Consider the following 144,179-nt stretch of genomic DNA (forward strand, 5'->3'; position numbering starts at 1 on the left):
TGGTATCACTTTTTGAATAATGGCACCACATTAGCAATTTGCCAATCACTTGGCAACATTGCAGTCCTGCAGCCATTGAACTGTAAAGGCAGCCATACACTGGCTGATAGCATGTAGACCATACATGCTAGGTATAACTTTCTATAGTTCCAGTAGTTGGGGGTCAACAACCTAAACGATTGGAATGGGAGGAAGTAAATAGGAAAGAATCCGCTGTTCCTCAACTTTTTGCAATTTTGCAGCATGCCAGATGGAGGAACTAACACAAAGCCATTTAACAAAAATATTGACTGTGATTGTTGCACCAGCATGCCTGTACTTTTTTTTTACTTATTTTAAGAAACAAGGGCCCAGAGCACTGCAAACAAATGACTTGCCACTTGTTTTTTTCAACAAAAGATCCAACATGTCTCCTTGCAATATTTTGGGAGTAAACTGATGTAGTTTGAACTAGTCTAGGCCTTGTATAACCCTTAGAAAACAAATATTTGTTTGAGAACAGCAGATCAGGTAGGGTTATTACCGGAGCAGGCTTTCCCCCCATTTCTATCCTGTACAGGAAATAAAGGACAACATATTTATTTCAATTTCAGACTTTATTTAAATGTTTTTTGTCTCCATACTGGAAAAATATTTAAATACATAAAAAAAAATATTTGTTTTTTACCTAAATCCATTGTGTCAATCAACATTACTCTCTGTACTCCGAATAAACATAATATACACTACTGGAGATTGGGTTTAATACAGTGTCCAGGGTTCCCTAAAGGGTGCATATAAGAATTAACTATATGAAAAATACATTGGGGCATTGAATATATATTCTCTAGGTGGAATGTTACTGCAGATAGGAAATCTACAGGCTTTGCTATCTGACAGATAAACGCAGGGATGTAGTACAGAGTAGATACTAGGGCTGGTGTTAGAGAAAAGGGCCTGTGAGGGTTGGACATCCCTGAGATGAATACCCAGTTTATGATTAGGGGCCTATATATCCAATTATAGAAAGCACTCAAGGCACAAAGTTTTTTTTAAAATAATGTGAACAAAGTTTATTCCATATCTATGCTATCTTAATATGGAAAAGGAATAAACTTTGTTCACATTATTTTACAAAAACTTTGTGACATGAGTACTTTCTATAATTGGAAATATATATATATATATATAGAGAAGCTGTAGCGGAACCCACTCCGGTTCAATAAAATTCGACTTTTATTTATCTTATGTGATACATAATAAAAGCATCAACGTTTCGGTCCATGGTCTGGGACCTTTGTCAAGATGCAAATGAGTTTATGCATCTTGACAAAGGTCCCAGACCATGGACCGAAACGTTGATGCTTTTATTATGTATCACATAAGATAAATAAAAGTTGAATTTTGTTGAACCGGAGTGCGTGCTGCTACAGCTTCTCTTATATATATTTATATATATATATATATATATATATATATATATATATATATATATATATATAAAACACCATTAAAGCATATTTCAGCAGGGATGTTAACTAATTCCAATATATGTCTTATTTCCGAGGTTTAGGGTGCCCAGTAGAGACAAATATATTCCTACGTGAAAGATTCGGCCAAATACCGAACCGAATCTGAATCCTTATTTGCATATGCAAATTAGGGGTGGGAAGGGGGAAACATTTTTTACTTCCTTGCTTTATGACAAAAATCAGGAGATTTCCCTCCCGCCCCTAATGTTCTTATGCAAATTAGGATTCTGATTCGTTTCAGCCTGGCAGAAGGATTAGGCCGAATCGGAATCCTGCTGAAAAAGACCGAATTCTGGTCAAATCCTAATCTGAATCCTGGATTCGGTGCATCCCTACAAATATATCATCTGATTGGTAGGAAAATATCTTCAGTGTGGAAAAAACAAAACATGCCACATTTGACATTTAAAGGAGAAGGAAAGGCTAAAATTAAGTAAGCTTTATTAGAAAGGTCTATATAAATACACCAGTAAACCTTCAAAGTAATCCTGCTCTGAGTCCTCTGTCAAAAGAAACACCACATTTCTTTCCTTCTATTGTGTATACATGAGCTTCTGTATCAGACTTCGTTCTTTCATCTTAAACCTCCAGGGCTAGGGCTTGAGCATGCTCAGTTTGCTCCTCTCCTCCTCCCTCCTCCCTCCTCCCCTCCCTGCTGTAATCTGAGACCAGAGCTATGAGTGAGCAGGGAGAGACTTAGGCAGGAAGTGATGTCACACCAAGCCAATATGGCAGTTGCTATCCTAAACAAACTGAGAACACTTCAAGAGCTGTTTACTCAGGTATGGTAAAGCATTCTGCAGAATAAATATAGTCTTATAGCTTGCACTATTGTGGCTAATCTATTGGCAATAAACTGCTTCTGTATCTTTCCTTCTCCTTTAACAATCACACTGTTCCTTTGTAATCTTAGAATTAATACCTTATCAGCTGCCCTAAAGGTCGTTTATGAAAGTATATTTTTTTAATTGGTTGATTTGTTTTAGTAAACGTATTCTCTCTTCTACTTTATTCCATTGAACGCCAATGTGAAGGCTGCAGCAGCCAGAGACTATCGGAGCCTTACAGTGGGGGCTGGAGGGGGACAGGGGTTCATTACAGGAATAAATATGTGATAATTAAGTTTAATTTTATCTTTTATACTTTATGTTTTAATTCAAGTCTCAACCACAAAGGTGTTGATTAAAACTGTTCATACCCAACAATCTACCTGGCTATCGTGTGTTCACGTGAGTCCAGCATTATTATTGGGTGCAGTGGGGGTCAGACTGGTCAGACTCACATACAGGCTCTTCTTTCATCCAGCAAGCTTTCATGTACTATATACCATTTGGCACAGCCTTCATCTCATTGTTGTGAAAGTGTCCTGGATTTCAGGTTCTTTGTTGGGTCACAGGAGGTTAGACAGTGAGAGCATGAGAGCATACACAAGGTCTCTTTTACCTGTAACCCCTCCTGGTAATGCCATTTCCAGAACACAAACATCTTACAGGCTTTTCTTTTAATGCCTCAATGTTTCCTCCACAGCAGGTAGGCCGTGTTTTGTCCTCCCCACAGCCTACAAATACACCTTTCCTACCAATCCCAAGCACAGCAAATTCCATTCCTATTTGCCTATCAAATACCAATTCGTCATTACAACACCCCTACTAACAACACAGCTACTATAATAAAACTATCATCTTTGCTAGTTCAAATATAAAGATTAGAACTCTATATAATAAAATATTGATTTATAACAATGTACGCATTTTTAATATTCATCAACTTGATTAGAGACAGACAGTTGAGAGACAGGAACCCGTATCCCTCCTTCGGCTGTTGGTGCAATGCTGGAATTTGTATTCCAAAAACCTCTGTAGGGGGGGCAAGTTGCTCAGCCATGGGTCACCTGCAAAGGACTGTCATGTGAGTGATCCCATTCTAAGGGCATGCTAAATGTCTGATATGATCTCAGATTTACTTGTATATAGTGAATACCAAACTGCTTATCGTAAAATAGGATAATATAAGTCACTAAGGAATTTGACTAGGCCAAAGGCTGACTACAGGTATAGGATTGATTATCTATCAGTCAAGTCATGCTCTGAGTATAGAATATGTGGTAGAACAAGGGGATAATCCACTATATCACTGGCTGGGGATCTATGTGCCTATATGTTGATATGCAGCCCTTACACAGCTATAACCTTTTTACCTGGCCTGAGTGAGCCCCATGATCCCCATGACTGTAACACTATTTATATACATGGGCCATACTGATGCCTACATAGAGCGCTGCTTGTCTGTGTTATTCTCAGTTGGCTGCAGAAGAAGAGAGGCCTGAGAGGGTTCTCAAAATTACGGAATTGGCTCCTGATAACTATTGGGAAACAAGTTACCATGCAGAGCTTTCTCAATGCAAACAAAATATAATCCCCCCAAGGGAAGCCTCTGTGCTTCAGACTCCTTTCTGCACGTTTCCATGTTTGACTATGATTTTTATCTCAGGTCATTACTAACATGTATATTTACTCAGACAATATTTTTTTATTTTGTTATCCCTTAATAACCATGTAGCCTCCTCTGAGAACTAAAGCTCATCGCCCTTTATCCTTTATGATATTATTTTTTTTGCTGTGGTGCCTTTAAAGTATACATCTGATATCCATGCCCTTAAAGGAGAACTAAACCCAAAAAATGAACATGGCTAAAATTGCCAGCTTTTTTTATAATGAACTTATTGCACCAGCCTAAAGTTTCAGCTTGTCAATGGCAGCAATGATCCAGGACTTCAAACTTGTCACAGGGGGGTCACCATCTTGGAAAGTGTCTGTGACACTCACATGCTCAGTGGGCTCTGAGCAGCTGTTGAGAAGCTAAGCTTAGGGGTTGTCACAAATTATCAAGCAGAAAATGAGGTTGGCCTGTAATATAAACTGATGCTACATGGCTGATGCTAATTGCATTGGTTTATGTGCTGCCATGTAGTAATTATCTGTATTAATTACTAATCAGTAGGGATGTAGCGAACCGCCGATAATGTGTTCGCGAACACCGGCAAAAAATGCGGACAGTTCGCGAACAGTTCGCGAACTTCGAACATCCGAAAATCGTTCGATTCGAACGATCGAAGGATTTTAATCGTTCGATCGAAGGATTTTCGTTCGAATCGAACGATCGAAGCCATTCGATCGAATGATTTCATTCGATCCAATGGCTTCGATCGTTCGATTCGAACGAAAATCCTTCGATTTTAGCAATCGAATGGTCGAATGGTCGAACGATTTTGACGCGAACGCCTATTGGCGAACGTCGCGCGACGTTCGCGAACTTGCGGCGGACGCGAACAGCCAATGTTCGCGCGAACAAGTTCGCCGGCGAACAGTCCGCGACATCCCTACTAATCAGCCTTATATTGTGACATTTCTATTCTATGTGTACTGTATATTGTGAGTGGGTCCCTAAGCTCAGTAAGTGACAGCAGCACAGAGCATGTGCAGTGAATCAGCAGAAAAGAAGATGGGGAGCTACTGGGGCATCTTTGGAGACACAGATCTTTACTGCTAAAGGGCTGTGGTTGTTTTGGGCTGGTACAGAAGCCCGAAATATAATGAACAACATTTCTAGACTACTTCTTTGTTTAAGCTTTAGTTCTCCTTTAATCAGCTCAATCCAAGAACGGACTTTCCCTCCAGTTCTAAACATTCCTACTAATGTCTTTTTGGGATTGGCAATGTTAAAGGTTCATGTTCATGTATGATCTGAATGTGTTTCTTACAATAACCAATCAGATGTTTCCTTTCAAGCAGCAGACAAATACATGTTAACTGCTCATTGGCTAAGCTAAGAAGAAGAGAAAATATTTGACCTGTAATTACATTTTTCTAACAGAACAGATAACAACCTGCAAAAATTATTTACTGACCCTTAAGGGTATCAACGTTAAAGGGCCAATAACATAGCTGAAAATTAGCTGAAACATTAGATTCTGCCTTTAATAAAAAAACAATACTACAGAAAGTCCTAGGACTCCATATTGCAACTCCAACGGAGTCTTGCCTTCTTTAAACCGAAAATGTACAATGTGGGTAAATAATCAGACTATAAACCATACATTTATATTTACTTTCCCTTCAGACATATGTACTCTGAAGGGAAAAAAGGCCAGTGCTAATCACATGCGGCGGTTCGTTTTTCTAAGTCGCCCGAAGTTGCCTCACGAGGAAACTCCGGGCGACTTCGGAAAACGAATCACCGCGTGTGATTAGCACCGGTGTTTTTTCATTTTAGCCGGTGCAGCGTGAGGGAAGGCGTTTGGGGAGATTGGTCGCCGCAAAGACAAGGCGATTAGTCGCCAAGCGACCAAATCTCCACAAAACGCCCAGTGTGGCCTTAACCTTAGGGGCCTATTTATCATGCTGTGTAAACATTAGAGGAAGATATCACAGGTGATGCTGCCCATAGAAACCAATCAGCAATTAGATTTCAGAAGTCCCCTGCAAGGTAGAAAACAAAATGCAAATATCTGACTGGTTGCTATGGGCAACTTCACTGGTGATGTTTGTCTCCAATGTTTTATACATATCTATATTTATCATGTATTTATATATGATAAATAGGCCTCTTCGTATCTTATGGGGGTCCTGTGCTTAAACATTTTTGAGCTGATTTATTAAGTCTCAAAAAAAAATCTGAATCTATTTCCAGTGTCCTTGCAGCAGAAAAACAAATGCTGATTTTCATGCAATATACAATTTTTCCAAATTTTTCATTAGAATTTAAAAACAAAAAATACAGTAATGGCACATTGCTTTAGTAAATTGCAGGAAAGCTGACGCACACAAATACGTTTTATCTCAAACTAGACTTTGCATTTGTGAAAGAAATTGCCATTTTTATTCCAATGCAAGCGTGAAAATTGCATTGAGTTTTAGTAAATCTCCCCCTTAATATCCCTTAAATATCTTGACACTGGCTTTGCTGCTGCCTTCTATATATATATTTATATAATGTCTTCACTATGACACAGTCCCTTCCAACAGAACAATAGAAAATAAAGTTTTCTGTGTGATGAATTTAGGAATGGAATACACACAGATATAATTCCAAGTGAACAATTATATACAAAATGCCTAATATTTCAGACAGAAATACAGAATACCAAGGACAAAAATATATCATTCTCGTTGCTATTCACAAAAGAGATGTCCACACATGAAACCTCACATGAGGCTAAGGCGATATTCTGATACAGCCGTGTCTTTAGCTGGTTAGAAAACTGTGAATGTATATTTGTCTTTCAATCCACTCAATAAAATGAGACACATTGCTGTAGACTCCGGGTCCTAAAACCTTGGAAAAACATACAGATCCCCAAGATGTGAGACCATACAGTGTCCATTTTCCTCCAGGCTGTTCACAAACAAGGGGCCCCCCACTGTCACCCTGTGAAAAAAACAGAACACCACAAATGATTATTTACAGGAAAACATCAGAACATTTTATTCATCCAAATATCCAGATGTCCAGCCTGGGACTCTTGGAACATTCTGGGAGTAGATCAAGGGGAAACTATCATAAGTTATGACTGCTTTTTAAGCAGCATTTTAATAATTGCTGCTGGGGTACTAGTATAGGAGCACTTCATCTCCTTGTGAATCCCTGTAGGGCACCGAAGTTCAGCTTTTCACTCTACAGTGGTCACAAGGGGTCCCTTGGAGAAGAACATGGCGATGTGGAACTCCATCAGTAGTAACCACGCCATTGCAGTTTTAGCGACCATCAATACCAGTCCGGGGTGAGCATTTATAATTAGTGATGGGCGAATTTGTCCCATTTTGCTTCGCCAAAAAATTTGATAATTTCCAGCGAAATTTACGAAACAGCAAAAAATGAGCAAAACGCAAATTTTGACGCACGCGTTAAAGTCAGTGGTGTCCAAATAACATTGATGCATGACGGTTTTGACGCGAGCTTCTTTTCCGACGTGTGTACAAAATTTTTTGATGCCAGCGAATTTTCACAGACTTTTCGGGGGAAGTTTCGCAAATTAATTCGCCGCCAATTCGCGTCTGGCTAATTTATTCACCCATCACTATTTATAATCACTGGGAGGCACCTTTCACCTTCCCATTTAAAGACTTTGAATAACAAGATATTCAGCCCCTTCTCATACAGTATATTCAGGACTTCCCTGTCTGAATGTTTTCCTACCACGGATGTCAAGCTTACAGGCCTATAGTTTTCAGACAGAGCACTGGATCTCTTTTTGAATAATGGCACCACATTAGCAATTTGCAATCTCTTGGCTCCATGCCGGACATGGTTTAGTCTTCATTAATAGGGTACTCAGCAATGTAAACGGAAGGGGTTTAAAATATTTGCTTTAAACATGTTTCCATCCACCAACGTACCATCCTCTAACACCATGGGTCCCACGCTCTCTTGTGTGGCCTCCTTATACCTAATAAAGTTGTTTTTGTTAACTTTTATAATTTATTGAATTTTTGAAAATACCATTCTCAGCAAGCAACAGTTATCTCTGTACTTTTAACAGGGAAATATTCCCTATTAAAAATGACCATACTGCTTACAAACATGGAGGCCTTTTCTGAAGACCCCAACAGCACATCCAGGTTAAATACAGTTAGGGGTCGAATTTTTTTATACCTCTAATGAACTCACAACTCAAATGGTATTTTATTTAAGAAAAAACTTGAATGAAAAAAACTTGATTCAGCGATGATTCGAATTTTCTGCGAATTGCTTGAACTGATCGAGATTTTGGGCAAAACCCTTCAAATATCTTCAAACATCTTCAAATGGTTTAAGGGATCTCTGCCATTGACTCCTACATGACCGTGAAGGTTTTAGCTGGAGTATTTTTGGATTCAAGCTATTTCCAGGGTCAGATATAGGTATAATAAATTAAAAAAAATGTTTTAGTTTTTTTTTTTTTTTTTTTAAATGGAAAAATTCCATTTTTATAAACCTAAAAATGTGAATTTAAACCAAAAAAATAACCTTAAAAACTTGAATTTTAGTGGAAGACACAACTCAAACCTTAATAAATAACCCCCTTTAATGTTGCTGTTGTCCCTTTTTCTAGTGTGTGTTGGGACAAGTATTTCCTAGCAATTTCGTTCTATGGTCTCTATGGTAAAAAAGCCACCCATTTTGCTTTGCAGTGGGAATATTATTAGCACAATCATTACAATACAGTTAAAACCACTCACTCAAGAACAAGTGCCTGAGAAATCTCATCACAAAATACACATTTACTACACTGACACTTGGTGAAGTCTTTAGCTACTGAACAAGAAATAACCCAGTGCAATTAAAGCTTAAATTATTCAATGATGATACAGCTTTAAGCTGCGTAATGCTGCAGGTCATGGGAAGTGGTACTGCAGGCCTGACCTTTAATAAGCAAAATAAACTGTACAGTGGCTGGAGATTTATTTGCCATTTTAACAATCAGCAAATAAAGTAAGCTTCTCGGCATTTCATAGTATACTTTTATTTGCTTGTCCAAGCTCATTAGCCACGACTTTACAATGACTTTCCACTGTCAGGGAACATCATTAGATGTGATGGCTTGTAAGTGGAGTGGATGCGGCCTGATAATGCCTCCTAACCCTTGCCTTCACATTAAGGAAATTAGTTTGCGGAGGCAACATCCATAACAACAATAGGGCACTTTACCATGCAGGAATCTATTGTTCCAGACTCGTAGCCAGCACACAGCATCCTGGATGTTATTGTCTTCATATCAAAATAGGATTGACAGCGTTCCAAGGAAATAATCCGAACTTCCCCTTCTTGCAACTTAAAAGGCACTGAAAGAAAGTGATTCCAATAAATATTCTCTTTTTTTATCTCTAATGTAGCAAAACTATTACTTAAACTACAGATGTTACTACAGATGCTAGGAGACTGCATATCACAAGTAGGGATGCATTGAATCCACTAATTTGGATTCGGCCGAATTCTGAATCCTTCACAAAAGATTCGGCCAAGTGCCGAACCGAATCCGAATTTGCATATGCAAATTAGGGGTGGGAAAGAGAAAATTTATTACCTTGTTTTGTGACAAAAAGTCACAAGATGTCCCTCCCCGCCCCAAATTTGCATATGCAAATTAGGATTCGGATTTGGTTCAGCCAGGCAGAAGGATTCAGCCAATTCTGAATCCATGCCTAATCCCGAATCGAATCCTGAAATTGGTGCATCCCTACTTACAAGTGACCCCTATGTCTGCTTTTAGATGTTTTTAAGCCTCCTTAAAAAAGCTTGGAATATTAATGGTGCAGCAGCACATTAGAGCATCTTAGCTCTGGATATGATTAAGACCCACTGAGGGTGGAAAACAGAAATATGGGGGTACTTTTTGTACTGGTCTTCACCTGCTGGAGGGCTGCTGAAATTACAGTTTATCATGTAATGGCAACATTAAAAGGTTGTTCACCTTTGAATTAACTTCTCGTTCTGAGCCAATTTGCAATTGGTTTTCATTATTTGTGGTTTTTGAGTTATTAAGCTTTTCATCCAGCAGCTCTCCAGTTTACAATTTCGGCACTGTGGTTGCTAGTGTCCAAATTCCCCTAGCAACCATGCATTGATTTGAATAAGAGGCTGGAATATGAATAGGAGAGGCCTGAATATAAAGATGAGTAAGAAAAAGTAGCAATAACAATACATTTGTACCCTTACGGAGCATTTGTTTTTAGATAGGGTCAGTGACCCCTGTTTGAAAGCTGGAAAAAGTCAGAACAAGAAGGCAAATAATTCAAAAACTAGAAATAATGAAGACCAAAGGAAAAGTTGCTTGGAATTGGCCATTCTATAACATACTAAAACCACGAGGGTAAATAATGTGTGGCCATGTTCCGAGCACTGATAAACTTTAATGACTCCTAAATTGATTGACTTGCATTCCAAGGTTATATAGGTCTCTCTAGAAACAAACATTACTGTTTGATCAGAGGAAGTAGGAAGGCGGGGATTTTTTAATCAGTAAAGGCAGAAATCCAAACCACTGCTAATCACCAAGTCGGCCCTGAATGATTCCTATTTTGTGTGTATATTTAGCTAAGCTAACAAAGCTGCTTTTAATATGACACTGTTCCAACGTAAAATAGTTTTGCTTCTTTGTCAACTGGCTCCAATTTAATACTTGAAGGACAGTTGAAAAAAAATCCCTTCCAGAAATACGACGTAAAGGCATTTTATTTTTCAGGAGAAATACATCTCTATGGAATTGCTTTCTCAGAATCCGCTGTTGGCACAAAAACAATTCCTGTCAAGTCAATGACAGGTACCTGGGTTGCTGTTAAAACCTCTTGGCTATAAAAAACGCTATGTACATAGGATGAATTCCTTTTAGAAAGAAGACTTAAAGGCACAGTAAAAATTAATAACTTGTGTGGTTGCTGGCTAGAAATGTTTGCAGTGAACGGCTATTATATCTTCATTTTATTTCCCTTTTGCCAATTGTCTAATGGAAATATTAAGATCTTAATTTATATCAGCTCAGGCAGTGGCTTGTCAGCCTGCCAAAAAATGGCATTTTTATTAACAATAGGGACACCAATAAGGTTTAGTAATAACCTGTACAGAGAGAGACCTTAAATTTATGTTGGCATTGGTAATATTAATGGAATGTGTATTTATTTTAAATTTTCTCTATTTCCCCTATTACAGTTTAAGCATTGCCTCAACAACCCCTTTATCTGTGGCAGGAAGGTTAGAATCTTCCTTATGTTAGTGTTATATATATATATATATATATATATATGAATTCCTAAGAAACTAAGAAAAAAATCTTTGAGAATGAGGACTGCGGGCATAAATCACAATACACCACATATTTCAATATAGAAATATTCCAAACTGAAATATGTTCTGCTAACATGCATGAAGCAGAGAAAATCTAGATCTAAACAATATAATAGCCACAAATCTGTGACTGAATGGTTTGATTTTAGTGTATTATCATTCTGAAATCTTAATTTATACAGCTAAATCAAAACAGGGTGTTCTTACTTTCACCCTTGCCCTGCATCCAAGATCCAGATTACAGGGCCCCTACATGCAAATCAGGATACTAAATACAGATATGGGAATCTATTATCCAGAATGCTTGGGACCTGGGTTTTCAGGATACGAGATCTTTCCATAATTTCAATCTACTAGAAAATCATTTAAACATTAAATAAACCCAATAGGCTGGTTTTGCTTCCAATAAGGATTAATTATATCTTAGTTGGGATCAAGTACAAGCTACTTTTTTATTATTACTGAGAAAAAGGAAATCATTTTTACAAATTTTGAATTATTTGATTAAAATGGAGTCTATGGGAGATGGTTTTGCCATCATTCTGAGCTTTCTGGATAACTCTTTAATGCCTTTAAAAGTGGCTTGGATGATTTCTTGGTCAGACATAATATCAAAGGCTATTGTGATACTAAACTCTATAGTTAGTATAGATATAGGTATAGCATTTGTGTGAAAGTAGAGAGGGGTGTGTGTATGGATGCTGAGTTTTCATTAGGAGGGGTTGAACTTGATGGACTTTGTCTTTTTTCAACCCGATTTAACTATGTAACTATGTAACGGCTTTCTGGATATCACTCACAGGGTAACACACAGAATGCCAAGCATTATTCGCAAGCCTTGATTCCCTCTGGTGTTCCGTCAAGTCACCACAAGAATACTTCAATCATGAGATATGGAAATCAATTAGCAGGTATTCTGCTGTTTGCCTTTGATTTCCATATCTCATGATTGAGGCTTTCTGGATATACCTGTACCAAATAATTCTGTTTCAACAGTTGCATAACCAAATTTATTGAAAATTATACAGTTTTGTAAAATACTTACTTTTGTTACCCATGTGGCCCCAACCTGTGATGTAACAATATGTATCCGGTTCAACCAACTGTCCCTTAGTCGGTAAGCACACGGGCCGTACATAACTGGTCTCTGTAATCTCCTCATTTAATTCTACAATGCTAATGTCATAGTCTACTACAGCTCGGTTGTAGCGTGGGTGGAGGATTATTTTCTTCACCAGACGGGTCTGCACAAAATCTGATGGGTGATCCAAGTTGTTTATTCCAAATACAACCTTCCACACGGCGGCACTTTCTCTCCTGTGATGAACACAAATACAACAAAATCAGTTATTTAGCTCTAATATAAATTCCATTCTGTACTTTAATGAATTTCCAAATGGATATTTAATTTCTTTCCAAGGGGACATAATCCAGAGGAAGAGGCAGTGCCACATCTATCAACACTTTATAAAATGTACAACCAGACACTTATAACCACCAAAGTCATTATTCTTTTATAGTGGGGTGCCACAATATTTTCCCAGGATGCAATTACAGTGCAAAGCTTAATCTTAGCACATGGTAAAATATCTGTGCCAGGGCTAGAGTTAAGGTCCCCGTACATGGGCAGATATAAGATGCTGACAGATTATTGGGCAGTGTATGGAGCCCTCCGACCCGCTTCCCCAATTGATATCTGGCCAAATGTTGGCCAGGTGTTGATTGGGCAGGTTTAAAAATCCAGTTGGGTCAAGGACTGCATGGATTCATTGATGTGGTCCTTGATCCAACTACCCACATTCTACTCGTTGTGATCCGATTGTTGGACCCTAGGACCCACAATCAGATCAGTCCAACATTGCCCACATCAAGGTGGGAGTATTGGGGAGATATTTGCTCATTTGACGACCTCGCCAAACGAGTGGATCACTGTATTTATGGCCAGCTTAAAGGAACAGTAACATCAAGAAATGAAAGTGTTTTAAAGTAATAAAAATATAATACAGTGTTGCTCTGCACGGGTAAGGGCTAGTCCACATGGGGAGATAGCGACGCGTTTGCGGTCGCGGCGACAAAGCGCCGCGACAGTCGCCGCGACCGGCGCAGGCGACAGTTTTGTATGGGCGCCTATGTAAAAACGCCTGTGCTAACCACACGAGGCGATGCGCTTTTCAACAGTCGCCTGAAAAAGCCTGGCGAGGCAAAACTGCTGTTTTGCTTCAGAAACAGTACTTTTGTTTATATAAATAAGCTGCTGTGTAACAATGGGGGCAGCCATTCAAACGTGAAAAGGCTCAGGTTACACAGCAGATAAGCTCTGTAGAACATAATGGTGTTATCTGTTATCCACTATTTATCCTGTGCCATGTAGCCTTTTTTCAATTTCCACCATTGTTACACAACAGCTTGTTTATATGAACTATAGTAGTGTTTCTGAAGCAAACACCTCAGTTTTACCAGTGCAGGGCAACAGTACATGATATGGTCATTACTCTAAAACACTTTAATTTTTTGGTGTTACTGTTCCTTTAAGACAAGCAGGAAGGCTGGGGCTCCAATCTAAGGGAAGAATTTGTTGTTCCAGTAAGAAGCCTACATTCATCAGGTACAGAACTTTCATTTATGAGCTCAGTATCTCCCTATAACACATTTTACTACTTTACAGCCAGCCAAGTTGTTTGGGATGTTTCCATTGCAGTTGTTGGACTATTAAAACATCTCATTAAGACTCAATGTGTGGCCAATGAAAGATACAATGATGTCATTACATGGGGGGGCCTTATTTATCAAAATCTGATTATTTACATTTATAAAGTCCGACCAAACTAGAATCTACAATTTGCCCAAAGTAAAGGGTTGTTGGTGATCTGTTCAGCTGATGAGGAATTGAATGTTCTGCTTCCAATTAAGTTGCTCTGTGCCAACAACTCCTCTGTGTCAGTAAATCAAAATAGTAAAGGAAGGAGAACTCCAGAAGACTATCTGCAAAACTTTTATTCCAGGTTGTGGTTACACAATTTGACCTTACTTATTATTAAAAAAGCACAAATTAATAGGTTCGGGGGAAAATCTGAAAAAACATATGCAAAATCATATTGTATGTATTTCTCTGATATTTTTCCCGAATCATACCTTTTTTCAGATTTTTGCCCGAAAAGCCAGAAAAAGTCGGTTTATTAGACTAATTCCAGCTCAGGCCACAGAAAGTCCAAATAGGATAGGGACCTCTCCCACTGACTTATATACAGGTCAGACTTTTTTGCAGCCTCGGGTTTTAATAAATCCCGAAAAATTTGAGGGTTTTTTTTTGTCCCCACTAAAAATTCTGATTTTATAGTAAAAAAAAACTAGAATTTTTTGAGTTTATATTATTCAGACTTTGATAAATATTTGTACTTTTTAGGTATCATTTAAAAAGCAGTGGGGTTTACTCAACAGGGGGTGAGAATAAGGTGGGTAGATTGTGACCTGATGTATCACTTCAGGCAAATATGACATATTGCTGAGATATTTTTCTAATTTCAGCGCTAATATTTAAAGGAACAGTTCAAAAACTGGGCAGATTGATAGGCTGTACAAAATAAAAATGTTTCTAATATAGTTAGTTAGCCAAAAATGTAATATATAACGGCTGGAGTAACTGGACATCTAACATAATAGTCTAAACACTACTTCCTGCTTTTCAGCTCTCTAACTCTGAGTTAGTCAGTGACTTTAAGGGGGCCACATGGGACATATCTGTTCAGTGAGTTTGTAATTGATCCTTAGCATTCAGCTCATATTCAAAAACAACAGTTATGTGCCCCCTCCTCAAGTCACTGATTGGTTACTGCCTGGTAACCAATCAGTGGAAACCAAGAGAGCTGAAAAGCAGGAAGTAGTGTTCTGGCTGTTATGTTAGACATCCAGTCACTCCAGCCTTTATACATTACATTTTTGGCTAACTAACTATATTAGAAACATGTTTTATTTTGCACAGCCTATTTATTTACCCAATTTTTATTTTTACACTGAACAATTCCTTTAAGAAGCTCAGTACTCAGCTTCACCCACCATCACTGCCTTCTTATTGTGAATAATGTGGAAAATACACTATACGACCAAAATTATGCGGACACCTATTGGAATTGGCTATTTCAGTCACAACCAGCATTGCTAGCACAGGTGAAACTACATCATACAGTGACAGTTTTTGGGAAGATCCTTTACTGTTTCCGCTCAGTAATTCCACCATGCACAAAGCAAGGTCTGTACACAATGGGTTTGTAGGAGTAAGGGGATTATTTGGGACCTCAACCTAAATAAACGCCTTTGAGATGAACTGGAACCTCAGCTACGAGCCAGGCCTGATCCCACACATCAGTGTCCATTCTTCGGAGGACCGACTTCGTAATAATTCAATTGGTTTAAGAATGAGATGTTGGATAGGCAGGTGCCCACATGATGTTGACCACATAGTGAATTTTACCTGAGCTCCTGCCGGTGCTAAGGACTATACAAAGTAAATGCTCTGACTGAATGTTGCCTGCTGGTTGGCTCTAAATACAGGCATTTTCCAGAAACCCATTACACAGAAAACTCTGAATTACAGGATGGCCATCACCCATAAACGTCATTTTAATCAAATCATTCAAATTATTAAAATTGACTTCCTTTGTAATAATAAAACATTACATTGTGCTTGACCGCAACTTATGATTAATCCTTATTGGATGCAAAACAATCCTATTGGGTTTATTTAAGGTTTACATGTTTTTTAGCAGACTTAAAGAAGAGAGATCTCCATTACAGAAAGATCCCAAGCATTCTGCATAACAGGTCCCATATCTGTTCATTGTTTTACAAAATATCTGCATATCTAAACTTGCTACAGTTATTATAACTGATCTGAACATTTTCTCAGGTGCTGATCTAAAGGGACTTGACAAATGGCAGTTGGCACTTACCCCTCAAAGCAGTGTGCCACGGTAAGCACCCATTTTTTTCCAATCAGTACACAGCCACATATATGGCCACTTGGATCACTCTGTAGAGAGCATTGCCACGGCCAGCGTCCAGGCCTGCTGGTCCTTCCGCCCAGTATCCGTTTACTCATTCTCGCTGCAGGGCGACGCCCACAATCTGATGATAATGACAGTTGATTGTACAGAGTATCTGTTATTGTTTTCATCACTCTGCATACTTTCCCTTTTCTCTGCTCTTAATCTAAACAACATGACCGAAATCGGCCTTACTTATAGAAAAACAAAAATTATGTTTATTTAATAGAGACAAGGGGAACTTACATTGGCCCCCAGACTCAGCTTGGCCTGAAAATACCCTTTGCTAAATGTTCAAATGACACTGTTATACTGTAAACACAAAATCTGGGAATAACCTGTAAAAGTGCACGCTGAATTAATTGGTGTTTGCTGATGTCACTTGTGTCACATGACTCATTTCACTTAATAAAACAAAAATAATATACACCTTACGTTTAAACATGAGGATATGAGAAGTTCTGCCTGCAACCTCCTGTTTTCCTATGATTACAAGCCTCCTCTGTGTCTTCTAATTTGGTTATATAGGTATGGGATCTGTTCCCATACGAATTACGGGAAGGCCGTCTCCCATAGACTCCATTTTATCCAAATAATCCAATTTTTTTTTAAATGATTTCTTTTTTCTCTGTAATAATAAAACAGTACCTTGTACTTTATCTGGAAAACTCCAGTTCCCGAGCATTCTGAATAACAGGTCCCATACCTGTATTAGAGGGTATCTTATTCCTTACGCAATCGTTAGTACTTTCATTAGGGCCCCTTAAAGAAGCTGTTCGCCACATAATTAACTCTTATAATTATGTAGTCAGAAGTATTCTATGACAATTTATTTCTTAAATCTTAAACTGCATTGGTATAGCCTTGGGAATTGGATAGTAACACACTACAAGGGCAGGGGCACACGGGCAGATCCGGGGAGATTTAGTCGCCTGGCGACTAATCGCCTCTTCTTCGGGGGCGGCAATCTCACCGAACTGCCTTACCCCTGCCTTCCGCCTGCTAAAATGAAAAATCGCCTGTGGCAATGCACTGGCGGCACTTTGAATCTGCCCGTGTGCCCCTGCCCTAAACTATAGACAATGGTACCACCCCATAGTTGAATGACACATTGTTAATCCTATCACAGTAAAGGTGGCCATACATGGGCCGATAAAGCTGCCGACAGACAGAGTCGGCAACTTATTGGCCCGTGTATGGGGGTCCTCCAACAGGCTTCCACGATCGATATCGATCGGATGGGACTAAAAATCCCGTCGGATCACAGCTGCATCTGTTCGTTGACCCAAATGCCCATTACCCATTGTTAGGATCCGATCGTTGGGCCCTAGGGCCCACTAACAGATCAGCCCGATATTGCATATCGGGGAGAGATTCGCTCATTTGGTAACATCGCCAAACGAGCGGATCCCACCGTGTATGGCCACCTTAACTACACAGAATCAACACCTCTGTGAATTTCAGATGTCACCTCTCTGAAGAGTTACATGTGTCATTGGGATTGGATTAGTGGAAGAGCCTATATGCCGAGGACTTCCCACACCAGTCAACTGAAGAAGCTGCTCGGATGAGCAGTGAAATGTCTTTAATGATAACTAAGCAAGTCCAGTTGTTTTAGAATTACTTATACTAGATATACCATGACCTGGATGAATGAAAATCTTCACAGTCACCCCATAGAAGTTTCCCATGAAGGCATTACCTCAAGTGTCAAGTGTATGTTACACTTAATCACCCTCAGGCCTAGAGATAATTAAGTTAAATTCCATAACTTCATATGCAAACTGCATGGTAGCTCAGAGAACCACTTTTCATTTCACGGGGATAACTGTTATCCTATTTAGCAACTTGCTATGATGTTGGACTGTGTAAATATTAGCAATGTAAATATATTCCATACAAATGCCTCTGCTGCTTCATATTATTGCTCTTCAACAAAGGGTCACATTCTTTAAACTGTGCTACACTCAGAAGCATTTAATTCCAAGATATTAAGGTGCAGATGGTTTTACTTTCAAATGCTGTTGAAACTAAATCCCAGGAAAACCAACTTAATTCCTAGCAAATCCCGAGAAGACAAAATGAATAAGCACAAAAGTGATACCAGTGAATTCAATTTACAGCTTCCCCTTTGGCAAAGTAGGCTGTTGTGTATATATATATATATATATATATATATATATATATATATATATATATATATATATATATATATACTGTCTGATATATTAGGGTTTTGGAGGTGCACCCTTGGTTTTCATGCTCCTTAAATGTGACTGTATGGTTACAATGATCTTCTCTGGGGTCTTTGATTTAGATAGGGACAAAGATTGTGGTAGGCAAGAGAGGTGGCTGTCTGGAGGGTGCAACCAGTTAGTAAAGTCGAGCATAGAAGCAACTGGAAGAAGTAGCAAGGGGTTGTTGTGCGAATTGTACAAGCAGCAGCTGTAGCAGCTGGAGGGAGTGGGAATGTGGAGAGTTAGGGCACCCACTCGCCTTTGCTGGCACTGGATTCAAGACTGATCCACCATTATAGGATAGTATTGTATCTAGAAAAACACATTCTACTTGCTATGTGATTGCTATGGGCTACAAAGTCTTGATAATCATTGCTCCTTTCATTATAGTACTGCCTTAGAGATTGGTAATGGCTTGAGAAACAGTCTTCCTCTGTACCGCTCTCCAGATTGCTAAACTACAACTCTATACTGGCTCCATACTGACTATAACAGTATAAACAGGCATTGGAAGTGTAGTGCAAAGGCAAAAGAAGAATGATGTGGCATTTTTAAAAGGTTTTCATTGACCAGATGTCACGGTCCTGTACACATTCTGCTATGTCATTATGCACTGATGGCAAACTTAGTGCTTTTACTTACATATGGGAATTCATTTTCTGTGCTTGGATGTGATATATTTCATGACATTTATTTCATGACATTTTTTTCATAGTCTCTTTTTCTGTATGTGACCATCCTGATTGCTGCCTGCCCTGGCCATTGCCTGTATATTTACTATGAGCCTACTATTAACCCTAATCCCTTGAATACATCACTATTTGATTTTGGCCTGTTCCTCACACGGTTACACTTCCTCAGTCATAATTTCCAGGACCTGAAGGCCTTGCAGTAGTGATTTGTGGGTTGACCCAAAGCCGGCAATGACCCGTGGGTTGGCTACTGGCTGGGCCATTTGGGGTTGAAATTCGGCCAACCATTACAGGTTAGGGTTGTGTGCAGGTCAGACTGGGGAAGTACATTCCTCCACTGCTCCCAAAGATTCCCGGTCTTGGAAGCAGAGGCATCCACAGAAGTAGCTTACAGAGTGAGAAGATGCGGGTACAGGTCAACATTTTATAGGTTAAGGTTTTGCGGGTTAGGGTCGGTGCGGGATGAGTTTTTCCCGACCACTAACTTTTCACTAACTTGCAGCCCTGGCAATGTTAAGGCACAAGTTGCAACATCATTGACTATCAGGGCAAACTGATATTTTTAGCACATAACATATGAATGTTGATACGACCATGTTATTTACAGACATTTCAAGGGAGGGTTCAAAGATGCCTGTATGAGTTCCTACAGATTTCAATTAAAAATATTAGAACTGATCAGCCTCTATAGCAGGCTAGTCATGCAAGGAAAAAATATATAATGTCATTTATAAAGAAAAACAAACACACTCGGCTAAGTAGGTATAATAATATAATTAGCCTGCTGCTTCCTGGGGCTGCATGTGATTTATTTTAAACTTTGGATCTATTACTGTCCTTCAATTTGACTTTCTAAGCACTAAGGCTAAACTCCCTTTTCTCCAATATATGTATCTACTCTCTAGGTCATTCATTTTGATTAATGTATCTCATGTCAGAATAATTCATTTATTAAAAAGGTTCTTCAATCCAGCCTTGCAGACTTGCAGTACCTGACCTGATTGTGGCTGAAAAATGACTGTATTTTAAGCCACTTAAATGTGCTGAGTACACTGCTGTGAATTTTGATTTGAGTTACATTTTCCTTCAGAGTCGAATACGGAGAGTCTTTTTCATCTTAATGTCTCCTTCAGCAAAGTAAGTGACCTCTGAAAGAGTTGGCAAAACTGCTGTATCATTAATCTCATGTGAAGAGAACAACTAATATTTCCTTGTATTCTGCTCCATTTCCAGAACAATAAGATTTAAAACAGAAAAGAGTGACGGGAATAGTAATGAGTTAATCTGTCCTGTTTCGATTCCCCTGAAAATTCGAGATACTGCTGAAAAATTTGCATTGGGAAGCATTAGTGATGGGCGAATTTGGGGCGTTTCGCTTTGCCAAAAAATTTGCGAATTTCCAGCAAAATTCGTGAAACGGCGAAAAATTTGCTAAACGGCGCCGGCTTCTTGTTTTTTACTCCAGCGAAAATGCACCAGCGTCCAAAAAAACGGACGCCAGCAGTTTCACTAATTTATTCGCCGGAATCGCTGGAATTTGCCGCGAATTTGCATCTGCCGAATAAATTCGCCCATCACTAATAAGCGTAAATGTGCCACTGAGAAGCCTGAAGACCCAAAGAGAAAATGGCATTTGGGGGAAAGATTATCCATATATTAGCCAAGTGTCAGAATATCACCACTGCACATAATTAGACATGTAAAATGTATTATGGAATGTTATTACTACATAAAGGCACAAGACCACAGCTTTTATGTTGTTTATGGGTCACTTCCAATATCCTCATATTTATTATAAATAGTGATTACATTATTTCTTATAATAAAAGAACAATGTGGCACAAGCAACATGGTTTATAACTACTGATAGTAATAAGCACCTTTTTAAAAGTTAGTCATTATTCTTGTATTTTATAATCAGTTTTACACATTTATCCTGAGGACCCCCTGCCCTTGCCCTCACTCCCATCAATAGGACACAGATTGGAGCTTCTTTTTGAAACAATCCCCCACAGCTGCAGATCCAAGCAAGCCCTGTCCTATATGATGGCAATAAGGCATTCTTCTTTCATTATAGAAATAAAAAGGGATTATACTGGTATTGTGCTTTGCCGTGGTAAACTGCTGAAAGAAAAAAGATTCAAAAATCTATAAATGATGAAATAGACAATAGAATGACAAACTAATAAAGGGGAACACGTAACAACACAGAAGTTAATAGATGGAATTTTTCCTTACCTTCCTTGGTACAAAGAAGAGAAACTTTCCGTCTGCTTTCACATGGTTGGCTAAAAATGAAATATATAGATATATTTAATATATCTTGCTATTTCTTATAACAAACCAAAAAGAGGATGCATAATAGTATTCATTGTTTTTGGCCTCCCTGGGGTATATTTGTTCCTGCAAATTCTGTAGAGGTTGTGGACAAAACAGGCTCAAAACCGCTGATACTTTTCTGCAAGGTTTATTCAACACAACATGTTTCGAGCATTGTGGCTCTTTATCAAGTGTTCTTGTGTACTTGGCGCAGGCAAGTAATTGTGTAACTGGTACCAACCTTTATTATTTCTGGTATATTTGTTCCTGCGCATGGCCATTTTCTGCAAGGGTACTTCCAGAATGAGTATACAGTATATATGGTTACTATTGCACTGTAAAGGGGCATACAAATCAGTGCACCTCATATAGTGTGTCAGGAAACTAAAAATACACCTCAGGGTACATAGCTAGTGATAGTTTTTGAAAATAAATCACATATGTGCTGTAGCAGGTCTATACTGTTTATGTATCAGTCTCACTCAATAAGAAGGAGCTATTTTAGAGGCAATTTTTGGAGGACAGCTCTTGAACTGGAATGTATGGAGCAGGCTGACTCTCAGAGCACCCTGGGAGGCAGTGTCTCTAATACGGATGGTGGGGGGAGTGCAAAGAAGAAAAGGCAGGTTTTAGTTATAGGGGATTCAGTTATAGAAATGTGCATAGGGTAATCTGTCGTAAAGACCCTTCATGCCGAATAGTCTGCTGCTTGCCTGATGCTAGGGTTCGGCATATGGTGGAACAAGTGGCGGATTATTGGGTGGAGCAGTCTTGGTACCAACAACAAAGTTAGAGGATGGGGGGGGGGGGGAGTTCTCCAGAATGATTTTAAAAAGCTAGGTGAAGAGTTGAGGACGAGGACTCCAAGGTAATTTTCTCAGAGATATTACCAGTGCCATGAGCAATGTTAAGGAGACAGCGGGACCTCAGGGAGACTAATGCTTGGCTGAGAGATTTGTATAGGGAGGAGGGTTTTGGGTTTTTGGAGAACTAGGCTGATTTATCCTTCAGCTACAGGCTCTTTGCTAGGGATTCACTGCACCAAAATGATGATGGTACAGATGATTTGGGGGAGAAGATGGTTAGAGGGTTGGAGGAGATTCTAAACTGGGTATGGGGGGGAAGGTTCAATAAGGGATTCTGTGGAAGACAGGTTAGATGAGGTAGTGGGCATAGGAAGGGAAAATGGGGGGTGTAGATTTGGTTGGTACTGTTAAAAATAGGGAGGACCACGTTTTGTATTGAAATTCTCATGCTGGTTCCAGTATTAAGGGGCATATTTATCAAGGGTCAAATTTAGAATTCAAAAAGACCAACTGAAATTAAGCCGAAGTTTTTTTTGAGTCGAATAGGTCCATTTTTGATCAAATAGGTCCGTATTCGGCTGAATTTGAATCGTTCCAATCGAAGGAATAGCGCATTCGATCGAATTTGATTCAAAGTTTTTACCAAAAAACTTTTTCAAAGTCCACCAATTGCTTCCAAATATGTTCAAGGAGGTCCCCCATAGGCTAAAACAGCAATTCGGCAGGTTTTAGATGGCAAATTTTTAAAGAGAAATTTCGATATTTGAAATTTCTAATTTTTTTAAAATTCAAATCAAATTTGGACTATTCCCTAGTCGAAGTACGCAAAAATAGCTCGAAATTCAAATTTTTTCAATTCGAAAATTCACCTCGACCTTTGATAAATCTGCCCCTTAATGTATGTTTACAAATGCAAGGAATCTGATGGGAGAGCTGGAAGTGCTGGAGGGAAAATATGATGTGATTGGTGTTGCTGAAACATGGCTGAATGAGTTGCATGAATGGGCAGTTAATAGCAGCGGCAATACAGAGGCAATAGAAAAGGAGGAGGGGTATGTCTGTTTGTTAGGCAGGATTTAAAAGCTTATATAAAGGAGGAGGCGATGTTAGAAAATGAGGGGGCAGAAGTCTTATAGGTGGAGCTTTTTACAGATTATAAAGAATCCAGAAAATGAATTGTAGGCGTATGCTGTATGCCCCCTAATGTAAGTGAGGAGGAGAAGGCTAAGCTCCTGGTAGGAAAGAAAAAGTTGCTAGTTTGGGGAAAGTAATGATAATGGGGGGTTTTAATTACCCAGATATTGACTGGAGCAACAGTACTTTCAGGACAGTTAATGGGAATACGTCTATGAACTTGTTGCATGACAATTTTATGGCACAGGTTGCTGAGAAGCCAACCAGAAAAAATGCTATTCTAGATCTAGTGATCTCAAATGACCCAGAACTTATAGCAAATGTGCAAGTCATTGAACCCCTGGGTAATAGTGACCATAATGTTATATCCTTTAATGTCTGGTGCAAAAAACAAAACAACAATTGGAAGAAAGGAGGTTCCGTCTAAATACAGTGAGAGCTGTGAAGATGTGGAATTCTCTCCCTGAATCAGTTGTACAGGCTGATACATTAGATAGCTTTAAGAAGGGGTTGGATGGCTTTTTAGCAAGTGTTATGGGAGGGTTATGGGAGATAGCTCATAGTACAAGTTTATCCAGGGACTAGTCCGATTGAGTCAAGAAGGAATTTTTCCCCCTCTGAGGTAAATTGGAATGGGGTTTTTCACCTTCCACTGGATCCACTAGCAGTTAGGCAGGTTATGTATAGACTTAAAAAGTTGAACTTGTTGAATGTGTATTTTTTTAACCTAACTTACTATGTTACTGTGTCACTATGTATGAGTAAAGAAGCAATGCTTACAATTTACATGGTTTCGCATATTTTTAAAATGCAAATCTGGTTATTAAAAAAAAAATCTAGGGAGAATGAGACACCCAATAGTTCGAATACATACATGACAATAAATAAAAATTACATTATACAGTTAATAAAAGATGGGTTTTGGCAGAGTAATTAGTAAGAATGACTGTGTGTTCATTTATTACAAAAAGGGAACAAATGTTGGGAAGACCCCTATTGAGTTGCAAGCTGTGCACTATTAACAACAATTTTTACAAGAACCAGGAATAACAGATTTGAATGGAAAGGATTACAGGGCATGGGACATCTGGATTTTTATATGGTTCCAGAGTGCTGTCTATAACACGCTTCAACATCATCTTTTTGTTATCTTTTCCATTTCTTTTGCTGCTGGTTACCATAATCAGCTGTGGATTGGAAACATGAAGACAAGGCTGTAAAAGTTTGTGTGCTAGAAGTTGCTGGGGGGAGACATTAATAAAGGGGCAGCAAACAGCGGGGCAGCCATAAATAACTCTACTACTACAGGTTTTCCTTTCAGAAACTGCCACTTGCAATCTGCTCTATCTGGAGCTTGAATAACCACTGTCCTTCTAACATGATAAAAAGACAGAAATTAAATTAGAACCAGTCAAGGAGACTTGGTAGGCCATTGTGACCTGCATACTCAGTGTTGATAAGTATAGTGTTGTAGTATATGCAGGCTACAGAACTTGTGTATAGTAAATATAGCTGTAGCAAACAATGTCAATTAGCAGCAGGAAGGGCAGCTAAGGTATTATCCTGCATTAAAAGGGGTATTGTTTAACCTGAGAATGTAGTTCTACTCCTTCACAATGCACTGGTAAGGCACCATCTACAATATGCACAGCAGTTTGGTCTCCTCTGTACTTAAAGGGATACTGTCATGGGAAAAAAAATTGTTTTCAAAATGAATCACTCAATAGTGCTGCTCCAGCAGAATTCTGCACTGAAATCCATTTCTCAAAAGAGCAAACAGATTTTTTATATTGCATTTTGAAATCTGACATGGGTCTAGACATATTGTCAATTTTCCAGCTGCCCCAAGTCATGTGACTTGTGCTCTGATAAACTTCAATCACTCTTTACTGCTGTACTGCAAGATGGAGTGATATCACCCCCTCCCTTTTCCCCTCAGCAGCCAAACAAAAGAACAATGGGAAGGTAACCAGATAGCAGCTCCCTAACACAAGATAACAGCTGCCTGGTAGATCTAAGAACAACACTCAATAGTAAAAACCCATGTCCCACTGAGACACATTCAGTTACATTGAGAAGGAAAAACAGCAGCCTGCCAGAAAGCATTTCTCTCCTAAAGTGCAGGCACAAGTCACATGACCAGGGGTAGCTGGGAAATTGACAAAATGTCTAGCCCCATGTCAGATTTCAAAATTGAATATAAAAAAATCTGTTTGCTCTTTTGAGAAATGGATTTCAGTGCAGAAGTCTGCTGGAGTAGCACTATTTACTGATGCGTTTTGAAAAAAACATGTTTTCCGATGCGAGGATCCCTTTAAAAGGGACATTATTGAGACAGCTCAGTACAATTAAATTGATAAAGGCTATGGAGGGTCTCAGTTATGAGCAAAATATATGGCCACAAAAATGGAACCATGGAGAAGGGTGACTACATTAATATGAGGAATAAGACGTTTCAGTTATCAAACCTTTCTTCCCAAAGAAGTGGTACCTAGTAGTTTTTAATATATTATGTACAAATATTCACAGAATGTATTCTCACGAACAAATCTCCATCCAGAACATGTAGGCATCTGCATGTGATTATTATCATCATGCTACTGTACTATGATATACAGCACAACTGCTTTTCATAGCTTGCTGCCAATGCCCCCTGTTTTTGTGTATATAAACAATAGTCCAGAGGTGACCTAAGGCAAAATAGACAACAGACATTTACTTGTCAAAAAAGACTTATAGGATTCTTATGAGAGAATATAAATTGGAAACAGGAGCATCAGTGTAGGGCATGGTGAGGAAAGACTGGAAAATATCTTCTAGCCTCACGCAGGCATGTTACAGCCTGAAACTCAAAAAATAATAAAGAAAAATAACGCAGCTCTAATGGTAACAGGAAGAAGTGTGGGAAAAAAAGACAGATCTCTGTCCATTAAAATGAGAAAAAGACGGAAACAGATGCGACGAGATGGATACGACAAAAATAAGGTAAACAATAGAAATGTTGGACACGATGACTGTCAAAAGATCATACCCTTTTATTAGCAGCTCATGAAATGTAGACCCGTTTTGTTGTTTCCAGTCTTCCTTCAGATGCAGCCATTCATTGTGTTCTAAGTAGTCAAGTTCTGTTGCTTCAGCTGTTATAGATGGACCTCTGCAAACATATCCATTAAAAGGACACTGTTGTTAAAATCAAAAGGTTTTTACATATAGTTGAAACACTGTGGAATGCTATACTAGGTGGTGTTGTAGTGGAAACATTTTATTTGATTTAGTTCCAAAAAAAGCCCATAGTTTGTATAAACTGGAGAATGTTCTCTAGTATTCATCTATTCCCAATTCTTTTAAAGCATATTTCACCTATATCTCTGTTAGTAAAGTACACTTACTCAGGATCAACGCAATATAGTCTAAGGTCGGTGGCACACGGGGAAATTAGTTGCCTAGCGACAAATCTTCTCTACTGCAGGCAACTAATTTCCACGAAATGCCGTCCCGCCGCCAAGAATACGCATCTCCGGCGGGATTGCATAGGAATCGCTTCAGATTTCTGAAATTGCCCAAAGTTTCCTCGTAAGGCAACTTCGGTTGACTTCGGAAATCCAAAGCGATTTGTATGCCATCCCGCCTGTCGCCAGGGGTTCTTGCCAGTGGGGAGGCATTTGGGGAGATCAGTTGCCCACAGTAGAGAAGATTTGTCTCTGGGCTACTAATCTCCCCATTAGCCACCCCCATTAACGTCAAGATCAATGTTAGAAATGTTTGACGTTGAACTACAATATACATAATGCCCCACTGGGTTCTGCTTGTTGTAGTCCACCAATAACTGGAAAGCTATAGTTTAGGTGTAGGACCACAGAACTCATTCAGCCATTTGTCCTGACAACTGAATTTACTATTAAAAATCATTTCTGTTTGCTATAGATACATATTTTGATAACACTGAATGTTTAAAGAAAAGAATCTTGGCAAGCACCATAGTGTTGGCTGCCACATGAAAGCACTTTAAAGGGATACTGTCATGGGAAAAAATAAATTTTTTCAAAATGCATCAGTTAATAGTGCTGATCCAGCAGAATTCTGCACTGAAATCCAGTTCTCAAAAGAGCAAACAGATTTTTTTATATTCAATTTTGAAATCTGACATGGGGCTAGACATATTGTCAATTTCCCAGCTGCCCCAAGTCATGTGACTTGTGCTCTGATAAACTTCAATCACTCTTTACTGCTGTACTGCAAGTTAGAGTGATATCACCCCCCTCCCCAGCAGCCAAACAAAAGAACAATGGGAAGGTAACCAGATAGCAGCTCCCTAACACAAGATAACAGCTGCCTGGTAGATCTAAGAACAGCACTCAATAGTAAAAACCCATGTCCCACTGAGACACATTCAATTACATTGAGAAGGAAAAACAGAAGCCTGCCAGAAAGCATTTCTCTCCTGAAGTGCAGGCACACGTCACATGACTTGGGGCAGCTGGGAAATTGACAAAATGTCTAGCCCCATGTCAGATTTTACAATGAAATATAAAAAAATCTGTTTGCTCTTTTGAGAAATGGATTTCAGCGCAGAATTCTGCTGGAACAGCACTATTAACTGATTCATTTTGAAAAAATTTTTTTTTTCCATGACAGTATCCCTTTAAGTATAGCTGGCAGAGCCGGTGACTGTGAGATTTCCAGATCTCTCTCCCTGAATTTATTTTACAACCCTCCCCATGGTTATTAAGCGATTATCACTGCTTGTGCATGTCAAGATGTGCCTGTTGTATATTAAATGGTGACTCTGAAGGACAAGTTAGATGCCAGCTGTTTTATTTGCCCTCATCACTTTCTTGCTAAGTAACTACATGGCAACCAATGCCAGGGGTTCTTCCATTCACTAAAAATGTTGCTTCAACCTAGTAAGATGTAGGGTAAAAGATATAAATTTAAAGAATTTAAAGGGGAAATTTAAAGAATTTAAAGGGGAACTATATGAAAATGTAACATAAGCTTCATCATGCTGAAATAAGAAACTTTCTAAATGCAATCAATTAAATAGTCTGCGTCATTTCTGAAATAATCAAGTTTATTTTCACTATCCCCCCCAGCCTCTGTTTCTCTTTATTCTATCTTCATGCAGGAGTTAGGTGTCAGATATTGATTGACAGTTAGATCCAATATATATTATAGAGGGGCTTCCTTTCCTAGCAGATGTATTAGAGCTCACTCAAATAACTGATTCCAATACAAACAAAATCTAACAAAATAACTGCCTTTTACACAAATTCTGCATGTAGAGAGACATGTCTGGTGATTTTAATAGAGTGAACCACAATACATCTTCTAGGCAAAAGGAGCCCCCCTATAAGATATATATCTAACACCCAACTCCTGCATAAAGAGAGAATGAAGAGAAACAGAGGCTGAGAGGGGGATAGTGAAGATAAACGTGATTATTTTGAAAACGGTACTGAATTTTTAATTTTTAATATTTAGAAAACGTATTATTTCAGTATGCTGAAGCTTATATTAAATTTTCATTTTCGTGACAGTTCCCCTTTAAATATTTTTAAGGGGGGTCATTTACAATGTCCCACACAGTGTGTGTGTGCGCTTTAAAGGCTGAGTATAAAATTTCCTTCCACTGGGAAAGTCATGGAAAAAATAGATTTCAACTCAAAAAAGAAATTTCCAGTACAAAGCAAGATAATAATTAAAGGAAACATCTGACTAGTTCAACTGGAGCGTGCTTTGCTCGTGTAACTACAGCTTTGCTCGTGTAACTACATGCATGAAATGGCGCTATGTAATAGATAGAAAAATGATCTTTAATAATGTGATTTATCTATTTATACTTTGTAAGAATTGTCATATTCATATTATTAGGCTACAAACTACTGACCTTACCCTAAACCCATTTGATTGCAGACCCATTGTGTCAACTCTTCCTCCCAATTATCTGCACATACGTGATAGTCAGATGCTGACCTGTGAATGGTCAGTAAAGTCAAAGAGCTCGTATTTTTAGACAAGGTAACTGAAAAGAAAAGATTTACATTTTTACGAAAGTCGTTTCTATGAAGCATATAGAAAAAAATGTGATATACTTTAGGTGAAATCTTACCAAACACCTTTTAATAATAAAATGTCTCCTAACACCTACCATTCAGAATGCAACATGCTTAGATCTACAATTTGTTAAAAAAAAAAATTAAAATCTTAGATGGGGTCCTAAAAAACCCAGAATCTGTACATTTTTCTCGTTTGTTTTATTTTCAATAATCAAATTTAATGGCACAATTTTGGAGAAGAAAAAAAAACGGAAAAAATCAAAGCAAAATGCACGTTAAAAATGAGATTCATTTAAATAGAAACATTTATAATAACAAAGTCCACACCATATACATTGCATATAGTGAATACAGGAATAAGGTTTGAACTTGAACGAGTTTGAAACTGCAAAATACACTGTATTCACAACTGTCTGACCAACATCTCACTTAAAAAAAAAAAGATATTAATATGAAGTTAGTTGCTCCCTTTCCACCAGATTATGGAACATTCATCCCTCCGGTGTTCATTTGGGCTGGGATTAGGGCTCTGTACAGGCTATGGTGAGGTCTATATTTTTTTAAAATACAATTTACCTTCTTTTTACAACACCTGCTATGGGATCTGTGATCTCTACAGTGTGAACCAGATTATTTAATGAGACTGATAGCTGGTGAAATGCCATTTATCACTCCAGAGGGCTAATAGCCACTGCCTAGAGTCTAATGGAAGTGACCTTTACACCTAGCAACCTCAAATGCTTGACATTGTACATGGTGATACATCCAAAAAGGATTTGTACATGGAAATTGACATGGGATTGATTTGATGCACCATATCTGTCAATGTATCTGTCAATGAGTTCCATTTATTCTGGGACAATAGAAAGTCAACCGTAGCATGTATGAACATTGTAGGGTATCGGTCCATTTGGCAGATTGGTTGGATACTGTGCAGAGTGTATGACTGCCTATAGAGACTGACTGTCTACCAGTAGGAAGTGCTTTGCTTGGAGATGAGAGTAAAAGGACTATTTACCACAATTCCATTCATCCGAGCTGTCTGTGCAGTCTATGAGACCATCACACCATCGATCACGAGATACACATTCATGATTACCGCATTCAAGTTCTTCAGATGTGCATGCAGCTGTTGGGAATTGAGAAAATACTGGAGTGAGTTTTCATTTGCAATTATAGACATGGAATGTAGTCTACAGAATGCTCTAAAAACTGGTATCACAATTACTACAGTTTGTTTTTTATATAATCAGTTCTTGCCTAACTCCTCATTTGAATGATTTCAGCTAACCCAATATAAACCCATGTCAAGGGCAAGACAATTAAACCCTTTTCTCTTAACATTTAAATGTATTTTTTGTAGTCGTTAGACATGGTGCTTAAAATAATCAGATAAAAAAACAATTATTCAGAAAACACCATATATCAAGCTGTTCATTTATAAAAAAAATAGATTTGCATACAGCAGTTCTTTTCCTCGAGTTCTTCTGGACAATCAGGAAATCCATCACAGATCATGGAATGTTTAATGCACAATTTGTTTATTGGACATTCCCAGAGGCCTCTCTCTGCACATTCTGCCAAAATAAGAGGAACATGTTAATTTTGTACATATGAAGCAATGGATCAGCAGGATTCGGATTCGGCCAAATCCTTCTGCCCGGCCAAGCTGAATCCTAATTTGCATATGCAAATTAGAGGTGGGGAGGGAAATTTTTGTCACAAAACAAGGAAGTAAAAAATGTTTTCCCTTTCCCACCCCTAATTTACATATGCAAATCAGGATTTGGATTCGGTTCAGTATTTGGCCGAATCTTTCGTGAAGGATTCAGGGGTTCGGCCGAATCCAAAATAGTGGATTCGGTGCATTCCTACATTATATATTAAAAAAAATATAGCTAAATCGTAAAACAGCTGATTAACATGAAAGATTGATGCACTTATGTACTGTATATAACACATTGGTAGAGCCAAACCTTGAGTATAGAAGCACCTGTTTCTATATAGAAGACTAGAGGAATTTCACAAGGTTCCGAGTGGGACAACCAATGAAATTAAGGTAATGGACTGTTTAAACTATAGTGAACGACTTGACAAACTGAATTTGTCAGTGTTAGAAAAGAAATAGGATGAAGGAGATATCATCCATACTAACAAATATATTGAATGTCAGTAGAAGAATTTTTCTAAAACTCCTCCTCCTGGTGGAAATAGTTAGGAAAAGGGAAAAGGGAAATGGGAGGGATCTTTAATTTTGTTTGTTTTTTTTCTTTGGTTTTAATGAAAATCATCTTGCAACTTTCGTTGATGCATTACCCAAGAACTCAACAATGTTGTAATTAGTATGAGTCAGCAATTTACATGGCAAATACTTAAGAAATACTGTCATGAGAAAAAAAAAAATTTCAAAACACATCAGTTAATAGTGCTGCTCCAGCAGAATTCTGCACTGAAATCAATTTCTCAAAAGAATAAACAGATTTTTTTATATTCAATTTTAAAATCTGACATGGGGCTAGACATTTTGTCAATTTCCCAGCTGCCCCCAGTCATGTGACTTGTGCCTGCACTTTAGGAGAGAAATGCTTTCTGGCAGGCTGCTGTTTTTCCTTCTCAATGTAACTGAATGTGTCTCGGTGGGACATGGGTTTTTCCTATTAAGTGTTGTTCTTAGATCTACCAGGCAGCTGTTATCTTGTGTTAGTGAGCTGTTATCTGGTTACCTTCCCATTGTTCTTTTGTTTGGCTGCTGGGGGGAAAAGGGAGGGGGGTGATATCACTCTAACTTGCAGTACAGCAGTAAAGAGTGATTGAAGTTGATCAGAGCACAAGTCACATGACTTGGGGCAGCTGGGAAATTGTCAATATGTCTAGCCCCATGTCAGATTTCAAAATTGAATATAAAAAAATCTGTTTGCTCTTTTGACAAATGGATTTCAGTGCAGAATTCTTCTGGAGCAGCACTATTAACTGATTCATTTTGAAAACATTTTTTTTTTCCAATAACAGTATCCTTTTAGTGCTCTTTTACTGTAACACCGATATTCCTTTAGAAACAGTATCACTGTAATGTCACTTTGAGATTTGCAATTCTAGATGCCATGCTCCCTGTATTTATAGAACTAGATAAGCATTGAATGGAAGACAGATTTAATTTTGATACAAAAGGTCCTCTAAATAAATGACATTATAACCATGCAACATGTTTTACAAACTACCTGTAGAGTAACAAGAAAACTTTAAATGGCATTATCAGATAAGCTATAACTACATATTTTATGCTAAATCATTCGTTAATGCTGCAGTCATTTTTATTGAGTTACTTTAAAGGAGAACTAAGAAAGAAGTAAGCTAGAAATGCTGCACATTATGTCAACATATAGAGGGCAGATTTATCAAGGGTTGAATTTCGAAGCAGAAAAAGCTTCCAAAATTCAACCATCGAATTGGAATACTTTGACTTCGAATATCGATGTCGAAGTTTTTTTTACATCGAATTTGGCCATTTGTGGTTGAAGTAAAGTCGTTCGATCGAACAATGAAATCCTTCGAATTGAACGATTCGAAGTATTTCATCCATCGGTTGAACGATTTTTCTTTGATTTCAAAAAACTTTGAAAAATGCTCTAGAAGGTCCCCATAGGCTAACATTTTGGCAGGTTTAATTTGGCGAAGTATTGAAGTCGAAGTTTTTTTAAAGAGACAGTACTTTGATTATCGAATGCTCGAATATTTGAATGATTTTACTTTCGAATCGAATTTGAAGTCGTAGTATCCTATTCGATGGTCGAAGTATCCAAAAAAATTACTTTGAATTTCGAATTTTTTTACTTCGAAAATTCCCTCGAATTCACTTCGACCCTTGATAAATCTGCCCCTAAATATATGTGCAGCATTTCTAGCCTACCTTATTTTTCCTTTCATTGAGGCTTGAAACATTCCAACACATGGAACATTTGCCAATACAGTTACACATGTAGTAAATCAGTTGGTTACAAAATAATAAAAATAGTTTGACAATGACCTAGTTGCAAAGTATGAAGTACTGTATATTGAAAGCACCTTAAAATTGATTGCCATTTGTTTTTGTATAATATGTCATAAAAACATTTTGTATGATTTCATTTTGAAGTGCAGTTTCTAACCAATCCATGTAAAACACATAGAAGAGCTTAGTTTTGAAGAGTTTATACGTGTAGAATAGTTTTACAAGCCACTGCGGATATAATAAAGAGCAATTTTCTATTCCCTCAGGTGAATCAAGTGTTTACTAAGCTGAGAATACCAAAAATTGCCCATTGGGGAACATAATTAAGTACATTTTCTGTTACATATCGGGTTAATGATACCCAGAACTTTTTAAAATGAGGGCATGACCAGTAAACAGTAAAACAGATCTGCTTTAGGAGAGTCACATTTAAGTCATTTTATAGTGGTATTGCCGATTTGGAGAGGAGTGGGATCTGTGAAAATATTTTAGATACATTTCTTGGTGTGTCTGCATCAGAAAACATTTAATTGCATATTGCAGTGCCTTAAGAGTATCAGAAATGTGTTATTGGGGGAAATTATATAATTCTTGAGAGAGGGGTATGATTTAAATATGAATCCAAGGAGTTCTTCCAATCTATGACTGATAATTATTTCAGAATTTTACTAGTTTCCTCATGAGGAAACTTCAGGCGACTTTGGAAAACGAATTGCTCCGAGTGCCATCCCGCTGGCGATTCTAGCCGGTGGGAGGCTGTTCGGGGACATTAGTCGCCCCGAAGAAGAGGAGATTTGTCACCAGGGTAATCTCCCCGAATCGGAGCGTGGGCCCTGACCCTAATTGGTTTCACACAATGTGCTGTGTTTGCCAGACTGTATGGATCAGAGGGTTATTCACTGACAATTCCTGTTTATGTTAAGTAGACTGGATGGACTGGATACAAAAAAATTAACATCAAGCTTTGTATAAAGGGAGGTACTTTGTAGTCTGTTCATCAAGATCCTCATTAATGCAAATAGATTGTATTTCCAAATATCAGGGAAGTTGTATCCATTCGAGCCTTCTTATAGCATTTCTTACCGTATTTGATTCTAAGGTGTAGTCCTCTTTTAAAACCCTCATGAGAAAGCATTTTATTGTTACTTACCACAGTTTTCTTCATCGCTGTCATCTTCACAGTCTGCTTCCCCGTCACACCTTCTGGAGGCTAGAATGCAGCGCCCAGAACGACATTTGTAGTGACTGGGCGAACACTCTGCAGAGAGACATAATTATAACTGAAAGCTTAAAGCTGATAAAGATAATTGCTAAGATAAATAAGGAAATACTCTGTATACAACAAGTCAACACATGCAAGTACAGTATTACTAAAATTTTTGGCTATGTCCCATGTATGCGCTACACAATTGGGGGTCAGTGGAATTCGCCCTAAATGTAATCCCTACATACCTGCCTGCCCCTGTCAAACTGTTCTGGTTGTTCATTGCTTGATATTTCTGCTACTGAAATAAGGAGGAAAGGCCAATAGATTGAGGGTAATTTTTCACTCTACTGCACATGCATCAGCCATTGGATTATGAAGAAAGAAGAAGGGAGGAAGAGGATTGCTCCACTGACCACCAATAGTGTAGTACATACAAGGGACGTGACCAAAGGTTTTAGTAGTAGTAGATCAGACTATGTCACTGTCACTGTTGACTGATGAGCAATCATACTCCCTCTGCTGCCATTAACTCATGAGAGAATTGCATGTTCTTCAAAGCAAAAGTCAAAATGATGGGTATAAATTAAGAAATAACTTACAATTTAGCTACAAGTATTGCCAGAGTGATTGTACAACAGTCAGATATGGAGGTGGATACTATATACAGCAAGACGAGGCAGTGTGCTACCCCATTATATAATATATCATGTATAATCTTAGCTTACATTCTTATACATCTTAAGGTGGCAATACACGGGCCGATAAAAGCTGCCGACAGACCAAGTCAGCAGCTTATTTGCCCGTGTATGGGGGGCAAAATCGGCCAGATCTCGATCAGATGGGACTAAAAATCCCATCAGATCGCGGCCGCATCTGTTCATTGATGCGTTCCCACGATCCGACCGCCCGTTCGTTAGGATCCGCAACATTGCCAAACGAGCGGAAATCTACGTGTATGGCCACCTTTAGTTACTACATAACTTTGAGTTGCAACTTGCGATTGATTCCTTTAGTTTATCTTGTTTAAATGCCTTGGTTACTAGGCAGCTAGGTGATCCTAATAAAGAGAGGCAATATTTGCATTCCGTTGTCCTTTGATTTAACATCTAACATTAGGAAGAACCAGGAAGAATCATCCCTTGGATTACTATGTTTTAGTAAAGTTTTTTCTAATACTACTGTAGAATGGACTTTGCAGAAGCTGATTTTTTTGGTGCCTAACCTTCTACATCTTCATCAGGCATAAGGCAGGTCTGATTATCTGATTTTTCATCTGGGAACTGAGTACAGTCTGTGTCTTCAGGCCACTGTAATCCCACAATGCCCAGTACAGATTCACATCGCTCTTTTGAATGTTCACAAAGTGATCTGCAAAGAAATAATTGAGACAAGCTATAGAAATTTTTATATCCCTAAACAAAATGACACTTCATACCATGTTCATCATGTTTAGCCTTTTGCCCTAAGTGTGTGTAGGGGGGATGTGTGTACTCTAACAGAGCTCTATCTTTTAAGCACACCTATAAAGATAAAAATACAAATGAATTGTAATGTATCTCCACTTCTTCTTTAATGGCACACTATCATCAAACTCTGATCTTTTAGAAGATATGAGTGATGTTTAGTAGAGGTGAGTTGGAGGGGAAAAATATTTACTTCAGGTTTCACAAAAACAATATGAATAATTTGTTTGCAGAGAGGAAAGCATTCCCTGTTATTTCTCTTAATAGAAGACCAGTTAACTTTAGCCCAGTACTACAGAATGAGATTCTAGCTATCTTGATAAAAGAGAAGGATTGAGGGTGGTGGCAGACTGGGAGATTAGTTGCCCAGCGACAAATCTCCTCTACTGCAGGCGACTAATCTCCCCGCACTGCCTTCCCATCAGGTTGCCTAGTGTGAGAGTTGTGTATTGTCAGGAGCGCTGGGGGTGCTCCATTCAGGAGCGCTCCGCTCCCTGTCCAAGATGGTGATGCCCAGCACTGTGTACTGACGTCATCTCGTCCCACTCCGAGAAACTGCAAAATTTTTTAAAAAATTACCTTTAAGGTCACGGGTTCAATGCCCGATGATAGGAATTGCTACCTGCGTTCCTAAATTGTTCATAATTGTATTCCTGGACTTTGAATATTGCCTGAACCTGTTACCATGATCCTTTGCTGCCTGCCATTTGAACTACTGAAATCTGACTACGACTTCTCCTGATCCCTTTTGGTTACCGCGAACTTGGATTTTTTCCTGAAACTTCCTCCTTGGTCCGGACTTCTCCGCTAGAAGCCGATAGGCCCCTGACTTGCTCTTAGATGTTTAAGCACCAACCAATACAAGGGCAATTTTGTCTCTACACCACTTTTTAAACAAGTTATTTTTTTAACCTACTTCAACACATTAATTCAGATTCTACATATATACATCTTAGTTCTTTATGCACCTACAGGAAATTCTTTCTGCTTCAAGTTCTCCACACCAATTCTTCTCATCTTCACCCTCTGGTCTCTGATCCCCCGAATGCACTTTTTTTTCAGACCTATCCCTTCTTTTGATTTCTTTTGCTCTACTCAGATCTATTTGCTGCACTCTTATCTTCACACTCTTTCTTTTGAACTTTTATCCTTCACTTTGCACTGCAGGACCATCATTCCTCAGTCCCTTCCCTGCAATGACTATGCTTTTCTCTACCCCTTCCCATTCCCTGAGGGTGATTTTTGTATGCATCAAAAACATATGCAGAGCTTTAGTTTAGAATTCTGGCAAACAGCTAAGCTGAGGTGGGATTGGTGACATGGTGATTTATATTTATGGTCTGACAGCAAGATACCACGTAATTCCACTATATGTCAATGAAAGTTCACCTTGGCTAACAACGTACTGATAAATTAGAAACTCTAAAGTGATTTGAGCAGATTGTATATAAAAATCTGCAATGTCACCCCTGAAATTTAATATAAAACATATTCTGGGACATTTATATGAAGCCAGGCAGTCTCAGGATAATTATATCACTGACTTACATGACTCAGCTTTATGCTTTGGTAATATCATTTTAAATTTGGCTTGTCTTTCAATCATGGTTATATAGTACTGATCTTTAAGGAACATCACTAGGCCCCATCTCCCACAATGCCGCATCAGTCTCGACCCCTATCGTTATGCCAATGCAACTAGATATTACTAACTGAAAACTGTTTTTTTGACAGAGTATTCTTCATTTTTTTGTCATTGGCTTGTGTTCAGAATGCAAAAGAATAGAAGGTTTCAATTAAGATAAAAAAAACACATATAAACGGAATATATGCATTTTAACACATTTAGCTTTCTTTCCTAAATGCATAAAAAAAGTCTGAAGCAAAAGCCAAAAAAAAAAAAAAACGCTCTAGGTAACTTTAAGAGCAGAATATCCAGATAATAAACCAGAGATTTGAAAAATTGTACTGCCTGGCTTCATATAAATCTCCCAGAATATGTTTTATATTAAATTTCAGGTGAAAACCTTGCCTCAGGTGGCATTACCAGGGGCAGCAGAAAAGCCAAATTCTCTGCACTAGTGATGCTTACCCCCTCGGATCCACCTTTTCCTAAAAAAATACAGGCTTTCCTATATATTTATCTTTTTCCCCTATTAATAACATTGGGATCAACCAGAATTTTTACCGGCCAGGTGGCAACCCTAGACGTGACTAAGGTAAGAGCCGTGGGGAAAGGGGGCAGCATCGCTCTTGGGGTGAAACCAAGCCCTAATACCAGTCAGGGAGAAATCTATGTTGCAAATATCTAGTAGAAGTAAATCTAGAGTAACTAGACTTGCTGAGTAAGAAGCTTCTTCAGTTTAACTGACTTGTACTGGAAATCCTCATCATATAAACTCCTCCAATAATCCAATCACAATGGTGCAGTGTAGCTATTCAGAGAGGTGATAACTGAAACTCGTTCTTATTTCACAAAACTTCACACCTCCTTTTATGAAACTTTCACAAATAACATCAGTCTCTTTGAGTTACATGACACAATGGTAATCCTATCACAGTTACCACCTCTCAGAATCACCTCTCTTTCAGGTGTCACCTCTCTGAAGAGTTACAATGTGCGATTGTGATTGGATTATTGGAAGAGTTTATATGAAGAGGCTTTCCTGTACCAGTCAGTTGAACTGAAGAAGCTGCTGGGATAAGTAGTGAATAGGGATGGGTGAATATTTTCAGCTTGTTTCACCGCGGAAATGACACCCATAGGGGCAAATTTACTAAAAGGCGAAGTGACTAACACTGGCGAAAATTCGTCAGCGTGAAGTCATTTCGCAACTTCGCAAATTTACTATTAGTCACCCTGGCGAAAATTCGCCAACGATGATGATAGCCTAGCGCAACTTCGCACCCTAACGCTGGCGAACTTGCACTCCGGCGAAGGAGGCGAAAATACGCAAATTTACATTGGTCTTTTTCTGAACGTGACCTCCTTCGCCAGAGTTTACTTCGCCAGGTTAGAGAAAGCGAAGTTCAATAGAGTAGAATTTTAAAAAAAAAAGTTTAACAATTTTCTAAGTCCCAAAGTAGCTGAAATTTTTTCTAATATTCTGAAAAAGATCGAAAATGTTTTTAGGGTGCTCACCTTCCCCCCTACATTTGTGGCACCTAAACTATACTGTGGGCACATGTGTAGGGCATTAGAACACCTAAATAAACTTTCATTAAGTTTCCCTGCGCTTGTGTAGTGTTCTGTATGCACTGCTGCATACACGTCCATTGAAATTCAAATTTGGCGCCGTATGCAAATTAGCCTTCGCTAGCGCAACTTCGGACCGATCATCGTAACTTCGCTAGCGCAACTTCGGAAATGATCTGTAACTTGTGCGGAACTTCTGATCTTCGTGAATTTGCGAAGTCCTGACGAATCTACGCCTGGCGAAGTGCGGCGAAGACAACGCTGGCGGATCTACCGAGGTAAGTAAATTTGCACCATAGACTTAGCGTCAAAAAAAATTCGCCTCAAATTTTTTTTGCTGCCCATAGACTTTAATGGGCATCGGCGACATTTTTGGATAAACGAAACGGGTCAAATTCGCCCAAGCCTAGTAGTGAAACATCTTCAATGATTACTTAGCAAGTCCAGTTGCTAAAGATTTACTTCTACTTGATATACCATGACCTGGATGAATGAAAACCTTAATAGACTAGATTGCAAATGATATTGTATATTGATAAATGGTACAGCAATTTTTTCATATATTTTTATTATTAGTGACCCTGACCAAACTTCAAATCTCAAAATCCAAGTCTGATCCAGTTCTTTAATGATGATAAGATTTATCATTATGATATATTAATGAGTTATCACTCATTCTATTGCTTTTGCAGCCATGAAGTTCATATTAATTTGACATAGGTTAGTGCAGAAAGCCAGATAAATGCATTACCTGCAAGGTGGTATGCGCTGATGTGTCTCCGGCTCACACTTTGGTACCAGAATGGTGCATGCAAAATACATGAGATATTTGTAGCAATTCGTCTGGACAAGGGCTGGAAATAGCGAGGATTCCCAGCTAATCGAGGCTTCTTTCTGAGTCCTATGACCGAGGTAATTTGGGAAAGTTGTGTAGTTATAAGGCAGGTTTATGCATAGTTCCAAAGTGATCGCTTCACACTGACCTGAAAACATGATAAAGAGGAAAACTTTAAATCACCTATGCCAAAGTCAAGATTCTTAAACTTTTGTGTCCAGCAACTCGGAGAACTGACTGACCAAGAATACTGGAAAATATAGTTCACATCATTTTCTATCAATCTACTTATCTATCCTTCCCTAACTCCCTGCCTGTTTGTCCTCTTCTGTACTGAGCTTTGGATCAAACTCTGTCGCGTTTAGGTTCCCTGTAGGACCGCAGCAGAGTGCCATCACCCAAGCTGACCCAAAGTTCCGGCTTCACAGATTGTGAAATAAATATATGATTTGTGTCTGAATTTTGTATAAATTGTGAAATAAACATAGTACCACATGGTGGACTCAGATATCTTGATCCTACTGTATTGTGTGAGCTGTGTGCTTAACAAATTTACAGAAAGGAAGTTCTTGCCATATACAATCTGGTAGACAACGCATGGACACCACAGCGATAAAGCTACTGAGTTAAAATAAAACATTGAAATGAGAAAAAGAGAATGAAGTATACACATACTGCAATTGGTCTTGTTTTGAGTTATTCCACAGTTGGGATCATTAATACATGTCCCAGAGCAGGCTGGATAGACACATCTTGGATCCTCATCATGGCATGGCTGACCTGAAAGCAGAATAGGCAAAAGCTCATTAGAAGTGCAAGTGCAGTGGGCTAAGTGCAATTTGCCATGTTTTTTTCTACCCACATTTCAGTGTTTTTCCAGGATTCCAGCAGAACTGTGCCTGCAAGCAATAGTTGGTGAAATTTAGTTTGATGCATTAAGACACATTTTGCACATGTGCGTTTTGTCGAATCAGGTTGTGCTGTACATTTTCATCATTTCTGACTCTCTGGGGCCCATTTACTTAGCTCGAGTGAAGGAATAAAGGAAAAATAGTTCGAATTTTTTTGGCTACTTTGACCATCGAATGGGCTACTTCGACCTTCGACTATGACCTTCGACTTTGAATCGAACGATTCGAACTAAAAATCGTTAGACTATTCGACTATTCGATAGTCGAAGTACTGTCTCTTTAAAAAATTCTTCGACCCCCTAGTTTGCCACCTAAAACCTACCGAGGCCAATGTTAGCCTATGGGGAAGGTCCCCATAGGCTTCCTAACAATTTTCTGATCGAAGGAATATCCTTCGATCGATGCATTAAAATCATTCGAATGGTTCGATTTGAAGGATTTAATCGATCGAACGATTATTCCTTCAATCGTAGGAATAGCGGTAAATCCTTCAACTTCGATATTCAAAGTCGAAGGATTTTACTTAGACGGTCAAATATCGAGGGTTAATTAACCCTCGATATTCGACCCTAGGTAAATGTGCCCCTATATGTCATATGGTATCTTTGTGTGATTCTTTAGAGGCAAGCCATTTATGTGGGCTGCTGTGGGAACCCTGGAGCTACTGCCACCTTTGAGGGCCTCTGAGGCTCCTTTTCAGATACTGGGTCAGATTCCAATTGATGACACATTTTTCTTGTAGTTCAGTTTCAAATCTCCTCATAGGCATACGTTTATTTAATTGAATAAAATCTGGCCCATTGTTGATAATACATATATTATGTGATTAGCTTATGTAAGAAATATGACCTATGTAATATTTATATCAGCCAACCTGTTATGCTCAACTGTTGTTCAATGATGACTTCCATGGGCTGATTTATCAAAGGTCTAATGTTAGAGTTTTTTCTACCTCGAATGAAGTGGAATGACCGACCATAATACTCGAATCGAATTCAAATCAAATTTGACTAAACTCAAATCGTGTTTTTTCTTTTGACATCTTCAAATAGGTCACTGGACCCTCTGCCATTGACTTCTACATGAACTCGGCAGGTTTTAGGTGGCAAACAGTTGAATTTGAGTTGTTCCCAGGGTCCAGGTATGACAAATCTCAAATTTGAATTTGAGTTTGTATTATTCCCAACTCGAACTTGTGAGTTTTGACCAAAAATCCAACTCGAAAATTCGTATTTCCAATTTGAACCTTAATAAATCTGCCCCCCAAAATACTGTATACTGAGAGCATATAGCTGTAGCGAGGAGCTGGCATTTGTGCTGATTTTTGTTTTTAATTATCAGATTGTGTCCCTACTCGCTTGCATTGCCCTGTACCCCCTACACCCAGGATCTTGGCTACACTAAAGGAAATATTTCATCTTATTGCTTAAGTTCAAAAATGGTTCCTACTCCTTCTTTTTCCTTAAAATTTATAAAAAAAGGAGAAAATGTTTCAAGAAATAAGGGTAATTGCTGTCATTGTTTAAAACTGGCTGTCGGTGATTGGGTTTAAAGGGCAAAGTCAACCCCAAAATAAAAATTTGCTTAATGAAAGAAAACATATTTTTTACTTTTCAGTGCTTTTAAAGTTATTCATAAAAATACAATTGCTATTGAAAGCAGCATTTTCTAAAATCCGGGTTCTTACTTTTTATACAATGTTGCAAAAGTCTTAAGGTGGCCATACACGGGCCGATAAAAGCTGCCGACAGACCGAGTCGGCAGCTTATTGGCCCGTATATGGGGGGCCCCCGATCGAGATCTCGATGAAAGTCGGATCGCGGCCGCATCGGTTCGTTGATGCGGTCCCGCGATCCGACCGCCCGTTACCATTTGTTAGGATCCGATCGTTGGGCCCTAGGGCCCACGATCAGATCAGCCTGATATTGCCCACCTTGAGGTGGGCATATCGGGGAGAGATTCGCTCGTTTGGCGACATTACCAAACGAGCGGATCTCTCCGTGTATGGCCACCTTTAGTTTCCCAGCAAATACAGGTCTATTAATCAGCTGCCTTGTCTTACATTGTATCATCAGTTTGAGCCATCAGGACAGAGAATAGAAAGTGACAAACACTTGTACAGAGAATAGAAAGGGACAAACACACACACACACATATATATATATATATATATATATATATATATATATATATATATATATATATATATAAATATATATATATATATATATATATATATATAATATCAAAACAGGGGGGTTGTGGGAGCACTCTAAAGGCTTTAAAGTATATATACAAGTATAGTAAATGCTATTGCATATGTACCCAAAACAGGGGTTATTTTGTTACAAAGTTATGATCATAAAATTGATAAGCCACCATACCACGTCAAGGTAAACCCCGAATGGCGGTCCCTAACTTGTTTTATATTTTATGTGCATTTTAGCATTACCTGTAATCAATGTCCGTTGAACGCTGTTTTTTCACTGAGGGCTAAATCCTCCCCAGCCAGCAATCAGGCTTTTAAAGGAGAGATATTCCCAAAACAAACGCCCAATTTTAAAAGCAAAGGATCACCACTAGTTTAAAGGGGGGGGGGGTATGGGGTGCTACAACCACTGAAGCTATGCCACAGCTCCTGGCTAAATATACAATATCAAAACAGGGGGGTTGTGGGAGCACTCTAAAGGCTTTAAAGTATATATACAAGTATAGTAAATGCTATTGCATATGTACCCAAAACAGGGGTTATTTTGTTACAAAGTTATGATCATAAAATTGATAAGCCACCATACCACGTCAAGGTGCACATAAAATATAAAACAAGTTAGGGACCGCCATTCGGGGTTTACCTTGAAGTGGTATGGTGGCTTATCAATTTTATGATCATAACTTTGTAACAAAATAACCCCTGTTTTGGGTACATATGCAATAGCATTTATTATACTTATATATATACTTTAAAGCCTTTAGAGTGCTCCCACAACCCCCCTGTTTTGATAATATATATATATATATATATATATATATATATATATATATATATATATATATATATATATATACAAATAACTCAAAAACCATAGAATATTGGAAAGTTGCTGAGAATTGATTTCTTTTATTAGGCAAATAATATTTTTTGGGTTGACATTCCCTTAAAGTCTCTTTGGAGACATTTGAGATACTTGGTTGCTGGCAATGTAATGCTAACGGTGCAATATAAAGTACAACATCATTAACTATCGTGCAAATCAATAATGGTTTAATTACGAGTTTGAACATGTTTTTGGGGACAAATAACACCCTCAAATCACTCCTTAGTTTGTGAATATGCAGCTTGTACTTACCCTTTATTTCAGGGCAGTTTTCTTCATCGCTTCCATCTTTGCAGTCATTGTCCCCATCACATCGAAAGGCACTGGGAATACACTGTCCGTTCTTGCACTCTGTCAGTCCTTGGCTGTGACAAGCTTTGGGAATTGTTCTAATTAAAAGCAAGACCACTGTCCTGTGCATTTTATATATTCTCACATTGCTAAAGAAGTTCACCACAATATCAAGGAAGTTAAAGGGATTTTGTCATGATTTTTAAGGTATAGTTTTTATTGCTAACCTACACTGTGTACATTGCATGTAATTCATTCTACCATTTAAAATTGTATTATTGATAAATGTATATTCAGATGAGGCATGGGAGCATTTTTAGCAATGCAGTTGTTTGGGGCTGCTGAATAACAGACCTGGTGTCCCGGTGAGCTAATCCGATACTAAGGGGCAGATTTATCAAGGGTCGAAGTAAATTAGAGGGAATTTTCGAAGTAAAAAAATTCGAAATTCAAAGTAAGTTTTTGGATACTTCGACCATCGAATAGGATACTACGACTTCGAATTTACTTCGACTTCGATTCAAAGTAAAAATCGTTCGACTATTCGGCCATTCGATAATGGAAGTACCGTCTCTTTAAAAAAACTTCGACTTCAATACTTCGCCAACTTAAACCTGTCCAATTGCTGTTTAGCCTATGGGGACCTCCTGTGTGTTTTGCTAAGTTTTTTTTAAATCAAAGGGAAAATCCTTCGATTCAAAGTCAAAGGACGGATTAGCCCATTCGATGGTTGAAGTAGCCAAAAGAACACTTCGAAATTCTTCTATTCCTTCACTCGAAGTTAATGAATTGGCCCCTTAATAAATGTCGCCCTAAATATAAATGCATTTTATTTGTGTTTCATAATAAGACTGCACTGAGTATTTGTTTCTCTCCTCTGGATCAAAAGACTGAAATGAGTTACAGGTTCTGAGTAACAGGAAACATGAGCTGTACACTCAGAAATGCTTCAGTAGCAATGATTAACTCACCAGTCTTTACCAGTCTCTAACTTAACATAAAAAAATTTAAATTCCTACAACAAGTTCCTTATAAACAGCACATGAATTCCGGAAGAAAGGGCGTATTGTTCCCCCCCTGAAACTTTGATTGTTACTGCACAAGTCAGTCGGTGGCTTGAAATAAAGTGCAAAGTGCCGGAATATTACACTGAGTGTTGTTCATATTTTTCTTTTATAAATGCTACATGGTGATGTCTAGTGATGACATGCAGGGAACTGCAGAAAATCACTTAAAGGAACAGTGACATCAAAAAAATAAAGTGTTTTAAAGTAATAAAAATATAATTCAGTGTTGCCTTGCACTGGTAAAACTGATGTGTTTGCTTCAGAAACACTACTATTGTTTATATAAATAAGCTGCTGTGTAGCAATGGGGGCAGCCATTCAAAGGAGAAAAGGCTCAGGTTACACAGCAAATAAGCTCTGTAGAACATAATGGTGTTATCAGTTATCCACTATTTAACCTGAGCCATATAGACTTTTTTCAATTTCCTCCATGGCTACACAGCAGCTTGTTTATATGAACTATAGTAGTGTTTCTGAAGCAAACAAATCAGTTTTACCAGTGCAGGGCAAAAGTACATGATATTGTGATTACTTTAAAACACTTTCACTTTTTGGTTTTACTGTTCCTTTAAGGACGGGTGCGGGTGAGATTTTTATATACAGCACATTAATTCCCCCATTAACCTACACACCCTCCAGTGGATGGACACAGAATAACAAATTCTTTTCATACAAAGAAAACAGGGAGAACTTACAGCAGTTGACTTCATCTGACTTGTCAGCACAGTCATGGTCTCCATCACAGACCCAACTTAATGTTATGCATCGCCCGTCTCCACACCGATAACTTTCTAAAGGGTTGCAACCTGAGCAAGCAAAGGTGAGAGGTGATGTCTGATGAAGCACTTAAAAGGCACAATATACTAATTCATTGTAACTGTTATAACTGTTATAAATTATTAAAACTTGACATAATGTCCTTTCTACCAAACAATATAAGGGTGCTCCATTGACTTAAGGGTGTACCATACATAAATGAATGCTGACCTACTATATTTAAGGAAGCATTCTGCAACGTTTCTACCTTCATTGAACACTAGATGATTTTGTTTCATTGTGTGCTTTGTGCTGCTTTAGAAAAAGATTCCCTAAGTAGAGGATATAATCATTTCAAAGATTGAGGAGCCAGATAAGTGGACATGGACTTAACTGGGAAGTGTGATTAAATTAGAGATACACCAAGGAGCATACAGTCATGCCCAACTGGGTCCTAAAATACAGTTAGGATGGGGACCTGTTTCCTTCTACTGCTTAAAGTGAAACTGTCACGAAAAAACTACTTTTTAAAATATGAAAGTACATTAAGGGGCAGATTTATGAAAAGTCGAGGCGAATTTTCAAATGAAAAAAATTAGAATTTCGAGCTATTTTTTGTGTACTTCGACTAGGGTATAGTCAAAATTCGATTTGAATTTGAAAAAAATTAAAACATTTGAATATTGAAATTTATCATGTACTGTCTCTTTAAAAATTCGACTTTAACCATTCGCCATCTAAAACCTGCCGAATTACGGTTTTAGCCTATGGGGGACCTCCTAGAACCTATCTGGAGTCAAAGTTTTTTTTGGGGAAAAACTTTGAATCGAATTCAATCGAATGTGATATTCCTTCGATTCGCGAAATTCGAATTCAGCTGAATACAGACCTATTAGATCAAAAATGTACCTATTCGACCAACAAAAAACTTTGACTTTATTTCGGTTGGTCTTTTTGAATTTGAATTTTGAAGTTTTTTCCAATTCGAAATTCGACCCTTGATAAATATGCCCCTAAAAGTTACCTATAGTTCATGCTGTTTTTTGCTGAGAGGTTCAGTGTCAGACTGACCCATCATGATAGCAGGAGATACTCGGTGTCAGTTGGCCCTCGTGCTGTTAAACTTTTGGCCTATTTCATGGTCATTCCCTATTTCTATGTGAACAAAGTGGCTAAATAGATGGAATAATCAATTATAGTATGTAACTAGGAGAATAGAGGTTGAGTGAGAAGAGGAAGAAAATAGTAGTGAGGGCCACTGGTCTAAAAACTTTTGGTGGGCCCCTGGTCTAAGGTTTTTTGGTGGGCCCCTGGTGTCCCAGTCCGACATTGGAGAGGTTTGTTTTTGTAAGTGATTGTTAGTTGAAGTTCCTAAACCTGACTGTTTTGCCAACCTAAATGTCCCATCTCAGCCTGTCAGTTAAAGTTTCTAATGCTAACGGATGCCTGCTGCACAAATATGGCAGCCCCCAGATAGGCGATCACAGGGAGTCAGATTAATGTTAAAGCATTGGGAAAATACTGCAAATAATGGCAAAATTATAAGAAGCATGCAAAGTCAGTTTTATGGTACATGTAAAAAAGGTTACATTTTGGGTGTCAGTATCTCTTTAAACACCCTTTTTGTTTTATCAGTGCCCAATAGATGGCACTCTGCTAAAGTATAAAGTCCTGGGCAACCATGTGCTCAGGGTCCATTTTGTGTAAGCCCTGGCCTGAGCAGGCAGCCAGGGCTCCAGTGGAACCTAGACAGGTCAGGTCTAGTCAGCACAGGCTACTCATCTTAAGAGGTCCCTCTAGGAGTGACAAACAGTTGCGCTATTTAGCCGAGAAGCTTGAGGCTCTTCCGAGGAATTGAGTGGGATTATGATCTAATTGCCCAGAAGTAGGGACTAAGTATACAGACCTAGGGATGTAGAGATTCCCCTCAGGTTCCACTTAGGGAAAAGGCTGAAAGCTGAGGTACCTCCTCACTGCGGTACATGTTCTCTTCCCTGCGGGGACTGATACTGACCAAAGGAGCTATGAGTATATGCCTATCCACTGTTTCTGTATGATCCTGCTTGCTCTATGTGTACATTCCATTGTGGATACTCCTGTTCAATAAATATATTCTTTGCTTAAGTTATAAGTACCACTTGCATTCAATTATTGTCCCTGCACCAAGTTACTATTATACTACACCCTGCCTCCACATCATTTGTGAGGGCTTACCCCTGAATATTTAAGGTCTCATCTGGAGCACAGTATTGGGGATTAAGCTCATAGTAGAATGATGCACTCAATTTACTATAGCGCTACACTTATAAGAAAACAAAAATGACCAATGTTTCATAAAGACCATGGAATGTATAATATTATATTGGATAGCATACTGTAAAGTAGATTCTGAGAGAAAACCATGAGCCTTGGTAGCAAGAAGTATGTACTGTATATACAGTATGTAGCATCTTTCCCTATTGAGCTGGATGTCTCGAGATATCCTGCTCATAAATACATTTTATACAAGATGAGATGGGCACTCCAGATGTTGTGCATATGTGGGCTTTTTGTAATAAAGAGTAACAAGGAAAAATGAAATCTATTGTGCATTGGTTCATATATTTTTCTAAGGTTAAACCTTTTAAAATGTGTCACTCCCCAGCTGTGTTTCATTTTATATTATTATCTTATTTCATATTATTTTGTAATCATGCTGGCTGCAAAGAAAACATTTAAAAGCAGGAGCTTTACAGTTGAGACCGTAATAAAGGTATTTCGCCTCTGGCTGCCAAATTGATGACATACCGCAATTCTGTTCGTCGCTCAGATCTCCACAGTCATCGTATCCATCACAAACAAAGCTGTGATTCAGACATTTCCCAGTGTTACAGCGGAATAAATGTTCACTGCAATCTGTATGAGGATAAAAGTGAGCTTTTAAGAGTCAGAAATACAATATCCACTGCATCCATAAAATGAAGGAATAATTAAATAGACCTTTGGTGAACATAAAATACTCATGCCAGATCATGGCACGGTTTGTTGTAAAAGAAGGTAAAGCATTCCAAGTATTTCTGCTGTATAATTCCCTGGAACTTCTGAGTGGCAAAAATGAAGGGAGTCAGACACCCTACTGGGAAACTACAGGATAAATCCAGGTACTGTCGGTGCTGAAATAAATCATGGCTTGAAGGCTGATATCACATGTTTTTAAGATGCTACTAATCACCCAACAAATATGTCCTACAGCACCTGAACTTCATTCCAGGCATATTATATGAGCAAGACGGGAAGTCAGTGATTAACAGTGTGAAATAACAGGGGTCAAAAACCATAACAATATAAATCATCTACCATCAAGTATGTATGTTAGTGTGCTTGCTTGCAGGTGATGGTGGTGGAGTGATGTTTAGTCAGTATTAACCTTTAAATGCACTGTGCATTGTACTGGTACAACTGATCTGGTTACTCCCACTGGTAACGTCATTTCATGTCCCAACCAATATTCATCTACTATAGATATCATTTGGTTCAGGGATGAGATATGCTGGAAAATGTCTTCTGCAGACACCCCATAGGGGTCATTAAAAAATGTAAGTTTTAACATTTACGCAGTTGCGCTTCCGCCTCAACGCAAATTATTTGGTTTATGTGTAAAGTGAGAACAGAGTGGAAGTAACAGGACTATGGAAACGATGCATTTATTTTTCTAACTAAAAAGGTAACAAAAAAACAATTGGAGAGTTCAGCATTTCAGACTGATCCATTTGGGTTAGCTATTCGTAAGGGTAATGGTTCAGGTCACATCTCATATTGCCCGAAATGTAAACATGAAAATGTGGACCATTATTTATGGAGTTGTCCCTAAGTCAAGTTGGCTTGGCAAAGACCAAAAGATTTTCTTTGTTCGAAGTTAAAAATATGCTTTACACTTTCTCCAGCTTATGCTCTCTTAAATATAGGCTGCCCTTTTATTTCTGGAATGAACCAGTATAAACCCAATACGAAAGAATTAAAGAACTTGATTCATCGTTTTGTTGCTGCTATGAAGAAAACTCTTCTTCTATATTGGCTTTTCGGAACCTCCCTCCTCCATAAAGGATATTTTATCACAGATAAATGTTGGCAAGAAGCGTTATGGACAAAAATAACTAACCCTCATTTAAAGCGCAGATTTGGGGTATATTTATCAAAGAGTGAAGTTAATAGTGAAGTTCCGCCACTAGAATGAAATTCCGCCACTCTCCATTAATTTCTATGGGATTTTTATAGGCGTATTTATCAAAGGGTGAACTTTCACTTTCACCCATTGATAAATACGCCTTTCAAAATCCCATAGAAATGAATTGAGACCTGCGGAATTTCACTCTAGTGCCGGAACTTCAGTCTTTGATAAATTGTCTCTTTTCTTCAAACCAAATGATCTTTGCCACGAAATTGAAATATTAGGGATATTACAAATCTAATACTCTTACATGTAAAGTGTCTCCATTAGTTCAAGGATATTTTTGCTATTTGATACTGCTGTATTAGTCAATAGTTCTCTTCATTTAAATCTGTAAAGTTTTGGTGTATTTTAGCTTATTTTGGTTTTTATTATTTCTTTCCCTTTTATTTTATATGCTATGTTATCTGTTTTCCTTTGGCATCTTTGATTTTAAGGGGCCATTTACTTAGTTTGAGTGAAGGAATAGAGGAAAAATTGTTCAAATTTCGAATGGTCGAATATGGCTACTTCGACCATCGAATTGGCTACTTCGACTTTCGACTACGACCTTCGACTTCGAATCGAACGCTTCGAACTAAAAATCGTTTGACTATTCGACCATTCGATAGTCGAAGTACTGTCTCTTTAAAAATTTCTTCGACCCCCTAGTTCGCCACCTAAAACCTACCGAGGCCAAGGTTAGCCTATGGGGAAGGTCCCCATAGGCTTCCTAACAATTTCCTGATCGAAGGAATATCCTTCGATCGATGAATTAAAATCCTTTGAATCGTTCGATCGTAGGAATAGCGCAAAATCCTTCGACTTCGATATTTGAAGTCGAAGGATTTTATTTCGACGGGTTATTAACCCTCGATATTCGACCCTAGGTAAATGTGCCCCTAAGCATATGCACTTATTTGTTCAATTCCTTGATATGTCATGCAGCAATGTATATTCTTCTTCTATGTTTATCTTGACGTACTTAATATGTGAATCATAATCTGTTGTGTTTATGAAAACCCAATAAAAATTTTAAACATAAAAAAAGAGTTCATCTGAAAAAAAATACAGTATATATATTTGTTTATAAAGTTAATTGAATGGTCAATATAATGATAAAATATGAGATAACACAGGGGCTCATTTATCAACGCAAATGTATACCTGCACAATAACCTATAGCAACCAAGATTTCAGGCTCTTCAACCAGTTGCAGATAGAATGAATGAAAGCACACATTTGATTGGTTACTGCCCAGGTGCAAATTTGCCCAGGTTTGTTAAATCAGCCCCATAGTAGCTGATAAACACATTTTAAATGGAAGTCAGTATGTTACATCCATCTGACCTATATTGCTGTTTCATTCTTCTCATTGATTAAATAAAACTGTCTACATATCAAATCAATTCTTCACAGCCAACCAGGCAAAGATGACATTATACAGATCAGCAGACACCTCGCTGTCATGTTAATTAAGATGAAGGATTTATTTTTCAGCTTTTATTCTTGAGCTGAGTGACAGCTTATTTATGTTTCAGAGCGTGACAGATATTTGTTAGGATTTCCATCCTGCGTTAGGTCAGTATCACTCAGCCTTTGTAAATCACAGGGGCAATTAAGCATGAAACAAGTATCCAGCTTGTTCAGGGGAGCCCTCTCTTATCTTCTCTAGAAAACAGTATAAAAGCTACTGGATGTGTTTCTAATACTTACATTATAAATGAGCATTTCTCCTCCCAGGTAAAGTTATCACATATGTCACCAGCTAAATTAACAGATTATTCATTTAGTTTAACTTGTTCAAATAGGACAATATGCCATATATAGTAGGTTTTTGGCTAACAGGTCTCTGCATAATAGATTCCATACCTGTACATACATACATATACTACTATAATTTTCAGCATGTTTGTTTGGGCCCTGAATTTTCCAAAAGTGCAAAATAATGGGTACAAAATGGGCTCAATTCATTTTTTAATTTTTTTTGCATCTGGGAAATATCATAGGTCTCTGGGCTCCATATTGGAGTCACTTGAAGGACTACAGTGCTGCTTGTGTTTGATAGTGCTGTATTCATGAAGGGCAAGTTCAGTGTTGGACTGGGGTATCAGGGACCACTGGGCCCCCCACCACAATAGAGAGTTTGAGCTCCCCCCCACACACACCGCATATCATTTACCTTACTTTCTCCTTGCAGACCTGATGGTGGGGGGTAAGCACTAATAAATGCAGTTCCCAGTGGGGGAGTGGGCCTCAGTTGGCAGGGGCCACAGAACCCACAAGGTCCCACTGGGCAAGTCCAACAATGGGCAAGCAGGCGAGGCACTTAGGCCTCCCAGCCCCTACCCATCCTCTAACTTGCACATCATTGAGTTACTTAAAGGAAAACGATACCCCACAAACAATGTAGGTCTCTATGAAAAGATATTGCATAACACAGCTCATATGTAAATCCCTGATACATGTAAATAAACCTTTTTCATAATAATATACTTTTCTAGTAGTATGTGCCATTGGGTAATCATAAATAGAATATTGCCATTTTAAAAAATAAGGGCCGTCCCCTGGGATCGTAAGATTCACTGTGCACACATACAAACCACATGTAAGGTCACATGAGCCAATTAACAGACAGAGTTGTGTCTTTTGCTTCAACACTTCTTCCTGTTACAGTTAGAGCTGCAGTATTTCTGGTCAGGTGATCTCTGAGGCAGCACACAGACCATCACAAAATGGTGGCTCAAGGCAAGAGTTGTAAAAGGGCAATATTTACTTAAATATATATACCAGTTTGATAAGATTCTTTTAATATGCTACTTATTATGATATAAACCAGGGGTCCCCAACCTTTTTTTACCCATGAGCCACATTCAAATATAAAAAGAGTTGGGGAGCAACACAAGCATGAAAAAGTCTATTGGGTGCCAAATAAGGGCTGTGATTGACTATTTGGTAGCCCCTATGTGGACTGGCAGCCTACAGGAGGCTCTATTTGGCACTATACTTAGTTTTTATGCAATTAAAACTTGCTTCCAAGCCTGAAATTCAAAAATAAGCTCCTTCTTTGAGGCCACAGAGAGCAACATCCAAGGGGTTGGAGAGCAACATGTTGCTCACGAGCTACTGGTTGGGGATCACTGATATAAACTATCTGTTGCCTAAGTATTCATTTTGGGGGTATAGTTTTCCTTTAAGTATCTGCTAACTGGGCTCTGTACTTACCTCCTTTGTTTAGTGCTATTAAACTCCCTCTCAGTGATATTCTAGATGTGCATACATAAATACAGGTGTTTACAAAAATTGTTGCCAAGTAGGACCTGCCATAGCGGAAATTCCAGTTCACGTTTAGCTGTCTGACAAATTTTCCCCAAAAAATCTGCTTGTGTTTTTAAATGATATCCTTGGTCAAATTCAACGCCTGCAGAGGGAACCAGAGCACAGGAACATGAGAGCTGAATCCAAAGAACTATAAGTGGGCAGACATTTGCAGGGCAGGTGGGATGTATGATATTCTCCATGATCACAAGAGGCTTCTATTTATATAATGGCCTACGAAGAATTTTCAGGCTTTCCTTAAGCAAGGCAAGTCTTGTGAAAACCCGACTCATGTGTCAGTGCAAATCTGCACAGAATAAATAGTCTGTACACACATTAAACTATGCTCTCAAAGCCAAATTAAAATTGTATCTATACTTATCCAGATAACCTTGCTTATGTAAGTAGTCTTCCCAGCTGAAAAAGGATGTTGAGGTATTTAGGTATAGCTATGCTCCTATTAGAACAAAGGAGGACATAGGTAACCAATCAGAAGAATAAATGCTCTTCATCATCAATGTAACCAATATATGTAGAATTAAGTCTTCCTTTAGTAAGCAGGGTGCAAAGTGAAAATAATCCACAAACCATGGTTTTTTTTTGCACTCTGCACTACAGTTTGCACCCAAAGATGCAACTATTTGAACTCCAAGAATGAAGGGCAAAGGACAGCCTCTTCTATGAATAAAGTACTGCTGGACAAGCTAGAAGTGACACTGGCTGAACCTGCAGAAGAGCCCTGTATTTACATCAGCCTATGGCAAGCATAAAGTACAGAGCAACCTGAGCCCAACATCACTGCCCTTTTGCTCTGGACTTTGATGCAAGTGCACAGGAAATCCAGCGGGTGCTACAAAATTTTTAATGATGGATGATTTTTAGAATTACAAATGTTGCCCAAGGAACTGTTATTCAGATGCAAGATATTTGTATTAAAAAGCACCTCCTTATACCTTATATTCAGGCTATTAGTTCTTAGGCTAAGTAACCAGGAATGTAACACATTACCAGCTTCTGGGTTAATGCTCAAATGAAAATGTGCAGTTCATACTGCTACTAATTTGTTTCTACTGGAGTCTGCATCCTGTAACTGTATACTGGTCAGGGCCCCTGCTTCACTCTCTACATTCTATGGCCCTAAGCTTTTGCATGGATTACAATGCAATTGTGTCAGGCTCAGTGGCGTAACTAGATATTACTGGGCCCCACAGCAAATTATTTTTCAGGCCCCCAAAATGTTTAGAGGTTGACTTGTTTCTCCAATATTTATTGAAATTGTATATGAATTAGGGCCTCATGGGGCCCCTATACCTCCTGGGCCCCCCTGCAGCCGCAGGGTCTGCTTCCTCTATAGTTACGCCCCTGGTCAGGCTCTTGCAACGCAGTGATAGTGGATTTCTGGGAAAAAATGCTGAAATGTTCGGATAAATGGTAATTGCTACCTGCATTGCATTAAATGAGCCTCACAGTCATGTAAAAATAGTTTTTTTTTAGGTGTAAAAACCCAACTCAACCAGAAGATTGCTTCAATGTTACCTGCTGATTGACTTTTTATCATACTCCCATCATGTGATAACTCATGTGAGTCAACTATTATACTAGTCCAATTTTGGAAACATATAGGGTAAAGCATAACATGGTAAAATTGCTCAACTTGCTCTTACGAGGACCTTTGCAATTTGCCTTCCGTTTTTTAGATGTCATGTTATTAGGTGTTCTCAGAATGGTAATATCATAAAATGCATCATGAGCGCCCTCTGTTGTTTGCATCTGGCAATGGCCGGACAGAAAAGTTAACTTCCTCAGTACCAAGAAGAGTCTTGACACTTATCTGATTGGCTCTGTTGCTCAATGTTATAAATGTACATTGGATGAGATGATGATAAAATTGTGTTTAAAAATGAGTGTCTAAAACGGACTTACTGCAATAAACCTCGTCGCTCCAGTCATCACAGTCATTGTATCCATTGCACATTAGTTTGTTCTGTATGCACACTCCATTGGCACACAAGAAGCTGTCATGTTCTCCGCACAGTGCTAAAAGGCAATTATAAACATTTGTCAAATTATCTATCCGTCAGCTAAAATAAGTGGATATACAATAGTGCTTGAAATTTTGTAAATCATTTCATGTGCCATCGCTTTACATTTTTTAAACAAACAGGGGTCTTCTGTCTTCCAAATACTAACAAACATGGGTTACAGGATAAAAACGGGATCAGAGACACAAACACTCAGATGTTCCTATAAGAAAACATTAACCCTAATTACTGCATGTTAGATGTAACTAAATGATTGATACCACAACATGGAGACGACCCTCACCATCAAAAATCTATGATTGGCTACATAAAATAACTGAAATTGAAAGAAAAAATCACAATCTATACAGGACATTCGGTCAGTTTTTGAGTTGGCTCGTTTTTTTATCCATAAACGTTGTGCAAGATTTTAAGTTTTTCTCTTTTTCTATAATGTGCATCAAATTTTTTAAATGGAAGCTTCTGTTGTCATTGCTGTAATAAAACACATTTAAATGAAAAAGGATCAGCACACAACAACAGTCAAAGCATAGTTCTTCACCTTGCTGAAGCATAAGCGGTGGACAGGGAAGTCTTGTTGGATACAAATACCTTAACAAAATGTCACATTATTATGTTAGCCCTCTTGTCTTTATGTTAGCTGGCAAAACTCAACCTCTGGCTCTTTGGCTTTTGTATGACATTGTAGCTGAAAATCAGCATGAGGGTTGAATGCAGGACATCCCTAATGTATGTAAGTTTAATTCAAGTTTATTACCTCCCGTTTTATCTTTGACCCAAAAGTAAGTAAGTCACCAAATTGTCACTCTCCGCCTGCCTTTCATACTGTCATAATAAAAAAAAACCTTTTAACAAGCTAGGGGCCTTTTAAAAAAAGCTGGTGGAATGTACGGTTTAAACAACATATCATTTTTTCTTCAGTATATAAAATCATATTGGATCGTAGAGGTAGTAATTTCTTTTAACAGTGCTCAGGAGTAATAAATTCTTTCATGCAGGTCTGTGCACCAATACTAAGCATTTCCGAAGAAATCTTGATTGAATAAAGATGTTTTTATCCATTGCATGGTTGATGGAAGAAAGAGCATTGCTAAGATGGTGATGGCAGGAGTACTTCTCCTCATATTCACTAAAGCAAAACAATATTTCAGTGTTTTAAAGGGGTCAGAAACCCTCCAAAAATGTTACCTAATGAAACGAAAATGTAATCTAATCAACTTTTAGGGGGCTATTTATTAAACCTCGAATTTAGTAGGTCGGGCTTTTTAGGACAAAAACTCGAATTTTTCGTGGAAAAAGAAAATCTAATTTTTTGAGATTTATTATACCCTGATGCTGCAAAAAGCCTGAATCTGAAAATCTACCATCTGAAGTCCTGTATAAGTCAAAGGGAGAGGCACCTTCCCCAATTTGAAGATAATGCGGTTTGCTCTGAATTTAGCCCATTAAAATTTCGGGTTTTTGGGCAAAACCCCAGAAAAATCGAGTGATTCAGGTTTTTGCTCGACTTTATCTGGTTTTTTTCCCCAATCTGATTAATTTGAGTTTTTAAATTAATAAATAAGGTCAAATCCGGCATGGGAGTTTGATTGTGTTTTTTTGAATAAAATAATGAGATAAATTTGGAGTTTAGTAAATAGTAATTATACATTTTCCAGGATGTTTAAATTATTTGTAAATGTAGTTGCTATTGAAAGTGGTATCTGACCTTATCATTTCACAGTACTATTGGTTCTGACTACAGGTACCATTTAAAAGATGTAGCAGTAGTCAGCTCCCTTCCAGCAAAAGAACCTTTAAGGCATTGTGGGAACTGGAGTATTGGCTATATGACAGCTTAATCATTTTAGGGGTACATATAATGGTTCATGCTTTAGAAGTGAAAGAGCCATGATGCACTTCTGCCCAGGGAATGGCTGGAATGACCTTGTGCCTTTTGGAAAATGATCGTGCAAGTTGCTTAGCTTCAGGGGTGCCACGGCCTTACTGTCAGAGAAAACCAGAAAGGGTGCTACTTTATCTAACTGTTTTTGGAAAGCAACAAAGGTCTAAGAAGTGTATACAGTATGTAGCCGTAGACTTTTTTGATTCTTGCATTGGCCCTTTAATATCTACTGTGTATAATCACAGAGCCAAATATGCATTTAAAAGAGCAAGGCAACAAGTTGACAGCAAAAGAACAACAAATTCTGACCTCCTTATCCTTTGTAATGTTTTCTGTATTATTCCATGAAAGGAACAACAAATATTTATGTGTTGTACACAATACATGATTTTGTTGCTATCTTCTAATCTCAGAGCTTTAGTAAATAGGCTATTACCCTGCATCCTTCTTCTACCCTCTTAACTTCCTGACCTCTGATACATATCCAGTTGCATCTTGTTGCCAAATGAGGATTTAGGAACAAATCCTGCATATAAAAGAAGGAACAGTGTTGTTTTGTTGAACATTCAACAGTCATAGCTCCCCATGCCCATTTTTAATTTGTTCTGTGGACCTAAATCCCTGTGTAAAATTTGTATTAGCACCATAAAAGTTTACAAGCACATTCTGTAATCAGAAGCAGACTGGCACACTGACATACATTCCTAAGGACAGCAGTGTAAGCAGAATGCGATGCCTGTTTTAAGAGGGTTTGGAATGTTTTCACAAGTGCAAATGACATTGTCATGATATCCGGTTGGGTATTCACCAATTACCAGAGTTTTGTAGAATCATGGAATGTTATCATCTTTTGTGCTTCCATGAGAAGATACAACCAAATAATTATGTCTCCTCTTCTTTTAACAAAGCAGCGCTTCTGTCACGCTTTATGGCTGAGCAGAAATCCTATTTGAAACTCAATGAATTCAATGGAAGATTTTGAGCACTTAACAGGATTCACTAGTGGGGTGACTGAGAATCCGGTTTCAGGAGAGGCCTGGGAATAGTGATTTCAATAGGTAATTAATATTATGCTTATGATACCAGAATGTCGTACATTGCCTTCCTTTCTCTTGCAATGGAGAGAAGCATACACGGCTGGTGTTGCTGTTGTCTGTTTTATTCTGAAACTGGGAGCACCTTAGGAACTCCGGCCACGAAGAGTTGACCATCTCCAGCACTGGCTCACAGCCTTCTTGCGCTGCCTCACAAAACGATCTGCATGGCAGTAAGGGGTAGCTGCAGACAAACACAAACCAAATAAAAGGATTAAAACACCTTGTTAAAAGGAACAATATGCTCAATTTATAATTGTTTTCAATGTAATTTTCATTAAATGGCTTTCTCCTTGGTGGCCTAACCCTTGTGGGCATAGTAGCCCTTTAAGTGCAGTTGTTGTGGTGCTTTGGGTAGCCCACTCCGCTAGCATTCCCAATAAATATAAATAGCTTATGGTTAAAAGCAGATGGATGAACATTACTTGCAAGGACAGACTGTTACACATTGTCATCGCCTTCTACAGAAGTGCTAGATGATATACAGTAGAAAGTGCTGGCGCTGAATTGTTATCTAATGGAGATCCTCTGCAGTACATGAGTTCAATGCGCAGTTGCTTATCGTTTAGGAGCTGCTATTAGGAGATGGGGCGTGAGGTGTGAAGTTCTGTGAATGAAGTGTCCATTCAGAGCCAACACTTATTTGACACATGTGACAGCTAAACAGTCCTTGAGCATCCGTGCCAACAACCAATATAGCACTAGAGTTATGGACACTTCACTGGTGTCAGATAGCTGATAACATGTTGCACTACGCATTTTATGATTTCAAAAGAAAATAGAAGCCAACAATTGCTACAGTATGTCTTACTTTTTTGTACCTCTGATATATGGTGTGAGGTCAAGTGTCCATTGCCAACTCACTCTGTTATGCACCAGAAAAATGTTAGATTGAGGAAGCTCGCTAGGCAAATATATGAAAAATTGGATCCATGATCATTTCTATACCCTATCAGGGCTTCATACTTCTCTAGTTGTAACCATCATGCCCTGTAACCATCATGCCAGACTGGGGATAGTTCAAAGACCTAATAGGTTGGAAGTACTGTTGACATTGATTATAAAGGCCTGTTTGCCTGGCTAAGTCATCCTCCTGGGTGCCTGGTTCCTTCTGTCCAGCTTATGTTTGAAATACACAAAAATACATCTCCTTTCCTGGTTCTATTCTAAATTCGACCCTTGATAAATATGCCCCTAAGGGGCAAATTTACTAAAGGGTGAAGTGACTAAAGCTGGCGAAAATTCACAAGCGTGATGTCATTTCGGTACTTCGCTAATTTACTAGCGGTTGCTGGCGTAACTTCGCTAGCAAAGGAGATAGACTCTAGTGCTACTTCGCTCTGGCGAAAGAGCGTTACTTCGCGAATTCACTAAGATGCGGATTTTACTGACCGTTACCTCTTGCACCAGACTTGCCTTCGCCACCTCAGACCAGACAAAGTGCAATAGAGTAGATGGACTTCCTCAAAAAATAGTTTAAAAATTTTCTAAGTCCCAAAAAACGCTGGCGACTTTTCATTTTTTAGGGTGATGGGCTGCAAAAGATCGTAAACTTTTTCTTGGGTACCCAGCTTCCCCCCTACATTTCCTAACATATGACACCTAAACTATACAGTGGGCTCATGTGTAGGGCAATATAACAACTCTAGTTTATTTTATTAAGGTTTCCCGGACTTGTGTAATGTAATGTATTTGCTGCAACATATACGTCCATTCAACTTTAACTTCCCGCCGTATGCAAATGAGCCAACGCTAGCGCAACTTCACTTTGCTTGCCGTAGTAACGCTAGCGCAACTTCACCAGCGTTCGCTGCCCTGGACGCAATTTCAGATTTTAGTGAATTAGCGTTGTCCTGGCAAATCTACGCCTGGTGAAGTGTTGCGATGTGAGCAAAGCCGTCGCTGGCGAATTTTCGGAGGTTAGTGAATTTGCCCCTAAGTGTAGTGGCGTTGCTAAACTATAGGGGAATAACTGTGGAATAAAATAATTTTTTCTATACAAGCCCTGACCTTTGCGCAAGAGGGAAGACAACTGGTTGGCTGTATTAAAGTTGGGTGCCTGAAATAAAATATTAGCATTTTTGCACATTCAATTTAGAATTCACACAAGATACTACAGATATTTCCAATTAATTCCAGAGTAAAAATGAGCTATGGTTAAAAAAATGTATAATTGGCAATCACCCACATCCAGAGACCAACTGTGTAAAGAAGGAATTCCTTCCCAGGAGCTTTCTGGAAATGCAATATGGAGCAGAGAGTCACGAGATATACATGCATATACTGTATATACATATTAATTTACTATACTTTGTTTGAAGCCTATACAAGTGCTCAACTAAGAAGTCAAAGTTATTAATAGTGGGTGATTCCAATTAAGGAATAACCTGCTAAAGTGATTCAAATGGAGCATGGAAATTGAGCAAGATGGTGCCATTTGGAAAGGAGCAGCTGTGCATTACTTAATAACACAGTGTTAATTTCTGCAAAACCAATTCCATTTCTAATCTTCAACCGAGATGGCAGTTTGTTATGGCAATTACAGTAAACAAATGTACAGTGTAATTGCCTCTGTGTGAATGAAAGTTTAGTTTTCACAACTTAGTGACCTCAGTGACTACAGTGACCTTGAAGCTCCATCATCTCAGAAATCTTTTTTAGAGAATTCCCTTTTCTAAAGCACTTACATCCTCTTACAGCAGTCTGACTAAATGTAAGTGTAGGGACCCTGTTGATTAGACATTTCTCAGGCAGTTTCCCCTTTGTATTTTTGGACACAAAGGTCCTTTGAGTCACCCAGGCAGCTATGTCTCATTTCCTGGGTCCTATGTAACTTAATTTAGGTTATTGTTGCCCAGTAGATGGCAGCATTTAAAAGTATATAGGGGTATAGCCCCATGTGCCCAGGGTCTTTCCTGGGACCTCACCTCTCTTGGAAGTTGTTACAAGCCTAGGGCTACAGTTTGGTAAACATTTAGGTAGGGTTAGCTAATCAGTTTTGTCATAGTTACTCTAGGACTAAGAGGAAGGCTCAGGGAAGATAGTGAGCAGCTTTCGCTCCACCGAGGAGGAATAGTGGGGTTAGGACCCCATGTTGTGTGAACCACTAGTGCAGGGATTTCAGTGGGTGAGTGGATGACCAGGTATGGTGCCAAGATACAAGACCCCAAGTTGAGGAACCCAAAGCACAGTGATCTACCCTCGTGGAGGAGTTGCCTCAGGAATGTGGTAATTACACTTCCTTTACTTCTGTGAAGGATCTGTCACTATTTCATTTGACTTAAAAGAAGTGACAACTGACTGCACTTATGTTGTTTACTGTTAATAAACAAGTTATTGCTGCAAAGAAATCCCTGTGACTGGAATCCAACCTGCCCAGAGTCCACAGAAGGTACAGGGAGTTGCTGGGAGTGGCCGTGTACAAGTGGGTCAGAGGCACAATACACACAGAAATAGTCCTGGTCACACACACTATAATTCATACATAAGGTAAGACCCTCCCTTAGAATCTGCAACCTAACAAACTAATAGCAGAACATATATTCCTGCCTGCATTGCGAGACAGTGGGATTTACATAATTCCCAAGGAAAAGAAAAGTATGTTAGAAGTGGCAAATTTGTTGGTGCAAGTACAGGGACAGCAGAATCACTCCATGAAAACTCTGTGCTTTCCTTTGTGTATAATTTAGCTGTTTCCTCTACACAAAAAATGATCATTTGTTCTAAATGACCATCAGCGTCAGTAGCATGCAGCCAAATCCATAACAGGATTAACATAAAGGCTGGTGAGCAATGATCTCTGCTCAAAAGCTTTGTCCTGATGACAAGTAACAGTATATTTAAGTGGGACTATATGGACCCAATGGGCATATGGAGGCTTCAACTTATATCCTTTACAACCTGTAGCAATAGTAACATTGCTGGCCTGTCTATGTGTGGCATTGTCAGTCGGGAATAATAAAGAACCTCAAGTAAAACATTTTAGTGTATTTCTACACCCTGTCAGGATGTTCTCTGTAATATTTCTGTATCAGAAGTAAAAGCTTGTTATAGCCAGTTGTAACTTGATTAAAGTGGACCTGTCACCCAGACACAAAAATCTGTATAATAAAAGTCCTTTTCAAATTAAACATGAAATCCAATTTCTATTTTTTATTAAAGCATTCATAGCTGTTGTAAGATCATTTAAAAATCTCAGCTGTCAATCAAATATTGTCTGCCCCTCCTCTATGCCAATGGCATAGAGGCGGGGCAGACAATTACTTTCACTTTCCATTCAGCACTTCCTAGAAATCACTGCTCTCCCCACATTCTCCCATTCTCTTAACCATTTAATTGTGTATGCAGGGCATGGAAATGGACATTGGGTCCCCCATTCTGGTGCACAAACAAGATTCTGAGATGATGCAAGGCTTGCCTTAATAACAGTGTGCACAAAATGGCTGCTGCCTGCTTGCTATAATTTTGAAATCCCAGACTGAAGGAAACAAGATTCAAATAATTTATATAGTGTAATTAAAGTTCATTTTGCTTGACTAAAGTGATAAAATAGGATTTTGAATAATTTCTTTGGGTGACGGGTCCCCTTTAAGAACTCTTTGTTATAGAACTCTCCTATATCAGAACTTTTCTTAGGTCAAAGTCTCCTTTGCTCCACCACAACTTATTTATCCCCATGTTTCCAGAACTACTTATGTATCCTGAAATATCTGAACTACAGAAAAGCCATTTTCTATAGACTCAAATAATTGTAAATTTTAGAAATGATTGCCTTGAACCCAATGCCTTGCACCCAATCCTAACTAAAATATTATTCATCCTTATTGGAGGCAAAACAATCTTATTGGGTTTATTTCTGTTTAAATTATATTTTAATAGACATCAAGTATGGAGATCTAAATTACAGTAAGATCCCTTACTGGAAGACCCCTGGTTTGGAGTATTCTGGATAAGAAATCATACATCTGTATTTATATAGGGCTACTCAGGCGCCCTTAACACCCTCTAATGTTTTTACATGTTGAAAACTGTACAAGTAATAGTCATTGCAAATTGCAATGACAAGGCACCAAGAGAAACATGAAAGAGTTCTTTCTTAGAGTTCAACATTGGTTTTACTGCACCAGTGCTTGGTGCATTGTAGGAGGGGTATATGGAATTCAGTAGTGTTACGTTCCACAGTCAGTGCACTAGTCATTACATTATAGAAGAGCATTTCCCCTATCCTCCAAAGGCTGATGAAAATGAAGTACATCAAAGGAATTCCAACGGCACACAGGACTATGAGAAATCTTCAAAAATGCTTTAAAATACATTTTTGAAGATTTCTCATAGTCCTGTGTGCCGTTGGAATTCCTTTGATGTACTCTGTTGTGGGGCTTGCCGAACCTCTGCCAGTGAGCACCAGGCATATTGTTGTTATCTGTTGGGTGTGCGGGATCCTGCTTTGTTCCTAGCTTGATGAAAATGAAGGGCAAAGAGTTCCCTTATACCATGAGGCAGATTTATCAAGGGTTGAAGTGAATTCGAGGGAATTTTCAAAGTAAAATAGTTTGAATATTCGACCATTCGATAATCGAAGTACTGCCTCTTTAAAAAAACTTCGACTTCAGTACTTCGCCAAAGAAACCTGCCGGAGTGCTATGTTAGCCTATGGGGACCTTCTATAGCATTTTTCTACGTTTTTTGGAGTCGACGTAAAATCGTTCGATCGTACGATAAAATCGTCCGAAACGTTTCATTCGAAGGATTTAATCGTTCGATCAAATGATTTTACTTCGACCGCAGAATACCCAAATTTGATGAAAAAAGTTTGAATTCGAATTCAAAGTATTTCAATTCGATGGTCAAATTTCGAAGTATTTTTTACTTCGAAATTCGACCCTTGATAAATCTGCCCCCATCTGTTATCAGGCAAGTACGCATTTTTTTTTTTTTTGCTTATGTTTGGTTAGTACTATTTAGAATGGATGCATCCAAATGGTTGTCCTCAAAATAAATTGATTGACAGCTTTCATGGACCCTTTTCATGATAAGACACCAACCAGCTTTACAGAATCATGGACAGTACTTGCCATTCATCACTCTGTATGTCATGGTCCCTAAGAAGACCATGGGGATTAAAATCACCCCCTGGTCTTTCCAGTAAGTATAACAAATTACAGGAATAGTAAGAGGAATTTAACATTTTACATCTCCGCCTTAAATTTTTTTCCACAATTAAAAGAAAAATATTTTATACTCTTTGGGAATAATGAATTTGGCCCTGTGTTTGCAGGAATAGCCGGTAAATCTGCACTTAGGAGGTACTGCTAGTTGCAAGAGATATAAAAAAAAAACATTATTGGCATTACTTCTAAATAATAAACAGCATTGGAAATAATCTTGAAGAGGCTAACGGGATCAGCCTTGTTATTATAAACACATGTTTAATGCACGCCTCCATATAACATTCCTGGGACTGTAAATATAACAGTAATGCGATTAGCAAGGAATCCTCAGGGGCCCTAATAAAGTTATACAGTGGAAAGCACCATAACAGCATATACATAATCTATGACAGGATCTTCATCATCCAACAATCCCTGATCATTTTAGAATATATTTATATATATATTAGTATTGCTTATCATCACTAAATGTATATATGTATATATATATGGGTGAGGTGTGTAGTTCAATTGATTGAAAGTTAGTATCATCATATATCTTAGATCATAAATAGCTGGCAAGAATGTACATTTCATTCAGCCCTCTGGGTGCTATTGTTTCCAAAATCCGAATCCACTTACTTTCAATTTAAGGTGATGTTGAACCACACACCTCACCCAGTGGGCAGATACGTGCAGTAGTCTGATTAAGTACCAATGATACGTTTTGAGATAGTATACACTGATTGAACAATATTCATTTGATATTGTGGCCATTTAGACAAACAGATTCCTCGACACGTTGTTTAAATGATCACATTGTATACACTAAATCGATACACGTTGCACAAGTATCTATTTCTACACCTTTAAATGAATTTTACTTGTTTTTAATGAGAGAAGATCTTTTTCACTCTCTAGATGCCTCACAGTGTCTGTGCACATATTAATGCTGGTATATTTTTATGGGATAACTATTTATTAATGGGTGTGAGAATTTTACTATACACATTAATGGGAAGGGGGCGTCGCTGTTCCACTAATGTAGGTGATTATATTAATGCATGTTGATTGGGTAAGGTGGTTATTTAATGACGCATCTCACTTCTGGTCACTATCCTGACGACGGCTCGTTGAGAGCCGAAACGTGTTGATACACCATGCACGAATAAAAATCTTTTGATATATGCTTGATGATCGTGGCCGTGAGTGCTTTCATGGACTGATATATATATATATATATATATATATATATATATATATATATATATATATATATATATATATATATACACACACACACACACTATCTATATACTCCTAAAACAACAGAGTTGCCCTGGTGTTTCCTAAGGGTAGATATTGGTCCAAAATGCCTTTTATAGGGGAAAATATATATATATATTTTTAACATCATAACCTTTATTGGTCAATACGATACATTACATGTATTTTCACTATTACATTATCTTACAAGGGAAAATATATATATTTAAACTGAAATTTCAAAGGTAATCACCCCGTGAGCTCCTTTACTGCACATTTTATGAAAAGTGTGTGTATAGATTCTGCATAGTGAGATGGAAATCTGGAAAGGATGGAAATGCATAAAACTTCATATGTCTGACAGGTGTAATGTCTTTCCTTACAGAGTTTACTTAGCGGTCACTGTATTACAGTAAAATCACAATATAAAAACCAGAATACGGTCCTTGACAGCATAATGCAGGCTACTGTTCCTCAGCTAAATAGCTAATGCAGTCACCCAACTAGGAGCAGGTTTCATTGGTAGCCCAGTTTCATAAATAAACCAAAACACAAGTAAACTGGAACGATGTCTAAAGAGAAGACCTTCAAAGCTTTGTTTGCTCTCCTATTTCCAGAAACAGAGGGCGGAATAAAGAACAAACACATGAATGTGATGGAGGTGGCAATGCTGTAAGAGGCTTCAAAAAGTAAATAAATACCATTTTTAAGTTGTCTTCAATTTATTTATAAAAGAAAATATAAGAGCAGAGTTTGTTTGCTTAGACTTATTCCCTCACTGTTTATTTACACTTCTACATGAAAGAGAACAGCTATAGTTTCATATCTTGCGGCTCCTTACTTCTGGAATTCCTTCTTTGAATTCCTCTGTAGGGAAGACTCTCTCAACCTCTTCAATCCGAATCTCAAATCTTACCCTTTGGAGCACTAGAATATTATCTGGTCAAGTCTTGGCTGGTAAGGGCCAATGCCCAAACCTGTATGCCCCTTTGCCCTCGTATTTGTGCTTGTATGTTATCCACTCACTTAGATTGTAAGCTCTAGAACACTTATCCCTAACCAATGGCTCGCAAGCAACATGTTGCTAAACAACCCCTTGGATGTTGCTCTCAGGGGCCTCAAATAAGGTGCTTTTTTTGAATTCCAGACTTGGAGGCATGATTAAATTGCATTAAAACCACGTGCAATGCCAAATAGAGCCTCCTGTAGGCCCCACATGGGGGCTACTAAATTCACAGCCTTATTTGTTATTCCCAGGGACTTCTTTCATGCTTGTGTTCCTCCCCAATTCTTTTTAATTCTGAGTGTGGCTCACAAGTAAAAAAGATTGGGGACCCCTGCTCTAGAGGGCAGGGACTTCACTTCCTACTGTGTCTCTTACATGGGTGGATTACCTTTAAATTAACTTTTAGCATTCTAAGAAACTTTTCAATTGGTCTTCATTATTTCTTTTTTATAGTTATTGAATTATTTGCCTTTTTCTTCAGACTCTTAACAGCTTTCAAATGGGGGTCATTGACCCCATCTAAAAATAAATACTCTGTAAGACTACACATGTATTGCTATTACTCACCTTTCTATTCAGGCCCCTCCTATTCATTTTCCAATCTCCAATTCAAATCAATGGTCGCAATTTGGACACTTTCCAAAATGAACAATACATGTAGGTCTTGGTTTAGGAACATTGAGCCCAATGCAATTTAGTGAGAAAAAGGTTTATCTCATGAAAACTCATGAATGATATTTAATTTGAAATGCAATTCAATTTAGAAAAACTTATCTCACTGTTTATATGGGGGAAAAAAACAGGAATTGAATTTGGAGAAGAGTTTTTTCTCCACAAATTGAATCTCGTCCATGAGTTTTCACATGATAAACCACTGAATTGAATCTGGCCCATTATGTGGCTTTGAACATTTTTCATTGAGCTGCAACAATTAATGAAAATTATGTTTGTAATAATGAGGAATTCAGGGAAACGTTACTACGGAATATGTACAATAATTAGTAATAGGGGGAAAGCAAGTCCATTCCTATAACACACACCATCGGGCAGATTTACTAAGCTCGAGTGAATAGTTCGAATCAGAAATATTCGATTTTCGAAGAATTTTTTTGGGTACTTCGACCATCGAATTGGTCAAATTCGATCAAATCTAATGATTCGAACGATTCGAAGTAAAAATCGTTCGACCATTCGATAATCTAAGAACTTCGACTTCATACTTCGCCAAATGAAAGCTACAGAAGTCCAATGTTAGCCTATGGGGACCTTCCCCAGCACTTTTCTATGTTTTTTTTGATCTAATAAAAATCCTTTGACCGATCGCTTAAAATCGTTCCAATCGTTCGATTCAAATGATTTTTATTCGATCGAAACGATTGAAGCTTTTGCGCTAAAATCCTTCTAATTACTTTGAGGGTCAAATTCGGGGGTTTTTCAACCCTCGAAATTCGACCCTTGATAAATCTGCCCCCATGTGTGAATCAGTACCTGCAATGACCTCTGTGTGATACAATTGTATAAAATAGCATTTGACATTTCTGTTATCAATTACATAGATTGGATAGTTTTTACTCTGCACATATTTGTATTTTTCAAATCTGAGTGGGAGACCCCAAACATGGTTCCAATGAAACCCCAGAGGCTGAATCATCGAGTAAAATGACAGAATGCTTGCTTGGTTTTATGAAATAACACTTGGACAAATAGTTACAAAGAATTTAGTGTTGGTAAAATCCAGAATAATTTAACCAGGCTTGTGATTTGTTCCTCCAGATTTTATTCAATAACTACACACAGAGTTTTACTAGAGAACAGAGCTAGATGGCTTCAGCTTGGACATCTCTACTATTACCCCCATGACAGTTCATTGAAGCAGAAGGAAATTCATCAATGATCAGTGGAGACATAAGACTCCCTCTAGCAGAGCACCTGCATTTGGAATGAGATCAGGATCTGCTGAGCTGTCACAGATGTGAATAAGCTCACTGGCCTTACTTCTTTACTTAGGAGTGCTATTTTATCCTTACTATGCAAAAGAAAATTTTATCCTTCTCTTTTATCTATCCTCAAAAAATCCTCAAGCGATTGGTTTCAGCTACACTGTGGGATATCATTACCCATTTAATTCACCTTATATTTTGGAAGTAAATAATTTCATTTCCATGGACACTGGATACATTTCTATACCGTGTGAGCAAACCCTAAAACAAGTCCGCTTGTGACACATGTTCACACCGCATGACTTCCAGCAGACCTTCCCAATATGGATGGCGAGGCCCAGATGTGTCCGTTTATTATTTGTATCATAGGAACCTTCTTGGAAACAGTCTTCACCGTATAAATATACACACAAAAAGGCAATTGAAGCATATGTTATTCAAAACTAGTTGACACTAGTCAAATACTAAGTGAAACTTTGGAAACAGGTCTATCCAATATCAAGTCTACAGTAGAAAGGAGAAAGCATGGCATGAGGCAAGTAGAATTGGAAATATGGAAAAAAGATGTAACAAGTCTGAATGATAAACAATACAAAGTCAGCTTTTTAATATCTATGGCACTTAAAAAGGAATCTGCATTGTTTCTGCAACACAAGTAACTATCTTTTAAGAATAAAAAAGTATGCACATATGCTATGCACAAGCTTACTCGAAGGGGCAAATTTACTAAAGGGCCAAGTGACTAACGCTGGTAAAAATTCGCCAGAGTGACGTCATTTGGGTACTTCGCTGATTTACTAATGGTCCCCGGCGTAACTTCGCTAGCAAAGGAGATAGACTCTAGCGGTACTTCGCTCCCTAACACCTGGCAAATTTGCAATCTGGCGAATGGACGTAACTACGCAAAAGATGTGGATTTTACTGAACGTTACGCCAGACTTGCCTTCGCCACCTCAGACCAAGCGAAGTGGATAAGAGTTATTCAAAAAATAGTTGAAAATTATTCTAGGGTGATAGGCTGAAAAATAGTGTAAAATTTTTTCTGGGGTAACCAGCTTCCCCCCTACATTTCCTAACATATGGCACATAAACTATACAGTGGGCTCATGTGAAGGACAATATAACAACTTTATTTTATTTTATTAAGGTTTCCCTGGGCTTGTGTAGTGTAATGTATTTGCTGCAACATATACGTCCATTGTACTTTAACTTCCTGCTGTATGCAAATTAGCCAACGCTAGCGCAACTTCGCTTTGCTTGGCGCAGTAACGCTAGTGCAACTACCAGCATTCGGCACCCTGAACACAACTTCGGATTTTAGTGAATTAGCGTTGTCCTGGCGAATCTACGCCTGGCGAAGTGTTGCGATGTAAGCGAAGCCGGCGCTGGCGAATTTTCAGAGGTTAGTGAATTTTCCCCAAATACTCCTGTGTGTGAAACTTCTTTTTAAATTGGATTTTGGATCAGGACTGTACAAATGGAAGTCAATGGGGGTGATTTATAAACTTTGCGCAAGGCAGATTGGTTCGCAAAGTGAATAGATTTGCCCTGTGCATGGTTATATTTATAAAGCTGAATAAGTGTGGTGCAAACAGAATTGTGAATTTTTTTTCACAATGCGAATGTCTAAAAGAGCTTTTTAAATATGTAAAAAATTCGCAAATTGCAAATATTTATGCACACATTCTGTGACTGAATTACGCCACAACTTTGGTGGCGGAGAAAACATTCGCATAAAAGTATTGCAAAGTGCGAATTTAAGGTACTGTCAATGCTATTTTCAACAACCTCGCACATTGGGTGCGCTCGTGTTACTGCTCCTGGGCAAACTTAATGCCTTATATTACATATGGGGGTAAATCTTTACTGTAAAAGTATCAGATTACTTAGTAGACTGGTAACTAGTTCTGGGTGTTAGTGACTGCTGTGAGGGAGGCCCTACTAAATATCTTTAAAAGAGACAGCTGCTGAGTGTCGAGCTGCTGTAAAAAGTTGTGTAGTAGAAAGATTACAGAAACAAAGCTGCCATATGCCATTTAAAGCTGTCAGACTTCAGACAAGTTCAACTCCCTGTGGATTTACAGTTTTGTGTTATTAGCAGGCCTACCCTGCAGGAGTTACTTGTTTCAGTACTTTAACATAGATATTGGAGAATACAGGAGAAATAGTGTTAAGTACTACCAGAACTCTGAAATCAAAGTGCATTCATTTAGCTAAAATATATACCTAACTTGCGTATTGCTGTAACTTGTGCATAAACTTTATCAACATAGAATCTTATTGATCACCATGTGCTAAATTGCTATGGTCTCCTAGACCTTATATACTGAAGGTTTTTAAAGGAGAAGGAAAGCTACCGAGGCAATTTATTGCCAATAGATTAGCCATATTGGTGCAAGCTAATATGCTATATTTATTCTGTAGAATTCTTTACCATACCCAAGTAAACAACGCTAGAATCTTTCTCTATTTGTTTAGGATAGCAGCTGCCATATTAGCTTGGTGTGACATCACTTCTTGTCTGAGTATCTCCCGCTCTGGGCTCAGATTAGAGCAGGAAGGGGGGGGAAGAGAGAAGCAAACTGAGCATGCTCAAGCCCGTGTCCTGGAGGTTTAAGCTGAAAACAGGAAGTCTGATACAGAAGCCCATGTATACACAATAGAAGGAAAGAAATGTGGTGTTTCTTTTGACAGAGGACTCAGAACAGCCTTACTTTGAGGGTTTACTGGTGTATTTATATAGACCTTTCTGATAAAGCTTTGGTATCATAATGTGTACACCTTATATTATTGATAAAAGAACAGTGAAAACGACTGGGCCAATTTCTGATCTGCAAACAGACTTTGTATACAACCTTAGAATTAGAGAAAGTTCTGTTCATGTAAATAGTTTGCTCCATTTCAACCAGTCCAAATCAATCCCACAAGGTCTGCTTGAAATATTAAAAATAACCTGCAGTCAAGTTTTAAACCCAGTGGACATTGATAATTTGGTGCTGCCAAATACCTCTCATCGCCGTGGTTGTAGCATTCTGGAAGGGCCAGGCTGCAACCGAAAAGCATAATGTGTGGATAGCAGCTGAGACGATTGAGATAGCTGAAGAACTTGAGGAACATTTCCATCTCTATGCTCTTAACAAATGAATACACGGATTTGGGAACAGTGTAATTGTAGGGTAGATTTTGGCATTGGTTGTGCGTAATGTTTATACAGGCACCTGGAAAAAAACAAAACAAAGTAAACACATTTAGTTGAAGAAAACAGATTATACATAAAATAATACCCTTTTCCTATAACAAATGCAAATTGGTATAGATATAGTAGGGTTTGGCTTCTAAATCTGCAGAACTCAGATAATGTGTTTCCTTTCTCCGACAAAGATTATAAATTGGCAACACCACCTGCCACCAAACCTCTATGACCAATCCATTATATTTAGATATCCAAAGCTGTCTCAATAGCTACTACAGTGGAACCCTGAATGTGGGGGTAATTCCAGGGTTCCCACAGTGCACCAAAAGAATCACATGGTAATGTCATCATAACAGCCAGCGCCAGCAATGCAATCTCAACTGCATTTAATTAGTTACCAAGTGCATGTGCCGTTGCATTTGTTCTGACACACCAGGCACAATTCCCCACTAGGAAAGGGTCGAATTCTTTCGCCTTGTTTCGCCGCCGAAATGACGCCCATAGACTTGTATGGCGTCGCGCATCAAAAAAAAATAATCATGTCAAAAAACATTTCGCCGGCAGCAAATTTTTGGCGAAACAAAACGGGTCAAATTCGCCCATCCCTATTCCCCACATGTTCAGAGGTACACTGGGATTATGCCAAAACACTGCATTATGAGTAAATAAAACAAGGCAATTTGTGTCCAAAACTGCACTTTGCACACTGCGCTTGCAGTCATAAATGAGCTCTATCTATAGGAATACCTTTGCAGAGTACAAATACAACAGTAAGCTCTTTTCAGCTCAAAACAACTTATATCCGGTTAAAAATCATACCAAATCCTCTACTGTGCTGCCATGATGATCTGCATCCAGAGAGCCCCTTGCATCACTTTAGCACTGTAAGGGTAAGGTCACACCTGGAGATTGGGGGAGATTTAGTTGCCTGGCGTCTAATCGCCTCTTCTTTGGGGCGACTAATCTCCCCGAAAAGGTTAAAAATTTTCATTGCGCCAGCTTTTTTGTCCCTCTTTTTATTTCAAAATGTTGGGAGGTATGAATACCTTCCCTTCAGAGTGTTTTTAGACACTGCCTGCGCCAAAGTACTTCTATGGAAAAATGTGCAGTATCTGCCCGGAGGTACAGACAAACTCAGAATAAGAACCACAGGGCCATGAAGTCTGCTATACAGTGGTCCATGGGTTCAGTGCAGGGGGCAGGGCTTGTATGGTGAGTGTCATTTAATAACAAGGCAATGCCAAAGTGCTAAAATTCTTTGAAGTTTTTCACTGATGGTGTGGCCAGTTGAAAAGGGAAATTAATGGCACATCCCATGACAAGGATAACTCACTGGTTCTCTTACAGTATTTACAGAGAGATACCATATGTCTATGCCAGTATTAGTGCTTTTCTGAGCCAAGCATACTTAAGGGTAAAGTTACACTTTATGATGTAGGAATGGAGGATACTAAATAGATACCTATTTTCGACCAGGTATCTAAAATGTCTAATACAACTTTTTTTTCTTATTCTTCTCTAATATATTTTCCATTTTACTAAACTGTTAGCATTTTCATTGCACTTCCATACACAACCTCTGTAGGTTTAGTTCCTTTTTTCCATAATAATTAAATTTCCTTCTTTCCATCATCTTACATTTTTGTTTCGCATCCATTCCCTCCATGGTTGCTTATTTATCTGTAATGTAACACCTTGCACTGTTGTTGCAGTTTTTTCTACTGCATATCAAGGTTTTCAAGACCTCGGCAACTCAACTCTTATCTATTCAATACGCAGAGATTTGAAGGCCTCACTTAAGTGTAACTTATCAGTGCATGCTCTACAAAAACAGTAATGGGAAACTCTCACGGGAGCTTACATGGATGCACTTAAGCTGACATATAAATATCTCCTTTGCCCTACCTTCTTTAAATGCAAACCCGTGCTTCCCTGGTCCAGCTGTTTTCACTGATGAAGAGACAGATTCCTCATTCAAGTCCCCAGAAGTGACATTTGTAGTCCTTTTTTCCAGTAGGGTTTCCTCGTGTTCCCTTTCTTTGGTCAGTAAGGAATTATCACTGTGTTGTGTTAGTGTGCTTTGAGTAAAAGGGGTGAGTGGGTAGTTCTGTAAAGTATTTCCACTTAAGTTCATATAACTTTGGTCAAACTGAGTTGCAGGAATATTCCTTAATGTAGGCAGCATATCCAAGTCTTTTTGTAGTGTCCCATCTGAAGTGTTGTCCCCCATCCCAACAATAGGAATGTGCGGAGATCCTGCTCCAACGTTGTGTGTCAATATGTCACTTTTATTAAAGTAGAAACAATTTTTGTCTATTACACCTATAAAGAGAATTTCATTAATGATAATATATCAAGCAAAAAGAAAAAAAGCAAGATTAGTTAATTTCATATTTTCACAAGATCAAACATATTCTGTTTGTGTATTACTCTTAAGGAGGAAGTTTGGGTTAAAGTTTGACAGCAATTCACGTCACCATTATCTTGGAATTTGAAAGAAAAGCTAATAGGACAGAGTGATGTTACCAATTTGGAAAGAGACAATCCTGGGCTGTTCTTCACTCCCTGAGTAGCTGAATCAGTGCCTAATATTTGTATAATATATGTGTGACACTAGCCCATAAAACAACTAACTGTAGATTGTAAGCATGTGCTATAGGACATCTATGTACTTTACTGCACTCAAAAATGGCCCTTATTCTTGCAAAACTAGACATGAAGGGTGTTATTTACTAAACCAAATTTTTCTTGGAAAAAAACTCAAATTTTTTGAGATTTATTAGACCCTGAAGCTGCAAAAAGTCTGAATCCAAAAATCTGCCATCTCAAACCTGCTGAGGTTATGTAGAAGTCAATGGGAGATGTCTCTTTCACATCTTGAAGATATTGCAGTCTGCTCTTGGGGATTTCGGCCAATAACCTGAAAAAATTTACAGATTCAGGCATCAAATCTGATTTTTTTTTTACGATTTTATTGAGTTTTTTCCCGACCGACTTTTTCGAGTTATTTTGTTGATAAATAAGATGAAATTGTGGTTTTTGGTCGAGCTTGGCTTAAAGGAGAAGGAAAGCTACCAAGGCAGTTTATTGCCAATAGATTATCCACAATACTGCAAGCAAGAATGCTATATTTATTATGTAGAATGCTTTACCACAGCTCTAGAAACTCTCTCTCTGTTTGTTTAGGATCGCAGCTGCCATATTAGCTTGATGTGACATCACTTCCTGCTCACTCGTAGCTCTAGGCTCAGATTACAGCAGGGGGGAGGAGGGAAGAGGGAAAAGGGAGGGGGAGAGGGAGAGAGGAGCAAACTGAGCATGCTCAAGCCCTAGTCCTGGAGTTTTAAGCTGAAAACAGGAAGTCTGATACAGAAGCTCATGTGTACACAATAGAAGGAAAGAAATGCTGTGTTTCTTTTGACAGAGGACTCAGGGCAGCATTACTTTGAGGGTTTACTGGTGTATTTATATAGACATTTCTGATAAAGCTTACTTACTAGTAGCCTTTCCTTCCCCTGAAAACTAGGATTTAAGACTGTTGCTGTTTGTTCTCTTTTAGTGGATTCCTTGTTCCAGGATCAAGGCTTTATAATCCCCCAGAGAACCTTTCCAATGGCAACACTGTCTTCATTATTTATTATTGTATTCTGGTAAATAGATTCCATGGTATAACTAGACATTACTGGACACTTCTCACTAAAATGTATGCCACCAGCCCAGAATCTGTTCAAGCCACCAGGAGGATAATGATTTCTGTATTGTGCACAGCCCACCCAGTGTAATTGTGCAGGGTCTGCTCTAACAATTGTTACATTCTGTATTTATGGTCTTTGCATATGATAGTGTATTTGTAAGATGGCCTTTTACTTGCATTAGGGGAAAGCTTGACTACTTGTTGAACTATACCACATCTGCTAATCTCATTGTGTTGTAATTCCTGATACATAAATACAATAAAAATGACCCTTCAACAACAGTTTAGCAGTAATGATACTTCTAATCAAAGAAAGAGATTAACAAATCAATCACCATTAAAGCTCCCCATACATGGGCGGATAAAAGCTGCCGATAGACAATGGAGCAGATTTACTAACGGGCACAGGCGTAACTTCCCTAGCGAAAGAGACAGACGCTAGCGTTCATTCGCACTCTATTGCCAGACTAATTTTTGTGAATTTGGTGAATTGACGTTACTGCGCAAGTTCACTTAGATGCGGATTTTACTGAATGTTACCTCTTTCGCCAGAACTTGGTGGCCTCTCCACAAATCCGGGCCTGATCACCAGTGAAAATTCGTCAGCGTTCGGTGCCTTGGACGCAACTTTGCATTTTAGTAAATTAGAGTTGTCTGAGTGAATTTTCGCCTGGCAAATTTTCGCCGCTTAGTAAATTTACCCCTATAGTCGGCAGTTTTTCGGGCAGTGTATGAGGCCCTCCAACGGGCTTACCCCGATCGATATTATTGATATTTTTACAATAAAATAACTTGAAGTGTTAACTTTACTTTATGCATTCATTATGAAAACTTTCCCAGGACTAAGGTATATTTTTAAGAATGTTCTTTCCTGTCTTTTTGTTTTTAGCCGACTACTAACTGCATGTAATTTTATTGTATTATTTTGCAAGCTATGGCTTTCACTGAAAAAATATGGTATTAAAAACAATTTCACTTCCCCTTAGATTCCTTCCCTTTGACACATGATACACAGAGGATTGACTGTGAGCTACATTGCATCTATTAATTAACCTAATGATTTTCATGCATGGGTCAAACCTTTACTGGTGATGAATTCAGCTCTGTGGCATTACATTGCTCATTCTGCTGTATAAGGGGAAACTCTAGCTGTCAGATATGTGTTCTAGAAGTTAAAGGAATGCGGCTGGCAGTCGAATACCATGTTATAAAACCAGTGCATGAAAACAGTTAATAAAGTGAGAGGTCACTTTTGAGAAAGAAATCAAATTACTTTGTCTGGGGAGGTCAGTAATGAACTGGCAAAGTTGTTTATATGATATATTTTGATTTCTTTAAACAGATAAGTAGACAAATAGGGGCACTGGGACAAATGGTAGGATTTGTACCAAGAGAAAGAACACAGAGTTATCATAAATAAAACAAGAGGAACGTATGGTTCAATGCTGGGTCTATTTCTTTCCAAGTTCTTTATTTTTCAGTTCTTTTCAATTATGGTTATTGTGGGTTGTATAGACAGTAGTAAAAGTCCATATTATTCACCTTGTACATTTGCAAAATATAGTGTACTCAAAAACCACAACACAAGATATTCTCAACTACTGGGCAGCAAATGTTTGTTTGGCTGTATGTTTCAGAATAATATTTGTAGTAATAGTTGTACTTTAATATTTCATATGCATTCATATTATATGTGTCCAATCAGATTGCACTTGCTCTGTCCACCAGTTCTACTGATGCCTTCCAGACCCAAGTAGGGAAAGGCTTGACAAACCCAGTAATGACGGACTACACCTCGTTGCTTGACATTCTTCTCCTCATTTCTTTTGAGATCCATCTGATCAGTTGAGTTTGGCTTCCTACAGAATGTTTATAGTTATTTCACTGTGTGTGCCAGAACGTAAGGCTTCATTAAATTGCAACTGAAACTACCTTTTCGGAAATATGGGAACAGGTGGAAATAAATGTAACAGTCCTATAGAAATTTAAATTGCATAAGTAGACACACCTATGACTAAGCGCCGGAGGGTGGGATATGTGGGGTGGTATGTACTGAATACTTTTTAAATGTGAATTTCAATAAATTATTCTTATTTTTACTCTAAAAGGCCTTGGGATATATATCTTTTTTGATATAAACTTTTTTATTTGATTTTGACTGCCTTGGAACTGGGGCTGGTCCCTTTGGCCATGCTGAATAGCTATATGGACTCCCGATTTTTCAATAGATATAAGTAGAATTTTTGTCTGCCTTTGGCAGGTTCTTCTGTAAAGGTAAAAACTATGATTGTACTTTCCAGCTGTGGCCCAAGTGGCGTTTCCCTTGCCCACAACACAGAAATAGTTACTCGAAGGAATCCAAGGAGCGGTATAGTATTTAATAATAGAAGTTCTTCTTGTGTTTTCTGGGTTGGATGTATTAATATCCACCGCTGGTTTTCCTCAAACTGGAATGTGACAGCGCCCGGGAGCAAATGTTTAAGGCATTTCAACTTCAACAGTTGGTGCTAACGATGATATGATGTGACCTGAAGTCTGAACCCAAATTGTATTTCTATTTTTAATTTCCATTACTAAGAATAAATCCAAGTATAAATATAACAGGCAACTTGAACTATACCAAACATTGCAAAGAGGAGAAAGGCTTGAGTTGTGCAAGGCAGCGGGAGAGTCCTCTACCAGCTCCATGTCATATCTACGGTGAATGTGAAAACAAACATTTCTCTTTGTGTATTTTACTAACAAAATCTCCATCTTCAAGTGAAAATATAATGTAAACATTCCATTTTATTTTTTTTAAAAGGAACCTTACATTTATCTTCCATATGTTTCGCCTTAATGCTGCCACGTGACCAATAAACATGAACTACTTGGGGGCAGATTTATCAAGGGTCGAATTTCGAAGTAAAAAATACTTCGAAACTCGACCATCGAATTTAAATAAAATTATTTCATAAAATTTGTGTATTCTGCAGTTGAAGTAAATTCGTTCAAACGAACGATTCGAAAGATTTTAACGTACGATCGAACGATTTTACTTCGACTTCAAAAAACTTAGAAAAATGCTATAGAAGGTCCCCGTAGGCTAACATAGCACTTCGGCAGGTTTAATTTGGCGAAGTATTGAAGTCGAAGTTTTTTTAAAGAGACAGTACTTTGATTATTGGATATTCAAACCATTTTAACTTCGAATCGAATTCAAAGTAAATTCGAAATCGTAGTATCCTATTCGATGGTCGAAGTATCAAAAAAATGACTTTGAATTTCAAATGTTTTGTACTTCGAAAGTTCCCTCGAATTCATTTCGACCCTTGATAAATCTGCCTCTAATTGTTCCTAGACAAGGCTTAGTTTTTTTTTGCTAACGTTATTATAACGATTCAATAGCACAATATTTCTCTACTTCCGCCACAACCACAGTAGAGTAGTCGTGCCCACTTTCCACATCCTGACCGTTTTGAAGATCCTATGACAAACCCAAAATCAGATACACAAAGACACAATTACAAAAAGGGGCAAAGTGCGCAAGGCAAACAGGGTTCAACTGGTTTTTCATAAAATGTTATGGTTAAATGGAATTTAAGTTTCATGTTACATTATATTACGTTACTGTAATCTGCCCTCTAGCTGAATATGTGGTCTCTTTCTCAAGCTATGTAGCACCAATGAGCAGGTTATTGTTACCACCATCTAAAGTTCTATTTAAAGGAGAACTGAAGCTTAACCAAAGATGTAGGGCAGAAATGTTGTACATTATGTTTTGGGCTTCTGTACCAGCCCAAGGCAACCACAGCCCTTTAGTAGTGAAGATCTGTGTCTCCAAAGATGCCCCAGTAGCTCCCCATCTTCTTTTCTGCTGATTCACTGCACATAATCTGTGCTGCTGTCAATTACTGAGCTTAGGGACTGACACCCAAGATGCTGTATATATATCATATAAATGTCACAATAAAAGGCTGATTAGTAAATAATTCAGAAACCAGCGCAATTGGCATCAGAATTTGATAATCAGCCCTCTAGCACCAGCTTATATCACAGGCCAACCTAATTTTTTGCTTGAAGTTTTGCAATGACCCCTAAGCTTAGAATCTCAACAGATGCCTAGAGCCCACTGAGCATGTGCGTGTCACAGACACTTCTCACAAAATCCAAGATAGGAAACTCCTGTGACAACTTTGAAGGCCTAGATCATTACTACTATAGAGATGCTGAACCTTAAGGCTGGTTCAATAAGGTTAATATATAAAATGTGGCACTGTAGCCATATTCATTTTTAGGGCTTTAATAACAGGGACAACGGTCTGGGTAGTAGTTTGAGTTTCTAGTTCAGCAGAAAATGGGAAGGATCTTTAACTACACACTCCACAGCTGTTATGATTCCCTATACTTATAATTTTGATGGAATATTGCCCTAATTTAGTGGACAGATTTAATACTTGCTCTTGCACCATTCCACCTACACAATTGTTTATTTACAGGTGCATATGGAGAACTATCAGGAAAAAAATCACATCTCTTGCTCACACATGGCACACTTGTGTCAATGTAGAGATCTCATCTGGAAACATAATAATAAAAATAATAATAAGGCTACCCCTGAAACTATACAACATCATCAGGCAATAGCAACAACGACTGCAATTAGCCCAATATTTAATGACATTTCCCACTGACTTTATGCAAACAGCAGATGAGCGATCTAGTTTGGCTACCACTGTTGTGCTACTCCTGGGGTCAATAAAGCAAATCCCTTGTTTTATGACATTGTGACAGGTTCCTAAGTGCTAATAAATCATTTATGGATAAATTCCTGCTTAGAAAAACTGCCCTTAAATATGAGTTATTTACATTCTCAATAAACACATCGTTTCTGTGAGATGCTGTCTTTGTAAAATTTACTGAAAAACCATAGTCACAAAACATATGTTTAAAAAAAAAGGGTGGAGATAAATGGTATTTTAGTGGAACAATATTTTTTGCCTTTGCAAATGTTATATTTACTTCCACTGGAATGTATGTGTCTTGTATAGAACACATTCCCTTAAACCCCCTGATATGACGCCCCACTGGTAGGGAATCATCTCGCGGGCTATTAAATGAAAGGAAATGCGAGGATGATTCTAGAACAGGATGCTAGACTTTACTTTATTACCTTTACAGATGTAAACCCCTCCCCTGTGAAATAGGCTCACAAATGGATAAGCAGAATTTGAAATACACAGATTCACATCTGTAACAAGCCATTAAACAGTGGGGGGAACAGGAAGATGCCAAAAGCCTAGAAAAATGCCATTGGGCAGAAGCAAGGAACCACTGAGCTCCACTAATCTTCTTGTTTTAACCAAAACATATTTTAACTTTATCCTTATTTTATGTCCAGGATGTCCATCTCATATGTCTAGCAATCTGCATGCTCAGTTTGCCTCCATAACAAGGATCTTCAGCCTGAGGCTCTCCAGCTGTGGTTTAGCTACAATACTCAGTGTCCCAAAAAACAGGTGGACAAACGTAACCTATTAGCTCTGAGTCCCAGTAAGGGTGTGTAGGAGTTGTAGTGCACAAAACAGATGTTTATCAATTTTACTAGAGATGCAAACTATCTGCCGATTGCGCAGAGGATAGCATACATCTTACTACTAACATTTAAACCCTTCACTACATTTCTTCACTTGTTTCCCTGTACGTTCATGGCCACCCCCCCCCCCCCTTCACTCCTTTCAGAGCCACGGTCTAAAAACGTCTTATCTCGCTGCTCTTTACCTCTGACATTCCATCACTGAATTCCTCTGTAGGGAACACTGTTTCAAACTCAGATTCTACCATGAAGAAAACTCAGATTCTACCATTTGGAGCCCTAGAACATTATTTAGTCTCATCCAGTCCTGGCAATTAAGAGCCAGTGCTCAAACCTTGTGCACTTTTATAATCCAATTTGTACCTGTATGTTATCCATCCACTTGGATTGTAATCTCTATGGGGCAGGGACCTCCGTCCTACTGTGTCTGTTATCACATAGCTGTTATTTCTGTGTATTTATGCTCTGTGTATACTTATTTATTATAATGCTTGTCCTACTGTATACGTTGTTAAGTTTCAACAACACTGCATTTCCTTGTAGCACATTATAAATAAAGTTATACATAAATAAACACAACTACAGGGTCAGACTGGGCCTGCGGGACACCAGGTAAAACCCAGAGGCCCCATCACTCGTGGGCCCCATTGACTCAAACCCACCCCTGTCTACTGCCTGCAAGGGCCGCCCTCTTCCCAGATCTCCCCCCCGTAATCACACCTGCAACTAGAGGACAGATATGTGCAGGAGGCCCAGAGGGGGCTAGCGGCTGGGGAGGGGGGGCCTGGAGAGGGGTTGCGACTAGGGGGGGGGCCTAGAGGGACGTTGTAGCTGGGGAGGGGGCCTGGAGTAGGGGTGGTTGCCCCTGTGACGGAAGCCTCATTGGGCCTTGATCGCTCCAGTCTGGCGTTGCACAACTAAGGAGACTTGTCCTTCTTATAATTATAAGTTGGCTGCCTGTCATTACTTCTACAAGAATAATGACTATGGGGGTTCTTTACTCTGAGCCCAGATAGAAGTGCAAGAGCACTAAGAAGTACAAAAGCACAACGATTATTGTTCATGAAATGTTTTTGCATTCAGGGTTTCAGTAAATGACCCACATAGATGTTTTCCCTGCAGAAGTCATGACAGGCTGCAAGTAAAGAAGAGAATAAAATAATCTGACAATGGTATGCAGAGTTATTGTGTGTGACCTCATACTATTTAAAAACAGAATATATCCTTTCTCCATAACCTATCAAATACCTTTTCAGCACCTGACCTTTTTCAGTCCAAATCCAGTCCAATCCAATCCTGCATTTTCTTTTAAAATGATACAATGAAATAAGGTCTCAAAATATCTAAAATGGATCATCATCACCCTCATGATATGGGGTAAGTGGACATCTCTGGGCATGTGGCACATAAACTAATTTTATAGTTTACATTTTTTATGGGGTGGCTATCAAGCCATCAGACCAATCCAAAACTGCACAGCCGGCACTACACCCAAGTGATCCAATGGATTTACCCTTTAAAAGATCAGTTTCTCTAATTGGACCTATATGGCTCAAGTGTTGCAGACGGTTGGTTATAATGAACCACAGTCAATGTGTAACCAGCAGAACACAATGACAGAACAATCACTATCTTCATAGCCTAATTATTATTAACACATATTTATCATGAAGCAACATTATCTGCAGTTTTGTACAGGAGAAGGGGGTACAGATCACAAGAATGAGCTCATTTCTTTACAAAATTGCATGCCGTATATCATTTCAGTATAGTTGTTAATATCAGACACAAATCATTTTTGGGGTTGGACCTTTTGTTTCCTCTCTCTCATACTTGCTAAATAAATAAAAAACACACTGATTTTTTGACTCGTTACATCTTATAATTCTAAATGAGTTTATCTGATTTATTGCAGTTCAGGGTCTTGGCTTGCTATTATGCTAAACCTTAGCATATATTTTTACTATATGTATAGACCAGAGCATAAAGCAAACAGAAAACTCTGAGCAGCTCTCTGGAATGCCAAACCCTGTCACTTGCCCTATCTCCTCCCTTTCCTGGGGTTGATTTCTATCTGATACCCCAGCCTGAATAATATGCCCTGGGAGCCTTATACATCAAATTGACATTTACAAGGTGCTGTTTGTCAATCTTGTGTACAAAACAAATGCAAAAATATCTGTACTTGCTACAAATGCCACAACACACTGTAGAAATTGCATTTATTCAGACATGGATTTATTGGGTAGATATGGCATAAAAGAAGCCATCTGCAATATTGCTTTAATTAGACTCCTCAAACATAACAAAAATCACCCAATGAACAATTGCTCTGTATAACAATGTCACTTTACCATGTATTTCGATACTTTCTGGGTAAAGCTTTCTCCTTCAGTCTGGGCTGTGCAGAAGCCTCTAGTTCATTACTAAATTTACCAGCTGGGAAGCCATTGAAAAATCTCACCTGTCATTTGAGGCCATTGGAAACTTACTTTTGGATAAACAAACCTAGTCACTGCTTTTTCAGTAATCCTATTTCATGGATATTCTGGGCCTCTTTCCCTTAATCCCCTCTAATCCAAAACATATACATCCCCTTTTGGCAAAGAACTACCCCTGTTTAACTGATGGAAAGAAAGTGCTTCAGACTGATCTATCATTTAAAGGACAAGGAAAGGCAAAAAAATAAAATCCCATTTTTACTTTCTTTAATGAAAAAGAAACCTATATCCAATATAAGAAACCTGACTGTATGCAGTGAAATTCTCCCTCCATTTACTTCTGTGGATAGGAATTGTCAGATGGTCTCTAACTGCTGAGCAGGGAAACAATCAAATTTATTTTACTTATGAACAGCAGGGGGAGCCCCCGCCTTACTTCCCAGCCATGCAGAATTCAAGCAGCTTTGTTCCCTAAGCAGCCCAGACTAAACTGAGCATGTGCACAGTCTTAGTCTTGCAAAGATGTTTAACAAAGTTACAAGATGACAGCCCCCTGTAGCCAACTTTGAAAGCATAAATCATTTGTTTGATTAGGTTTGTGGTGCAGTAAGTTCATGTTTATATTTAGTATACAAAATACAGCATTTCTAGCCTTATTCTATTTTAGACTTTCATTGTCCTTTAAATAAATGAAATTCATCAGCTGGGACAACAGACAAACAATTGATGAGACTGAAAGATATCAAATGTAAAACACTTAAAGGGATCCTGTCATCGGAAAACATGTTTTTTTTCAAAACACATCAGTTAATAGTGCTACTCCAGCAGAATTCTGCACTGAAATCCATTTATCAAAAGAGCAAACAGATTTTTTTATATTCAATTTTGAAATCTGACATGGGGCTAGACATTTTGTCAATTTCCCAGCTGCCCCTGGTCATGTGACTTGTGCCTGCACTTTAGGAGAGAAATGCTTTCTGGCAGGCTGCTGTTTTTGCTTCTCAATGTAACTGAATGTGTCTCAGTGGGACATGGGTTTTTACTATTGAGTGTTGCTCTTAGATCTACCAGGCAGCTGTTATCTAGTGTTAGGGAGGTGCTATCTGGTTACCTTCCCATTGTTCTTTTGTTTGGCTGCTGGGGGGGAGGGGGGTGATATCACTCCAACTTGCAGTACAGCAGTAAAGAGTGATTGAAGTTTATCAGAGCACAAGTCACATGACTTGGGGCAGCTGGGAAATAGACAATATGTCTAGCCCCATGTCAGATTTCAAAATTGAATATAACAAAAACGGTTTGCTCTTTTGAGAAATGGATTTCAGTGCAGAATTCTGCTGGAGCAGCACTATTAACTGATTCATTTTGAAAAAAATGTTTTTTCCCATGACGGTATCCCTGTCATGGGAAAAAAGTATTAGAAAAGTATTGAAAAAAGTATTAGATTTCCATTAATGACTCTCAATAAATATCTCAATATATGGGAATTTGATATCTGTTTAAAAATGGAGAAGACTGATTAGGAAGAAGCTATTTTGAAATCTGCTAGATATTCAATAATTATTTTCAATGCAGAAATATCATGCATGCAGTATATGGCTTGGCAGAAGCCACCCCTTTCAGGGGTTATAGGCCGTATATAGTGGGAATGCATTAAACCCTCCGGAGACTCTAGGAAATAATTCACAATTGGTCACTCACAATGCTAACATAGCCAAGTTCAGGTTAGATTCAACTTTGGTAAGAGAAAGATGGGATAGCTTCATAACCAAAAAAATTAAATATGGAATCAATGAATAAAATACAATTTCATGATGTGCTTATACCTTTTCGGCACCTGGATGGGTGCTAAATGCCCTTGTCTTTCTAGTCATTGACCTGGGGGAATTGATTGACCTGATCTCCTCCCAGCAATTTCTTTCCCCTGATGTGACTTTTTATTTTATAATAACTTAATATAACTAGTGATGGGCGAATAAATTCACCAGGCATAGATTCGCGGTGAATTTCCAAATTTTGGCGGCAGCAAATAAATTGTCAAGCGCATAAAATTGTTGCGCGTCAAAATTATAAATACACCCGTTGACTTTAATGCATTTGGACAAAATAGTCACGCGTATAAAAATTGTCGCTCGTGTTAAAATTGTTATGCATCAAAATGATTTTTCGAAACGCCACCAATTCGCCCATCACTAAATATAACCCATTCTGACAACAGTCTAAATAATGTCTCAGCTGACCTTTGCTATTTATACTTTAGAGTTTTGTTTTCCTTAAAATGGATTCTGTATAGTTGAGCTACTCACCCTTCTCCCCAGAGTCACACAGTTTTGTCGCTATAGAGTTATAGGTTTGAAAAGCAAAATGAAATCAGTTCTTTATCGATTGTTTATCATAGAAAAGTAGGATTCTTCTGCATACTAAAAATCAAACTGTAATAAAGGCAACATAACTCCTCTAAAACTCTCTCAGAAGCAAAACAGTTAACTGAATTTTAAGACAGTTAGTAACAAGAACAAAGACAAAATACGTATTATCTGTCTTTCTGAACTGAGAGCCAGACGCCTATTTAGAGAAACACAGTGTTAAACTATGAGAAAGACCTTGAAAAATTCCTAAAAGCGTAAATAACAAAAAAAAAATAAAAAAAAAACCCTGAATACAGGTAAACAACCAGGCGGCAAATTGTTTTTTGAGCATTAATAATATGTACAAATAAAAATGGAAATTGTCACATGCCTGTACAGGTATGGAATCCATTATCCAGAAACCTGGTACCCAGAAAGCTGCAATTAACCCAAAGGTCATCTCCCATAGACATTTTATCCAAATAATTAATTTTTTTTTTAATGATTTCCTTTTTCTCTGTAATAATAAAACAGTACCTTTTACTTGATCCCAACTAGGACATAATTATTCCGCAAAACCAGCCTACTGCGTTTATTTAATATTTAAATGATTTTCTAGTAGGAAAAACCGAATAACAGAAAGATCACTTATCTGAAAAAACCCAGGTCCCAAGAAATCTGGATAACAGGTCCCATACCTGTACTATGTAATTGTCTCAACTGCACATTTCTTTTTTAAAGTACCCATATTACAAATTCAAATAGACCCAAAGGACCCAAGGTTGATTACAGCCGGCCTACTCAGCAAAAGGAGACTTACAGTATAAGTCATTACTATATAGGCTTCGGCAATGTCCTCCTTATGTGAAATATGTCAAAGTAGAAGGTCCATGATATTCATTATGCACAGATATTATTTCAGATGTTGATTTGTAATTAGTGCTAGAGCACTGAGCAGCTCTTCCACCCTCCCACGAGGTGACCTTCTTTGGTGTTACCCAAGTTTATTAGCTTCTCTGAGCTTCTAACTCACAGTAAAACCATGGGTTGGAGATTCCAGAGATAGCTGGCTAATGATGCTCAACATTCAGTAGACCTCCTCAGCCTGAATACCTGCGTCTTTCCAAAATGATTTAGAACAGGGTGTAGGACTTAATTAATCAGTCTTGGCCTTACTCTAAACAGGAGTCACGTTGCAGTTTCTCCTAGTCACTGTTTTATTAAAGGAACACTTAGGCCACTTATAAACCTAATGTCTTATAAAAACAAATAACTCTTTCTGTATAGTCCCTAGAGGGATGTTGTGTAGTCGCTTTATAGCCATTAGCTGCTACTTGCTGCATGTGGTTGTTTTCATTCCACGCCTTTTCCTTTTAATGCCACGATGCCTTTTAGACTCCGGCCCCCACAATGCTACACATTGTTGGTTCCTTTTATAAATAGAATTATCCATTGATGACGTTCAGAAAAGTAAGTTGTTAATAGACACTCCTTAGAAATAGCTAAATGTTATTAAAATTCTATTTCCATCATATTCTTTTTTTTTTTTTAATGGGTTTCACCATCTCCGAGGTAGAAAAAAATGTAATCGAAAATTAGGTCAAAAAGAAATTACTCTAGAATCAACAAAAAAAAAAAAAAAGAAATATTTTCAGCAAATTTTAGAAATAGTTAAAATAGTTACAAAATAGCTGATTTTCCTTCTTCAACCACTTTAAAAGATGCCCCTATATGTCTGCCAAGCACACCAACATATATATATATATATATATATATATATATATATATATAGAGAGAGAGAGATATATAGAGATATATATATATATAGATATAGATATAGATATATAGATAGATAGTACAGGTATGGGACCTGTTATCCAGAATGCTCGGGACCTGGGGTTTTCCAGATAATGGATCTTTCTGTAATTTGGATCTTCATACCTTAAGTCTATTATAAAATCATATAAACATTAAATAAACTGGTTTTGCGTCCAACAAGGATCAATTATTTCTCAGTTTGGATCAAGTACAAGCTACTGTTTTATTATTACAGGGAAAAAGGAAATAATTTTTAAAAATTTAGACTATTTAATTATAATGGAGTCAATGGGGGGCAGACTTTCTGTAGTTCAGAGATTTCTGGACAATTGGTTTCCAAATAACAGATCCCATACCTGTATAGCCTTATTTACTTTTGATATTGAATCTACTAGCAGAAATATCAATTAAATTATTTTCTAGATATCTGTTGAAGGCTATAAATAAGCTGCTGTTGCCCAGTTGAAGACTAAACCCATTTTCTGAAGCTGGATTTAGACAACCCATTTAAATGACCACGTATAGGTTTCTGTGCCAAGATTCCAGGTGACTGGTCTTTGCGGTTTCCATCGTTTTATTTACAGTACCCGGCATATCTAAATATTTTGAGCAATGTGAACAGTTGATCCCTTAATGGGGATTTAAAGCCACAAAGCTACTGTAGAGCAAGTAAGACACTTTGCAATATGCTTTTATTATTTTTTGTAGTGACTTATAAATACAGGATACCTTCTTTGCAGCTGGGTTAAAACAAGACCAATCCTTTTTCTAGTTGGCTGATTGCACCCCTGCATGCCCAGCAGAGATACAACCAATCAGATGACCACATTGTAAGGCAATAATAAGATAATAATCTCTCTAATGCTTTATTTTCCGTGATGTGAAAGGGGGCGGGGCCCCATCGCAAGAGAAGCAGAAGACGAAGGAGGGGTAAGTTTCTGCCGGAGGGCCAAGGGCTTTTGTTATAGGTATTACAAATCACCGGCAGCTACATTGCCGGTAAATTTGTAAAACCGGCCCCGGCCCTGGCAGGTATTTTACTGGCTAGGCCGGTAAAATACCGGCCGGGTGGCAACCCTACTTACAAGCAGCATGACCTGGAGACCCAGAGACTAAGGGGCAGATTTACTAAACGGCGAAGTAACTAACGCTGGCGACGACTCACCAGCGTTACCGCCCACAGGGACTTTGCTGATTTTACTTTTGCTGATACTAATAGGCACAGGAGTCACTTCGCTAGCAAAACAGATAGATGCTAGCGGTGATTCGTACGCTATCGGCAGGCGACTTTTGTCAATGTAATGTATTATATATAACTTACAGAGCTCCATTTAACTTTAAATTTCCCACCATATGCAAATTAGCCTGAGCGCAAGATCACTAATGAATTTGCACCAGGCAGAATTGAACGCTAGCGCATCTTCGCTTTGATTTGCTTGCACTGGTGAAGTAACGGTAGTGAAAATTTGCCAGCGTCGTCTGCCAGGACGAAACTTCACATTTTAGTAAATTAGCATTGTCCCAGAAAATTTTCGACTGGCGAAGTGTTGCGATGGGTGGGAAGCCGGCATGGGCAAATTTTCACTGCTTAGTAAATTTCCCCCCAAGATGGCATGTCACGAAAAGGCCAACCAAAACACATCCGGTAATGGAAAGGTCCATGTAAACAATCAGGTGGAACAACCTGCTAAATCTGAGCATTGATTATACAGAGAAATAACATAATACTATGGCAGTAGCAGTATTCCCTTATAGTGAGAACAATTAATACTTCAACGACATATGCAAAAACTCTTTTTTACTGAAGACTACATAATATATTCTGCCTCCAAGTAAAAAAGTATTTACTCACCTACAAATGTAAGCAGAACCACTAACAAGAGTATAAGCGCACAAACACACGGAATGAGAATAAGCAGCAAAATTCGTAAGTATTTGGCAGATGCCAGCTTCTGAGAGCAACCATCCCCCATGTTATCTTCATCTGCTCCAAAGACCTGTAAAACAGAGGAAGAAAACAGCTCACAGTTATTTAGTTCCAATAGTTCCAAGAATTAACAGCTGCTATCTAATTTATAATTAAAGTAAAAAAAAATCTATATACTGTAATGACCAATAATGAAATGAAAATTATATTATTAAGGGAGTCCAGTACAATATGAGAGAGAAGCAGGGCCATTTGTAAAGGCTACCTTCTACCAACATCAGGAAAAGATAAATGATTAATGGTTAAATGCCCTATGTATATTTACATATTAAGTTCGCTGTATAATTTCTAGAAATCAAGATATTTCAATGGAAATAGACATCCCTATTCACTTTGTATAAAGGTCAATCACCCAGTTCATGAATATGTATCATATAAAGCGCAAGTGCAAGAGTGCAAGAGTGCTCCCCATACATTGAGAAAAGAGGAAAAAAATGTCCAATTACGCAGGCATTGTGCATGACCCCTTTTGTGTTTGTCCCTATCATGTGAATAAATACTATAAACTAGTGATCCCCAACCAGCCACTCGTGAGCAACATGTTGCTCTCCAACCCCTTGAATGTTGCTCCCAGTGGCTTCAAAGCAGATGTTTATTTTTGAATTCCTGGCTTGGAGGCAATTTTGGTTGTATAAAAGCCAAATAGAGACTCCTGTCCAGTACACATAGGGGCTACCAAAAAGCCAATCACAGCCCTTATTTGGCATCCCCAGGGACTTTTTTCATGCTTGTGAAATAGACTTGTTGTAAAAACACATTGAAACGCATGCATTTTCTACGCCACTGTCAGAGTAGAACACTGATATCCATAGATTTACAAAAGACAGGTCATTTATGAACACAGCAGCTAAAATGTATGCAAATGTTGCACTTTGTGACACTATTTATTAAAGGTACATGCAATGCAAAAACTCCTTGCACTTCCTTATAATAGTGCCAAGCATCATTGCATCCGTCCTGTCTCTTCCAGGGTCGGACTGGGGGGCCCGGGGCCCACCGGGAATGGTGTCCAGGGCCCCCCTCTGGCCCCCGCTACCTACTTGATAGGCGAATCGCCTCTTGGCATAATTGCCCAGGCGGCGCATATGGAAACGCAGCTCGTCGCGCATGCGCAAATGGCGCTGTGATGCGCTGAAATTTTTTTTATTATTTTTTTAAAAACTGTTTGGGAGAGGGGACTGGCCCGGCGGGGGCCCACTAGGGTCGGGGCCCACCGGGTATTTTCCCGGTATCCCGCCGGGCCAGTCCGACACTGGTCTCTTCTGTTGAATTGCATTCAAGTGCACCTGCTGACACTGTGGAGCCCTGTCAGGTCACAAGTACAGGTATGGGACCTGTATGGGACCTGTTACCCAGAATGCTCAGGACCTGGGGTTATCCGGATAAGTCATCTTTCCTTAATTTGGATCACCATACCTTAAGGCTACTAAAAAAATCATATAAACATTTAAAAAACGCAATTTGATTGTTTTGCCTCCAGTAAGGATCAAGGGGCCCATTTACTTAGTCCGAGTGAAGGAATAGAGGAAAAATAGTTCGAATTTTGAATGGTCGAATACGGCTTCTTCGACCATCGAATGGGCTACTTCGACCTTCGACTATGACCTTCTACTTCGAATCGAACGATTCGAACTAAAAATCGTTTGACTATTCGTCCATTCGATAGTCGAAAGTACTGTCTCTTTAAAAAAAATTTCGACCCCCTAGTTCGCCACCTAAAACCTACCGAGGCCAATGTTAGCCTATGGTAAGGTCCCCATAGGCTTCCTAACAATTTTCTGATTGAAGGAATATCCTTCGATCGATGGATTAAAATCCTTCGATTCGAAGGATTTAATCGTTCAATCTAACGATTATTCCTTTGAACGTTCGATCGTAGGAATATCGCTAAATCCTTTGACTTCGATATTCGAAGTCGAAGGATTTCAATTCGGCAGTCGAATATCGAGGGTTAATTAACCTTCGATATTCGACCCTAGGTAAATGTGCCCCCAAGTATACCATAGTTTAGATAAAGTACAAGGTACTGTTTTATTATTGCAGAATAAAAGAAATAATTTAGAAATTTTGAATCATTAGGTAAAAATGGAGTCTATGGGATATGGCCTTGTAATTTGGAGATTTCTGGATAATAAGTTTTCCGGATAAGGGCAGGACTACCATTCCGCCGCGATCCGTTGCGCTGCTCAAAATTGCAGGCGACACGTCGGATGCGATGGAAATAAGGTAAGTAATTCAATTGTCGCATTGTGTTGCAGCATTGATACGATGCAACACGACTTTGGGATGCAGACGATCCGACAGTCGTGTCGATCGCATCAACAATGCGACACAATCCGACACTGCCATTACTTACCTTGTTTCCGTCTCATCCGACGTGACGCCTGTGATTTTGCGCAGTTCGGCGGAATCGCACGAGTAGTGCTGCCCTTATGGATCCTCTACCTGTACTTTGAATTATGGGGAAAACATCTCATTGTGATTGCATCTGTGATTGCACTTTGCACACTACACTTGGTTAAGTAAGTGCAGTGCATATGTTTAATATGGGCAGTCCACAGATCCCTTCACATATGTTCTGAGAATACAATTGCAACATTGTTTTGTGCAGATTTTGAGTGCTTTAAAATAAATATGTATAAATATACAGACCCCTTATTTAGAAACCGTCATGTGCGAAGCATTCATACCCACCCCTATTAATTAATAGTGGCCCTATGCTTTTAACTGCACCATATTTATACATTTTTGTCAAAAATGGGCGTTGGTTTGGGCAATCACTCTCTCTTAAAAGCTGCAATTCAGCAGCGGGGGAGGATTTAGCCCTCCAGAAACCAAGGTTCAGCAGACATTTACTTTTTACTTTACTATTGCTATTATGCAGAGAGACACAGGATCCTCAATACTATGACTGGTAGGTAAACAAGTTAGGGACCGCCATATGGGGTTTACCTTGACGTGGTATGGTGGCTTTTCAACTTTATGATCATAACTTTGTAACTAAAAACCCCTGTCTTTGTTAACACATGCATTTGCATTTCTACTGAATTACTTAGACAGGGGCCCAGGGAATGTGCACTGACCCATTTGGATATGCCAGTAGCACTTTCCCTTATACTTATATATATTTTTACTTAGCAATGCGGGTGCTCCCACAACCCCCCTTGTGTATTTACTGCCATTACTTACCTTGTTTCCGTCTCATCCGACGTGACGCCTGTGATTTTGCGCAGTTCGGCGGAATCGCACGAGTAGTGCTGCCCTTATGGATCCTCTACCTGTACTTTGAATTATGGGGACAACATCTCATTGTGATTGCATCTGTGATTGCACTTTGCACACTACACTTGGTTAAGTAAGTGCAGTGCATATGTTTAATATGGGCAGTCCACAGATCCCTTAACATATGTTCTGAGAATACAATTGCAACATTGTTTTGTGCAGATTTTGAGTGCTTTAAAATAAATATGTATAAATATACAGACCCCTTATTTAGAAACCGTCATGTGCGAAGCATTCTAGATAATAGATCCCATACCTGTAAGGAGATTTGTAACCCTAAATGTATAATGCTGCAGGTGAAAGCAATTACACAAGATGCATCACTTTGTTAAGAGCAATTTACAAAGAGTAGGATACAGTATCTTCCCAGAGCCGTGAACTGCTGCTGCGGCATCCGCTGAGACATTCATCTCTTGCTTAAAATTACAATCTTACATGTCTAGACAGCATAGGGAAATAACGAAATGATTCATCTTTCACAACCTACAGTCTGAGACAAGTGGGACAACTGAATAAGGAACATATTAGCTCCTCTAATCAGACAGAGTGAGGACAGGGACATGATTCATTACAAGTCTCATTCCTGTATTACAGAAATTATACACAATTTACAGAGTGACTGGTTGAGGGAGGGAAAACAGCGCCCTGGGAATACACAAGCTTTTAAAAAGACACTCGGATCAAACCATAACAGGTTTGTTTTCACCTGAAAACAAGTCACAAGTACAAAGAGTAACAGTGGGGAAAAAAATCATATTATTCACATTTCTACCAGCATATCATTTAGAGATCATTTTTAAAGTCAGTTTGGTGTCATTTCTAGGATTTGGTGTATACATGTGGGATCCAATATCCGGAAACCCATTATCCAGAAAGCTCTGGATCACGGAAAGGTTGTCTCCCATAGACTCCATTATAATCAAATAATCCAAATGTTTACAGATGATTTTTGTTTTCCTCTGTAATAATAAAACAGTAGCTTTTACTTGATCCCAACTAAGATATAATTAATCCTTATTGGAAGCAAAACCAACCTATTGGGTTTATTTAATGTTTACATGATTTTTTTAGTAAACTAGAGGTATCATAATCCAAATTACGGAAATATCCATTATCCTGAAACCCCAAGGTCCAGAGCATTCTGGATAACAGGTCCCTTACCTGTACAAGGAATATGTGCCCTATTCTTTCGATTAAAGGGGACGCTGGTGTTACCCCCTAGTCTGGAGGTGGAAGAAGCTCCAGGGTTCTTCTGCATCACTAGGCACAGCAGAGCTTGATTTGGAACAGGGAGGCAGCTATACGGCAGTATACAGTGTCTTTTAACACAATACAGTTTTATACACAACTGACTGCCGAGATATTTGTGGCAGTGCAACTGCTCTCCTGGATATAAATAAGCCCTATGATGAACAGACAGGCTTGCCGAGAGGCTTTAAGTGGATAAGTGCTAACAATCGTTAACTTATTTCATTTTGGACCTGCCCTCATGTGACCTGTAAAACAATTTCTTGAATAAAAACATAATAAAAAAATGAGCATAAATGATCCCATGCGCACATGGAAGACTTTTCGTACGCCATGAACTGTTTACAAGTGTTATATCATGTTTTACAAACAGCACAATATACAATGCTTAAGGGGCGAATTTACTTAAGGTCGAATATCGAGGGTTAATTAACCCTCAATATTCGACTGTCGAATTTAAATCCTTCAACTTCGAATATCGAAGTAGAAGGATTTAGCGCTATTCGTTCGATCAAATGAAAAATCGTTCGATCAAACGATTAAATCAGGGGTGCCCGAACTTTTTGCAACGAGGGCCAGATTTGGTGAGGTGAAAATGTGTGGGGGCCAACCATTCAGCCTGACATTCTTTGAACCATTAACATTAAATTACAGGAATCACATAGCCATAATATTTGGGCACATTAGCCATTAGTGAAATGATCTGCCACTTGGTCTATACTGTGTGCTGAAGGTGTTGGCAATAGACACCTACTGGAACGTAGTGACGCCATACTTCTTTAATTCACTGTACTGGCACGTCAGTACGTCTATTGACACCTTCAGCCCTAAAGAAGTATGTGAAAACAGCGCGTCTCTACGTGCCAGTAAGTGGCAGATCATTTCACTAATGTGCCTTAATATAACTGCTATGGGATTCCTGATCACTGTGCTGGGGGGGGGGCTCATTATTATTAATTTCATGATGGAGTCTGAGGGCCGGTGTAAATTTGAAAAAGGGCCGCAATTGGCCCCCGGGCCGCACTTTGGACATGCCTGGATTAAATCCTTCGAATCGTTCGATTTGAAGGATTTTAATCCATCGATCGAAGGATTTTTGTTCGACCAAAAAAAGCTAGCAAAGCCTATGGGGACCTTCCCCATAGGCTAACATTGACTTCGGTAGCTTTTAGATGGCGAACTAGGGGGTCAAAGTTTTTTCTTAAAGAGACAGTACTTCGACTATCAAATGGTCGAATAGTCGAACGATTTTTAGTTCGAAACGTTCGATTTGAAGTCGTAGTAGTAGTCGAAGTAGCCCATTCGATGGTAGCCAAAAAAACATTCGAAAATTCGAAGTTTTTTTTCCTCTGTTCCTTTACTCGAGCTAAGTAAATGGGCCCCTAAGTGTCCCTTATTAAAATAAGAGTTCTGACATGAAAAAACGATTTTGAATCTTTAATTCCAGGGGTATCTAAGCCAACAAAAATATTTAGTGTCGATTTCTTTATAAATCCCTTTCAAGCTGCTATTGAACTGATCACCTTTGAGTTAATTTATGATATAGAGAGTGATATTCTGAGACAATTTGCAATTGGTTTTCATTTTTTATTATTTGTGTTTTTTGAGTTATTTAGATTTTTATTCAGCAGCTCTTGCAATTTCAGCAATCCGGTTGCTAGGGTCCAAATTAACCTTGCAACCATGCATTCATTTGAATTAGAGACTGGAATATGAATAGGAGAGGCCTAGATAGAAAGATGAGTAAGCAGAAGTAGCAATAACAATAAATGCAGATTTATAGAGTATTTGTATTTAAAGACCAGTAACATAATTTTTTTTTAAATAAAATTCGTTAGAATACATCGAAAAAAACACCAAGACAAATGAAACGTTCAAATCACAAAGTCTTTATTAAGAAATAACTTCCCGAAACTCTGCTTGCGCTCCTCTTAAGTAAGCGATCTGGCGATCTATTGTGCGCCGCTCGATTTCTCCTCCCTGCCTTCCTTATAGGAGATAGCCAGGAAGGAGAAATCGAGTCGACTTTTCTAAGGAGCGCAAGCAGAGTTTCGGTGAGTTATTTCTTAAGAAAGACTTTGCAAATTGAAAGTTTGATTTGTCTTGTAATTTGTCAGTAACCCCCATTTGAACGTTGGAAAGATTCAGAAGAAGGCAGAAAATTATTTTTAAAAAACTATAAAAAATAAAAAAAAACAATAGAAAAGTTGCTTAGGCTTGGTCATTCTATAACAGACTAAAAGTTAAAGGGGAACCACCCCTTTAACACCCCCATAGTAAAGGGGGCCAGTTGCATCCACCATATACAGGCCTCATGGCTATTTAACTTCCCACAATATTCCTTTAATTTGACCTTTGGAGGCATCCTCTGCAGACAGAAACCATATTCTAATTAATTCTGTTGAAATGAAAACAGATCCTTACATGGCTCATTTCATTTTGGATCACAGAAAAAAAACACAACTTCTGTGAGTGATTTTAAGTATCTTTAGAGCTAAAACATTCCGTCACCAACAGCTCTGTTCCTTGTGTGAAAAATATAGTTAGTTGTTGGCTTGACAGTTAACAGATAGACTTGTCTAGAGGCCAGATCCAGCTTTCACAAGTCATCAGCTCACACCTTGCACAAGTTTCATCATTCAGTTACATGATAACACTGAGTGATCATCCTCCAGAAAATCAACATTTGCAGCAAATAGTTTCTCAGAACATGATTAGAAATTGCTCTTTATTTAGAGTTTGGACATGGAAGTCACAGCAGTTGGGGAATTATATGGGTCTGACATTATATGCCTTGGTCTAGGACAGGGGTCTACAATTCATTCTTCGCCCAATCACACACACACTTATGGTACTTGGCTGACCCTCAATTGCCCTGTCGACATATTAAAGGGCATGTAAAGTCTAAAATAGAATGAGGCTAGAAATGCTGTATTTTGTATACTAAAAATAAACATGAACTTACTGTACCACAAGCCTAATCAAACAAATAATTTATGCTTTCAAAGTTGGCTACAGGGGGTCACCATCTTGTAACTTTGTTAAACATCGGATCATCATAAACAAAGCTGCTTGAGTTCTGCATGGCTGGGAAGTAAGGCGGGGGCTCCCCCTGCTGTTCATAAGTATGATTGTTTCCCTGCTCAGCAGTTAGGGACCGTCTGACAATTCCTATCCACAGCAGTAAATGAGGGGAGAATTTCACTGCATACAGTCAGGTTTCTTATAAAAACAGTACACGTTTTTTAATTAAAGTATATTGGAGATAGGTTTTTTTTTCATTAAAGAAAGTAAAAATGGGATTTTATTTTATTGCCTTTAAATGTGCTTTTTTTACCCCCGGCAGCATAATGGTACAGCAACATCACTGACCTAGAGTCTTGTTTCTAAAGCTTTTCCTCCTAGGCCTCACATCACATACTGTACATTATCATTGTTCACTCCCAAGCCTTATCCTTTAGAAAAAACACAAAATGACAATGACTGGGTTAACATATGTCTGCAAATATTACTGCTATATATATTTTCAGATTTGGGCTTTTTGCAGCATTGGAGGGGTGTAATAAATCTCGAAATATTTGAGCTTTTGCCCCAAAAAGTCGACCAGATAAACTTGAGATTTAGTAAATAACCCCTAAAGCTCCAAGTTATCAGTCTTTGCATCAGTCCTAAGCCCATCATATCAGCTGCTGCAGCCAGACAATGGTAGGTATAAGGGGCCATGGGTAGGGCAAAGGATAAAAATGTATTTCTGTAAAAAAAACAATTGCAATCAAATGTCACTATCATAGTATCACTATACAAAAAGCACTGATGTACTTTGTTTTCCGAAGTCGCCCGAAGTTTCCTCGTTCAAAAAACGAAGCGCTCCAAGTGCCATCTCACAGCGATTTAGATTTTAGCTGGTGGGAAGGCAGTTCAGCCCGAAGAAGAGGTGATTTGTCACCAGGCGACTTAAACTCCCCGAATCTTCGTGTGTGTGTGTCTCTGCGCTAAGTGTTAACAGTATCTCCAGACCCAACCCTTTGTCTGGACTGATGTGCAGGAACATAGGACTGAGAGAGTAGTTTGCAATAATACAGTCCATCTGTGTTTATACAAATGTAAACACCTGACTCACTCGGATTGTATCACTTGCCATTGATTAATATCAAATCACTAGACAAACACACACAGACCCATTAAAATGTTTTCTTGCTGGAGCCTGCTCTTCCCTTGCAATGCTACAGGCCTCCTGGGCCAGCTGATGATTTAGGCAAAAAAAACAGTTGAACAGTAATATAGTGTGAAGTCATTTTATTGGTTATTTTAGATTTCCAAACACTACGAAAAATATGCAGCATAAAGAAGCACATTACTACAGGTATCTGGAAAGCTCCTCCAAATTACAGAAAAAATTGAAAAATCTGGAAAACCCCAGGTCCTGCGCATTCTAGATAACAGGTCCTATACCTGTACTTTAAAGACCAGTCATATACTACATGTAGAGAATTGCATTTAATCCAAGACATATTATCTAATTTAAAGGCCATTGATCTCCATTTACTGTATATTACCTATGAATTTCCCAGCAGAAATATTATGATCTATATATATATTTGGTACTTTTGGTCAATAATGGCTGCATGGGTAAAAAACATATCTGGAACTGCACTTTGCACACGTTCACTGTATTCATAAATGAGCCCTATTAAGTCAACTGGCACAAAATAATGCAAAAGTGCTAAATGGCCAGAAAAACTGAATGGATTTGTTATTTCTTCCTTTGGAAAGAAATAGTGAAGTGGAAGACTTAGGGGCCGATTCACTAACTTCGAGTGAAGGATTCGAAGTTAAAAAACTTTGAATTTCGAAGTTTTTTTTGGGCTACTTCGACCATCGAATGGGCTACTTCGACCTTCGACTACGACTTCGAATCGAAAGATTCGAAGTAAAAATCGTTCGACTATTCGACCATTCGATAGTCGAAGTACTGTCTCTTTAAAAAAAAAAAAACCTAGTTCACCATCTAAAAGCTACCGAAGTCAATGTTAGCCTATGGGGAAGGTCCCCATAGGCTTGGCTAACTTTTTTTGATCGAAGGATATTCCTTCGATCGTTGGATTAAAATCCTTCGAATCGATTTTATCGTTCGATCGAAGGAATTATCCTTCGATCGAACTATCTGCGCTAAATCCTTCGACTTCGATATTCGAAGTCGAAGGATTTTAATTCCTAGTCGAATATCGAGGGTTAATTAACCCTCGATATTCGACCCTTAGTGAATCGGCCCCCTAAAAATGGTGCTGCAATGAGCTTGACACTTGAAAAAAATGGTTCTCAGGGGACATTTCCCAGCATTCCTGTTAGCAAAGCTTTGAAGAGAAAACTGGGGGTTCTAGTTCTGTAACAGATGATCACTGCTCTGGCTCAAAGGGTTAACTGATAAATGCCAGATTTAAATACTTTACAATTATCACAGCAACTTGGATAAAGATTTGAGTGCACCATGAGCTAAGTGATTCCATTTTATTTTGCCTTGTACTCTCCCCAGCATTCAGTTCTGCGCTTTTAGTACAGCTGTGGTTCTGTTTGAGGTGTGTCATACCGGTAACAAGCAGAAAGCTTTTCAAAGTCTTGGAGCAGAAGGACGAGGCAATTTAATGACTAGAGGAAGAAATTCATTTTTACTAGAAAGCATTTCTCATTCTTGTTATGGTAATTCCAAGGAAATAAAAGGCTTTCTGCTCACCTTGTTACCGATATGGCACATCTAAAACAGAACCATATGCTATTGTTTAAGATGACACCACCAGCCAGTAGGGATGTCGCGGACTGTTCTGCGGCGAACTTGTTCGCGTGAACATCGGCTGTTCGCGTCCGCCGCAAGTTCGCGAACGTCGCGCGACGTTCGCCAATAGGCGTTCGCGTCAAAATCGTTCGACCATTCGACCATTCGGTCGCTAAAATCGAACGATTTTCGTTCGATTCGAACGAAAATCGTTCGATCGAACGATTAAAATCCTTCGATCGTTCGAATCGAACGATTTTCGGATGTTCGAAGTTCGCGAACTGTTCGCGAACTGTTCGCATTTTTTGCCGGTGTTCGCGAACAGCGTTCGCGAACACATTATCGGCGGTTCGCTACATCCCTACCAGCCAGTCCAAGATCCCCTGATGATTCCTAGGACTAAACATATCAGTAGGTGAGAAGTGCTTCTGGTTTCCTTCAATCTGCTGATGATTTTAGATATGTACATCTCTATGTCCTATAATCAGAATAGGGGATGAAATTATTAGCAAAGAGTAAAGGGCTTTTTTTGCACCCTGAATCATTAGAGCTTCCTTAGTTGCATGTCTGAATGACACACAGGTTAGGGAAGGGGTAAGGTATGGATGGAGGGTCTCCTGTGTGCCTCCCCTCACCCACCCCTCATGAATACAGTGTTGCCAAATGCCGGCAGTGCTGCATTCTTAGGGGAAGCACAGATCTTTGTACTCCATTCTATACAGCAAAGATAGTGCAAAACACATGGTTTGCAACTATTTTTTGCACTTTGCACCCTGTCCTGCAGAAATAAGGCCCTATGAATTAGGAATTTTAGGAAACGTAAAATATAGGAATATGGGAAGAATTAGTGCTACAACTACTTGTGGTTTTATAAAAAAAAAAATAATCTGTACACAGCACAAGACAATTTATATCCTATACAGCAGTGATCCCCAACCAGTGGCTCAGGAGAATCATGTTGTTGTACCCTTGAATGTTGCTCCCAGTGGCCTCAAAGCAGCTGCTTATTTTAGAATTCCTGCCTTAAAAACAGGTGTACTGTAGTCAGCATGTTCACATAGGGACTACAAAATAGCCAATCACAGCCCTATTTGGTACCCCCAGAAACATGTTCATGCTTGTGTTGCTCCCCAACACTGTTAACATTTGAATGTAACTTATGGGTAAAAAGGTTTGAGTACCCCTTCTGTACAGTACAGGTATTGGACCTGTTATCCAAAATGCTCAGGACCTGGGGATTTGCAGATAACAAATCTTTCCATAAATTGGATCTTCACACCTGAAGTCTACTAGAAAATCATGTAAACATTAAATAAACCCAATAGGCTGGTTTTGCTTCCAATAAGGATCAATTATATCTTAGTTTGGATCAAATACAAAGTACTGTTTTATTACTACAGAGAAAAAGGAAAGCATTTTTAAAAATTTCAATTATGTGGATAAACTGGAGATGGCCTTTCCATAATTCAGAGCTTTCTGGATAACATAGTTACATAGTTACATAGTTAATTTGGGTTGAAATTAACTATGGGTTGAAAAGTCCATCAAGTTCAACCCCTCCAAATGAAAACCCAGCATCCATACACACACCCCTCCCTACTTTTCATTAAATTCTATATAACCATATATAACGGGTTTCTGGTTAAAAGCGTCTCTTCCATTCCAACCGCCTATGAACTGCTTCAACCCTCTTTGCATTCCCAAAGATAATTTCAACTGAGCATACTCCGTTTTTGGAGTATAAATGGTTCCAATGCACTTAAGTCATTTCCTAAGTACATACATCTTAAAGATCATTGCTTTAAATCATAACAAGGAAAAATGTTTTTTTTTTTTTTATTTAAGTGATTTACTTAAAGGCATATTGGTGAGGGGTTACAGAAAGGAAAAGGGTCAAGAAACAGATGAGAGAAACACAAAGCATTCTTTCATAATACAGTAGTTAAGTCTGTACCATATGTTACACTATTGGTAAATAGAGAGCGCCCAGAGTGCAAATGGATATAAATAAGCAAGAATTCAGGGTTTTCATGTAAAAAAAAACAATTTCATCAAAGGTAAAAGGAAATTCTATATAGAAAAGTAAAATGAGCTCACATATATTAAAATGCTGGTTTATTTTTTTATGTCATGTGCCCAAATCTCTGTTAAGCTAAAATATAAAATGGACCATTTTATAAAAGTACTGAGTCTACCTCTACTATAAAAAGCTTGATGGATTGGGCTTATTTCAATGAGATTGATCAATAGGGTTTATATGAAACGGACAGTATAGAAATTGGATTTCTAGCCTTGTTTCTTTTTAATGTTTAGCTATTCTTAAAGTTTCACTTCCCTGGTTAGAATAAATAATGAAATGGGAAACACTTTTATATGCAAGGGTGATCTCCTTGATATATTTCCTTACAATTTCCCATAATTCCAGTGTAACTGCACTTGACTGCAAACAAGGGTGTAGGGGCCTTATTCTGGCATTCTGCATCCTGCCTTCCCACAATAAAAACCAGAGCAGGGGTACAAATTTGAGGAGGGTCCCCCCCCTGCAGGTGTATTGGTACAAGTACACAAAAAACGGGGTATATTTATCAAAGAGTGAAGTAAGAGATTGCTACAGTCCTCTAGAGTGAAATTCCGCCACTCTCCATTAATTTCTATGGGATTTTGAAAGGCGTATTTAACAAAGGGTGAACTTTCACTTTCACCCATTGATAAATACTCTTTTAAAATCCCATAGAAATGAATGGAGAGTGGTGGAATTTCACTCTAGAGGGCTGTGGCGATCTCTGACTTCACTCTTTGATAAATACACCCCAAAGAGTTTTAATAACTGCAATTTTCCTACATTTTTAAAGCTTTTTACCTTGCTTTAGTAAATGAGCCCTACACATTTCAATTTTCTGCAATATTTGTTTACGCATGTATTTGTATAAACTAAAAAAGTATTCAGGTGGTTGCATGGTATGACTGTCCCGTTGCTGCTGTATCCAGATATTACATATGTACCTACTCGTATAAGCACAAAAATACTATATTTTAATATAAGGATTTTAAATTGTAAAATTCAAAGATATGTTTTACTAAAATTATTTACAAACATTACAGCTTTGGAGCAACAAATCACCATCATTGATTTATATAGAGCTGGCAAGCTATGCAGCACTTTACATTCATTTATAATGGCTCTTACAGACGAGCGGTTGAAGCTGCGCTCCCCTGCGTTCCGTTTTAATGCGTTCAGCCGCAGGGAAGCGCAGGAGTAGACGCATTCAGTTTATTTCAATGGGGCTGTACTCTCACAGGCGCATGTAGGCGCTGAACGCAGGTTGAGATGCAACATGCTGCAGTTTTTCCTGCGTTCGACGCCTACATGCACCTGTGTGAGTACAGCCCCATTGAAATAAACTGAATGTGTCTATTCCTGCGCTCCCCTTCGGCTGAACGCATAAAAATGGAACGCAGGGGAGCACAGCTTCAAACGCTCATCTGTAAGAGCCCTTACAAACACGGGTGAAAACTTCACTGCTAGTTATTCGTTAGCCCTTGGATTTCAAGAGATTTATAAGATTGCTGTTTATATCGTGTACTGAATAAAAAAGTTACAGGAGGAAAACTACGTGCCAGACGGCTTGCTTCTGCAAATGACTTCAGAGATGGATTCATTTCAATCTGAATTGGGGTAATGCTTCTAAAGCAAACACTGTACGCAGCGATAAATATACTAATTCACAGGAGATGGAACTAAAAATAAAATATAAAAGGGCTGTTATTACAAGTCAGTGTGCTTCTCTTGGGCAGGAGCCAGAGCTCACTATAATGTTTCACTGTGTACATTGTGATACTGCTGGTTTAAATATACCATTATACATAGAGAGAAATATCTACAGATCAGTGGGAAATGCTCACCTGATAACACTTTTGATTAACCCTGGAGAGTTGGACGGCTAAACAAATACTATCTTCATGGTATAGACACTTTTGTTGCCATGTATGAACTGTTTCTTTGTTTCAAACAAGGCATTTTCCAATTCAGCACCCAACTTCATTTTAAACAGCATGTCTCACGCTAGTTATATGGAACAGTCCTAATTCATGGATCGGAAACAAACTGAGCTTAATGGAAATCAGGTGGGTTTTTGCAGGACTGAATTACAATAATGGATTAAAGTCGGGTTCTCATTAGTCCCTGTTTCAGGACCTTAGTCCCTGGAGAAAGATTTTTCCCAGACAGAGTCATTGTCTGAAGCTATTGGCTACAGTGTGTCCCTGTTTTTCGGCTCCCCTGTCCCACAGTTATGGTGTAGGTGAGTTACTTGTGCATTGATGCAGCATACGTGGACAACATGTGAACATATTTCTTTTTTTTTTTAAATGGAACTTTGTGGTCAAAAGCAGACATGACCCATGTAAACAATGCACTTTGAGCACCAAACTTTTATAGCTTTCCCCAGATTTCCCATTGAAAATCGAGTAACCTCAGATCAAATACGTTGCCTAAAAGTTCTTTTTTTTTTTTTGTATAATAATTCATAGGTATAGGGAGGGGGGTACAGAAGAAAGAAAAGGGGAGGATAGAGAAGGGGAAAAATAATAGTACATGGCGTTTGATTCAAAATCCATTTCTTTTAACTTCACATATATGTATAGCCTTTACATAATGACAATGTCTAAGAGTTCTTAAAGGAAATGTAAACCCTGAAAACAAATGCACAAAAAATTGCTTAGATTGATCCTCTAAGCACTAAGCAATATATTTTTTAGCAGCATTTAAACTGCTAACATAGTAAATCACAATACAAAACCATAAATTTAGGGTTTAGAACCATGGAAAGATCCTCTTCTTTCGCTTCCTCCTTCTTCAATACCCCAGGGCCAATGCCCCCAGTGATTTCACCATTTCATCTCCTTTAAATATTTTCAGTGGTTTGAAAGTTATTTGTAAATGCATTTGCTATTGAAAGCAGTATCCGTGCACTTTTGCCAAATGAGGCCAACTGATTAACAGACCTGGAGGGTCTCTTTCAGAGAACTAGAGAAAAATTAAAGGGATACTGTCATGGGAAAAAAAAAATTTCAATATGAATCAGTTAATAGTGCTGCTCCAGCAGAATTCTGCACTGAAATCCATTTCTCAAAAGAGCAAACAGATTTTTTTATATTCCATTTTGAAATCTGACATGGGGCTAGACATATTGTCAATTTCCCAGCTGCCCCAAGTCATGTGACTTGTGCTCTGATAAACTTCAATCACTCTTTACTGCTGTACTGCAAGTTGGAGTGATATCACCCCCCCCCTTCCCCCCCCCCCAGCAGCCAAATAAAAGAACAATGGGAAGGTAACCAGATAGCAGCTCCCTAACACAAGATAACAGCTGTCTGGTAGATCTCAGAACAACACTCAATAGTAAAAACCCATGTTTCACTGAGACACATTCAGTTATATTGAGAAGGAAAAACAGCAGCCTGCCAGAAAGCATTTCTCTCCTGAAGTGCAGGCACAAGTCACATGACATGGTGCAGCTGGCAAATTGACAAAATGTCTAGCCCCATGTCAGATTTCAAAATTGAATATAAAAAAATCTGTTTGCTCTTTTGAGAAATGGATTTCAGTGCAGAATTCTGCTGGAGCAGCACTATTAACTGATTCATTTTGAAAAAAAATTTTTCCCCCATGACAGTATCCCTTTAAGGTTCAAGCCCTTGTGTCTGGACAAAATCTCTATGGGGTGTATTGTGATCTTTCACATTGGTAAAATGCCCAGGGGAAGTAATGTCAATGGAAACAAGAATGGTAGCAGCTAAGTAGTAGACTTGGATATTACTTTGCGCTGCTATTGCAAATGTATATAATGGCCAGGTTTGTGCCAATGCCACATAGGAAAATAAATACGGTACTACTCAAAAATAACTAATGAATCAAAAATTCAAAGTCAAATATTAAATACTCACAGTTCACCCCAGTCCCAGGGTGCAAGTCCAGAACAACATTTCAAAAAAGATGTGAGGACCTCCAATAGTAAAGAAACAATTAGTTAAAAAATTGAAGAATTTTTATTAGGACATAAAAAAACTAACGCGTTTCGTGTCTGTGGGGGCACTTACTCATAGGCCCTATGAGTAAGTGCCCCAACAGGCACAAAACGCGTTAGGTTTTTTATATCCTAATAAAAAAAATTAACATTTTTGAACTAATTGTATCTTTACTATTGGAGGTCCTCACATCTTTTGAGCCTATGAGTAAGTGCCCCTATAGGCACGAAACGCGTTAGGTCTTCATGTCCTAATAAATTTTTCTACTTTTTTTTTTTGTCTCTTTATTTTTGGAGACCCTCACACCCTTTGGATACAGTGTTTTTGTTTTTTTATTATAAATAACACCCTTGGTGTACCATCCAGCCAGGGTAGCCATCAGGGGGGAACAGGGGGGGAGAGTTGTAGGGGGCCCCAAGGGCTAGGGGGGCCCCAGACACACCACACTTACTTGATTAGCCAGGCCCCCCATCTTTCTGAGAGCTGCTGACTTCGGGAAGGCATGGACGTTTAAGGGGCCCTGGCCACCAATTTTCTTATAATGTGGGGGGGGCCCTGGCCACCAATTTTTTTTTCTCATGTGGGGTCCTAGCCACCAATATTTTTTAATGGGGGGCCCTGGCCACAAATGTTTTTTTTATGGGGGGCCCTGACCACCAATAACTTTTTATTTTTTATTAACATGTGGGAACCCTAGCCACCAATATTTTTTGTTTTTTTACTGTGTGGTGGGGAGGGGGGACCTGTAGGTGGGGCTTGCGGTGGGCGCAGCCCAAGGGGCCCAGGAAATTTTGTCGTACGGGGCTCTGCGATTTCTGATGGCGGTCCTGCGTCCAGCCACACTGACCTATATATGCAGAGTAGCACAGCGGAGTGAAGTGCTGGTACCTCTATCCTGGCTACCTGGACACGATGTGTTCCTTATTGGCCTGGGTGGGTGGTGAGTACTTCCTTTCCTGCTCCTTAAGGGCTCTTACTGACGAGATGTTGAAGCTGCGATACCCTGCGTTCCGTTTTTCTGCGTTCAGCCACAGGGGAGCGCAGGAATAGACACATTTAGCTTTTTTCAATGGGGCTGTACTCACACAGGCGTGTGTACAGCATGTTGCGTCTCAACCTGCGTTCGGTGCCTACACGCACCTGTGTGAGTACAGCCCCATTGAAAAAAGCTAAATGCGTCTATTCCTGCGCTCCCCTGCGGCTGAACACAGAAAAACGGAACGCAGGGGAGCGCAACTTCAACCGCTCGTCAGTAAGAGCCCTTAATACCATCACTGAGCATGTGATCCCAAAACGTTTGATTGTGTGTTTCATGTTTCATGAATGTATATTGGAAAGTAGAAAAAGAAATACATTTTGTTTCATAATGCAAAGGGTTTCCTTTTAATTCCAAATTCCACTTACTGCAATATATGCTTTTACTTCAAAGTAAAGAATCAACTTAGTTGGAATATTTAATTTTGTTTCAAAACTGTTGTTTATTATCTTGATTTTTTTTTTATAGAGTGTCATTGAATAAAAACAATGTCTTCATCTGTTCAAACTGTTTTTAGCATCAATTACATTTAAAGGTCATGCGATACTTCTGGAGGGTGTTTAAGTCTGGACAAAGTTATAATTATTATTATAACTGACACGGCATTTGTTTGTCTCTATTGTCACTATATTACTCAATACGACACAAGGTTTCAGCAGAGACTGAAGTGGTCTGGCACATGGTATTTTTATTTATTTTTTTCAAACAATCTTCAAAATCTAATTAGGCAAAAGCTATAAATACAAATGCGTTAAATGCAGGTTCTTGATTATGTTTGCTAACGGAAACACTATCCCATACACTGCTGATATTTTAGTACCTAAACTATTTATAACGACATTTTTTTCTAAACAAAATCCTGCATTAAGCAAACAAGGATATTCTTGTGCTTGCGAACATTCAGAACAGTTTAGAGTTTCATTGCATCTGAAATAAATCCCAACACGTTAAATCTGGAGTAAATTAGACATGCAATAAATATGCAATTAATTACAACCACAGCATTTCTCAATGCCTCAGTAACAGACTCAGAGCTATAGTGCCTTAGAAATGCCAGGAAATAAATATCCACTGAAACATTTTCAACTAAAATAGCTTGATGTTTTAAGCAGTTCTAGAAATATATTTTTTTTTTTAAATCATTTTTCAGTTAATAGCAAACTTACCCCAAGTTACGGCACAAGTAATTGATGTTATTTGAAAATAATGAATCTGCCACTGTACAAAGACACCAAAATCAAAGCTAAAAATGGCATTGCATCTTATATATCAGAAATGCAATATATTAAAGGGATAGTTCATCTTCTAAAACTATTTTCAGTTTAACTGTTTTCAGATTGTTCACCAGAAAAATTACTTTTTTGAATTGCTTTTCATGTTTTATTTTTTTGACCATTTTTCCATAATGTAAGTGTAAAGTCGAATGTTCTTGTCTCTGGTGTTTGAGTCTGGCAGCTCAGTAATTCAGGCGCAGTTACAATTTTGCAACATTTAGGGGCACATTTACTAAGGGTCGAATTTCGAAGTTAAAAAACTTTGAAATTAGACCATCGAATTTGATGTTTAAATTGTCTAAGTATTTTTTCGATCGAAAACGGACGTTTTTGATCAAAGTAAAAATCGTTCGATCGATTGATTAAATCGTTCGATTCGAACGAGTAGAACGATTTTACAAAAAAAAATACTTTGACTACTCAGAACTTAGCCAAAGGCAGGTTATAGGAGGTCCCCCATAGGCTAAACAGCAATTTGGCTGGTTTAAGGTGGCGAAGTGTCAAAGTCGAAGTTTTTTAAAGAGACACTAAAGATACTGCTCAGCAGGGACAAAGATAACAAATGTATCTACTAAGGAGTTATTTACTAAAACAAAGTTCTAACTTCCGTCCACGAATTACACTAATTTATCAATAATTTTTCTAGAAAAAGTCACAGCAAAAAAACTTTGTGACAAATTCGTGCATAAATTCAAATTGCACGTTTGATGCTCCGAAAAACTCGAATTTATTGAATTGCCGCCATAAACTTGTATTTATCGGGTTATAGGACGAACGGGTGGCAATGTCAAGAAACATCTTCATCGACATGGCCTCGACAGGTTTGAGATGGAGTATTTTCATATTTTTAGCAGCATTGGGGTATAATAAATCTCTAAAAATTCAAAAACAAATCTCTAAAAAAAGTTTTTTTCCTCTAAAAATTCAGGTTTTCCCCTTTAAAAAGTCAACCAGATAAGTGTATTAATTCAGAACAGTTACAGAGTAAGGGACCCCCTTCTCCGAGCTGCTTCAGAAAGACATAAGAAGGCAAAAAATCTCCCCGAACTGCCTTCCCGCCTGCTAGAGTCTAAATCGCCGACGGGATGGCACTCAGAGTGCGCTGCATTTCCCGAAGACGCCCAAAGTCTCCCCATGAAGCGGGGCCATCCCGCTGGGTGATTTACATTCTAGCTGGCGGGAAGGCAGTTTAGGGAGATTAATCACCTGGAAAAGAGGCGACTAATCTCCCCGAATCGCCCCGAGTTTTGCACACCAGATTCATCTCCCTTAAAAAATTGCAGAGAAGTGTGTGTTTGTGAGTAAAAAGGCTGATGGATTTTTAAATCTGTTTGTGGCACCAAAATAATTCTATACTGTGATACAATGGGATGAACACAATCCCCAAATGTTTTTATCCTATTCAGTACCATGGACAGAGTGCAATGAATGCTGCAGTTTGCTAAGCACCTTTATAACCCCCTACAAATTGTGTCCTTTTGACTATAATGTACAAGGGCATCGGCTTTAGTACTACACTGAACTAGGGATGCAACGAATCCACTTTTTTGCCAAACCCCCGAATCCTTCACGAAAGATTAGGCTGAATGCCACTCCGAAGCCGTTCCTAATTTGCATATGCAAATTAGGGGTGGGAAGGGGAAAACATTTTTTACTTCCTTGTTTTCTGACAAAAAGTCATGCAATTTCCCTCCCCGCCCCTATATTTGCATATGCAAATTAGAATTCGGTTTGGCTGGGCAGAAGGATTCGGCTGAATCCGAATCCTGCTGAAAAAGGCTGAATCCTGGCCGAATCCCGAACCGAATCTTGGATTCGGTGTATCCCTACACTGAACCAACAGGCAAAGGGGATGAAGCGAAGTGTAGTACCACTTTGTAAATAAGACCCTAAGACCCTAGGTCTAATACAACACTCATATACACAAAAATGATGTTATAGACAGGAGGGGGATTGTTGCAAGGGTGTTGCCATTGAAACTGTGAATTAGCTTTACAGAACACTTTCCTCTGGATCAACTGGCAGTTAGGCAGGTTAAAATACAGTTAAAAGGTTGAACTTTATGGACATGTGTCTTTTTTCAACCTAACTTACTATGTTACAGTGTATTTGTTTTTTAGATGGGGTCAGCGACCCCCGTTTCGAAGCTGGCTAGGGTCAGAAGGAGAAGGTGAATAATTAAAAAACTATACAAAATAAACAATGAAGACCAATTGAAAAGTTGCCCTTTCTATAAAATACTAAAAGTTAACTTAAAGATGAGCCACCCCTTTAAGTGCAATCTTGAGATGCAGCCTATTAATCATTACAAAGACGATGGACTTGCCCTTTTAATTTGGTGTAGTAGAGTGTGTTTCTTAAAAATTCAACAATAACCATTCGCCATCTAAAACCTGCCGAATTGCTGTTTTGGCCTATGGTGGACCTCCTAGAACCAATTTGGAGTTAATTGGTGGACTTTGAAAAATCAATTACTTTGATCCGTACTATCGAAAACTGACCTATTCAATCAAAAACGGACCTATTCGGCCGAAAAAACTTTGATTCAATTTCGGTTGGTCTATTTGAATTTCGAAGTTTTTCAAATTCGAAATTCAACCCTTGATAAATCTGCCCCTTAATGCTGGCAAGAAAATGACACTTTATATATCTCTCTGCCGCTCTCCCTTAAACCAATGCAGGGGTGAAACTTGTGCAATACACCAGTGAAGCAAATACTGGGAGTAATGCTTATTTATACTAATAACCAATGTGTCCTTGGGAAATCAGTCATGGGACAAGAAGAAACCAAGGGACTGTTTATTCAATATTTTCAGCAAGATTGCTAAGTGCTTTATACCAATGTGATTTTTATTTATAGGTTGCTTTTAGCATTCCCAATTTGTTTATATTCTCTTACTAAAATTTCTTCTTTCCTATCATTCCCAGCCAAGGTTACCAGGATTAGAATTTTTCTAGCTCAGCCATAATCAATAATGGGGATGGATCCAACATTATAAATATCACAACATGGGAAAAAGTAAATTCCCACTCCCAATTCAAGGTGCCATAATTAAACTGATTGTGTATATAGAAAATCCATGGTAACCTTCTCATACATTTACAGTATGTAAAGTCAGTAATGTTCTTCTGTATTTGCCAACTTTCCTTATTTTCCAAGGACAGTCCTGCTTTTGACTCTTTGTCCCTCAAAATCTTTGTGCCTGTAAATGACTCAGGATTTTTAAATGAACGAGCTGTGCTCAAGGAGTTCAATGTTCTATTGCTAGAAAGGTCCTCCCTTTATTAAAGTATAATGATGGGCGAATAAATTTGGCAAACACGAATTTGCTGCGAATTTCTACATTTTGCCGCAAGCAAATTAATTTGCAAAACTGCAGCGGCAATTCGTGGGCAAAAAATTGCCTGCTTCAAAAAAAAAATTGGGGCAAGCGTCAAAATTATTTGTATGCCCATTGACTTTAATGCATTTGGGCAAAATAGTAGAGAGTATATAAATTGTTGCTCGCGTCAAAATTGGCTTAAATTCTTTCCCAAATTTTTCACCGTTTTTGGCGAAGCAAAACAGCACAGATTCGCCCATCACTATTAGGGTAGGACTACATGGGCGTTTTTGGCGCAATCCGACATGCTGCGACAAAACTAAAGTTTTACAAAAATAAGGTAAGAGATAGAAATGTCGGATAAAGTCGAAGCGTTGATACGATGCAACACGACTGTTGGATGCAGATGCTGTACGCTGCGTCTGCATCCGACAGTCGTGTTGCATCGGATCAACGCTGTGACTTCATCCGATAATGCATTCACTCTCCTTATTTAATTGATGCAGGTGTTTTGTCGCAGAGCGTCGGATTTACATGCATCGATTTCGACACAGGCGAAAATTGTTATATAATGCATTAAAGTCAATGGCGTCTGAATAATTTTGGTACGCGACAATGTTTATGCGCGTGACTATCCCGACGCGCGCCCAAATTTTTCCGGCACCGTGGATTTTTCACCGCCAAATTTTCACTGGAGTGTCACAATTTTATTCGCCGGCGGCAAAACAAGGAAGTTCGCCACGAATTTGCGGCTGGCAAATTTATTCACCCATCACTATTCATTAGGAATTGTAGGAGAATGCCTTGTCACTCCCTAACCACAGACCCCACTCTGCCTGAGCCTGCTATATAAATCCGCTAGATTCCAATATGGGAGAGTTGACAGTTCTGGAATTTGTTTAAATAAATACAGATACAGAAATCATTTCATCACAGAGAGATTCAGCTCTGCTTATAGAATAATGGAAATAATGGCAGATAGATGTGGGAGCACTGACAAGCGTACAGGGAGAATGGTAGTTTATATAGTTTATTTCTCTTTGTACTGCAATTATTGAGTGATGTCTTATGATATTACCTTTCCCAGGCACCATTAAAGCTCACAGTAACCTGCCGTCTAGCAAACTGTCCCTGGAGTATCCAGTACATTAAGGAACAATTGAAATGAGTTATTTAGTCCACTGAGTGTTGTGTGATAGAGCTGACATATGGACAAAGCATAATTAGGGTAATAATCACACTGAAAGTGGCATTTAATGCTTTAGAGTTGATTGTTCAGTGCATTAGGAGCAGGTTCTATTGACTCTCTCTACCTAGAACTCGTGACATTTTTTAATGTAAATGGCAGTTACGGCCCTTGGGATTTTCGCTTGCAGAAAACAATTGCACAATAGTTAAGAGTGAAGCCCAGAGTCTGTGGTCAGGATGGAAATCCAAGTCTGTATCAGAATTGCTGCAAATGGAAGAGCAATAGCAGATGTTCTAGCATTAATTTAATCCGATTTTTTAGCTCCGTGACATCACTATTATAATTAGTTTAGATAAAAGCTATTGTTTATGTGTTTTTTGAATAGTATGTTATAGCATGACTAAAGGTGGCAATAGACGTAACAATTACGATCTTTCGATTGTTTCAATACACACGTGTAGAGCTGAATCGTCAGATATACAGATAGAAACAATAGAATTCTACCTGTATCTGAATATTCAGCACTAACAATGGCCGATGTTTGGTGCCTTCAAAAGAGCCCGATCAAAATTTTCAGTCCAGCCCGATCGACGAGCCGACCGATCTCCAGGTCTTTTGCCGACATCAGTCGTCTCTTTTCCCACCATACACGCACCAAATTAGTTTCGTACAATATAATCTGTGCGTCTATGGCCACCTTATTCTAAGCAACTTTTTAGTTGGTCTACAGTTTTTCCTTTCATATTGTTTTTGAATTATTTGCCTTCTGACTTTTTCCAGCTTTCAAATGGAGGGAGGGTCACTGACCACATCTAAAAAACAAATGCTCCATGATGCTATAAACGTCTTTTTATTGCTGCTTTTCATTACTCATCTTTCTCATCAGACCCTCTCCTATTCATATTCCAGTCTCTTGTTAAAATCAGTACATGGTTGCTAGGGTAAGTTGGATCCCTGCAACCAGATTTCTAAAATTGCAAACTGGAACACTGCTGGATAAAAAGCTAAATAACTCAAAAACCACAAATAATAAAAAATAAAAAGCAATTGCAAATTATCTTAGAATATCCCTCCCTACAATACTCATAAAAGTTAATTTAAAGGTGAATAACCCCTTTAAATTAATTAAAATTATACGTATTACTGTGGTGTGCTCTTTTCAATACAGCAGCCCCCAGCTGGCATTTCTAAAGTGCATTGGCTGTCGAGTAAGCACTGGGAAATAATGACAGAAGACATGCGTCTGTGTGAGTACAGCCCACTTCAAAAGAATTGACTCCATCAACTCCTGCGGCTGAGCGGAAGAAAGCGCAATGAAGGGGAGCGCAGGAAAAACCGCCCGTGTGTAAGAGCCCTTAGCGCTGCCTCTAGCAATCGAAAATGATCTTTATTAACTAGGCAAACTGCGCTCTTTCACTACCCCACAGCAGTGAATCAGTCATTAGCTTTCACTGAGTTAGTGCCGCTGTAATAGTGAAAGCAGATTATGCAGAATGCTCGGGACCTGGGGTTTTCCGGATAATGGATCTTTCTGTAATTTGGATCTTCATACCTCATCTACTAGAAAATCATTTAAACATTAAATAAACCCAACAGGCTGCTTTTGCTTCCAGTAAGGATTAATTATATCTTAGTTGGGATCAAGTACAAGGTACTGTTTTATTACAGAGAAAAAGGAAATCATTTTTGAAAATTTGGATTATTTGGATAAAACGGGGTCTATGGTAGACCATCTTTCTGTAATTCAAGCTTTCTGGATAACGGGTTTTCAGATAAAGGATACTAGATAAAGGATAAACCCAACAGGCTGCTTTTGTTTCCAATAAGGATTAATTATATCTTAGTTGGGATCAAGTACAAGGTACTGTTTTATTATTACAGAGAAAAAGGAAATCATTTTTTAAAAATTGGATTATTTAGATAAAACGGCGTCTATGGGAGACCACCTTTCTGTAATTCGGAGCTTTCTGGATAATGGGTTTTCAGATAAAGGATACCATACCGGTAATAATAAAACAGTACCTTGTACTTGATCCCAAATAAGAGATAATTAATCCTTATGGGAATCAAAACCAGCCTATTTGGGTTTATTTAATGTTTACATGATTTTTTAGTAGGTTTAATGCACAGAGATCTAAATTACGGAAAGACCCCCTCATCCGGATGTCCCAAGCATTCTGGATAGCAGGTCTCACACCTGTACTTGTTAGGGATGTTATGCAAGATATGGAGCAGTATCATTATATAATATCCCCCTCACATACAATTTCTGCACCACATGATGCACCAAAAGTTCTTCATGTCTTTCCAACTATTTCCAGAAGTGTCCCAGTCCGTGACAGGAAGTTTGCTGAGCAACAGCACCCAGCATGGGTGTCACGGCCTCTTCTATTTATAAACAAGTATTTTTACTTGCAGACTTTCCACACTGGCATTATTGGGTCAAGGGAGATGGTCATTTGGGGAGAATATGAAAACCCCCTCCCATGGTGAGAGCTATTTTTAGGGTGTCGCGGAAAACAGAAATGGATTCCGTATCAGTCAGCCCCCACATAATCTGGGACTCTAAAATGGAAAACTTTTACAAAGAGAATCCCCCTGCAATGAAGCGGAGAATGTGAGCCGTCTAACACTTTCACTGCACAAAAATAAATGCCGAACACTGTGGGAAAGGTGCCGTGTGTTCCTGCTGAGAGTCACAGAGTTATTTTTCAATCCGTATTAACAGGAATAACAAGGAAATTATTTTATTCTGTCTCAAGCCTTTCCTCAGGGCAAAGCAGAACACAGTCACACATTGTTCCTCTCTATATATTTATGTTTTGCAGAGATTTGGTAAAGCATAACTTTTTGCCTGTACACACACACACATATACTTATATATATAGTATAGGGATGGTCATCCTTTGACATAACAGCTGTTGCAGGACCACAATTCCCGGCATCCCTTCCAGACCACATAAAGATTGTCTATGCAGGACACTATATTTTAAATTTATTTGTAAATTAAAAAATAAGTCAACTATCAAGACCCGTCTTCAAATGAGTTTGTTACCTGCATCAATTGGATCCTTTTGCAAAACCTCAATTATCCAGTGACTGGACAGGAATTTTCTTTTGTTGAGTTATAACTAACTGGTTTATTAAGCTATTACTAACTGGTTTCTTGAGCTATTACTATCTGGTTTATTAAGCTATTACTAACTGGTTTATTGAGCTATTAATAACTGGTACATTTATCAGGAGTAGCAGGACAAAAACATACCCAAAGCCAAATACCGTAGTTTTTTATGTAACTTTTCCTTTGTAATTTAGGTTGAGAGACAGTACAGAATAACACAGAAGCAACTTGGTACTTATTGATCAATATAGTCCTATTCATATCAGTCACCTATCCCAGCTTCTCTCCATTTTCTTTACAAAGCAATGGATTTGCCCTTAATGTTATCCAGATGAAAGACTAATGAAGGGCCCCATTTTACCAAAAAAATAAAAAGAAATATATGTTTATGAAATTGACTGTAAATGAGATTAATGCAACAGCAGCATGAGGCTAACACACCAGGACACCGGTTTCATTAGAAATAGAAACATAATACAGGCATGGGACCTGTTATCTAGAATGCTGGGGTATTCTGGATAAGCGATCTTTCTATAGTTTGGATCTCCATACTAAAATGTAATTTAAACTTTTATTAAACCCGATAGGATTGTTTTGTCTGCAATAAGGATTAATTATATCTTGGCTGTGATCAAATATAAGGCACTGTTTTATTATTACAGAGAAACAGGAAACTATTTCTAATCGTTTGAATTATTTGATTCAGATGGAGTCTGTGGGAGATGACCTTTCTGTAATTTGGAGCTTTCTGGATAATGGGTTTCCAGATAATGGACCCCATACTTGTAACTGAAACCTGCTGGTTTCCCACTTATTGATAAAGAGGCAGGAGAGTGTGTAAATGCCTCTACCCTATCACTGCTGTAGGGCAATAAGGGGAAGCCACAGAAAGCCAGTAAGCCATTAACAGTGATGTGAGACTACTATTTACCCCCTGTCTAACCCCTAAAAACTCTAGAACCACCTAGAAGGAAAGTTGCAGATCTGACAGACCATTTTTTTTAAAGTTAATCCTTTTTCATCGGGAAGGTTTTCCAGCAAGAACTACACAAGTAACAATATCTATTCTGTATATGCAGGAGATGTGACCAGTTAATAAAGAAAATGCTTCAACAGGGATATAGGAAATGGTAACCTCTACTTCACCTAAGTACATCTACTGTGTTATACGAACAAACAATGGATTCTGAAAATAAGGTATATTTTCCCTTTACAGTGTTCTGTAAACAATAAGAGCCTGATGCAATGTGTGGGTTAAAGCCTCTACGTGCGGGTGTTAAGGCAATGCTAGGTGTGTAGCGTGAAGCATATAAGTGCTTTAACAAGGCTTTCCCTCTATGTAATGCACAGTGGCTGAATTTTGGCTCCTCACCCTACCCTCTCCAGTTCGTTTTTATTTATAATCCCTGTCCTTAATATAACTGACCCGACAAAAAAGTTATACAGTTGGTGAAACAACACTAAGAATAATACCAGTATTTAGGAACATTCAGAGATACCTGAACATTTTGTATAATATGTCATTGTATTAATCTTCTTATTCTGCATACTGTTTATCATATAGATTTTATGGTTTATTGTAAAACCAAATAAAATATTTCAAACCAGAGATACCTGAAATGTTCTGTTACACATTTACTATTGCTTTATCTGTTTCCAGATTCCCTTCCTCTGCTTTACCCAAAATATCCCGTACTGTGATCATCTTACTTATCCCCCACAGCCGCAGACAACACAGCTTGGAATATACTTGTGTAACAGCCACCTACACAGCTCCCTGTAATCACACTAACGCAAACTTGTATCCACTAATATCATCATATTTAGGGTAGAAGGAAATAGCATTGGGCTCATCAGCACACAGATACTGATTGGTCCAACATAGCACATTTTATACCAGGGTACAAGGCACATTGATTGGATCATTAGCAAAGAAATGACATGCAACTTTACTCACACATCTAACACAAAGCATCACAACCGATTTATAACTCTGTGACTATCGTAAAATACCATAAGACTGGTCTATGGGCTGTTCAACTGGTGCCATTGCACAGGGGATCATAATAAAGGGATGCTCCAGACTGGCCCTTATCCTTCTAGACTTCTATATAAATTACATTTATGATTACATGTGTTCAAGCAGTAAGTATGAGCTGAAAGGAAAGATTTTAGAGCTTTTTTGAGACCTCAATGAACTCACAACTCAAATGGTTTCTAATTTAAGAAAAAACTAGAGTGTAAAAAAGTCGAAATCCATGAAGTCGAGGTGAAAACGGGAAAACTCAAATTGATCGAGTTTGCAAGCGAAACCCACAGAAAAAAATCCTCAAACATCGTGAAGGTTATTAACATCTTCAAATGGTTCAAGGGACCTTGAAATTCTACATGACCTCGACGGGTTTTAGATACCTGTAGTTCTGAACTAAATCTCTGGCCACTGGCTGTCGGTGGACACAAGGATCCATAGTCCAGCAGTAGTTGGAAAGATTCACATTGAAAAGTCTGTAAAATGGTGCCACCCACGGGCATAAATAATGATTTGAGCGGGGTACATAATAAGCTATCCTCCAGCAGCTGGTCTTACCTTTCAGTCAATGCTGGAATCCCAAAACACAGATCTCAGTAAGCATTCTCCCAGCAATACTCTGCAGAGCTGAATAATTATTCCCTATGGCAGCCGGATGCCCCCCTCTGGTCCCTGGCACAGTGATAGAGTGGCAAGCTTACCCTGTTAGTGCAGATGACTGGCCGGTAGGGCTGCTCAGGCGGCACAGAAGTAAACTGTTGCACTGATTGCATAGTCAGACTGCTGCTGCTACTGCAACTGCCATCCCCTGGGTCTGACACTTTCCCACATGGAATTTCTTCTCACAGACAGGGATCACTGCTCCTCTGTCCCTCCACGTGCTGTAGATGAGGGGTCTCAGCATCCTGGCTGCTCTAAAACTACTCCACAGCAGCCCCTACTCCACCCACAGCACGCCCACCATACAGAAAAACCCTTCGTGTGCCAAGGACTTCCCTCTGCCTGAACTCTTTACTGGTCCAATCTTTCACTCATCTTGATCAATATCCCATTATTAGATGTACCCACACAGCAACAGTCACACAAATACTCAGAATGTACCTATTCCCATTAAAATTTCTTTATAAACATTATTTCAGTATTTATATGAATGATGGAAAGGTAAATATAGCTTTGAATTGACAATAACATTTTAAAAAAGAGGGTCATACATATAAGTAATATTTACCTGTGATATATTTATAATAGAGACAATGACATAGCAGTCATAACACGAATTCATGTCCTACGGAGGAATGTCAAACATTTCTTCTGAAAACCAAGAAATATGCCTTTAATTGCTTTCAGTATATACCCAAATAAATTATATTATTTTGGTGATTTAGGTAATATTATTTGACTAATTTAGGTGAAATTGGGGAAGAAAGCCTATTTGCTCGCTTATTAACACCAGAACGTCCAATTTGAAGGTCAGTTAGGGTAAAATTTATGATTTACAATTATTGGAATGATTGCTGAATGCAGATACACTGTAACTAGGATTTTCTATACATGTATCCTTGTTAGTAAGTAGAGATTTAATGACTAAAAACACCTCCAAGAGTCAAATTCGTCCTGGTAAAAACTGCATTAGAGGCTGATATGTTTTTCAACCTATTAAATCAACACCCCTGTTATTCTGCGTGGTCATGTATAAAAGGTTATTTCTCCCAGGAGAGCTGCTCCTTTTGTGTTTTGTTTTAGGTGCAAATGTTATTGGTCTAGTAACCCTTAGCAACCAGTCGGCAGGAAGGTTATTCTGGTCAACTGTAGGAAAACAAACATCTGTCTGGAGGATATGGGTTACTAGACCGAGGCAAAACGTTGCACCTTTTATTACATTAACTCTGCATTCTGAGGACATCCCTGACTTGCACTATAAAATACATGTGTTTATTTGATCAGTATCAGCCTCCCAGACATTACTCTGCTGGAGCTGAGAGTACCTTGTAGGTCAACACACACACTCACACAAAGACACAGTTGTGATGCACAGGTTCTGGCAGCAGCATAATCTCCCTGACCTCAGCAAATATTATTTCTGGGGCCCCTTATCTACAGGAGTCACCGATGATCCCCCATTCCTCCTGTATGTATATATGTGAGTTGGGCATGCTGATCCTAACTGGAACCCCTCAAAGCTCACGAATAGCGATGGGCGAATTTGTCCTGAAAAATTCGGGAAACGCATTGAAGTCAATGGGCGTCAAAATTATTTTAACGCACGTCAATTTTGACGCCTACAACAATTTTTATACGCGAGCCTATTTTGTCCAAATGCATTAAAGTCAATGGACATCTGAATAATTTTGACGTGCAACAATTTTTATGCGCCGACTATTCTGACGCGCTCCCAATTTTTTTTGATGTTGCAAATTTTTGGCCAGTGAATTTTCTGCAAATTTATTTGCTGACGATGAAAGGCTGAAATTCGCAGCAAATTCGTGCCTGCCAAATTTATTCGCCCATCACTACTCAGGAATCCCCATTTCTGCTTCACTGAGCCCTTCTTTAGAACTCAAAGACACATTAAACTGATATGTAAATATATATACACTTTTCCCCAATAATTGTTAATGCATTATTTTCTGCTATATTATAATATGTACAAACACACATAGACATATCCACTGTCTAAATTGAGAGTGAGGGATGGGCAACCTTTGACATGACAGCTGCTGCAGAACTGCATTTCCCGGCCTCCCGCAGGACCATACGAAGATTGTTTCCCAAGCAGCAATTAGATACTATTACAGTAACTATCTGTACACAAAAGTATCAAAAAAAGATTTGCAAAAGTCATCTATCAATAGCCCCAACAAAGAACTATGTGACCTGCATCATTCTTATTTTATATCATTACTAACACAAGCGACTGGATGGATGGGGAATTTTCTTTTATTGGGGTATTACTAACCGGTACATTTATCAAAACTCAGGAGTAGCCGTGCAAACACCTGCCCAAAGCCAAATAACTTCTATTATTTAAAAGTGTCTCAGTGATGTATTACTCAGTTGAAATAACATGACTGTAATAGGCATCCCATTTACATTCCAGCCAGCAGCCCCCAGAGAGCCATGAAAACAACAGAATGCTGAATATTGCTATTCTGCTGAACACAAAGTACAATCTACGTTATTTTTAGGATCGTTTTATTTGCTGGTTTTGTCCCTTGGATCCCAGACTTTCACAGCCAACTTTTCCTCTGTGTGAGGTCATTTAGGTTGAGAGATATCAGTATAGAATAACGCAGAAGCAACTTGGTGTGTATTGATCGATATGTTCCTTATCATATCAGTCTCCTAACTTAGCCTCTCTCCATCTGTTTTCAAAGCAATGGATTTGCCCTTAATGGTGTCCAGATGGAAGGCTAATAAAGTGCCCTATTTTACCAAAAAATACAGAAAATGCATTTTAAAGGGGTTGTTCACCTTCAAACAACTAGCTGTTTTCAGATAGATCACCAGAAATAACGACTTTTTCCAATTACTTTCTATTTTCTATTTGTCACCGTTTTTCTAATATTGAAGCGTAAAGTGTAATTTTTCACCTCCCAAAGCAGCTCTGGGAGGGGGAGTCGCCGACCCTGTAAACTGTTCTAAATTGATACATTGAGTTCATACATTTCTTATGTTTGTCCCTGCAGAGCAGAATCTCTGGGTTTCAGCTGTTAGAATTGATACAATAGTTGCTAATACTCCAGAGATGCTGCTGAGAAATGTATTAAGTAAATGTTGCAAAATTGTAACAGTGTAGAGTCTGCACCTGAATTACTGAGCTGCCAGACTCAAACCCCAGAGACATTCAACTTTAAACTTAGATTTTGGAAAAACAGTAAAGAATAAATAATGGAAGGTAATTGAAAAAATTCTTTATTTCTGGGGAATCGTCTAAAAATAACTGAACAGAAAAAAGTGTGTGGAAGGTGAACAACCCCTATAAAGGAGAACTAAACTCTAAAAATTAATATGGAGATAAATGGCATATTTTATATACTGAACTTATTGTACCAGCCTACAGTTTCAGCTTGTCAATAGCAGCAATGATCCAGGACTTCAAACTTGTCACAGGGGGTCACCATCTTGGAAAGTGTCTGTGACACTCACATGCTCAGTGGCCTCTGAGCAGCTGTTGAGAAGCTAAGCTTAGGGGTCGTTGCAAATTATCAAGCAGAAAATGAGGTTGGCCTGTAATATAAGCTGATGCTACAGGGCTGATTATTAAATTCTTATGCTAGTTGTACTGGTTTCTGTGCTGCCATGTAGTAATTATCTGTATTAATTACTAATCAGCCTTATATTGTGACATTTCTATTCTATGTGTACTGTATATTGTGAGTGGGTCCCTAAGCTCAGTAAGTGACAGCAGCACAGAGCATGTGCAGTGAATCAGCAGAAAATAAGATGGGGAGCTACTGGGGCATCTTTGGAGACACAGATCTTTACTGCTAAAGGGCTGTGGTTGCCTTGGGCTGGTACAGAAGCACAAAACATAATGTACAAAATTTCTAGCTACTTCTTTAGTTAGGCTTTAGTTCTCCTTTAAGTAACTCTTTTGCAACAGCAGCTTAAGCTCAATACACCAGGACACAGGTTTAATCTCAAACAGGGTCATAATAACTGAAATCTGCCAGTTTCCCACATATTGATGGAGACAGACGCATGTGTAAATGCCTCTACCCCCTCGCTGTGTCGCTGATATGGGGCAATAAGAGAAAGAGGAAAGAGAAAGACATAGAGAGCCAATAAAACATTAGTATAGTAAATAGTAAATATCAACTGGAAAAGCACTGGTGAGATCTAACAAGATGAAAAGAGCTCTCTGCAAGTTTGGAATTTGTATCGGATGGTTATAATCTCTCATTTTGGCTCTTAAGGAAATGCTATCTGAGTAATATGAAGAATGTGAATACCGTCTTTTTTAAGAAGGCTTTTTACAGTGGGTGCTTTTTTTGGCACTTTTGACCCACTTAATTTTAACCTCTCTCTGGTTCTTCATTTTAGATTATAGATATAGATAGTCATTCTAAACAATATAACTTCATTAACTACTGTCAATTGTTTTAAAGTTTGGAAATGCAGCTGCTATTGAAAGCAGTGTTGTTTGTCCATTTCTGCGCTGCTGGTTCTGTCTCTCCAAACAATGTAGCAGAAGTCAGCCCTTCGTGCTTCTTCTCAGGTCTTATGATCAGCTGGCTTCTGCTGCACTGTTTAAATAATTCAGAACCACCAGGACATGAGAACAGACAGAAACTAATTTCAGTAGCAGTTCTTAACTGGACATTTTGAATGAATGTCCATAGACTCTGCCCATAATATGTGATGTTATACAGCCAACTACATATTACATGAGCTATGTTATTTGTTTCCAGTGTCCCTTCTTCTTCTTTACCCAAAATATCCCGTACTGTGATCATCTTACTTATCCCCCACAGCTGTAGACAACACAACTAGGAATATACTTGTGTAACAGCCACCTACACAGCTTGTATCCACTAATATTATCTATATCTCACATCCTATGAGCATTCCATATTCAAACAATTCTCAATATTTAATCAAATATAAGTTAATAAACCTACATGGCTACGGTTATTTCTGAAATATAACTACAAGCTACCAGGGCACACTGGGAGTTGTAGTTTGGAAGCATGGCGTGGCTTTATGATGATGTGCCACCCACAGGCATCTGTGCATATTACACTGTACTTACAGTATATGATCAGATTACATAATAAGCTATCCTCCAGCAGCAGGTCTTACCTTTCAGTCAATGCTGGAATCCCAAAACACAGATCTCAGCAAGCATTCTCCCAGCAATACTCTGCAGAGCTGAATAATTATTCCCTATGGCAGCCGGATGCCCCCCTCTGGTCCCTGGCACAGTGATAGAGTGGCAAGCTTACCCTGTTAGTGCAGATGACTGGCCGGTAGGGCTGCTCAGGCGGCACAGAAGTAAACTGTTGCACTGATTGCATAGTCAGACTGCTGCTGCTACTGCAACTGCCATCCCCTGGGTCTGACACTTTCCCACATGGAATTTCTTCTCACAGACAGGGATCACTGCTCTTCTGTCCCTCCACGTGCTGTAGATGAGGGGTCTCAGCATCCTGGCTGCTCTAAAACTACTCCACAGCAGCCCCTACTCCACCCACAGCACGCCCACCATACAGAAAAACCCTTCGTGTGCCAAGGACTTCCCTCTGTCTGAACTCTTTACTGGTCCAATCTTTCATTCATCTTGATCAATATCCCATTATTAGATGTACCCACACAGCAACAGTCACACAAATACTCAGAATGTACCTATTCCCATTAAATTTCTTTATAAACATTATTTCAGCATTTATATGAATGATGGAAAGGTAAATATAGCTTTGAATTTACAATAACATTTTAAAAAAGAGTGTGTTTGCTTTTGCCTCTGAGTTCATTTGATTATTCAGAAATAATTTTTTTTATATTGACATTTTTATAGAATAGGCATAGGTTTTAACTGGGCATGGGGACTTTTTTTTTATATTCAGCCAATAGATGCTGAAGGCCATGCCAAATATATGCTGGGGACACTGTACCAATAGAGGCTGGAGGTCACTGTGCCAATAGATACTGGGGACACTGTGCCAATAGATGCTGGGGACACTGCGCCAATAGATGCTAGGGACACTGTGCCAATAGATGCTGGGGACACTGTACCAATAGAGGCTGGAGGTCACTATCCCAATAGATGCTGGGGACTGTGCCAATAGATGCTGGGGACATTGCACTAATAGATGCTGGGGACACTGCACCAATAGATGCTGGGGACACTGTGCCAATTGATGCTAAGGACACTGTGCCAATAGATGCTGGAGACACTATGCCAAGAGATGCTGGGGACAATGTGCCAATAGGTGCTGGGGACATTGTGCCAATAGATGCTGGAAACACTGTGTCAATAGATGCTGGGGACACTGTGCCAATAGATGCTGGGGACAATGTGACAAAAGATGCTGGGGTCACTGTGCCAATAGATGCTGGGTACAATGTGACAATAGCTGGGGACAATGTGCCAATAGATGCTGTGGACAATGTACCAAAAGATTCTTGGGACAATGTGCCAACAGATGCTGGGGCATTGTGCCAATAGATGCTGTGAACACTGTGGCAATAGATGCTGGGGACACTGTGACAATAGATGCTGGGGACAATGTGCCAATAGATGCTGGGGACAATGTGCCAATAGATGCTGGGGACACTGTGCCAATAGATGCTGGAGGTCACTGTGCCAATATATGCTGGGAACACTTTACCAATAGATGCTGGAGGTCACTGTGCCAATAGATGCTGGGGACACTGTGCCAATAGATGCTAGGGACACTGTGCCAATACATGCTGGGGACAATGTGCCAATAGGTGCTGGGGACATTGTGCCAATACATGCTGGGGACAATGTGCCAATAGGTGCTGGGGACATTGTGCCAATAGATGCTGGGAACACTGTGCCAATAGATACTGGGGACACTGTGCCAATAGATGCTGGGGTCACAGTGCCAATAGATGCTGGGTACAATGTGACAATAGATGCTGGGAACAATGTGCCAATAGATGCTGGGGACACTGTGCCAATAGATGCTGGGGACACTGTGCCAATAGATGTTAGGGTCACTGTGCCAATAGATGCTGGGGACAATGTGCCAATAGATGCTGGGGACACTGTGCCAATAGATGCTGGGGACATTGTGCCAATAGATGCTGGGGACACTGTGCCAATAGATGATAGGGACACTGTGCCAATAGATGCTGGGGACATTGTGCCAATAGATGCTGGGAACACTGTACCAATAGATGCTGGGGACACCGTGCCAATAGATGCTGGGGACAAATAGATGTTGAAGACAATGTGCCAATAGATGCTGGGGACACTGTGCCAATAGATGCTGGGGACATTGTGCCAATAGATGCTGGGGACACTGTGCCAATAGATGATAGGGACACTGTGCCAATAGATGCTGGGGACATTGTGCCAATAGATGCTGGGAACACTGTACCAATAGATGCTGGGGACAACGTGCCAATAGATGCTGGGGACACTGTGCCAATAGATGCTAGGGACACCGTGCCAATAGATGCTGGGGACAAATAGATGTTGGGGACAATGTGTCAATAGATGCTGGGGACACTGTGTTATTATATGTTGGGGCTTGGTGTGGGTTACACATTATTATTTACTGGCACAAAGCATTACAGGTGCCATTCCCTGTAATGATACAGTGTGGAGCAGCTGTAGTAATAACATAACACTCTAAATGGCAAAGAGATGCCGTCCTTCCCATAACAGTCCCCTCTTGCTCTCAAAGCAATTTATTTGGTTACTCTGCTTTTATTGCACCTTTGGTGTGTTGTAGATTCCTTTGCAAGTTTCCTGCCCAGTATTCCTGGGAATGTAGTGAATCCAACAGAAGACATGAACAGATTCTTTTGGCATTCGCACAGGAAACACAGTGGAACTGCTAATTTCATGAGGTTCATAACAACTACCACAGATACTCTGGCTTCCAATCCCAGCTTCCTTGGCAAGCCAATGCCTGGCTCGAGACTCAACAGCCACAGCTTGGTGGTACATGTGTATAGTGAAGGGGATATTTCCTTTTAAGTTAAATGATACAGGTTTGTATTTTAACCCTTCTCTGTGTGAAATAAACCCTTTACTTCTAGATTTATAATATACATTTAAAGGGGTTGCTCATCTTTTAGTATGATGAAGAGAGTGATATTCTGAGACAATTTGAAATTGGTTTTCATTTTTAATTATTTGTGGTTTATTTAGATTTTTATTCAGCATTTCTCCAGTTTGCAATTTCAGCAATCAGGTTGCTAGGGTCCAGATTACCCTAGCAACCATCCATTGATTTCAATAAGAGACTGCAATAGGAATAGGAGAGGACCTGAATAGAAAGAAGAGTAATACATCAGAAGAAGAAGACATATAATTCATAATAAAAAAAATAAATTATGGAGACCAATTGAAAGGTTGCTTAGAATTGGCCATTCTATAAGGCAGTGGAGGCAACTTCATTGAAAGCAATGCTAGAGTGAACTGACCAATCAGCTGGGGGAGGTGTGTTTAGCCTAGGAGGAGGGTGTGGCTGAGTTGTTAGATGCCTTGAAGGCATCCTTCGTTCCCTATTCCTCACTGAAAGTTAACTTAAAGGTTGATCACCCCTTTCAGAGAAACATTACTTTTCCTTATTATTGACACACCATAGGAACATATACTGCGATGCACCAAAACTTTGCTTAATGTAAATGGGCCCATCTCCAGAATGGAATGTAAAAAGGGGCTAATATGTTGATGGAAATAAAATAGCAGCACATAAAGTTTACAGTACATCTCTACTGGCCAGACAGCCTGCCAAATAAATAGTGTTTTTTTTGGTAATGATCACAAAAACTATGACCCACTTCTGACCCTCATCCACCCCTAAGTGACCCGCCTGAGCCTGCAAACCTTTACTTTTCCATCAACCAGAAGCTGTCAGTAATGTCAAAGAAAGGGAAGGGGTCTGTCACTGACACTGAGGGCTCAGAGGGTCTCAGAGATACCAGCACATCACTAATGCTGGGGTTCAGGGGCTCCAAAAAATTTTGGTTGAGGAGAGAAAAGGAGGTGTCCATTCATTTGCTGGTCTCTTTCTATGCATTGCACTTTATTTCCATGTGAGCTGCACAATAAGCCGACAGAATGACTGAATCAAAGCACAACTTCTGCCCGCTTGAAAGAAACAAGCAACCCAAATACTTTATTTGATGGACTGGAAAACAAAATCTACAGACTTCAACCCTCTTGAACTCTTGTGTAAAGAACTTAATCATATGGTCCAAGAAAAATGTTCTACAAGCCAATAGCACCTCTGAGAAGAGCTACAGAAGGCAGGGATTTAATTGTTTGAGTCCAATATTTGAAAAAAGCTAGGATGCCAAAGGTCAGTAAAGCTGTCATTGCTACAAATGAAGAATGGAAAATGGAGAGTTTGATGACTTGATAAGTTCTATGAATTATATGACATTCTATTGACTATAATTTCAGGTCGATTTAATGTGAAAAAAAAGTATCTATCATGAACATGAACGTTTTTAATTGATTCCAAGGTTTGTCCAGTCACGCTCAGCCTCCAAAAAAAATATAACACAAGGAGCTCAGAGGATGGCTATGACGAGCCAAAGGTTATGTTTAATGAGAGTTCCAATGATGAACATAAATATTACAAAATCTCAACGCTAAGGAATTCCTGCACATGAGTGATGAGGAATCTGCCATGGTCACCACCACAATACACCCTCTCATTAACCAACTTGCCAACTTCCATGAACCAACGATTGGGTAGGTGAAATGCTCCAGCAGGGGACAAGGCTGGAGTAAAAATGCTACATCACTTGCCCCAGGACAGATCCCTTTATGTTTCCTAACCTCTTAATCGAATCCCCCCTCCCTATTTGCCTTCAGCTGGTGATGTCTGTTCTAAGTTATCACAGTCCTCCAAACAGTAAAATATTTTAGGTCTCGGGCAGACTTCTAATCAGCTTAGACATACCCTTGATTGCCCTTTAGCTAAGCACCTGCTTGGGAAGGCTAGGCCTATTTGTACAGAAAAATGGCATTGTCATGACAAACAAAGGAATGCTGGGAAAGGATAACAAAGCAGGGAGGCAACTGTGCTTACCATTAAGAAACCTCTGCAAGTAATATTTGGATCCCCTCCTACATAGTTCTTTCAAAAATGTCAAATAATTACATGGCATGTCAATAATAAAGAAGTGACACAGTCTGGCTAAACAGACAGGAGCTTAAACATGAAATGTTTTTTTGCATGACATTGCTGTACTGACTCTTACTAACACAATGTGAAGGAAAAGCAGAACATTGCAGCACTGTCACATTGCCAAGGTCTAGCCTCCCCTCCTCTGCCCACATTCTCTTGATTTATCTATGTGTAATGAAAAATCATTTTATTTATTATCCTATTCACATCAGACTCTGCCCCCAATGGAAATTGCAGTCTAAGGTCTCTGTTACATTCACACACACTCAAGTGAATTCCATTAGTAGCCAATTAACTTGCCTGTCTGTTTTGGGTGTGGTAGGAACCCCATGCAGATACAAGGAGAACATACAAACTCCTTGAAGAAGTTGCATTAATTGGAATTGAATGCAGGACCCCATCTCTGTAAAGCAGCAGGTCTAACCACTGAGTTACCTGCTGTCCCAATAAAATTATATTGACAAAATTCTGCAAAAGCTGATGAATGAAATAAACATTTGGGGGCCCATTTATTAAACCTCAAATTTATCTGATCAAGGTTTTTAACCCTTTCCCTGCCAGCCGTTTTGTCCTAGATGCGAACATCTACTGCCAAGCAGTTTTTAGATATTTTGCACTCTTTCACTTTAAGGGCCTTTCCTGGGGTGGTCTTTTAGTTAACCCAGGAAAACAATATATTGTTTTTTTCAGGACAACCTGAACTTTCACAATATGCAAGAATTTTGGTGTAATTCTACTTCTCTAAAAAAATATTGGATTCTAAGTGTCAAATAAAATGAAAAAAATCATGTTGCACGAAGAACAATCACATATATCAGAAACATCATTCATTTTACGTACGAGAACACAGCTGATTTAGAAAGGTCTATGTCTCCTGAACGCGACAATACCAAATATATATAGTTTTATGGAGATTTCTCACTTGTATAGCTCAAAATCTACAAGCAGTACACAACCAAATTTCCAAAGCAACACTCCCCAAACGGCATACTTTTGATTTCAAGGCCAAACATTCCACTAACAGTAGGTTTACCCAAGAAAACTACCCATTACTAGAAAGAACAGATTCTGGTGAATCAAAAATGGGTAGAAATATCTTTGTACTCCAAACCACCAAGTTGCAATTGTTTCCTAAAGTTATAGTGTTTTATAGAAATTGGTGAATTTTTTGAAAAATGACCTCAAAGCTTCCACTCTACAGCAACATATCTCCCACACATCATTAGGTATCAATGTAAAACACCCCAAATATAAAATCCTGGGTCCACTGAACAGTTTGATGCCCAATATGAATAGATGTACCCAAGCACGTGGCATAGGAGGCCCCAAAAGGAAGACCCCCCGTTTGTTCTGTAATTTCAGATACTGCAAAATCAACACATTTACATCGTTTTGGGGGGCGGCAAAGGTAGAAAACAGTACGTTCACCCCAGAAAACCATATATTTTCGGAAAGTACACATTCCCCTGAATCTAAATTGGGTATGCATGTCTTTCTACGCCAAAGTACCAAGCCGCAAATCATTCCTAAATTTGGTGATTTTGGGGACATTTCCAAAAATGACTTCAAAATTTCGACCCTGCAGCATCGTATTACCCACATACTTTTAGGTATCAAGACAAATCACCCCAAATATGAAAGCCTGGGGTCCTCTGAACAGTTTGATGCCCAATATGTATAGGTGTACCCAAGCACGTGGCGTATAGGGGCCCCAAAACGAAGACCCCCATATGGTCTGTCATTTCAGGTACTGCAAAATCAACACATTTACATTGTTTTGAGGGGGGCAAATGTAGAAAAAAGTAAGTTCACCCCAGAAAACCATATATTTTCGGAAAGTACACATTCCCACGGATCTAAATTGGGTATGCATGTCTTTGTACTCCAAAGTACCAAGCCGCAAACCATTCCTAAATTTGGTGATTTTGGGGACATTTCCAAAAATGACTTCAAAATTTCGACCCTGCAGCATCGTATTACCCACATACTTTTAGGTATCAAGACAAATCACCCCAAATATGAAAGCCTGGGGTCCTCTGAACAGTTTGATGCCCAATATGTATAGGTGTACCCAAGCATGTGGCATATAGGGGCCCTAAAAGGAAGACCCCCATATAGTCTGACATTTCAGGTACTGCAAAATCAACACATTTACATTGTTTTGGGGGGGCAAAAGTAGAAAACAGTAAGTTCACCCCAGAAAACCATATATTTTCGGAAAGTACACATTCCCACGAATTCAAATTGGGTATGCATGTCTTTCTACGCCAAAGTACCAAGCCGCAAATCATTCCTAAATTTGGTGATTTTGGTGACATTTCCAAAAATCACCTCAAAATATCTACCCTGCAGCATCGTATTACCCACATACTTTTAGGTATCAAGAGAAATCACCCCAAATATGAAAGCCTAGGGTCCTCTGAACAGTTTGATGCCCAATATGTATAGGTGTACCCAAGCACGTGGCATACAGGGGCCCCAAAAGGAAGACCCCCATATAGTCTGTCATTTCAGGTACTGCAAAATCAACACATTTACATCGTTAGGGGGGGGGCAAAAGTAGAAAACAGTAAGTTCACCCCAGAAAACCATATATTTTCGGAAAGTACACATTCCAACGAATCCAAATTGGGTATGCATGTCTTTCTACGCCAAAGTACCAAGCCGCAAACCATTCCTAAATTTGGTGCTTTAGGTGACATTTCCAAAAATCACCTCAAAATATCTACCCTGCAGCATCGTATTACCCACATACTTTTAGGTATCAAGACAAATCACCCCAAATATGAAAGCCTAGGGTCCTCTGAACAGTTTGATGCCCGATATGTATAGGTGTACCCAAGCACGTGGCATACAGGGGCCCCAAAAGGAAGACCCCCATATAGTCTGTCATTTCAGGTACTGCAAAATCAACACATTTACATCGATTTGGGGGGGGCAAAAGTAGAAAACAGTAAGTTCACCCCAGAAAACCATATATTTTCGGAAAGTACACATTCCAACGAATCCAAATTGGGTATGCATGTCTTTCTACGCCAAAGTACCAAGCCGCAAATCATTCCTAAATTTGGTGATTTAGGTGACATTTCCAAAAATCACCTCAAAATATCTACCCTGCAGCATCTTATTACACACATACTTTTAGGTATCAAGACAAATCACCCCAAATATGAAAGCCTAGGGTCCTCTGAACAGTTTGATGCCCAATATGTATAGGTGCACCCAAGCATGTGGCATATAGGGGCCCTAAAATGAAGACCCCCATATAGTCTGTCATTTCAGGTACTGCAAAATCAACACATTTACATCGATTTGGGGGGGGCAAAAGTAGAAAACAGTAAGTTCACCCCAGAAAACCATATATTTTCGGAAAGTACACATTCCAACGAATCCAAATTGGGTATGCATGTCTTTCTACGCCAAAGTACCAAGCCGCAAATCATTCCTAAATTTGGTGATTTAGGTGACATTTCCAAAAATCACCTCAAAATATCTACCCTGCAGCATCGTATTACACACATACTTTTAGGTATCAAGACAAATCACCCCAAATATGAAAGCCTAGGGTCCTCTGAACAGTTTGATGCCCAATATGTATAGGTGTACCCAAGCATGTGGCATATAGGGGCCCTAAAATGAAGACCCCCATATAGTCTGTCATTTCAGGTACTGCAAAATCAACACATTTACATCGATTTGGGGGGGGCAAAAGTAGAAAACAGTAAGTTCACCCCAGAAAACCATATATTTTCGGAAAGTACACATTCCAACGAATCCAAATTGGGTATGCATGTCTTTCTACGCCAAAGTACCAAGCCGCAAATCATTCCTAAATTTGGTGATTTAGGTGACATTTCCAAAAATCACCTCAAAATATCTACTCTGCAGCATCGTATTACCCACATACTTTTAGGTATCAAGAGAAATCATCCCAAATATGAAAGCCTAGGGTCCTCTGAACAGTTTGATGCCCAATATGTATAGGTGTACCCAAGCACGTGGCATATAGGGGCCCTAAAAGGAAGACCCCCCCTTGTATGTTCTGTCATTTCAGGTACTGCAAAATCAACACATTTACATCGTTTTGGGGGGGGCAAAGGTAGCAAAAAGTAAGTTCACCCCAGAAAACCATATATTTTCGGAAAGTACACATTCCCACGAATCTAAATTGGGTATGCATGTCTTTCTACTACAAAGTACCAAGCCGCAAACCATTCCTAAATTTGGTGATTTTGGGGACATTTCCAAAAATGACTTCAAAATTTCGACCCTGCAGCATCGTATTACCCACATACTTTTAGGTATCAAGACAAATCACCCCAAATATGAAAGCCTGGGGTCCTCTGAACAGTTTGATGCCCAATATGTATAGGTGTACCCAAGCACGTGGCGTATAGGGGCCCCAAAACGAAGACCCCCATATGGTCTGTCATTTCAGGTACTGCAAAATCAACACATTTACATTGTTTTGAGGGGGGCAAATGTAGAAAAAAGTAAGTTCACCCCAGAAAACCATATATTTTCGGAAAGTACACATTCCCACGGATCTAAATTGGGTATGCATGTCTTTGTACTCCAAAGTACCAAGCCGCAAACCATTCCTAAATTTGGTGATTTTGGGGACATTTCCAAAAATGACTTCAAAATTTCGACCCTGCAGCATCGTATTACCCACATACTTTTAGGTATCAAGACAAATCACCCCAAATATGAAAGCCTGGGGTCCTCTGAACAGTTTGATGCCCAATATGTATAGGTGTACCCAAGCACGTGGCGTATAGGGGCCCCAAAACGAAGACCCCCATATGGTCTGTCATTTCAGGTACTGCAAAATCAACACATTTACATTGTTTTGAGGGGGGAAAATGTAGAAAAAAGTAAGTTCACCCCAGAAAACCATATATTTTCGGAAAGTACACATTCCCACGGATCTAAATTGGGTATGCATGTCTTTGTACTCCAAAGTACCAAGCCGCAAACCATTCCTAAATTTGGTGATTTTGGGGACATTTCCAAAAATGACTTCAAAATTTCGACCCTGCAGCATTGTATTACCCACATACTTTTAGGTATCAAGACAAATCACCCCAAATATGAAAGCCTGGGGTCCTCTGAACAGTTTGATGCCCAATATGTATAGGTGTACCCAAGCACGTGGCGTATAGGGGCCCCAAAACAAAGACCCCCATATGGTCTGTCATTTCAGGTACTGCAAAATCAACACATTTACATTGTTTTGGGGGGGGCAAAGGTAGAAAAAAGTGCGTTCACCCCATAAAACCATATATTTTTGGAAAGTACACATTCCTGCGAATCCAAATTGGGTATGCATGTCTTTGTACTCCAAAGTACCAAGTCGCAAGCCTTTCCTAAATTTGGCGATAAAAGCAACTGTTTTTACATTTCTGAAAATCGCCTAAAAATATTGCAATTGGCCGCATTTATCTCACCCAATTTCTTACATACAATTGTAAAACACCATAAATATTGATGCCAAGGGTCTACTGAACAGTTTGATGCCCAATATGCATAGATATACCAAGGCAGCTGGCATGTGCGGACCCCAAATAAAAATAGTGAATATGAGTTTTCTCCGCTGCCCATTCGCCTTCTGTGAACATAGACCCTTGACTTCATATTATTTGCCTCAAGACCCTCCTAACAGCAATGACCCCCCAAAACCATACATTTTTGGAAAGTACACATTCTGCCGATTCCAACAAAGATAACGACGTCTTTCTACACGAAACTACCAAACTGCAAAGCTTTTCTAAACATATAGGTTTTTACAACATTTCTGAAAATCGCCTAAAAATGTTGCAGTTTGCCGCATTTATCGGACACAATGTTTTACGTACAAAGAAAAATCTCTCTAAATATGGACGTCAGAGGTCTAATAAATAGTTTGATGCCCAATATGTATAGATTTACCAAAGTATGTGTTGTGTATGGACCCCAAATGAAAAACGTAACTATGAATTTTCACGCTAGCCAACTAAGCTGCAGAAAAGAGAACCCTAACTGTACGTTATGTGCCGTAAGACCCCCAAACTGTAAAAAGACCCCCAGAAACCCATATATTTTTGGAAAGCACATATTTTGGCGGATCAAACTAAGTAAAATCTATCTTTCTATACCAAAGCACCAAACAGCAAAACGATACTAAAGATACATAGGGAACAATAATGCAGGGATAAAATTGCAATAAAACCACAAAAATAGCGTAAATCAATGAAATAACAAAATAATTGTTCTGACAGCGTAATTAGTGGCCGAAATCGATTATCCAATAGTCACGCTGCCAAAATAACACGTTTTTAGGCAAAAAAAACAAAAGATAACAGTATAATGAATTCGTAAAAAAAAAAAAAACACCTGTTTGTGTATACATATTTGTGCACTAATAAAAGTTATCTGAGTGTGCAAATACATGTAAATAAGTGTAAATAAGTGTAAATAACTGTACAAAAGGGACCAAGTGTGCTAAAATTAAAAAAAAAAAATTTAAAAAAATTCCAATCTTTACTAAAATGCATAAATGTACTGTAAGTATGTGTAGGTGCAGGTAAGTGTGTAAAAAAACGTGCACTTACCGTTTTTGGAGCAGGAGAATCGCTGTCTTCTTTGGAGGAGTCCTGGCAGCGTGTCTGCAGAGTTGCTGCGCAGCAGGAAGTGCGTGGGCGGCTCTGCAGGCAGGAAGAAGGTGAGTGTAGTAGCAGACGCTCCATGCGATGCGTCTGCTACTTTGAAGTCGGATCTGCGACAATCGAGTCGCAGATCCGACTTGACAGCCCCCCAGCCTCGTTGCCTAGGGGGCTGTCTTCTCTCCCCACTCTCTGCGGAGGCGGCAAAAGCCGCCGAAGCAGAGAGAGCGCTCAGCTGCTAAAGAACGTACAATGTACGTTCTTGGCAGCCTGAGCATTTGCCTGCCAGCACGTACGCCGTACGTGCTTGGCAGGCAAAGGGTTAAACGAAAAACTTGAATTTTTCATGGAAAAAAAAACTTGCATTTTTAGAGATTTATTATACTGAATCAGAAAATACTCCATCTCAAACCTGTTGAGATCACGTAGAAGTCAATGGCAGATGTCCCTGTAGTTTTTTCTTGACATTGTAATCTGTACTGGAAAATCTGATAAAGTTGTGGTTTTCATCCGATAATCCAATAAGGTTGAGTTTTGGGAGCATCAATCGTACGATACAAATTGTCTAGTGATGGGCAAATCTGTCCCGTTTCGCTTCAGTTTTGATGCGAGCGTCAATTTTTATAAACGCAACTATTTTGTCCAAATGCATTAAAGTCGCGGTGGATCTTTTGCCGGCAAATTTTTGCTGCCGTTTTGCAAATGTATTCACGGGCAGCGAAATTCATTGTGAATCGATGCCTGGCGAATTTTATTCGCCCATCACTATTGACTGTTGATTTTGTTGTCTGAATTTTTGGAGAAAAATTATTGATAAATGAGTTCAATTCATGGAAGGTAGTTTGGTCGACTTTATTTTAGTAAAAAAAATGTAGATTAATTGGAGTTTTGCAAATAAGCCCCATAAAGATGTATACTCAGTGGGAAGATCCTAATAAGAAAGACAATTCACTACAGTCGAGCAGGTTAGGCCTTCCTGCAAAAAAGCAAAAAGAATCTTGATTTAAGCTCTTATGTGATATCTTGAGGCAAATTCACTAAGCGCCAAAAATGCGATAGCGACGGCTTCGCCACACTTTGCCAGGCGTAGTTTCGCCAGGGCTTCTCAAATTCACTAAAATCCGAAGTTGTGTCTAGGGAGGCGAAAGGTAGCGAAGTTGCGCTAGCGTTAATTCATCAAGCAAAGCAAAGTTACGCTAGCGATGCCTAATTTGAATACGGCGCCAAGTTAAAATACAATGGACGTATATGCAGCATAAATAACATTACACTACACAAGCCTGGGAAAGCTTCATAAAGTAAAATAGAGTTATTATATTGCCCTATACATGTACCCATTGTATAGTTTATGTGGCATATGTTAGGAAATGTAGGGGGGAAGGAGGGTACCCCAAAAAAAATTTCACCCTGAAAAATGTAAAAGACGCCAGAGTTTTTTGAAAAATGTCAACTATTTTTGAATATCCTCCTATCTACTCTATTGCACTTCCCTGGTCTGAGTTGATCAAGTCTGGCGCAAGAGGTAACGTTCAGTAAAATGCGAAAGTTAGTGAATTAGCGTAGTTATGTTACTTCGCTAGTGAATTTACGCAAGCACCCGTTATTAAATCGGCAAAGTGGCAAAATGACGTTGCGCTGGCGAATTTTGGAATTTTCGCTAGCGTAGCCACTTCGCACTTTAGTATATTTCTCCCTTTGTGAGATGGCCTTCCCGTAATGCGGAGCTCTCTGTATAAAGAGTTTCCAGATTCTACAATTCTACAGGACAATCTGGTTGTGCAAGAACAAATAATTTTTCCCCCATGCAAAGACTTTTTATCTCCAGAAGAAATTGCTTCCCACATTATATTTTGCTCATATTTTTCATTTGATGATGGCTTTGCTAGAATGGATTTTACAATTCAGATAATAATTGAAGAAAGTGTTCATTATATGGCAATTCAGTGTAGGGTTTCTATGCTATTGCTGTCGCATGACATTTATAGGTTTCGGAGAGACTCCGTGCTAGTGTTTTTGGAGCTCCCCCATCGCCTTTCTCTTCTCTGTTCTAATGTATTTTTTGATATCGCTGCAGTAAATTTGAAGAGTCCCCAGTGAACATTGTGACAAGCACAATCGAGCTGTTTCTGGGGATTTCATTAATCCTACTGTTCTGTAACCAATTACATAATGATAGAAGCTGCCTGAAAGCTATTTTGAGAGGTGTTAAAAAGAAAACTGAACAACAAGAAAGGTAATGCTGAAGGACACAAATAGATAATGGGAAAAGTGTTATTTTATCTAGAAAAAGCTAACGTAAAACAGAATGCTCAGCAGGACAATGAACTGCAACTGACAACTGCTAACACTCCAAATGCAAATTGGATTTCACATTTCTTGTGCACTAAATATTCCTGCATTTGCTTTTATACAGCTGTAATATTTATTGTATTTAATCAGTTTATAGAGATTTTCATCCGGTCCTTTTTCATTTTTTTTTTTTAAATTTTAAACACTTCAACACATATAGGGGCAAATTCATCAAAGGTCGAATATCGAGGGTTCGAATATCGAAGTCTAAGGATTTTGCGCAAATACTTCGATCGAACGATCTAAGGAATAATTGTTCAATCGAACGATTCGAAGGATTTTAATCCAACGATCGAAGGATTATCCTTCGACCAAAAAAACTTAGCCAAGCCTATGGGGACCTTCCCCATAGGCTAACATTGGGTTCGGTAGCTTTTAGGTGGCGAACTAGGGGGTCGAAGTTTTTTCTTAAAGAGACAGTACTTCGACTATCGAATGGTCGAATAGTCGAATGATTTTTAGTTCGAATCCTTCGTTTCAAAGTCGAAGTCGTAGTCGAAGGTCGAAGTAGCCCATTCGATGGTCGAAGTAGCCAAAAAAACACTTCGAAATTCGAAGTATTTTTTCTTCTATTCCTTCACTCGAAGTTAATGAATTGGCCCCTTAAAGTCTATTTCTGCAATAAAGGTGGAATTTCAAAGAAAACTCCAGTAGAAGTGAAAATGATGTGTTTCTTGTATCAGCACAAATCAACTCAAAAAAAATCAATGTAATGTGTTATTGGGGAAACCTTCATGATTTAGTACAGTGTAGGTATGGGATCTGATATCTGGAAACCAGTAATCCAGAGGCCGACTCCCATAGACTCCATTTTATTCTAATCAAATTTTTGAAAATGATTTTCTCTTTGTCTGTAATAATAAAACAGTACACATATGGGATCCATTATCTGGAAACCCATTTTCCAGAAAGATCCGAATTACTAAATGCCTGTCTCCCATAGATTACATTTTATCAAAATGATCCAGATTTTTAAAATGTCTCTGTTATAATAAAACAGTAGCTTGTACTTGATCCAAACTAAAATATAATTAATCCTTATTGGAGGCAAAACCAGCCTATTGGGGTTATTTAATAATTACATTAATTTCTAGTAGGGTTATGGTATGAAGATCAAAATTAAGAAAGATCTGTTATCTGGAAAACCACAGGTTCCGAGCATTCTGGATAACAGGTCGCATACCTTGTGCTTGACCCTAACTGAGATGAATTAATCCTTATTGGAGGTAAAATATTCCTATTGGGTTTAACTAATGTTTAAATTATGTTCTAGTAGACAAAGTATGGAGATCAAAATTACAGAAAGATCCTTTACATGGAAAACCTCAGGTCCCAAGCATTCTGGATAACAGGTCCCATACTTGTATACAAAATATTTATTCAACCTTTTACTATTTTTATCAACCATTTGTTGCCACAAATTGTCCCTTGTGACATTAGAGAGTTGGGCTATGGTCAGGAAGGTTGTTTCTCTTTTTTAAACAGTTGCATTTATGAAATTAAAGGGAATAATATAATTTGGTTGCTATAGACCATTTTTCCTATGAAGTCATGCTTCAAAGCTCAAGTTTCAAGTTCAAGAAAGAAAAAAAATCAGTTAACTTAATCAGGATTTTTTTCCATGATCAAATATAGAAAAGACAAATGAGTAAATCTGCACTCATCTAACTTGTATATCTGTTATAGACATTTCTGATGGTAGGGCAAAGACACACACCCGGCGACAAATCTCCTCTTCTTCAGGGTGACTAATCTCCCTGAACTGCCTTCTCGCCAGCTAGAATGAGAATCGCCGGCGGGATGGCACTTGGATCGCTTCATTTTCTGAAGACAACCAAAGCTGCCTTACGAGTCAACTTAGGGCAACTTCGGAAAACGAAGAGCTCCGAGTGCCATCCCGCCGCCGATTTTCATTCTAGCTGACTGGAAGGCAGTTCGGGAGATTAGTCACCCTGAAGAAGAGGAGATTAATCTTCCCTAATTTGACCGTGTGTCTCTGCCCTAAAGGAAGTGGCTGAAATACCAGATTTTATGGTCCCTTCCACTTCTGCAGAGGGCAGGATTTGTTGATAAGAAACAGGCATCTCCCTGTGCTGAATTACACAGCCAAGTGGCAGTTGGATCAGAGCTGTCTCTGTGACATTGGTAGGTTTGGATAACATCCCAGAGTCAGATTCTACACACACACAGGTGGACTGTTCTACAATTTGACAACAAATTTGAAAACGATTGAGCATGAGTAGATTCCACTGATTTGACCTATGAGTCTGCAGGTCTCTTCTGAAGTGCAGCACCATCTTGTTGGAAGTGATCACCTACTACAGGCATCAATAAGGGCATCATCTAAATAGACCTATAATTTAGGTCAACTATATTGTGTTTCTACCTCTTTATAGATGAGCCCTACACTAGCCTATTGTTTCTAACATTTAATCTGCTCTGTAAATGTCCAACTTGTGCCCTACCAACTACCAACATCAGCAGAAACATCAGTATCACAGTATCAACATCAGCAGAAAGCCTGTTGTAATCTATTAGCTTCTGTGGGATAGGAACTCATCCTCTGGTTCACATTCCTTGATTATATAGTATTTGCTTTCTGTTTCTAATTTAACAATCACCCCTAGTTCTGGAGAACTGTACCATTTGTGCTTAGAAACCTACATTTAGGCCAATACGTATGCAGGGCGTGCACTTCCAATGAGTCATTTTCTCCCGTGGATGGAAACACATGGGGTATGAAATGGCCTGAGGAGATATCCTTTGGTGTTTGGAATTTTAGATGTGCTGTGTTTATATATATATATATATGTAAAAAAGAAATGGTTTTGTTTTATACACATTGTCACGCACTACTTGGTCACTTATTTTGCTCTGTATTTTTGCTCTGTATTTTTCTCTGTACATCAACAACCTTTGGACTTTTTGTTTCACCACCTTTGAGGCTGGAGCTTGAGATCAGATACAGGGGGTGTGAGGCAAACCTTGAACCTCCATAGGATTGGGGTCTTTTCTTACCAGTTGAGGTATATGTAGAGCAGGGTATGAATAAATACATAATAAAATACAGTATGAGTAGATTCTGCTTAACATTAGACTCTATACTACTCTTTTTTTTTTCTTTATAGCTTTCAGTAAATACTGATTCAAATAGTTAGGGGGTATGTGTATTAAAGCTTCTCAGAAGGAAAACCCTGATTCCCCTAGAGGCACAACACAGAGTTCAAGCAAGCTCATTCTAACTACATACTGCTGGAAATTAAAATCTCAACATTTCCAATAATAAGGTCACCTTCTAGAAGCTGAGAATATACTAAGGCATTTACTACAGGGAGTCTGTATTGTTGTTGCTTATCTGATAATCCTTCATTATACCATAAATGTCATCTTGAGACTGCTAAGTTCCACCTTTATATTTTTGCTCAACTTTGAAACTAATTGTACATTTGGAATACTGCTATAGTATAGTAAAGGCCATCACTTGGATTGCAGCCTAGAGTTAATGAGGTGTTACAGGTATGGGATCTGTTCTCTGGAAACGTGTTATCTAGAAAGTTCTGGATTAGGGAAAGGCTGTCTCCCATACACTCCATTTTATCCATTTCTCTGTTATAATAAAATAGTTCCTTGTACATGTTCCAAACTAAGATTACTGGAAGCAAAACCAGCCTAGTGGTTTGATTATTGTTTACACAAGTTTTGGAAAGATCCTTATCTTATCCTTAACCTGGGCATTCTGGATAACAGGTACCATACCTGTACATATCATAGACTGGCCTAGGAACTGTAATGGCCGCATCGGACTGACTGATACCAACTGTGTTGCACTTACAGAATGTTTAGAATGGAGCCATAAAAATATATATTTTCTTGGATACAACATATTCAATAGCAAAAATACAGATTTGGACAGATTCAATTCAGTGAGTGAGACCTCTTTTCTCATGAAAAGTCTATGGGGAAATCTGGGATGATTGTAATTTTATTAAGACCTTTGCTCATTAATTTATAAGGGATACTGTCATGGGAAAAACATGTATTTTTCAAAACGCATCAGTTAATAATCCAGCAGAATTCTGCACTGAAATCCATTTTTCAAAAGAGCAAACATTATATTTAATTTTCAAATCTGACATGGGGCTAGACATAGTGTCAGTTTCCCAGCTGCCCCCAGTCATGTGACTCTGATAAACTTCAGTCACTCTTTACTGCTGTACTGCAAGTTGGAGTGATATCACCCCCTCCCTTCCCCCCCCAGCAGCCTAACAACAGAACAATGGGAAGGTAACCAGATAGCAGCTCCCTAACACAAGATAACAGCTGCCTGGTAGATCTAAGAACAGCACTCAATAGTAAAATCCAGGTCCCACTGCGTCACATTCAGTTACATTGAGTAGGAGAAACAACAGCCTGCCAGAAAGCAGTTCCATCCAAGAGCTGGATCTTTCTGAAATCACATGACCAGGCAAAATGACCTGAGATGCACCTACACACCAATATTATTACTAAAAAAAATACACTTGCTGGTTCAGGAATGAAATTTTATATTGTAGAGTAAGTTAATTGCAGTGTAAGCAGTGTAATTTAGAAATAAAAACTACATCATCAAAATCATGACAGAATCCCTTTAACATTAAAGGAGAAGGAAAGGCTGTATGTGCTCCTATCAGCAGAAAACTTTACAGGTCCAGGGTTTCCTCCAGCGAGCACCGCGGATCAAATGGCTTCCGGCTTCTTCTTTCTTTGCGCGGGTGTGCATGCGCAGTAGAGTGAAAAGCTGAACATTAACAAAGAAGTCTGCTATTTTATTCAGGTAAGTAAATGCGATCACTTGGGGTGCCTAACTTTTGGTACCCCTAAGTAAATAGGCCTTTCCTTCTCCTTTAATGTTAAAGTTCTCTGCTCTATTAATTGTGTTTAAGTAAAAAAATGTTGGTCTCTAGCTACCATGTTGTGTTTTTTTTTATAATTTGTTAAATAAATGTTATGAACAAATAGCTTCTTTTTTAGAACTTGGTCAGAGCATGGAATAAAGCTACAGTATGTACATCCCACATAATTGTCAGCTCTGTTGGAAACTCGAACAGCCTATATATTGTATGAGTTCTTAACATCTGTACTCATCTGTATTGCATCAGAATAAAAAATAACTGGTATATTGATGACATTAGGGTTCTTACTGGTTTGTATGAAGATGTCTTGGATGCTGGCAGACAAAGTCAAATTAAATAAAGTCCATGTACCCAACATGGTATCATCTTCATCGTTACTATTACAGAGCAATGCTTTCTCAACAAAAAAATAAAATACAGAGGACTATTTATCAGAAATTGAATTTGTGACATTTTCAAATATTTCTGGAAATTTTACAAGACTAGATTGACTAGAATCACTAGATAGATAAAAACGTAATCAAATAAAACTGCGAACAAAACTTAAATGCATCAAACCGGCGTTCTATTATTTTCAATGGATCTACCAACTTTTAAAACATTGAAAATATTGAAAAAAAAATTCAAATTTTGACTAAGACAACTCCCATTGATTTCACAAGCTTTTAGATGCCAAAGTTTACATTCAATTTTTTTGTGATTAATAAATACCAACTATGGAACTTTTTCAAACTATAATCCGAATTTGTGCATTTTAGGTTAAAAACAATTTGCGGAAAAAGTTGGAATTGGT

The 144,179-nt window shown here is 38.7% G+C and overlaps 1 protein-coding gene across 6 annotated transcripts; it reads right to left on the reverse strand.

Annotated features, from left to right (window-relative positions):
- Positions 1-6,255: 6,255 nt before the first annotated feature.
- Positions 6,256-119,687, reverse strand: corin.L (corin, serine peptidase L homeolog). Of its 6 annotated transcripts, none has more exons than XM_018229598.2 (22): positions 119,362-119,687; positions 90,227-90,371; positions 74,407-74,823; positions 72,316-72,526; positions 58,950-59,131; positions 55,850-55,963; positions 49,210-49,317; positions 46,362-46,472; positions 44,561-44,683; positions 40,978-41,082; positions 40,219-40,450; positions 36,031-36,176; positions 34,752-34,859; positions 31,077-31,190; positions 30,632-30,742; positions 29,450-29,579; positions 26,589-26,711; positions 21,537-21,586; positions 16,277-16,451; positions 12,376-12,647; positions 9,198-9,331; positions 6,256-6,938 (listed from the first exon to the last, which is right to left on the reverse strand). In XM_018229598.2, exons 1-22 carry the CDS (start codon positions 119,431-119,433, stop codon positions 6,756-6,758), a joined length of 3,366 nt encoding a protein of 1,121 aa, XP_018085087.1. In that variant the 5' UTR covers positions 119,434-119,687; the 3' UTR covers positions 6,256-6,755. The 6 variants fall into 6 exon arrangements, with proteins under 6 accessions (XP_018085087.1, XP_018085104.1, XP_018085090.1 ...); XM_018229615.2 differs by lacking the exon at positions 119,362-119,687 and adding an exon at positions 119,219-119,313; XM_018229601.2 differs by lacking the exon at positions 119,362-119,687 and adding an exon at positions 104,565-104,721.
- Between the last annotated feature and the right edge of the window lie 24,492 nt (positions 119,688-144,179).

This window comes from Xenopus laevis, chromosome 1L (genome assembly GCF_017654675.1).
Source record: "Xenopus laevis strain J_2021 chromosome 1L, Xenopus_laevis_v10.1, whole genome shotgun sequence".
NCBI lineage: Eukaryota > Metazoa > Chordata > Amphibia > Anura > Pipidae > Xenopus > Xenopus laevis.

Bases quoted from the DNA above. Each gene is read 5' to 3' on its own strand.
- corin.L (XM_018229598.2), bottom strand. From the start codon at position 119,433: ATGCAATCAGTGCAACAGTTTACTTCTGTGCCGCCTGAGCAGCCCTAC. The intron at 44,684-46,361 runs GTAAGTTCTCCC...CAATTCCCAAAG, and splicing joins GTCAGATGAAGTCAACTGCT to CTTGTCACAGCCAAGGACTG. The intron at 26,712-29,449 runs GTAAGGTCAGTA...ATATGTTTGCAG, and splicing joins TGCAATCAAATGGGTTTAGG to AGGTCCATCTATAACAGCTG.